Source organism: Choloepus didactylus, chromosome 6 (assembly GCF_015220235.1).
Source record: "Choloepus didactylus isolate mChoDid1 chromosome 6, mChoDid1.pri, whole genome shotgun sequence".
NCBI lineage: Eukaryota > Metazoa > Chordata > Mammalia > Pilosa > Megalonychidae > Choloepus > Choloepus didactylus.
In genome coordinates this window covers 164,284-308,462 of record NC_051312.1, presented here as the reverse complement: position 1 = coordinate 308,462, position 144,179 = coordinate 164,284, and the positions used below count along the sequence as shown (strand labels likewise).

The window sequence follows — 144,179 nt, the reverse complement described above, 5'->3', positions numbered from 1 at the left end:
AAGGAAACATCTTTAAGATCTTGTGGTAGGTGGAGTTTTCTTAGACATCCAGAACATAAGCAATGAAAGAAAAAAATAGATAAATGGGACCTCATCAAAATTGAATACATTTGTGCATGAAAGGACTTTGTCAAAAAGATGAAAAGGCAGACTACTTGATGGGAGAAAACATTTGGAAGCCACATACCCAAGAAGGGTCTAATTTCCATAATACAAAGAAATCCTAAACTCAACAATAAAAAGACAAACAACATAATTTTAAAATGGGCAAAAGACTTGAATAGACATTTTTCTAAAGAGGAAATACAAATGGCTAAAAAACACATGAAAAGATGTTCAACATCACTAGCTATCAGGAAAATGCAAATCAACCACAATGAGATATCTACTAGATAGGCAATTATAAAAAAGAAATAACAGAAAACTACAAGAGTTGGAGAGGATGTGGAGAAATAGGAATGATTATTCACTGCTGGTGGTAATGTAGAATGATGTAGCTGCTTTGGAAGACAGTTGGAAATTCCTCAGGGAGCTATGTATAGAACTGCCATATGATACAGCAATCTCCGTACTAGTTATATACTCAGAAGAAATAAGAGCAGGGATGTGAACAGACATTTGCACACTGATGCTCATAGTGCCACTATTTACCATTGCCAAAAGATGGAAACAATCAAAGTGTCCAGCAACTGATGAATGGGTAGACAATATGTAGTCGATGGAATATTATTCAGCCCTAAGAAGGAATGAAGTCCTGAAGCATGTGACAGCATGGATGAAACTTGAGGGCATTTTGTTGAGTGAAATAAGTCAGATGCAAAAGGACAAATATTCTATGATCTAATATGAGCTAATTATAAGTAAATATATAGAGTTGCAATCTAGAATATAGGGTACCTGGAGATAGAAAGAGGGTAAAGAATGGGGAGAGGAGACTTAATGTGTGCAGAATTTTTAACTAGGTTGAATTTAAATGTTTGGAAATAGAGTTGATGGTAGCACATTATAGTAAGTGTAATTCAAAGCACCAAATTATGTTATCACAGGATAATATCTCTACTGAGGAATCTGATAATCAGAGCACTGATTCCTTCTCTCCATGCTACTCTCATATATTGTTCTGATAGTGAACAGCCAGTTATTCCTTCTGATATAGAAACATATTTAATGTAACTTTTACCTAAAAACATTCAAGTACAGTTTCTGAATGATAAAAAGTGGGAAGGCCTTACTATAATAACTGGGACAGATGATTCATATCCTTCAAGTCCTATATTAGAGAATTATACTGAAGGAGAAGCTAAACAGTTAAAAAATGTGAATATCTTCAAGAAAGCAGAAATGTCTTCTCATCTTAGATAGAGATAACATGTAATCACCTAGTCCTCTGTGAAAACAGAATGGGCTGCAGCTGTTACTTTAATCACAGAGAAGTCATAAATAATGTAGCAAGTTGAATACGGTCCTAATCAAATGAATGTTTACCAGTATTATGTAGTGGCTAAACTTATCATAGAATAAAATGAAAAGAAGCCTACATTAACAAGTTAGAGACAAGTAATAGTAATCTCTTTTCTAATTTTTAGTCTTTATACAAGTAAAAGTATGTGATATTGCTCTTACAGAAATCATAGCTTAATTAGTAAAAATATTTTCAGCAGAGTTTTATAGGCTTTCAAGTTTAAGTCTCTTATAATGTGGATACCTTCCTTTGATCTTGAACCACTCATGGATTGAGATCCTTCACTTTGTGAGACATTCATGTTCATGAAGCCTCATTTACTGTAAAAATAGAATGTGACTTAATTGAAGTTACTCTAAATCAAGATGCTATAACTTATCTGTAACTGAGACAAAGGGGAGCTCTCTGATCTCATGTTCAGCTGCATCTGGAGGAATGGGGGCTCCCAGGCTTGGTAATGTATCAATTAATTTTTTTTATTTTGAAATAAATTCAAAGTTATAGGAACAGTTGCAAAAACAATACTAACCCCATACACAGAATTCCATCATACCCTGACCCCCCTCCCCCAATAGCCCAACCCACCAACTTTAACATGTTGTCACATCGCTATTTCTTTCCCTCCCTCCCTCACTCCCTCTCTATCATCTGTTGCTCTGTCTTCTGAACATATGAGAGCTAGCTGCACACATCCTTGAACATACACTATTATTCACATATACACTTCCCATGAACAAGAACATTCTTTTATGCAATCCTATTTAGTGCATCTAAGAAGTACAAGAGATTCAACAATGATACAAAGCTTACATTCTATATTTACTTTTCCTTATGTCTCAACTGTGTCCCTTTGAGCCACCTGTCCTCCATCCTCCAATCCCATCCAAGTTTGTCCTTGGCATTCAATTGTCATCTATTTAGACTGTCTTTTTTTTTCTTCAGTTGTGTAAACATATATACAGCCTAAATCTTCCCATTCCACCCCCTCCCTAGCCTTCCATTAGTGGGATTAATCACATTTAGAATGTTGTAATGCTCTTTCCCACCATCCATTACTAGAAATTTCCCTTCACCTCAAACAGCAACCCTACACTCATTTCTTAACTCCCCATTGCCCCTTCCCCCATTTCTCTTAACCCATACTCTACTTTTCATCTCTATGGTTGTATTCTCTGGTAATTTCTTTGTGTTTACTGTGGGGCTTAAAATTAACCTTTTAAATCCACAACAATCTTGTTTTTCTTTGATACCACCTTCACTTCAATAGGACACATAAACTATGTTCCTATACTCCTCCATTCCCCCACCTTTATATAGTTGTCTAAAATTACATATTTTACATTGAGTTCAAAACCACTGATTTGTCATTAGAGTTTGTGTATTTTATATCATGTAGGAAGTAAATAGTGGAGTTACAGTTCAAAAATTATTGACTTCTATTTGTATTCCATTGTGGTTGGAGAATGTGCTTTGAGTATATTCAATTTTTTTTTAATTTATTGAGGTTTGTTATATGTCCCAGCTTATGGTCCCTTCTGGAGAAAGATCCCTGATCCCTAGAGAAAAATGATTGTCCTGGTGATTTGGGACGTAAGGTACTACATATGTCTGTTAAAATTCTCTATGTCTCTTTCTCCTTTCTTTGTTTCTCTGTTGGTAGGGCTCACTTTAGTATCTGAAGTAGGGCAGGTCTTTTATTGGCAAACTCTGTCAGCATTTGTTTGGGAAAAATTTAAGCTCTCCCTCAAATTTGAAGGAGAGTTTTGCTGGATAAAGTATTCTTGAATGGAAATTTTTCTCTTTCGGAATTTTAAATATGTCATGCCACTGCCTTCTTGGTTCCATGGTGGCCACCGAGTAGTCACAACTTAGTCTTATGTTGTTTCCTTTGTATGTGGTGAATTGCTTTTCTCTTACTGCTTTCAGAACTTGCTCCTTCTCTTCAGTATTTGAGAGTCTGGTCAGAATATGTCTCAGAGTGGGTTTATTTGGATTTATTCTATTTGGAGTTTGGTGGGCATTTATGCTTTGTGTATTTATATTGTGTATAAGGTTGGGGAAGTTTTCCCCAACAATTTCTTTGAATACTCTTTCTAGACCTTTACCCTTCTCTTCCCCTTCTGGGACACCAATGAGTCTTAAGTTTGGACATTTTATTTTATCTATCATATCCCTGAGATACATTTTGATTTTTTCAATTTTTTTCTCCATCTTTCTTTTGTTCTTTCATTTTCTGTTCTGTGGACTTCTAGGACACTGAGATGTTGTTCAGCTCCCTCTAATCTTGTATTGTGAATATCCAGAGTCTTTTTAATTTGGCCAACAGTTTCTTTTATTTCATAAGATCTTCTATTTTTTATTTACTCTTACAATGTCTTCTTTATGCTCTTCTAGGGTCTTCTTTATGTCACTTATATCCTGGGCCATGGTCTTCTTGATGTCCTTTAAATCCTTTGCCATGTTTTCATTCCTCAATTGTAGTTCTTTGATTAATTGTGCCAGGTACTGTGTCTCTTCCAATATCTTAATTTGTGTGTTTGGAGTTGGATTCTCCATATCATCTGGTTTTATCACATGCATTAAGATTTTCTGTTGTTTTTGGCCTCTTGGCATTTGCTTTGCTTGATAGGGTTTTTCAAGTTGTAAAAAAAAGATACCTATCTAATTTTTCAGAAACACAGTTTGGTGGCATACACTTTAACTAACCAGCAGATGGCGCCTGCAAGTCACTTATACCCCTCAAGTCAGTTCTCCACCTTTTCCCCAAGGTGTGTGGGGAAATGATTCTTGTGGGGTTCAGTTGGAGAACTCAGTTTGTGTGCATTGCTGGAGCCATCTGCCCTGAATGTGGGGTGTGTGTACTTGTGGCCAGGGAGAAAGGGCAGCTTTAATATTCAAATCCTCCAGGTTCCCAGAGATTCAAGGCTGCTGCAAGAGTCTAAGCCTTCATTTCATTTCTGCCCTAGACCCTCTCTCTCGCTGTCCCACAAACCACTGGACTTGGTGTAGTGTCCCTGGGTTCTCCGAGCGGGTCCCCCGACCCAGCCATGATCCTCCAGGACCTCTGCTGAGAGAATGCCATGCTACATCACCAGTGCCCACCACCCCTCAAGGGAAACCCCAGTCCACTGGGCTGTGCAGGGGCACTCCCAGCCTGATGCAAAGATGGCCGAATGGGGCAACTCAACATCCCCCTCCTTGCACAGTTCCTCCTTCCCAGCTCCAGGACAACTGACAGGGCTCTGGGCTGTGGGTATGGCCCTGGGAAGGAGTTTATCCAGCCCTCTGAGGAGCCAGCTGCTAGCTGTGGGGTTTCTTTCTGTTTCTGGCTCTCCCCTCCATTCCCCTGGCCCTGAGAGTATCTGTGCAGGCTATCTTCCAGGCCAGACACTGAGAGGCTGGCCCAGCCCCCTCTTGCTGTGTTTTACTGCATGGTTCCCACTATGGCAACTGCAGCCACTCCTGGGTTTCCCCCCCACTTTTTTTTTTAAAGAGCCCATCAGTCTCCAAATGCCCAGCCCTGGCTTCCCCAGACCACCACATGGCTGTGGGTCTTCCAGCCAACTTACTCACTCATTTCAGAATGCAGACTCCTGGTCTCACCAAGTATACAACCCCTGTGGAACTAGCAGACCTTGTCCAGCTGGTGCATCGCTGTAAACAGTATTCTGGGTCACTTTCTGGTTTTTATCTAGTGTTTTTCACAGAGGTGTTTTTTTGCCCTGTTTCACCTAGCTGCCATCTTAGTTTCTCCTCATATCAATTAATTTTTACATTGTAAACTCTCAGTGTTCATTTAGTAAAAATGTGTTAAAGGTGAATTCTTGCCTTGAGTGCTGTTTACTTTTAAACTATTGTCTGTCCCTGTACTCTTAATTGAGTGGGAAGTTACTTGATGAAGCCCAAACTGAATCATGATCTGATTAGGCTCAGGCCTTTCCTAACAGAGGTCATAGGTTTGAGGTGTAAAGAGATGAATCCATGACAATATATGTGATTGTGATTGAAAGGTGTGGTTTAGAGTTGAGTATATCACTAGAAGGAATGCTAGAGGGTAATACATTGAACTGTGTGGTGGATGATGACTATGGCTAATGGTACAAATATAAAAATATTCTTTTGTGAACTTGAACAAATGTGTGTGACCATTACAAGGAGTTAATATTATAGTGGTATATGGGAAAATACATCTACTGCAAACTATGTACTGTAGTTAACAGTAATGTTTTAATATTCTTTCATCAATAGTAACAAATGCAACACATCAAATGCTAAGGACCAATAAATGGTTGAGGGTAGGTAAGGGGCTTGGGATGTGGTGATTTTTTTTTTTGAGTAATGAAAATGTTCTAAAATTTATTTTGGTGATGAATGTACAGCTATGTGATGATACTGTGAACCACTGACTGTACACTTTGAATGAATTTTTGATATGTGAATATATCTCAATAAAAATTACTTAAAAATAAAATAAAAACAATATGTCACTGGTGCATGACAGACATGTAGAACAATGGAATAGAAATGAGAGCTCAGAAATCAACCCTTATATTTATGGCCAATTGATTTTTGACAAGGGGGCAAAGACCACTCAATTTGAAAAGAACAGTCTCTTCAACAAATGGTGCTGGGAAAGCTGGATCTCCATTTGCAAAAAAACAAAGGAGGACTCCTACCAACAAAAATCAAAGAACTTAATATAAGAGCTAGAACTCTCAAACTCCTAGTGAAAATTTAGGGAAGCATTCAGGACCTTGTGTTAGGCAATGGTTTCTTAGATTTACACCCAAAGCACAAGCAACAAAAGAAAAATAGACAAATGGGACATCATCAAAATTAAAAACTTCTGAATCTCAAAGGACTTTATCATGCAGGTTGTGATGGTTTGAAGCTGTATGCATCCCAGAAAAGAATGTTCTTAAAGTTAATCTATTGCTGGGTGTATGGTCTCATTTTAAGTACGATCTTTTGGTAAGTAGAATCTTAACATAAGATGTGACACACTTCATGCAGGGTAGGTCTCCATTGTCTCACTGGAGTCCTTTATAAATGGCATGAATAGAGAAAGAAAGACACAGAAGCTGAGAGAGAAAGCCACAGAATCAAGAAGTTGAAAACAATGAAACTTGGGAGAGAAGGAACAGACCAGCAGATGTCACCAGGTGCCTTGCCAACTGGCAGAGGAGTCCAGGATCATTGACAGCCTGTCTTCAGGAAGAAGGTGTCCTGATGATGCCTTGATTTGGACATTTTCATGGCCTCAGAACTGTAAGTTTGTAAATTAATAAGTTCCCATTGTTAAAAGCCAGCCCATTTATGGTATATTGCAATTGGCAGCACAGCAGACTAAAACAAAAGTAAAAAGACAAGCTACACAATGAGAGAAAATATTTGGAAGCCACATATCTAGTAAAGGAATAATATCTAGGATATATAAAGGATCATTCAAATTAACAACAAAAAGAGAACCCAATTAAAAAATTGGCAAGTACAAACAGACATCTCTTCAAAGAAGATAAATGACCAGAAAGCACATGAAAAGATGCTCAACATCATTAGCTGTCAGGGAAATGCAAATCAAAACCACAATGAGATACCATTTCACACCCAAGTGGCTGTTATTAAAAAAAAAAAGAAAATAATAAGTGTTGGAGAGGATGTGGAGAAATAGAGACATTCATTCCTTGCTTTTGGTAATGTAAAATGGTGCAGTCCCTGTGGAAGACAGTTTGGCAGTTCCTCAGAAAGTTAAATATAGAATTACCATGTGACCTGGCAATCCCACTACTAGGTATATACCCAAAAGAATTGAAAACAGGGACTCAAACAGATATTTACACACTGATAGTGGCATTATTCACAATTGCCAAAAGAGGAAAGCAACTTGAGTGTTTGTTAACTAATAAATGGATAAAAAAGTGTGGTATATACATACAAGGGACTACTATTCAGCTGTAAAAGGAATGCAGTACAACTTGGATGGACCTTGAAGACATCATGAGTAAAAGAAGCCAGAGACAAAAGGACAAATATTTTATGATCTTGATGGCTGGATAAGTAGAAAAAATACTCAATATAATTCTTTAGCTGGAAAATGCTCAGTATAGTCTTCAGTAGCCAAAACAAACAAACAAACAAACAAACAAACAAAAAACAAAATATTTATCAACCAAACAGCTTTTACTCCTCTATTTTTCCCCTTCTGCTTTATTCTGAATCCTGATAATTTCTTTGTCTGTTTGGGGTTATAAAAGCCCAAACAACTCTTCTCACTCTGAACTAATCTTGGAAAGTGTTTTTTCCCTCCAGTTCTTTGTTGATGCATCTTCAATAAACTCACCTTTCACCAAAGCAGAGTCTTGTTTCTCTGTTTCATGCAGGATCAGCTGCGCCTATTTAGGACTGTGTTTTCTGATGGTAACAATTTGACAACCCCTGCTGCCTTTAGTGCAGCCCTGATCTGTGTCTTGCCACCTGCAGGGCTCTCCCAGACCCCTCATCTCTGTGCCTAGAAGCTGCCTGGGAATTTTTCCTGGAGGAGCAGGACTGGAGGGATGGACCAGGACTGCTGTGGATGGATACCAGGCACATCTGGTGAAGGTGACTTTGCAGTCAAGACTTTCCTGGTGCTAGGTAAGTGTGTGATCTTTCATTCATTGTGCTCACTTTCCTTCCTTTCATTTCAGTTATTCTATTTTGTGACAAGGTTGATTGAGTTGATCCAGGGGTCATACATGCAGACGTGGTGGGTTTGAGCCCCACTATCCATAACCCCAGATTTGTGGTTCCCCTTTTAAATTTATGCAGTTTCCACAGTTTGCAGTTGGGGAACCAGCTGTATTTGAAGAGCTCCTACTCTGACATTTCATCTTCATGATTTCTGTTGGTTTTGCCCAGCCATGGAAAACTCTCAGTGTGCCAGCCACATCTCCCTTGGGAATGATTCTTAATAATTGGTCTAAATTTGGAGAGTGACTTTTTTTCCCAAAAATTGTTTTTATAACAAATAATAAAAAAATAATAAAAATAAAAATAAAATATACAATGCAAATACAATAGTAGGTTCAGACAACACCACTACCAAGAATCCCATAACCCTCTCTCATACACTCCTCTTACACACATTTAGCTTAGGTATATTGCCTTCGGTATATTTAATGGAAGCATATTACAATGTTGCTGTTGAGCAGTTGAGCCTAGACTCCAGTTTGCTTTGATTATATTTTTTCCCCAATACCATCCCTTTTTCAACACTTTGCATGGTTGACCTTCATTTGTTCTCTTGCATGCAAGAACATTTTTATATTTGTACATTTAGTCACAATCATTGGCCACTCCAGTTTTTGCTTAGTTAGAAAGTCCCAGTCTTTATCTTCTATCTCTACCTCAGGTGTCATACATGCCCCTAGCCCACCTTTTCAGCTTTATGCATGGACATCTTTGTTCAATGTACTTACCATATTGTGTTACCATCACACAGTATTATGCTATCTAATTCTGGATCTATAGTCAATCCTGATGAACATTCTGTAGTCCTTCAGCATCAAATGCCCAATCTCTACCCTCCTTCTATCTCCATATAGCCTATGTTCTCAGTTTTAACTCTCAAAGTTTGTTCATTAATGTTAGTTCATATTAGTGAGACCATACAGTATTTGTCCTTTGGTTTCTGGCTAACTTCACTCAACATAGCACCATCAAGGATCATCCCCATTATTATATGCTCCATGTCTTTGTTTTGTCTTACAGCTGCATAATATTCCATTGTGTGTATGTACAACAGTTTGTTTATCCACTCATCCTTTGATGGACATTTGGGCTGTTTCCATCTCTTGGCTATTATGAATCGTGCTGTAATAAACGTCAGTTTACAAATGTCCACTTGCTTCTTAACTTTCAGTTCCTCTGAGTATATAGCTAGTAATATAATAGCTATGTCATATGACAATTCTATACTTAGCTTCCCGAGGAACAGCCACACTGTCTTCCAGAGTGGCTGCACCATTCTACATTCCCACCAACAGTGAATAAGTGTGCCTCTTTCTCCACATCCTCTCCAGCACTTGTAATTTTCTGTTATTTTATTTTATTTTTTATTTTTGGATAATAGCCATTCTGGTTGGTGTGAGATGATATATCATTGTGGTTTTGATTTGCATTCCCCTTATAGCCAGTGAGGTTGAGCATTTTTTCATGTTTTTGAGCCATTTGTATTTCCTCTTCAGAAAAGTGTCTGTTCATGTGTTTTGCCCATTTTTCAACTGGGTTGTTTGCCTTTCTGTTGTTGAGTAGTAGGATCAGTTTATATATTTGGAATATTAAACCATTATCTGATATATGGTTTCCAAATATTGTCTCCCATTGCATAGGCTGCAGTTTTACCTTTCTGAAAAGTCCTTTGATGTACAAAAGTGTTTAATTTTGAGGAGATCCCATTTGGCCATCTGTTCTTTGGCTGCTTGCACTTTGGGTGTAAGGTCTAGGAAACCACCTCCTATCACAAGATCTTTAAGATATTGCCCTAAATTTTCTTCTAAGAGTCTTGTGGTCTTACCACTAATGTTTAGGTCTTTGATCCATTTTGAGTTAATTTTTTGTATAAAGTGTGAGATAGGAGTCCTCTTTCATTCTTTTGGAAATGGATAATCAGTTCTCCAAATACCATTTATTGAAGAGGCTGCTCTGTCCCAGTGGTTTTGGCTTGACTGCCTTATCAAAGATCAATTGTCTATAGGTGCAGGGATCTATTTCTGAACACTCAATTTGATTCCATTGGTTGGTATATCTATCCTTATGTCAGTACCATGCTGTTTTGAGCTCTGTAGCTTTGTAATAGGCTTCAAAGTCAGGCAATGTGAGACCTCCCACTTTGTTCCTATTTCTCAAGATATTCTTGGCTATTTGGGGTGACTTACCCTTCAAGATAAATTTAGTTATTAGTTTTTTATTTCTGCAAAGTAAGTTGTTGGGATTTTAGTTGGTATTGCACTGAATCTGTAAATCAGTTCAGGTAGAATTGACATCTTAACTATATTTAGTCTTCCAATCCATGAACATGGTGTGTTCTTCCTCTTTTTTGGTCCTGTTTGATTTCTTTCAGCAGTTTGTTGTAGTTCTCTGCATTTGGGTCTTTTGTGGCCTGGTTAAGTTTATTCCTAAATAGTTGATTCTTTGGTTGCTATTGTAAATGGAATTGTTTTCTTGATTTCCTCCTCCTTTTGCTCATTACTTGTGTATAGGAACACTACTGATTTTTGTGTGTTGGTCTTGTAGCCTGCCACTTTGCTGTATTCATTGATTTGCTCTAGTAGCTTTGCTGTAGATTTTTCTGAATTTTCTGCATATAGGATTATGCCACCTGCAAACAGTGAAAGTTTTACTTCTTCCTCTCCAATTTGGTTGCCTTTTATTGCTTTTTCTTGCCTAATTGCTCTAGCCAGAACTTCTGGCACAATGTTGAATAACAATGGTGAACGGGGACATCCCTGTCTTGTTCCTGAACTTAGAGGGATAGATTTCAGTCTTTCCCCATTGAGTATGATGTTAGCTGTGGGTTTTTCATATATTGCCTTTATCATACTGAGAAAGTTCCCCTCTATTCCTATCCCTTGAAATGTTTTCATCAAGAAACACTGTTGAATTTTGCCAGTTGCTGCGGTCGGGGTTACTGCTTCTGGGGGGAGTGGCGGCCGGTAGCTGAGCCCTCAGCTCTCGGGGCTGCTTAAAGGGTACCGGCGGCGGGGGCTCTTTCCTGGAGGCGAGGGCGAGGCGGAGGACTTGGCCGGGTCCTCGGCGAGAGGCGTGCAAGGTGTGGAGGGCGGCGATAAGGACAAGACACTCTTCATCCAGTAGGAGTATGCGCCAAAGAGATTTATTCAGGGGTGATTACAGGTTATATAGGCTGGTAAGAAGGGCAGGGCTGGAAAAGAGGTGAAGCAGCCTTAAATGGCAATACTGAAGGGAGAGGGGCTAGGATTGGTCCTGAGAGGACGCAGAAGCCGTTGCAGCGGGTGGGGGTTGTTCTGGCCACGGTGCATGCGCGCTGGCGGTGGCAGGAGTGGCCTTGGCACCAGGGAGTGAGTGGGTAAGATAAGGAAGTGGGGAAAGGGCAGTTGGGAGAAAGGCGGTTTCCTCCGGCAAGCCTCCCCTGCCAGTGGCATTTTGGGTGAGGAAAAGGGAGCTGCCTTGACCTCGCTCCCCAGGCTCGGGGGGGCTGCAGAGGGCACTCACGCCCGTACCTACTACCCTCCCCAGGGGGTGATCAGGTCCCCTGGCCCAGGCCTGGCAAGCCGAGATACAAGCTCAGACACCCGCAATTCCCCTTTCTTTTCTAATTAGAGGAAGAGGCTTTACCGGAGAGGCCCGCTAAGGGTGAGGGAAGGGGGAGGTCAGGGAAGGGAAAAAGGGGTTGACGGTGGCTCGGTGAGGCTGGAGCTCAGTGTTGGTGTGGTGCCCGGGCGCTTGACAATGGCTTCGCTGCAGCGGGCTGGGCGAAGGTGAGGGGTTTAAAGTTCAGGGGTTCAGAGAAGCTGGAACTCGAGGTGAGAGCGATGTTCAGGTGATTGGGAAGGGCCTCGCGGTCGGCGGGTTGACCGGTGGCGTTGAGGTCACGGAGGGTTGGCTGTCATCTTGGAGTGGGGGGCGTCAGAGGTGGCGAGTTGCTGATACTGGATTTGCACGAACGAGGAAAAAATGGCATCCGTTTGTTTTCTTACAAGCTGGACAATTTTGCGGATGAGGCAGGGTCCTAAGATGAGAGCTAGAATAATTATTAATAGGGGGCCAAGAAAAGGAAGGATGTATGGGAGGATGGGAGTGAAAAAACTGGACCAATAACTGGTGGCTTCACGATCTCTTTTACGCTTTTCCAGTCCCTCTCGGACCCTTTTCAGGCTGTCCTCGACGAGACCTGTGGAATTGGCATATACATAGCACTCTTCTCCTAGGGCGGCGCAGAGGCCTCCTTCTTTGAGGAGGAGAAGGTCAAGACCTCGGCGGTTTTGGAGCACTACCTCAGAGAGGGAATTGACAGAATTTTTTAGATGGTAAATAGCGTTTTGTAAGTGACGAATGTCTTCGTCAACAGCCGCCCGGAGGTGAGTTAGGGCGGAGCCTTGACTGGCTAGTGCAGCGATTCCGGTGCCAGTGCCGGCAAGACCTAGGAGGGAGGCAATTGTGAGGACGGTGATGGGCTCTCGCTTTTGCAGTGGGGCAGGAGCTGCAGTTTTTTCTAGACGGAGGAAGAAGTCTTCTTCGCTGTGGTATAAGACCCTAGGGATAAGGACAATTAGGAGGCAAGTTTCTTTATATTCACTGATGATATTCGTGCTGAGACAGGGGGTAAGTCCTGTAGAGGAACAGAGCCATTGGGAGGAGTTATGAGGAATGAGAAATTTTGCCGAGCTGCTGGGAGATGAGTAGCTGGCACAGGCAGTGAGGTCGGGAGAGTTACTGGAGCGAGGGCGGACGCACTTTCCCGTATAGGAGACTGAATGAAAGGTCAGGGGGACGGCAGAGGTATTCCAATTGCATTCCGAGGGGCTGTCTTCTGTGCTTTCTGAAAAGGAGAGGTTGGAGGCAACGGGCTCGTATAGTGAGGAAGAGGTGGAGAGGCAGAGCCAGCAGGATGAGGTAAAATTGGGGTTGGAGGAGTTTACTGAGGCAAAGGCGGCTTGGATGAGGCTGAGGAGGGGAGAAGAGTAACGAGAAGGGGGCAGAAAAGGTTGGGGTGGTGGGTTGGCGATGCGCTGTTGGCAGCTGAGGTGCAGCTGGTTGGAGCTGAGGTGCGGCTGGAGGGCTGTGGAAAAAGAGGGTTAATGACCTTATTGGGACCTATGCCAGAGGGTGTTTTTAAAGCAGTATTTTGGTATGGTTGGCTTACAGCCTCCTTTTTTATTAGAATAAGTGATCCTCGGTCGGTTCCTTTTTTATAGATTCTGAAGCCTCAAGTTTGACCGAGTAACCAGGAGGGATCAGTGGGGAGCTGCACTGTAAGATTAAGATGTGTGCAGGATCCTTTACTTTCTTGGCCGAGCCAGTTAACAGTAGGGAGTTTGCACCCTGTAGGGGCCCACTTTAAGGTAAGGTAATGATTAGGAACAGGAGGCTTCCAATTAGTGGCTAATGTTTCATACCCCCAGTATGCACAGTAGTACTTGTTGGGGGAATTACAGTACGATTTTTCAGGATTTGAGGATGGGCACATGTAATATTGGGCCTGGGGGTTACTTACCTTTTGAGCGCAGGTTTCTTCGACTCTGGAGACAAAGGTGGTGAAAGGCTTACTCGGCTCCTGGAAGAGCTTGGTGAATTTATTAGGCCGACAGGCAGAGCAGTTGGCAAATGCTCGTAAGGCGATGCCTCTGAGGACAGTCCAGAAGGTGGCAGGGACATTAATATAAGCAGACGCATTTAGAAATGCTCCAGTGCCCAAATAGGCTTCGGGGGGATGATAGACTCCAAGGGCTGCGTCTTGCTCACTTTGCTTAGCTGCTTCTGCCTGGAAGTGAGCACGCCAGTCAACAAACTGACCGGGGTTAAGAATGGAACGGGCAAGCGAGGCCCAGTCTTGGGGGATGCAATAGTCCATGCCGAGATCCTGCAGTATTTGGGAAGCGTATGGGCTACCTAACCCGTCCTCCTTGACGGCCCTGCGAAGCCGCTTGATAGTATCTGAGTTAATGGGATACCAGTCATGCGGCCTCTGTGGGGTGGGGGCAAGGTTAAGAGGAAAACAACGAAAAGCATGAGAGAAAGGAGGACGCGCTTGCAGAGGGCTTGGCGCGGGAGTGGGGGTAGGGGGAGCGTTGCCCCAAGGATTGCCTTGAGGTGCAGAAGGCAGCCAGGGGTTGTTTGCCGGCAGGGTGGAAGGAGCGGCGGCAGCTGCCGGTAGCGGCTCCGAGGGGGAGCTCGCCGGAGGGAGAGGCGGGAGTGGGAGGCCCCAAGCGTCGCAAGATGGCGGCGCGGTAGGCGTGGCTAAAACACAAGATGGTGGATCAGCCCCGCCCTGTGAAAGGGTGGGGCCCAAGGCATAAGATGGTGGACTAGCTCCGCCCTGTGAAAGGGCGGGGTAAAGCGTATGCGGTTTCCGGCCCAGCTTAGGGCTGATGTCATCGCCGGAGCATTTCCTCCCCTCGATGGAAGAAGAAGGAGGAAGTTCGCCATCTTGGCGTGGCGCAGTGTTATTTTGCTTTTTGGGAGTCACCTCGAGCGCGTTGTTAATCTGCTCGACTAAGGACTCCGTGTCCGAGTCATGATTTGAATTAGTATCGCTATCTGAATCTGTTGGCTGGGTTGATAGGGCCTCCTTGGATTTAACGGGGCCTCGATCAGGGGGGAGGGAGCCTTGAAGGCAGGAGCGGATGGTTATCAGAGTGGGGAGCAAGCCGGGAGGGAAACGCTTGCTCTCATGTTCCATGGCGTTGGTGACTCGATCAATAAGGCGATCATAAGTAACAGGGTCCCAAAGATGGCAAGTGGTGAGCCATGGGTTAAAGGGCAGCAGGAGATCCCAGTATATCTGCAGCTGCCGGACAGACACTTTACAGCGATGCGTGTCAAGGAGACCCGCTAGAGCACGAACTTGAGGTGCCTGACATGTAGATATACGATTACCCATAGCTGAGGGGGGAGGAGGGGGGGTTTGTTTACCGAGCAGAGAGAATGAGATAAACCGTGGCCTTGAGGCCGAAGGAGACGGCGAGAGCGGAAAGCAGTGCCCTTTGGCAACGGGAGCAGTCGGGGGGGGGGGGGCGGTTGCAAAGAGGCACACGGTGCCAAATGAGGAAAGAAAGATACAAAGAACCACAGCAAAGTAATGGAGGGGAAGAGGGAGAGCGTTAGGAGGAACGGGGGTCATAGAAGTGCGCATACAAGAGGATGAAGAGAGCGTGGGGGATACTCCTACTGGATGAAGAGAGCGTGGGGGAAGGGAGGAGCGGCCTCGGAGCAGTGAACCTCACACGGCTCCGGAAGCGGCGAAGGAGAGGCGGCCCTTACCTTGCAGGCGAGGAAACGGGAAGCTGGAGAGGCGTCCGGGCGAGCGGGCGACCTGCCGAACTGTTGTGTGGAGACGTTTCCTCACACGGGGCACCAGTTGCGGTCGGGGTTACTGCTTCTGGGGGGAGTGGCGGCCGGTAGCTGAGCCCTCAGCTCTCGGGGCTGCTTAAAGGGTACCGGCGGCGGGGGCTCTTTCCCGGAGGCGAGGGCGAGGCGGAGGACTTGGCCGGGTCCTCGGCGAGAGGCGTGCAAGGTGTGGAGGGCGGCAATAAGGACAAGACACTCTTCATCCAGTAGGAGTATGCGCCAAAGAGATTTATTCAGGGGTGATTACAGGTTATATAGGCTGGTAAGAAGGGCAGGGCTGGAAAAGAGGTGAAGCAGCCTTAAATGGCAATACTGAAGGGAGAGGGGCTAGGATTGGTTCTGAGAGGACGCAAGAGCCGTTGCAGCGGGCGGGGGTTGTTCTGGCCACGGTGCATGCGCGCTGGCGGTGGCAGGAGTGGCCTTGGCACCAGGGAGTGAGTGGGTAAGATAAGGAAGTGGGGAAAGGGCAGTTGGGAGAAAGGCGGTTTCCTCCGGCAAGCCTCCCCTGCCAGTGGCATTTTGGGTGAGGAAAAGGGAGCTGCCTTGACCTCGCTCCCCAGGCTCGGGGGGGCTGCAGAGGGCACTCACGCCCGTATCTACTACCCTCCCCAGGGGGTGATCAGGTCCCCTGGCCCAGGCCTGGCAAGCCGAGATACAAGCTCAGACACCCGCAAGTTGCCTTTTCTGCATTGATTGAGATGACTGTGTAGTTCTTTCGCTTTGATTTATTGATGTAGTATATTACATTAATTGAATTTTTATGTTGAACCAGACTTGCATATCTGGAATAAATCCCAGCTGGTCATGGTGTATAATTCCTTTAATGTGCTATTGGATTTGATTTGCAAGAATTTGGTTGAGGATTTTTGCACTTATATTCATTAAAGAGATTGGCCCATAATTTTCATTTTTTGTAGTATCTTTGTCTGACTTTGGTATTAGGGTGATGTTGGCTTCATAGAATGAGTTAGGTAGCTTTCCCTACTCTTCAATTTTTTGAAGACTTGAGCAAGATTGGTACTAATTCTTTCTTGAATGCTTGGTAGAATTCACCTGTGAAGCCATCTGTTCTTGGGATTTTCTTTTTTGGGGGCTTTTTGATGACTGACTCAATCTCTTTATTTGTGATTGTTTGTTGAGGTTGTCTATTTCTTCTCAAGTCAATGTGTTGGATGTTTATGCTTTTCTAGGAAGTTGTCCATTTTGTTTAAGTTGTCTAGTCTATTGGCATATAAATGCCCATAGTATCCTCTCATTATCTCCTTTATTTATGCAGGGTCAATAGTTACATTTCCTTTCCCATTTCTGATTGTATTTATTTGCATTCATACCCTCTCTCTCTCTCTCTTCTTTGGTTAGCCTAGCTAAGGGACCATCAGTTTTGTTGCTTTTCCCAAAGAACCAACTTCTGGTTTTGTTGAGTCTCTCTACTGTTTTCCTGTTCTCAATATCATTTATTTCCGCTCTCATCTTTGTTATTTCTTTCCTTCTGTTTGCTTTGATGTTAGTATGATGTTCTTTCTCTCATTCCTGAAGGTGAAGAGTTAATTCCAATATTTTTGCTCCCTTGTCTTTTAATATAGGCACTTAGGGCAGGGAATTTCCCTCTCAGCAGCACATTTCTGCATCCAATAAGTTTGAATATGTTGTGTTTTCATTTTCATTTGCCTTGAAGTATTTACTAATTTCTCTTGTAATTTCTTCCTTTACCCACTGGTTTTCTAAGAGTGTGTGGTTTAGCCTCCATATATTTGTGAATTTTAAAATCTTCTGCCTGTTATTTATTTCCAACTTTATTCCATTGTGAATAGAGAAAGTGTTTTGTGTAATATCAATATCTTAAAATTTGTTGAGATTTGCTTTGTGAGCCAAAATGTGGTCTATCCTAGAGAATGTTCCATGAGAACCTGAGAAAAATGTATATCCTGCTATTTTGGGGTGTAGTGTTCTATAAATGTCTGTGAAGCCTAGTGCATTTATTGTACAACTCAAAATCTCTGTTTCCTTATTGTTCCTCTGTGTCAATGTTCTATTCACTGATGGGAGTGCTGAACTGAAGTCTCCAAATATTATTATGAAGTAGCTACTTCTCCTTTCAGTGTTAGTGTTTGACTCATGAATTTTGGGGCACTCTGGCTTGGTGCATAAATATTCATGATTGTTGTGCTTTCTTGATGAATTGACACTTTTATTAATATATAATGTCCCTATTAGTCTCTTTTAATTGTTTTACTATTGAAGTCTAATTTGTCTGATTTCAATATAGCTACTCCCATTTTTTTCTGGTTGCTGTTTGCATGAAATAATTTTGTGACCTTTCAGTTTTGACCTATTTTTGTCCTTGTGTCTAAATTGAGTTTCTTGTAGACAGCATATAGATGGGTCCTGTTTTCTAATCCATTCTGCCAGTTTTGCTGGATATGGAATTCTTGGTTTGCTGTTCTTCTCTTTCAGTATCTTAAACATATCATAACATTGTCTTCTTGCCTCTATGGTTCCTGCCAAGAAATCTGTACATAGTCTTATTGAGCATCCCCTGTATGTGATGGGTTGTTTTACTCTTGCTGCTTTCAGAATTCTCTCTTTTGTCTTTGACATTGGACAATCTCATCAGTAAGTGTCTTGGAGTAGGTCTATTGTGATCTGCTCTGTTTGGAGTATGCTGTACTTCTTGAATCTCTAGTTTTCTGTTTTTCATAAGAGTTGGGAAATTTTCAGTGAATATTCCTTCTATTATTCCTTCTGCCCCCTTTTCCTTCTCTTCTCCTTCTGGGACACCCATAACATGTATATTCATGTGCTTCATGTTGTCTCTCAGCTCCCGAAGACCCTGCTCATATTTTTTCATTCTTTTCACCATCTGTTCTTTTTGTGTGTATGAATTGAAATGTCTTGTCTTTCAATTCTCTGATCCTTTCTTCTGCCTGTTCAAATCTATTGTTAAATCCCTCCATTGTGTTTTTCATCTCCTCCCTTATGCTCTTTGTTCCCAGAAGTTCTGCCACTTGTTTTTTCAATTTTATGAATTTTTCTTTATGGTCATCCTGAGTCTTCCTTATATCCTTCATCTCTTTGCCATATCTTCCCTCAGTTCATTTAGATGATTTTTGAAATGATTTAGTGGATATGTTTGAACATCTTTAATTAGTTCTTCCCTCAGTTCATTGAATTGACTTACCATTAGATGTCTCTACTCCTGTATCTCTGTAGAACTATTAGTTTGTTCCTTTAGCTGGTCCATATTTTTGTGTTTACTAGTATGGTTCATTATCTTAAGCTGTCTAGGCATCTGACTTTCTTGATTAGTTTGTTCTGGAGCTCATTTTCACTCTTTTACCAAGGGTTTTCTTGTTGGTTGGCTTTGTTCTCTAACCTTTGGTGTTCAGTTCAACTTATTCTAGACCTCTAAAGTAGGTTCTATTTAGTTTATCAGAGTTTTTCACCTCTTGTTTCTCTGGTTTTTGTCCTGCCTCTATGTAGACTTTTTGTGAGATGGTCTCCTCAGATATGATCAACCCCAATGATGTTTTCCCAGTTCAGGGAGGCCCAGGTCTCAGGAGGAGTTTATGGAGTCTCCCTGAGAATGAGACCCTCCCACGAGGCCTTTAGGCTCTGTACCTTCCTGTCTTGTCCAGCAGGCTGTGCTTACCACCCTGCAGCTCCCCCACCAGTGAAAGGAGGTGTGGAGCCTTTAGTTCTCCCTGTGACCCTGACCCTGTCAGAGACATGGCTGATTGAAGTTGGTTTCTGAATTTCAGCCCCTTGGGACTGAGTTCCCCAAAGTAGAGCTGACAATTGAGCTGGACCATGCCCCTTTTCTTGGGGGAGTTATGCCCTTTTGGGAATTGTCGCCCCCACTAGACTCATTGTTTTATCTCTCAGAGCTATTAGCTCTATCTTGCCTGGGTCCAGCACCCAATTGCAAATCTTTGAAGCATTCTGTAATGGGCTACTTAGAATAGTTATTTTTAGAAAAAGAGGGAAAAAGAAAAAAGAAAAAGAATGGCCCATTATAGATTATTTATAGATAAGCCCTTTAGTCTTATTATCTCTTACTACTGGAGAGTTCCTCTGAGACAACTTTAATTTCACCCTTGCATGGGGGACAGGAGCTCTGATGGGCTGTTGAAATGCCAAAGGATAAGGAGTTGGAGAGCAATTGAGGAGGAAACAGGAAACCAGAAAACTGCCTTTTAAGAGAAGGGCCCTGGCTTTCCAGGCTGGTATATGCACCTGATTATGTTGGATCCCAGCTCTTCTCCATATTAAGCTTGCCCCCAACTCCAAAAGTCTAGCCCTGTCTCCTTTTCATCGGGGTTACTGCTCCCAGATTCTCCAGCATCTGGTCTCTGTTTATCTATGGTTGGAGTTTTTCTTCCACTGAGTTTGTTAATCAGTTATGCTGCTGGGGCTGCACTGAGCCTCCCTCCTGGTTCCCAGCACTGACAGCCCTCTCCTCCCCCAGGAAACCAGCCACAAAACAGGCTGCCATGCCTAGAAGGGAAGATCATGGGATGCCTGGCCACAGGAACTTGCAAGTTTCTCTGATCTTAGCTGGTCCACGTGTTCCAGACTGTTGTATGATGTGTGAATGATCACAGATTTCTGTGAATTGTCTGTTCCACACAGTTCCTGGCTCTCTACCTGCCCCTGAGGAGTAACTAAAACCCACATCTCACCACTCTGCCATCTTGCCCCCTCCTCTGAGAATGACTTCTAAAAATATTGTTAGTACATGTTTGCAACTCTGTGTGGTCACAATATAAATTAAATAAATGTGAGGAGTGGTCAAAAGATGGGACTCCTGGCTTTCAGCTAATTATCCAAGTAAAATATATTAAAAGAACAAAAGCTTATGAAATTTAGTAAAGATAGCAGATGCACTGCAGCTGCAGTCATCTGGCCATTGTGTGCAGTATGACTAGCTATAGCAGATTGTCTCAAGAAACAGAAATCTGGCAAGTTAAAGGAAAAGTTACAGTTAGAAAAGATATGTGGACTTCCACTTCTGCTTTAGTGGCAGGCCCTCCAGGACAATTAGATAAGAGAAGCAATGATATAGAAATGATGGCCTTTTTAAAAGTTTTTAAAAGTAAAAGGTTAAGAAAAGAGATGCAGCCAAAAGTTAAAGCTATCTTAGCTAGAAAAAGATAAGATCCAAAAACCTGAAATCCCTGGAAAGACATGAAGAAGTAACTAATACAATTTAAAAATCAGCAAAAGTGCAAATTGTCAGATGGTGCAAAGTCCCTTTAGCAGCCCTGTTAGCCCAGTAAATAAAATGCCAGTTATTAGAGAATTCTCTGCCCAGTAATTAATTAAATTGGGAAAACATCTCATGGTAACCAGGAAGCAAATGCTTTAGCTCATATCCTCCTCATGTGGCCCACACCAGCTGAGAAGGCTGCCTTAGGATACATAAAAATGAGGGCACTGAGGAGCAGCCAATGGGGTGGCAAATGGCAAAAGCATGAAAAATTCCCCTCAAATGCCCTGGTTCAATAGCAGTTATACAAGATTGTGAAGCTTATTCCCAGCTTCACCCTCATTCAGTACCCTGTAGTAGTGGACATATACATAAAGCCAATATGCCTCTAAAGAATTTAACAAAACTGAAGACAAAATACTTTCATGAATTTCAAATTTCATGCAAAATTATATCATTTTGGTTTTTTTAGAAACAACTTAATACCTATATGTTGCCTCAAAAGATTTTATATTACTATTTCAAAATGCATTGACTAAACTGTTTTAAATATTTAACATTATTCTGGCAAGTTTGATTTTAATGGTAATTGTATGTCATAAGTTTGCTTGAAAAAAATTTCCCAAATCATTTTGGTAACTTTTAATATAAAATATTTTAAAATGTGTTTTTATTAAAAGGAAAAAGGAAAGTAATTTTGTCCAGGAAAGATTTGATGGGTCTACCATTAAAAATTTTTTAAGACTTAGTTAAACAAAGATTTACTTTTCTCTCTTTAAAAGTAACAAAATTTCCTTGGATTATTGGTCTGCTTTTAGTAAGAGGTTATAAAAGATTTTTCTAAATAATCAGTGTAAAAGGCAGAAAGTCTGTGTTTTATCAGAACAACTTCTTGTACTTTATGTTAACTTCATCATATCCTTGGTTGTTTAAAATATCAAGTCTTCTTACTTTTAAAAAACCTAAGTCTTTTCCTTAACTTCAGTTAAATAAAAACCCAAATATTGTTTCACACCTGACAACTTTTAACATTTTGCATTCTCTAGTTCAAGCCATAAAGAATATCTTTTAATTCCAACAGTAGCAAAGTATTTGTTCTGTCACCATAAAAAATAAAGTGCTGAATGTAGTTAAGTTTGTTTGATATGTTACAAGTTGCATAAGAAATGTTTAGGCAATGTTATAAAAATTAAAAGAGATTTTCTAACCTGTTGATTACTAATCTACATAATATCAAACAACAATAGCAAAGCAAGTATATAAATTATCTTCTACCTATTAACTAACATAACCCTATAAAAATGAAAAAAAATATTGGCCCTTGTTTTAATTGAAATGCTTGCATGTTTAAACCAGGCTCCTAGTACTGGGCATGCTGTCAGCCCATGTGAGTTTTGGCTAGACCCATTTCTGTGGTCCCTGAAATGATAAAGGTATCAACAACACCACTTGGACGTGCTCCAGAAGTAGATGGGAACAGGGTGTTACTGAAAATACCTTTTACTATGCACACCTTTGGCTCTGCCTGACAGAAATGACCCACTCAGTTTGGCTCTTCAGTGAACTGCCTTCAGCCTGGCTCTGCTGCACGGTGAGAGAGGGCACTGTGAGACAGTCTGCTGGAACCCTGGAACCCTGGACCACTGTCCTGTTTTCCAGAGAAGCAACAAGGCTGAGCTACAACAACTGTACGAAGAAAATACCTCCTGGAGCTATATTACCAGAGTAATGTGGTTAAAACCTAGAAACATAATTATCACTAAGACCTGATCCTGTGAGGGGTAAGCATGTATAGTATTGTAAGCTTAACACCCACTGCCACTCAGAAAAAAAACTTGTGCATTCATTAGCATTAAATGCTGCACATATATACCAGATGAATATAATAATAACTTTTCAAAATTAAATCATATGCAGGATAATATAGATCCTGTTAAATATTATAGTAAACTGGACTCATTTTCTGAGTGGTTAATGAACTTATCTATAAAATGGAGAATAGCCCTTATTAGCATGGCTTGTATTTTGCTTACCATATATTTGTCTTGTTGCTGCCTGTATTGCATCTGTGGGTTTATGTCCAGAACATCTTCCATATTAATATAAGAACCTCTTCATCCTTGATCAGCAGGAAACAGTTACAGAAGGTAGACATTCACCCACTTTCCCTTTTACAGGAAAGGCTCATAAGATGCTGCTTCTTAAGAATAAGAAAATATGACATACAGTGGGAGGATCTGATAGCTGTATAAGTAGAAAAAATACTCAATATAATCTTAAGCTGGAAAATGCTTAGTATTGTCTTCAATAGCCCAAAAACCTTTTATTATGATCACTTCACTTCAGCAGCCTTGAATTATTCTAAGCATAAAAAAGCCCTTGGTGAAATAGCTTCCTTTTGATCTAATCTCAACAACCACAAAACTTACTCTCTGCTCCCAGGAACTCTCCCAGAATTGCCTGCAGGAAGATGGATGGGATATCACCATGTGGTCTGATAACCAATGCCTTCCTCTCCTTGAAAAACAAGCCTGAATGGGGGCGGGGCGGGACTTCAAGATAACAGGAGCTGCTGACTGTTGTAGTTTGCTAATGCTGCTGCTATGCAAAATACCAGAAACGGATTGGCTTTTGTAAAGGAGCTTATTTGGTGTGCCAATCTGGATGTATTATGTCCCCCCAAATGCCATGTTCTTTGGTGCAATCTTGTGGACGCGGAAGTATTAGTGTCAATTAGGCTGGAACTTTTGACTGTTTCCATGGAGATGTGACCCACCCAACTGTGACACCTTAGATTAGGGTGTGAGCTTTGATTGAATGTTTCCAGGGGGGTGTGGCCTCGCCCATTCAGCATGGGTCTTGATTAGTTCAATGGAGTCTTATAAAACAGCTCACAGGAGACTGGGACGCGGCGAGGGGCGCAGCCCGTGGGCTCCCGGCCAGGGAGTTGGGGATCTTGGCGCCCGGCTCCTCCCTCTCAGGGTCGCGCTCTGCAGGCCGGGGTGTGGAGGTTGCGTGCTCCCCCTCCCTCAGCCGCGGTGAGGGCTGGTAAATGCTGAGGTCCTTCCCGCCTAGCTTCCGCCCCGGGCGGTTGGACGTCCGTAGCGTGGAGTCGGGAAGGCTCCCGACGCGGGGGGAACCCGGCTTTGCCCTCGGAGCGGGCGGAGCGCAGCCCTCAGGGCGGCGTGCTCGGAAAGCCCCGCGTCGGGATGCGTGGAGCAGGCAGTGGAGCCCGTGCAGCGGGTCCCCGGACGGCTCCTCGGGAAGAAGGCGCGCGGGAGACCTGGAGACTCCGCGAGCCCCGTGCGGTACGAGCGGGGTCCTACCAGGCTGGAGACGGGGGCGCGGGCGCCCCGAATTCTCAACCCCCTTCCCAGCCTTAACGAGAGGTGATGCTTAAGCAGCCGGGAATCCGAGGCTGCGGGAAATGCACTGCAGTTAAAAATCCAGAAGCAGAACTTGAAGGTTTAGCCACTGACCCATTTCACAGAATGTTTCATGCAATTGTGGACCAAAAGTCAGAGCTGTTTTTTACTTTTAAAAGATATCAGTAATCATTTGATGAAGACGCATGGACTTGTCATTATGATGGACTATTGGTCATTTCTGAAAACTTCAACCACAATTACCATTTGAAAATTCAAGTATCAAAGAAAATTGGGTTTAGAATTTTGTTTGAGGACTTCAACTTTTATAGAGCCTACGGTTGGATTCTAATTTCATTCTCCAAAGTGATTCATGTCATTCAGTCCTTTGATAAAGTTAATTTTGAAGAGTTTTATATTTATAAACAACACCAAAAGATGGGAGAAAAAAATGCTCTTCCTTCTTTTCTGGCACTACAGAGTGCTCTAGGATCAACTTGTGTATTTCCTACCACAGTCCTACAACCGACCATTTCTTGAATGAGCCCTGGTTCCTTTTATTGGACAATGGTATTAGAAACAAAGATGTACTCATTGCTATTGTGATGTTGTTGCTTCTAGGCTCTCTCAGTTGACAGAGCCAGGAAATATATTTGTGTATACTAACCTGTGTTATATACACATACCTACTTCGACATGCAACCATCTAAATCTATATTAGGCTAAACATGAGTATATTGAAGTTTTCAGCTCAGTCCATTACTATATGGCTCATTCTAGCCATTGCCCTTGCTTTTATGTAAAATCCACCTCCAGTAATAAGAAGCCTTCCTCCCGCCATCCTTCATCAATTCATGTAATCGTTCAATTCTGGTACAGTTGCATAGCAGTATCAAAATTGTTAACCCCTATACCGCCATGAAAAACAACTCTGTCAGCTGGAGTACAGTATTATTTGTAGTTCCTTTTGCCCTTAGTCTTACAGACTCCACTGATTTCCAAAGGTCAGCACCTTTTCCTTTGAACCCATCAATGAGTTTGTTTCATACATTTGTGGCACAATTGGAGTTTTTGGTCATAGTCTGTCTGCATTTCTTCCTGGGATCCCCAGACCTTATAAATGAGTTTTTAAATACGTATATGTTAAGGTTCACTCTTTGTACTTTAAAGCTTTATGGACTTTGGTTAAAGAAAAAAATAGAGCTCCCAAAGAGAAGGACCTTAGAGCTGCAGCCAGGAGAAACATTTTGAAGATGGCTGTTGAAAGTAGACTTTTGCTACTCCAGAGTTTGCCTTGGAAAAACTAAGAGAATACCTCCAGATGCCTAGAGAGAAATGTCCTGAGAGAAAGCCATGTTGAAACACAGCCTGGGTGCAAAGGAAGAAGATGCCAGCCACATGCCTTCCCAGACAAGAGAAGTGTTCCAGATGCCATTGGCCATTCTTCTATGAAGGTATCCTGTTGTTGATGCCTTAGCTTGGACACTTTTATGGGCTTAAGACTGTAACTTTGTAACCAAATAAGTACCCTTTGTAAAAGCCAATCCATTTCTGGTATTTTGCATAATGGCAGCATTAGGAAACTGGAACATTTGGTGATGGCTGTAAGAGCTTACACTCTAGGGACAATTACAATAATTGTTCCCCTGATAGGATGTGCTCTAAGATTCAATTCTGTGTTTACACATTGTAGTTAGTCCATATTGGTGAGGCATTATAGTGTTTGCCTTTGTTCTGGTGTACTTCACTGAAAATGCTGTCTACATCCCTAGATTGTAAGCTCTTACAGCAGTCAAATCTATTCCTGAATTGTAATGGCTATCTCCAATCTCTGAGAGGCTGATTCCTTTGTGTATAAACTGATTGATCCCTGGAATTTTGGGTATCTGTGTGACACCTGAAACTCAGAGCTAGAGCTCGGCAGCTATGAACAGCAGTATTAGCACATGCAGCAACTGTTTAAAAAGAGCTGAAAAAGAGCCCAGACTTCAATTAGCGATAAGACTAGGGCAGATCAGGCCAAAGGGTAAAGGTCAAAACTGATTGTGTTTTAAAACTTCAATTTCCATGTGAGACCAAAGAAAGAGATGTTTATTTGGTGCAGGATCTATATTTTCTAAACAATATAATTTCTACAGTTTGTTCAAACACCATAATTGCATGGAACTTTGAATAGGAAGTGAGATATGATAGCTTTGTACAGGTTAGAGTGAAATAGCAACAAATCCCAAAGTAATTTGGAGAGAGAATAAAAATATATATGCAGGGCACCCCTGAGGAGTTGGGGTTAAATGCAGAAGTGTTGGACTTCCTCACCTGGATTGTTGTTGATGTTCTCACAAACATTGATGACTCACAGTTTGGTATGCCGAGCCCTCTATCTTGGGGCTTGCCCTTATGAAGCTCATTACTGCAAAGGAGAGACTAAACCTGCTTATAATTTTTCCTAAGAGTCTCCCCCTGAGTACCTCTTTGTTGCTCAGATGTGGTCCTCTTTCTCCAGCTAAGCCAACTTGGCAGGTGAACTCATTGCCCTCCCCGCTATGTGGGACCTGACCCCCAGGGGTGTAAATCTCTCTGGAAATGCAGGATATGACTCTCAGGGATGAATTGACCTAGCACCATGGGATTGAGAACATCTTGACCAAAAGGAGGATGTGAAATGAAACAAAATAAAGTTTCAGTGGCTGAGAGATTTCAAATGGAGCCAAGAGGTGATTCTGGTGGGCATTCTTACACACTATATAGATAACCCTTTTTAGGTTTGTATGTATTGGAATAACTAGCAGTAAATACCTGAGGCTAATCAAACTGAAACCCCATAGCCCTGACTCTTGAAGATGATTGTATAACAATGTAGCTTACAGTGGGTGACAGTGTGACTGTGAAAACCTTGTGGATCACACTCCCTTTATCCAGTGTATATATTTGAATAGAAAAATGGGGACAAAAACTAAATGAAAAATAGGGTGGGATGGGAGGTGATTTGGATGTTCTTTTTTTATTTTTAATTCTTTTCTTATTCCTCCTGGTGTAAGGAAAGTGTTCAAAAATAGATTGGGGTGATGAATACACAACTACATGATGGTACTATGAACAGTTGATTGTACACCATGGATGCCTGGTATGTGAATATATCACAATAAAACTGAATTTAATTTTAAAAATGCTGTCTACAGGACCCATTTACCTCGTTGGGTGTCTCACAGTTTCACTCCTTTTTGCAGTTACTCAATAGTCCTTTGTATGTACACACAACAGTTCACCATTCTGTTCCTCAGCCATCGTACCCTTAGGCCACCATCACCTGTTGCAAATCATGAATAGTGCCTGCATGAACACCAGTGTACAAATGTCCACCCATGTCCCTACTCTCAGATCTTCCAAACATATACCCCATAATGGGGTTGCAGGACCCTGTGGCACCCACATACTTAGCTTCTTGTGGAACCATCACAATGTTCTCCAGAAAGGCTACAACAGTTAATAGGTACATCCCTCTCTCCATGTTTTCTCCAGCACTTTTATCCGTATTTATATTTTTCCCTACAAGTTTATGGACATATATTCATATACTGTGCAATTATCCACAGTGTACAATCAGTTGTTCACATTATCATCATATAGTTGTGCATTTATCGCCACAGCACTTGAGCATATTGATTACTACAAAAAAGTGTTTTTTAATAAATAAAAAAAGATAATAAAAAGAAAAATAAAATATCATACAATACAATATAATACTAAGGTCAGGCAACAAAACCACTATGAAGAATCCTATATCCCCCCTGCCCTTATATCCCTCTCTCATACACATTTAGCTTTGATATATTGCCTTTGCTACATTTAATGGAAGCATATTGCAATGTTACTGTTGACCACAGACTCCAGTTTTTTTGATTATATTTTTTCCTCAATACCATCTGTTCTAGTTTGCTAAAGCTGCCAGAATGCAAAACACCAGAAATGGACTGGCTCTTATAAAGGGGGTTTATTTGGTTACACAGTTACAGTTTCAAGGCCATAAGTGTCTAAGGTAACACATCAACAATCAGTTACCTTCACTGGAGAATGGTCAATGGTGTCCGGAAAACCTCTGTTAGCTGAGAAGGCACATGGCTGGCATCTGCTCCAAGTTCTGGTTTCCAAATGGCTTTCTCCCAGGATGTTCCTCTCTAGGCTTCAGCTCCTCAGAAATGTCACTCTTAGTTGCTCTTGGGATATTTGTCCTCTCTTAGCTTCTCTGGAGCAAAAGTCTGCTTTCAAAGGCCATCTCTGAAATTCCTCTGTAAGCTGAAGCTTCTCTCTCAGTTCCTGTGCATTCTTCAAATTGTCCTTCTTGGCTGTAGCAAATCTCCCTCCTTCTGTCTGAGCTTGTATAGTGCTCCAGTAGACTAATCAAGGCCTGTGCTGAATGGGGGGGGCACACCTCTATGGAAATTACCCAATGAAAGATCTTGCCCACGGTTCAGTAATCAAATCTCCATGCAAACATCCAATCAAAAGTCTGCAACCCAATCAACACCAATACTTTTCCTGCCCACACAAGACTGCATCAGAGATAATGGCATTTTGGGGGGCATAACACATCCAAACCAGCACACCATCCCTTTTCAACACTTTGCATAATTGACCTTCATTTGTCCTCCCACATGTAAAATATTCCCACATTTGTACATTTAATCACAATCATTGTCCACTCTAGCTTTTGCCAAGTCATACAGTCCCAGACCCTATTGTCTGTCTTTAACTTTGGTGTCATACATGCCCCTAGCCCACCCATTTAAGCTTCACTCACAGACATCTTTTTTCAGTGTACTTACAATTTTGTGCTACCATCATACGGTATTATGCTATCCATTTCTGGATCTATAGAGTCAGTCCTGCTGAACATTCTGTAGTCCTTCAGCATCAAATGCCCATGTTAACACACTTTCTATCTCCTGATAGCCTGTGTCATCAACATAATGTCCTCGAGGTTCTTCCACATTTTTGTATTTCTGTCTCTTTGATCTTAAACCTGTATGATATTCCATCGTGTGTATATATCACAGTTTGTTTATTCATTCATCCATTGATGAACATTTGGGCTGTTTCCATCTCTTGGCAATTGTGAATAATGCCGCAATAAACTTTGATTTACAAATGTCTGTTTGTGTCTTACCTTTCAGTTCCTCTGAGTATATACCTAGTAATGGAATAGCTAGGTCATATGGCAAATCCATGCTAGCTTTCTGAGGAACCTCCACACTGTCTCCCAGAGTCATTGCACCATTCTACATTCCCACCAACAGTGAATAAGTGTGCCTCTTTCTCCACAATGGTATCTTTTTTCAACCACTCCATTTTAGCAGCTTTTAGTTTTTTAAGAAATGGAACCTATATCCTGTAATATGTTAGATATTTTATGTATACTTCTTTGGCAGGATAAAAGCATAAAACTATTTGAAGGCAAAAACATTTATTCCTCTTTTTCTGTGTAAGTTAGAGCAATGCAGCAGGTGTGTGTCAAAAATATTATACACTAGATATGGTCCAAAATCATTCCATTTGCTTGTTTAATGATGTTCAGATTTCACTGGTCAGTTCTTCAGTTTCTGCAGAACTATCTCCATTAACTGTGTTCTTTGTATCCTCTTCACATCCAAGAGATAGGAAACACAAAACATTAATGGAAAAGCTTACTATAATTTATACTATAAACTTCAGGAGCTTCTTTACAGTCTCCCAGGCTATCATCCAACAAGGCATCCAATACCCCATACATGCCTGGTGGTTCCTGTTAGTGAGGGATTCATAAGGTGTTGTTGCCAATTTTATAGCTCACTTCTGACCATTTTGGCAGCTGATCATCAGTGTGGCAATGAATCAGAATTGCTAGCTGGCTTGAGTGCCTTTTCCAACCTTTGTAATAATCCCAGCTCTAAGAAATTCTCCCTTGTAATCCTCTGTAACATCAGCAGCATCTTTCAAACAAAATAATTGCAAAGGAAGTCCCCTTTGGTTTCCTCTACAGCAAGTTCACCACAAATTTGCTTTTCATAAGTACAAAGACATTCCAGGGCCTCACTATAGAGGACAACTTCTCAAGGAACTTGATTCTGATGTAACAGGAGTTCACTATATTCACCCACCTTATCAGGGGATGTCTGGTGTTTTCCTAAATTCTTCCAAAATCTCTGCTGCCATTTCACAATCTTCTAATAAATGGGAAACAATAGCATAACCAATCCATGATGCTCTCTCTGCAGGTCAAAGCCGAAGTAATTGGTATCTCATGTCCCTGTAATGCTCAAGGCCTCACATTTGAATCCGTAGTAAAGAAAGTTCACGTAAGATTGAAAGACTGTCATCATCCCATTTTAGTGCATTTCTATAACCCTTAATGGCTTCATCATATCTCTTGTCAGACCTTTGAAGAAGGCCATAAACATGCCAATTCATGTGACACTTCAAGTCATTTCTCAAACTCTAGAACCAATACATGAGCTTCTTCTTTTGTCCAGAAAGTTCAATGTTAGTTCTTTCATAGCCGAGGTTTCCCCATTCTCTGCCAATTTGGGATTAGAGATGATTTGCTCACAGAACTTCAATCCATTTCCACAAATGTTCATAACATCTCAAGCCCTGCATGGAGAGCGCCTTCTCATTGAGCTGGAGGCCTATGGCCCCTGCTCCTTCCACCACTCAGCTCATCAGGCTGTTTGTCTTGGCCGAGTCAGCACTGAACACCCCAGCCTGCTGTGGCCATCTGGATGCCCCCTTCCTTGCATGGTCTTTTTTCTTTTCTCCCTTAATGCCATCACTCCAATAGGTCTCCATTGGTGGTTCCTGTGGTAACTGGACAGACAGAGCAGCCTGGACCATGGACACAGGCTTTGCCCACATGGGTCATCCCTCTGTACTATTTTTCAATATCTCATGGATATGTAATCATTTCAAGATAAAAATTAAAAAGATCATGAATCACTGGGTGAGCTATACACAGAAAAGGGCAGATAGACTTTGAGAAGTTAGAGCTAAGTGACAAAAATAAGATAAATGATACACCACCATTTATGTAAGTTTAAAAAATATGCATGGAGGTTACAGTTCTTCTATGGCTGTGAAACTTTCAGACAGACTGTGATCAACTACTATAACTGTGCTCCACGAGGCAAAGAAAAACACACTTGAAATAAATACTAACATAAGAATTATTAGCAGAGAAATAGAACTTTTAAAAGGAAACAATTGGAAAATCTGAAACTGAAAAATTTAATATCTAAAATAAAAAAAACCTGATAAACCTAATAGCAGAATGGCAATTGCACAAGAAATTCAGTGAAGTTAAGAACCAAGCAACAGAAATTAAGCACTCTGCAGAACAGAGAGAAAAATGATCAGAAATAAAATGATCAGAGCCTTAGAGACCAATGGGACAACATCAAAAGATCTAACATACATGTAATTGGAGTCTCAAAAGAAGGGAAACCTGATGAGCCAGATGGTACATGAGATGATACATACAAACACATGCTACATACATAATGCGAACCACGTCCAGCTACTCCTGGGTAACCGACAACCATGATAAAGAAAGGCAGCCTCTGCCCACAGTGCCCTTTGGGGTTCTGGACAACCGTCTCCCTAATCCAGCTATCCTCTACACTCCATCTGGGAAATTTCCATGGAAACTGTGGAGACATCCAGTTGTGGATTCAGGGAACCTGCTATGAACCACTTAACACTGAGTCCAACCTTCCCATCTTGGGTGGGTCCACTCAGATGGCAACACCCAAGTTGGAAAGGCACAATGGACTTCTGTTATTAGATGGAAGTGGCATCTCCAAAAGAGAAGCAAGTCTGGTCTCACAGGTGTGTCCTCCTTACAAGAAAAGACTGTGGCCACACCTTAAGGCCATTTGCACCTGCCCTGGATCACTCACAGGGGCAGCTTTGGCTACCTGGGGATGGCTCTTTTAGGACATCCTCATGGATTCTTGGGCTTGGTTTGCTGACGTCTCAGCCAAATCAAAAGCTGTTAGTGTCCATCCAGCCCTAACAGCAATGCTGGACGATTAGCTGTGGTGAGGGCCACCATCACCACTGCCTGAGAAGATACTTGAGTTATAGTTTGTTTTCCCTGCTTCTTGGGCTGTGGCTAATGGGTGAGCATGTGGGTTGAGTACCTGGGTGATGATTCAGTGGTTTAAGGCCTCCCTCTGTGGGGCCACAAGCTCTGGAAAGGCACCGTCATGGGCTGACAGGAAATGTAACTTATGTGGATGCCCCAAGAAGGGTCTGACACAGATGATCCCAAATGGAGCCAGGTGGCCGATGGCTACCAGTTCCACTGTCAGCCTGGGCATGGCCATCCTGCCACCACAGCCCAATGGGCTCAACACATGCATGCCAAGAAGGCCTGGGTGGCCCACAGGGCCGGGTGCCCTTCAGTGTTCAGCCCGTCTTAAGGTGAACAAGGACAGGGAGCTCGAGGGGTGGGTCTGCCCTGCCCAGTCTCAGCAATTAGACTCCACCAGTCCTGTGCCAGCACCTCGAGGCTGCTACTGGTGTTTAATGGTCATTAACACTTACTCTGGCTGTAGAGTTTCCACCTGGGTGAGAGTGGCAGATTCTGGCCAGACCACATAGTGTGCAGTGTGTGCATTTGACCGGATGCGGTGGCCATTTGCTGTGGGTCAGGCAGGAGGGCAAGAGGGCCACAAGGGCTTCTGCTGGGCCTGCTGCCCTCAACCACTTCCGCAGGAGCGCAGATCCCCTCAGACGTGCGCAAACACATGGAAGGACCCTGGTTTCAGTCAGACATATTCACAAGCTTTTCCAGATGGCCGTATGCTACACCACGGGCTACACCACGCCCTGGTAACAGTGACCCAAGTCAGGTCCAGCCACAACCCCCCACTGGAGCGGCTGAGGCTCTTGGCCCATGTGTTTGTTTTGAGGGAGGCTGGGCCTCAGAAGCCTCTCTGTTAGGGTGGGGATGCTGTTTGGCCATGGCCTCCTGTGGTTACTGCCATGGACACCATCCCTGGACTCCTTTCCCTTGTTGGGTCCTGGGCAAAGGAGGTGGCTCTGGGTGGGGGGGGGGGGGTCACTTCCTGGCTCCAAGCAGCAGTGCAAGGACTGGCCCCTGGCAGGGGCTCCACACCCTGGCACCATGGTCAGGGGCTCACCCACCAGGGTCAGGGAGGGACACAGCCCTAGATCAGCAGGTCCAGCGGGACATCCTGCAGGTCACAAGGACAAGGACCTGCCCAGATCGTCCCAGCTGAGCAGGCAGTCAGAAAGGCAGGTGCAGGACTGCTCACCTGCCCTGCCCTCCAGGACTTCCTGGCCTCCTCCTGCTGCTGACAGCCTGATCCAGTTTGTGGAACCCATGACAGGCTGACAGTACTGCCGCTGGGAGGGCCCTGGGGAGGACGGTTGGTGATTCCCTGGTCCCTAGCATCCTGTGGTCCCACAGAGGGGCCGGACCACAGGGCCCGACCCTCCCCGGAGGCTGACCCGCCCCTGTGGCTGGTCACATTGACAGTGAAGCAGGACTTGGGAGACCTCCAGGGGAGGGGTGGCCGTTGGCTGCTTGCTCCAAGCCCCTGCGCTTCTCACCCCGTGCCACCCACTGTGCACCTCTTCCCTCTCCTTGGGGAACTGGTGGCTGCCCTGTGATGTGACAAAAAACAGCCGTTAGTCCCCTAGAGGGCTCGTGGTCTCCTCGGCACCTGCAGAGCGGTGGCAGTCCTGCTCCCTTCGTCCTCTGTGGCGTTGCGGGTCTCCCTGGCCCGATTCGCTCCGCCCTCTGCGTGGGAGACCAGACTTCCGCACCTCCCGCGCCCCCTTCCCGGGACCAGCTGCGGCCCCCAGATCTGGCCTCACTCCACGCCCGCTCTGGGTGCCCTCCGCAAGCCCCTTTTTGCGGCCCTTTTTTCCTCTGGCCGAAAACTCCACTAGGCTGGTCCCTTGGGGCCTTCGCAATTCCTCCTCAGTGTCCCCAACTCTTAGTCCTCAGCCGAGTGAGTGAGGGGGGCTTTTATCCAATCCCCTCTTCCTGGGAGTGCGACGCGCTTATGGAAGCCCTGTGCACCGGCTTGGTTCTGGAGGGGCTCTTCAGAGAACAGCAGGGCGACCCGGGAGACTCGCAGCAGCAGCCCAGACTCGCCCCGACACCGGGCCCAGCCGGGCTCCCGGACACCGCAGGGTGCCCCGGTCCCCCTGACCCTCACTGCGACGCCCTTCCTCCCACCGCGCACACAGGGCGGGCAGAGGTTGCTGGGCCTGTGGGCTCAGCGCCCACCCCTGGAACTCTGGGCTAATAAGGAAGACAAGAACCCTCACGAGTGGGTCGAGGGGTTTTTCTGCACACGCCTCCCCACTTGCCAAAGTGCGCCCTAACTTGGGCTTCGTCTGGTCAGGAAGGAGACGCGGTCTAGTCAGGGTCGGATCTAGCGTCCTGAGGGTTAGGTCAGCGTCCCCGCCCCTGGAGTCCTGTCCGGTCCAACGCACCTCCCTTGGGTTGGGGGTTGCCGAAGGTGCAGCTCCAGTAAGAGCCCCTGGGGGCTCCCCTCCCCTTGCCCGCCACCCCGTTGTCGCGTTTCGTCCCGGCGGCCGCCAGGTGGCGGCACAGGCCCACCAGTGGGCGGAGGGGTCTGGCGGCACCGCCTGGACGCCTCTCGCCGGAAGGGGTGAGGGGTGCGCAGTCCTGCCTGGGGTCAGGGTCCCGCCCGGCGGGCGGCCGAGGGGAACCTGAGCCATTCGCGTGGCTCGAGTGTGTGGGGAGGGGGACCACGAGCGGGTGCGCGGGATGCGCCTCGGCTGCTCATTCGGCACACGCTGACCCCTTGGTCCGGGGGTCACCGGCTGGGGCGTGGCGTGCGGAGCGCGAACTGGAGGAGCTCCCGTTGTGAGCAGCGGACCACGACCCTCACAAGGGCGCAGGAGGAGAGGGAAAATCCGAGGCGGGTGGGGCCTGGGTCTGGGTACGCAGATCCGGGCGCAGGAGGCGCAGGCGCACAGGTCCGGGCGCGCGGGGCGGGGAGGGGTGTGGGTTTGCATTGTCACGCCCCTTCCCGCCCGGGTTTGTTTTTCTCCAATTCCCCGAAATGACGTATCCCTGCTTTGCCCGGAAGGAGCGTCCTGGCTTCAGCAGGGCCGTTGCGTGACAGGGCCGGAGAGGGCGGGAGCACAGGATGTGAGAGACGGCGATGGTGGTTTGGTGGGGCCGAGGCTGGTTTGTGGGTGAGCCCCGCCCATCCGCCATATCCCTCCCGAGTTCAGAACCTTCTGAGAACGCAGAAAGTGGTGAAGCCCCCAAACCCATTAGCGACATGTAATTTCGCCCTTTTGAGCTTCTTTTGCAAGCACCGCCCCAAACCCATTCCTTTGCAGAGGGTTGTAACCTGAGACCGGTCAGAAACCCGGACTGGCGTCCTTAGATAACCCCAGACCCCAAGCAAATCCGGTAGGAGAGGTCCTTGGAGGAGAACCCGGAAAAGCCTGCGGATCCGTACGTGGGCACAGCTACGCCTATCCAATCAAACCACGCCAGCGCCCACCTCCCATCCCCAGGAAATCTCCCTGAGCCCTCACTTCGGGGAGACAGATTTGAGCCTGGCCTCCAGTGACCTTGCTGCTCCACTTTGCAATAAAGCTTTCTTTTCTCGAAAGCCCGGCGTCGCTGAAGTGGCTCTTGTGCGCGGGGCAGCGAGCTCTTTCTTGGTAACAGAAGCTGAGAAAGGGAAACCGCCACCGCCTTGGGTCCCGTCTCTCACTGCTTGTGGGCGTTGAGGGACACCCACGCTCAGCACCCCGACATTTCCCTCAAGACTGTGCCTTGTGGAGGACCCCCCCACACACACACGATGTTTTTCCACACCCCTGGAGCGAGAAGGCAGCTAGTCTCCCCCTTGTTTACTTGTTTAGCCTTGACTGTGGGCTGAACCCATGGACCCTTTCTGCCTACCTGGTTTCAAATAGAGAAAGAGTTTAATGCTAGGCACGAAGCAGATCAGGCAGCTATTGGCCCCAAAATCTGTCTCTCCAAGTTTAAGGAGTTCACGATTTTTATGGATTCAATCAAGGGGAGGATGGAGGTGTTACCATCACGGTAGTGAGTACACACAGCTGTGACCAGGCTCGAATGACCATCACAATAGTGAGAACACATGGGTGAGACTAGTTGCAATACTAGTTTGAGGTATTAACTTCTGCCTATTCTACAGTATAGAAAGAAAAACATCTATGTAATGATTCAGTAAGCATAATCATTTGTTAATTCTTAATTTCTGGGTTACATCTCCCCTGGGGCAAAGGGCTGTGCCTTTTGAAAGAGTCAGGTTCCTTAGCTCAGGGTTCCTCTCCTTTGCAGCTGACATCTGGCCTTTGGGAATTGGGGCTTGGGAAGCAGCCTGAGAAACTGGTGATACCCACACCCTCACTAGTGTAATCAAGAAATTAACAGGCCGTGCCCCTTCCCCAGGGATGCTCTTCCATTGGGATGGGCTGTGCCCCCTTTACACCCTACATGGTCCATGCATTACATTAAATCCAGGTCAAGTTGCATTCTGAGCCCTGAAATTCCTTCCTATCCTGTTTTGCACCCCAAATTATTTTTAACCACGTTATCAAATTCATTTTAACTGATGATAGATCAAATGACAAGAGAAAGGATCTCTAGTAATCTGAGAGCAGGAATTCAAAGTGCCAAAATTTGAGTATAAACTCCTTTCCAATCTAGGATCCAGGGAAAAAACAAAGTAGAAGAGTCAATTATTTTCCTCGGTAAGCTAAAGAGTTCAAACAAAATCCTTAAGTTCAAGTCCAAAAAAGTTTAAAATTGGGAATAAAGTTTAAGAATGGGAAAGAAGAGAACTTAGTTGTGAAAAACAAGAGTCAACAGCCCACAACAGCCCTGGCTCCTTGTTTCTGGGACTTTGGGGGAGTGGCTCTGAGCCCCCGGCCCAGTTTCCTCCCTATAAGACTGTGCAAAGAGATGCACTTCAGGCCAACATTTGTCTTTTGCTGGTTCCTGGCAGTAAGTCTGAAACAAGAATTGGATACATGTTCACAGTCTGAGACTTTCTCCTTTAACAGTCAAAGAAGTGGCTTTTTTTTTTTTTTTTTTTTTTTTTGGTTGTGGTTGTTTTGCTCCTTCTCAGCATCTGAAGGGGGTGGATCAGCCCGAGGGCCCTCGCCACGGCCCCTTCCAGCAGTTTCTGCCTGGGCCTGCCCCTGTAGAGTCAAAGGAACACCAAAGTCTCTCCTTTAAAAGGTGAAGAGAAACTGGGATGACAGCACCTCAGGTCACTGCCGCTGCTCCCATACAACTTAGGGAACGGACACCTCACTTTACAGATGCCCCAGGTGGAACAGGCACCCCCAAAGCAGAGACTCGGTAGGGGTCTCGAGGAAGGGAGCAGAGACAGGTGGGAGAAACTGACCTGTGAAGAGCACAGGCTGTCGCCCCTCCCCTGAAGTCCCTGCAGAAGCTGGATGTCCGGAGCCAATGCCGTGCCCGGAGACTCCAATCTGCCAGAATTTGGTGTGGACACAGGGACTGCATGGCTGCCCTGGAAGAGTGGCTGAAGGCTGCAGTGCCTGGGGACAGTCATGCCTGTGCCCCTTGTGGCAGAAAGGCAGTGACAGCCACCTGGGGCAGGGGTGGGAGCTCTGCCTGGGCAAGGAGCTGGAGACCCTGCTTCTCCCCAAGGGCTGAAAGGGAGCCCTGCCTGGCGGGGAGCAGACCTGAGGGGCCCACAGGGCTCTCTGGGGCCGGGGGCTCTGCCCTCACCTGCCACAGCCCAGAGCTGCCCTGGCCCTGGCTGCATCTCATCCTGGCAGGTAGTGGCCCCCCAGGACACAGGATCAGCTCCAGGTACCAGGTGAGGATGACTACCAGAAGGACAGAGGTCATCGGAAGGTGAATTACTACAGCATAAAGTTAAAAAAGCATGATGTAGGTGGGAGGATCTAAGATGGGGGCATAGAGAGGAGTGGAAGCTAGTTAGTCCCCCTGGAACAACTAACAAAATACCAAGAACAACTAGTAAATAATCCGGAATAACTGCCAGGGAACAAATGTGACCACCCACTCATCATATATCAACCTGAATTGGGAGGAATGCCCGAGATCACAGCATAAAATCTGTGAGTAAAAACTGCAGATCCAAGCTGGGAGACCCCCTCCCCCACAGCCTGAGCTGCAAAGCCTTGTGGTACCAGAGAGAAGCTTTCTCCCAGCTGAGCTCCAACTGGGGTTTTAATTAGTGAGTGTGAACTGCTCACTATGAGCTATTAATCCCCAAAAGCAGACAGAGGCTTTGGGTGACAACTGACCTTGGAGAGCCAGAGGGTCACCATGGAATAGCTCTGAAGAGGACTTTTGGTCCCTGTTTTGGCTCAGTGGAGAAAGCCTCAGCCATTTTCAGTTCCAGCCCTCTGACCCAGACAAGGGTGGAGATTGCACAGGCAGAGAGAGACCACTGAAAAGCTAATGACCTCTCCCTAGTGGGTGTATCTTCTCTAAGAGAAAAGGAGTGGGGCCCAGCTCTACTACCAGCCTTCCATTCAGAACCAGACCCCAGAGCCTGGGGGAAAACAGCTATGGGCCACACCTCCTTGCACCAGTCTGGAATTACAGGCTGATAGGAGCCACTTGCTGTGCAGAAAATCACAAGGATCTGAGGCCTCACAGGTTGTACCAATTTTCTAAGACACACCCTCAGGGAAACCAGATACTGAATATTTCTTCCTTCTGGGACCTGAGCCCATTCCAGTCTGGGAAAACCTGATTGGGGTAACCAAGGAAACCATGCTTAGACAACAGAAAACTACAACCTACACTAAGAAAAATGAAGTTAGGGCCCAGTCAAAGGAACAAACTTACATTTCAACTGACATACAGGAATTTAAACAACTAATAATAAGTCAATTCAAAAACTTTCAGAAGACACGGCAAAAGAGATGAACCTTATAATGAAAACACTGGGTGTACATAAGGTAGAAATTGAAAGTTTGAAAAACCACTGACAGAATCTATGGAAATGAAAGGTACAACACATGAGATTAAAGACACAGTGGAAACGTGCAGCAGCAGATCTCAAGAGGCAGAAGAAAACACTCAGGAATTGGAGAACAAGGCACCTGAAAGCCTACATACAAAAGAACAGATAGAGAAAAGAATGGAAAAATATGAGCAACGTATCCAAGAACTTAAGGACAAAATGAAAAGCAAGAATGTACATGTCATTGATGTCCCAGAAGGAGAAGAGAAGGGAAAAGAGGCAGAAGCAATAATAGAGGAAATAATCAATGAAAATTTCCCATCTCTTATGAAAGACATAAAACTATGGATCCAAGAAGCACAGCATACCCCAAACACCGTAGACCTGAATAGGCCCACAGCAAGACACTTAATAATCAGATTATCAAATGTCAAAGATAAAGAGGGAATCCTGAAAGCAGCAAGAGAAAAGCGATCCATCACATACAAAGGAAGTTTGATAAGGCTATGTGCAGATTTCTCAATAGAAACCATGGAGGCAAGAAGGAAATGGGGGTGATATATTTAAGATACTGAAAGAGAGAAACCACCAACCAAGAATCCTATATCTGGCAAAACTATCTTTCAAATATGAGGGAGAGCTTAAAATATTCTCTGACAAACAGACAATGACAGAGTTTGTGAACAAGATACCTGCTCTACAGGAAACTCTAAAGGAAGCACTGCCAACAGAAAGGAAAAGACAGGAGTGAGAGGTTTAGAAAACAATTTTGGGAGATAATAGATAGCACTGTAAGTACACTGAACAAAGATGACTGTGAATATGGTTGAAAGAGGAAGGCTGGGACCATGTGGGACACCAGAACAAAAGATGAACGATAAAGACTGGGACTGTGTAACTCAGGGAAACCTAGGGTGCTCAATAATTGTAATAAAAGGTACAAATATGTTTTTACATAAGGTAGATGAATGCAGACATTGTAAAGTGTTAAAAATAGGGTAGGATTGGGAGGAAAACAGGGTCAGTGCAAACTAGAGCCTATAATTAACAAAACATTGTGTTATGCTTCCTTTAATATAACAAAGGAAATATACCAAAGCTAAATGCATATGGGGGTGAGGTGGGGAATAGGGTGAGGGTATGGGACTCCCAGCATTGGTGATGTTGTCTGACTTCTTATTCTACTTTAGGTTAATGCTATCTTTCCTTTTGTCACTTTCTAGCTATCAAGTTTTGTGGGGTTTTTTGTTTGTTTTTTATTCTCTGTCTTTTCTTTTTCTTTTCTCTCTCTGCCTTCTTTGACTCTTCCTCCTTCTTTGTGGAAGAAATGGAGATGTCCTTATATAGATAGTGGCAATGGTGCTCAATACATAAATATGTGACTATACAGGGAACTAATGATTGTTTACTTAGGACAGAACATATGGCATGTGAACAAAACCATCTTAAGAAAATGGGTTGATGAAGAAACCTTGAGGGCACTACATTGAGTGAAATAAGATAGACACATAAGGACAAATACTACAGGGTCTCAGTGATATGAATTAATTATAATATGTAAACCCATAGACATGAAATATAAGTTACCAGGCTATAGAATGAGGCTAAAGAATGGGGAGTGGTTGCTTATTATGAGCAGAATGTTCAACTTGGATGAACTTAAATGTTTGGAAATGGACAGGGGTGATGGTAACATGTTCTGAGAACAGCTAACAGTGCTGAAAGGTTTGTGAAGGTGATGGAAAGGTAAGCTCAGAGTCACATATGTCACCAGAAGGAAAGTTGGAGGTTAAAAGATTTGAATGTATAAAACAGTGAATCTTGTGGTGGACAATGTCTGTGATTTACTGTACAAATATTAGAAATCTCCGTCATGAATTAGAACAAATGTGTGACACTATAACCAGAAGTTAATAATGGAGGGGTGTATAGAAAAAATATGTACCTATTACAAACTATATACTACAGTTAGTAGTATTGTAACATTCTTTCATCAACAGTAACAAATGTACTATACCAAAACTATGAATCAATAATGGAGGGAGGCATGGTTAGGGGTATGGTAGGATTTTAATTTTCTTTTTTTGTCTTTATTTCTTTTCTTGAGTAATGGAAATGTTCTAAAAAATGAAAAAAATTAATTGTGTTGATGGATGCACAGCTGTATGATGGTACCATGGGCAATTGTGCACTTTGGATCTTTGGATAGTTGTATGGTATGTTACTCTCTCTGTCTCTGTCTCTGTCTCTCTGTCTCTCTCTATATATATATATATATACACAAATATATATGTATCAACTCTCTCTATATAAATTCACCTCAGACACAGGGACAAAAATATGTTGAAAGTGGAAGGTTGGAAAAAGATATATCATGCAAACAACAAAGAGAGAAAAGCAGGAGTAGCTATATTAATATCAGAAAAATTAGACATCAAATGTTAAACAATTAACAGAGACAAAGAAGAACATTATATATTAAAAGGGACAAGTCATAAAAAATCACAATCATAGATATGTATGCACTGAGTCAGAGTGCCCCAAAATACATGTGGCAAACACTGTCAACACTGAAGGAAGAAGTAGATAATTCTACAATAGTTGGTGACTTCAATACACTGTTGTCACCAATGGATAGAACATCTAGACAGAGGATCAATAAGTTGAATTGTATGATAAATGATCTAGACCTGACAGACATTTATAGAACACTACACCCCACAACAGCAGGACACACATTTTTCTCAAGTGCTCATGGAACTTTCTCTATGATAGATCACATGTTGGGTCATAAAGCAAGTCTCAACAGATCTAAAAGAATTGATGTTATACAAAACACTTTCTCAGACCATAATGGAATGAAGTTGGAGATCAATAACAGGCAGAAGATCAGAAAATTCACAAATATATGGAGGCTAAATAACACAGTTAGAAAACCAGTGGGTAAATGAATAAATCACAATAGAAATCACTAAATACCTCGAGGCAAATGAAAATGATAACACAACATATCAAAACTTATGGGATGCAGCAAAGGCATTGCTGAGAGGAAAATTTATTGCCCTCAATGCCTATATTAAAAGGGAAGAAAGAGGAAAAATTGAGAAATTAACTGCTCACCTGGAGGAACTAGAGAAAGAACAGCAGACTAACCCCAAAGCAAACAGATAGAAATAAATAACAAATGTTAGAGGAGAAATTAATGAAATTGAGAACAGAAAAACAATAGAGAAAATCAACAAAACCAGAAGTTGGTTCTTTGAGAAAATAACTAAAATTGATGGACCCTTTGCTAGGCTAACAAAAAAAAAAAAAAAAAAAAAGAGGGCAGATGCAAATAAACATAATCAGAAATGGAAAAGGGGACATAACTACTGGCCCCACAGAAATAAAGGAGATAATGAGAGGATACAATGAGCAACTATACACTAATAAATTAGACAACCCAGATGAAACAGACAGCTTCCCAGAAAGGCATGAACAACCAACATTGACTCAAGAAGAAATTTATGTCCTCAACAAACCAATCAAAAGTAAAGGGATTAAATCAGTCATCAAAAAGCTCCCAAAGAAGAAAAGTCCAGGACCAGATGGCTTCACAGGAGAATTCTACCAAACATCCAAGAAAGAATTAGTACCAATCCTGCTCAAACTCTCCAGAAAGTTGAAGCGAAAGGAAAGCTACATATCTCATTCCATGAAGTCAATATCACCCTAATACCAAAGTCAGACAAAGATACCACACACAAAAAAACAAAATTATAGACCAATCACTTTAATGAATATGGATGCAAAAATCCTCAACAATATACTTGCAAATTGAATCCAGCAGCACCTGAAGATAAACACCATGATCAAGTGGGTTTTATTTCAGGTATGCAAGGCTGGTTCAACATAAAAAATCAATTAATGTAATACACCACATCAATAAATTGAAATGGGAGAAACACATGATCATCTCAATCAATGCAGAAAAGGCATTTGACAAAATTCAACATCCTTTCTTGATGAAAACACTTCAGAGGACAGGAACAGAAGGAAACTTTCTCAATATGATAAAGGCAGTATATGAAAAACCCACAGCTAACATCATACTCAATGGGAAAAACTGAAAGCCTTCCCTCTAAGATCAGGAACAAGACAGGGATGCCCACTGTCACCATTGTTATTCAATGTTGTGCTGGAAGTTCTATCTAGAGCAATTAGGCAAGAAAAAGAAATAAAAGGCAACTAAATTGAAGAATAAGAAGTAAAACTTTCATTGTTTGCAGGCAACATGATCCTCTATGCAGAAAATCCAGAAAAACCTATAGCAAAGCTACCAGAGCTAATCAATGAATACAGCAAAGTGTCAGGCTACAAGATCAACATGCAAAAATCAGTAGTGTTCCTATACACAAATAATGAGCAACAGGAGAAGGAAATCAAGAAAAAAATTCCATTCACAATAGCAACCGAAAGAATCAGTATTTAGGAATAAACTTAACCAAGGACACAAAAGACTTATATTGAGACAACTATAAGAAACTGCTAAAGGAATTCCAACAGGACTTTAAAAAATGGAAGAACATACCATGCTCATAGATTGGATGACTAAACATAGTTAAGATGTCAATTCTACCTAAACTGATTTATAGATTCAATGCAATACCAATTAAAATCCCACCAACTTACTTTGCAGAAATAGAAAAACCAATAACCAAATTTATTTGGAAGGGCATGGTGTCCTGAATAACCAAAAGTATCTTGAGAAAGAGGAAGGAGTGGGAGGTCTCTCACTGCCTGACTTGGAAGCATACTACAAAGCAACTGTGGTCAAAACAGCATGGTACTGGCATAAATATATGTATGCTGAGCAATGGAATTGAATTGAGTGTTCAGAAATAGACCCTCTCATCTATGGACATTTGATCTTGATAAGGCAGTCATGTCAAAACAACTGGGAAAGAGCAGCCTCTTCAATAAATGGTGTTTTGAGAACTAGATATCCATATTCAAAAAAATGAAAGAGGATTCCTCTCTGACACCTTGTACAAAAATTAACTCAAAATGGATTAAGGATCTAAACATTAGTGCTAAGATCATAAGACTTTTAGAAGAAAATATAGGGAAATATCTTAAGGATCTAGTCATAGGAGGTGGCTTCCTAGACCTTATACCCAAAGTGTGAGCAATCAAAGAAAAAATAGATAAATAGGATGTCCTCAAAATTGAACACATTTGTAAATCAAAGGGATTTGTCATAAAAATAAAAAGGCAGTCTATGCAATGGGAGACAATATTCAGAAACCACATATCAGATAAGGGTTTAATATACAGAATATATAAAGAAATCCTACAATTCAACAAAAGAAAGACAAACAACCCAATTAAAAATGGGCAAAAGAGGAGAACCTAAGATGGTGGCTAGGAGAGACAAGGCAAAAAAACACCTCCATGAAAAAATACTAGATAAAAGCCAGAAAGCGACCCAGAACACCAGTTCCAGTGATGCACCAGCTCAACAAGGTCTGCTAAATCCAAAGGGACTGTGTACTTGGTGAAACTGGGAGTCTGCATTCTGAAATGAGTGAGTAAGCCTGCTGAATATCTGGCAGCCATGCTGTGGTGTGGGGAAACTTCAGGTTGGCATTTGGAAGTGAACTAGTTCTTTTTTAAAAAACCCAAATGTGGTTGCAGATATGGCAGGGAGAACCACACAGTGAAGCACAGCAGGAATGGGCTGTATGAATGCCTCAATATCTGGAATGGAAGATAGCCTTTCACACCCCCACTGCTAATTGTCTCAGAGCAAGGAAGGCAGAGGTAAGCCAAAAGGGGAAAATAACCATGCCCCTTGCAGCAATTTTGCCAGTGGGTTGGGAATGCTCCTGCCCAGTGCCAGAGCCACAGCCCAGAGCCACGCCAAAAAACCCAGTGGGACAGGAAGTGTTTCCAGCAACACATGCACATGCCACAATATCAGGCATGGACAATAGCCTTTCGTGCACCCACAGCTAATTGTCCTGGAGCAGAGAAGACAGAGCTGTGTGAAAAGGGGGAAATTAACATGCCTCACTCAGCCATCCTTACAGCAGACTGGGAACACCCCTACATGGCCCCATGGCCCAGAACTTCCCTTGAGGGGTGGCACACACTTGTGATGTAGCACAGCCTCCCCTCAGCAGAGGGAAGAAGGGACCCACTTGGAAATCCCGGAGACCATATGCCAATACCAAGGACTTGTAGGTCAGCAGCAGAGACAATCTGGGGCAAGACTGAAATGAAGGTTTAGACTCTTGCAACAGCCTTAAATCTCCAGGAACACCTGGGAGGTTTGATTATTAAAGCTGCCTTCCCTCCCTAACCATTCAGACAGCCCCCCCCCCACATTCAGGGTGGACAGCACCAACAACACACCCAAACTTGATGCACCAATTGGACCCCACAAGAATCAGATCCCCACACACCACAAAGACAAAGTTGGGGAGAACTGACTTGAGGGGAATAGGTGACTCATGGATGCCATCTGCTGGTTAAAGTGTACATCACCAAGCTGTAGATCCAACAAATTAGAAATAAGTCTGTGAACAGTCCTACATATCCTAAGAGAACACTATCAAGTAAAGCAAATGCCAAGAGGCCAAAAACAAAAGAAAATTTTAAAACATATGGAAAAACCAGGTGATGTGGATAACCCAAATACCCAAATCAAAAGATCAGAGGAGACACAGTACTTGGAGCAGTTAATCAAAGAACTAAAGATGGATGAGAGCACGGCACAGGATATAAAGGACATGAAGAAGAGCATGGCACAGGATGTAAAGGACATGAAGAAGAACCTAGAAGAGGATAAAGAATAAATTGCAAGAGTAAATTTAAAAATGATGATCTCATGGAAATAAAAGAAACTGTTGACCAAATTAAAAAGATTCTGGATACTTATAGTACGAAACTAGAGGAAGCTGAACAATGAATCAGTGACCTCAAAGACCACAGAATGGAAAATGAAAGAACAAAAGAAAGAATGAGGAAAAATTGAAAAAATCAAAATGAACCTCAGGGATATGATAGATGAAATAAAACATCCAAATATAAGACTCATTGGTGTCCCAGAAGGGGAAGGGAAGGGTAAAGGTCTAGAAAGAGTATTCAAAGAAATTGTTGGGGAAAACTTCCCCAACCTTCTACACAATATAAATACACAAAGCATAAATACCCACCAAACTCCAAATAGAATAAATCCAAATAAACCCACTCTGAGACATATTCTAATCAGACTGACAAATACTGAAGAGAAGGAGCAAGTTCTGAAAGCAGCAAGAGAAAAGCAATTCACCACATACAAAGGAAACCACATAAGACTGAGTAGTGACTACTCAGTGGTCACCATGGAGGTGAGAAGGCAGTGTCATGACATATTTAAAATTCTGAGAGAGAAAAATTTCCAACTAAGAATACTTTATCCAGCAAAGCTCTCCTTCAAATTTGAGGAAGAGCTTAAATATTTCACAAACAAATGCTGAGAGATTTTGCTTATAAAAGACCTGCCCTACTTCAGATACTAAAGGGATCCCTACTGACAGAGAAACAAAGAAAGGAGAGAGAGATACAGAGAAAGGTTTAGTACTAAAGAGATTCCATATTGGTTCATTAGACAATAAAAAAGAGAGGGGAAAAATATATCTGACAAACATAAACCAAAGGATAGGATGGCTGATTCAAGAAATGCCTTCACAGTAATAACATTGAATGTAAATGGATTAAACTCCCCAATTAAAAGACATAGATTGGCAGAATGGATAAAAAAAATATGAACCATCAATATGTTGCATGCAAGAGACTCATCGTAGACACAGGGACACAAAGAAATTGAAAGTGAATGGATGGAAAAAATATTTCATTCAAGCTACAGCCAAAAGAAAACAGGAGAAGCAATATTAATCTCAGATAAAATAAACTTTAAGTGCAAGGATGTTATGAGAGACAAAGAAGCCATTACATACTAATAAAAGGGGTAATTCAACAAGAAGATATAACAATCATAAATGTTTATGCACCCAATCATTGTGCCACAAAATACATGAGAGAAACACTGCCAAAACTAAAGGAAGCATTGGATGTTTCAACAATAATTGTGGGAGGCTTCAACACATCACTCTCTCCTATAGATAAATCAACCAGACAGAAGAACAATAAGGAAATTGAAAACCTAAACAATCTGATAAATGATTTGATTTAACAGACCTATATAGAACATTACATCCCAGATCACCAGGATACACATTCTTCTCTAGTGATCATGGAACTTTCTGCAGAATAGACCATATGCTGAAACATAAAACAAGCCTCAATAAATTTAAAAAAATTGAAATTACTCAAAGCACATTCTCTGACCACAATGGAATACAATTAGAAGTCAAAAACCATCAGAGACAGAAAATTCACAAACACCTGGAGGTTAAAAATGAGGGGGAGATGAAAACATTCCCGGGTAATCAAAAGCTGAGGGACTTCATCACCAGTAGATCAGTCCTATAAAAAATGCTAAAGGGAATTGTGTAGGTTGAAAGGAAGGGACACTAAACAATTGACTGAAACGACCTGAAGAAATAAAGGCTTCCAGTAAAGATCACATGGTAAATATAAATACCAATACTACTGTATTTTTGATTTGTAACTCCACCATTTACTTCCTACAGGATCTAAAATACAAAAAGTGTAATGATAAATCAGCAGTATTGGACTCAATGTAAAATATGTAGTTTTTGACAAGAACTACATAGTAGTGGGGGAAAGGAGGAGTATAGGGACATAGTTTATGTGTCCTATTGAAGCTAAGTTGGTATCAAAGAAAACAAGATTGTTATAGATTTAGGATGTTAAATTTTAACCCTACGGTAAACACAAAGATAGTATTAGAGAATACGATCATAGAGATGAAGAGTATGGGTTGCAAGAAGTGGGAGAAAGGGCAATGGGGAGTTAAGAAATGAGTGTTGGGTTTCTGTTTGGGGTGAATGGAAATTTCTAGTAATGGATGGTGGGAAGGTGATTGCATTGCAACATTGTGAATGTGATTAATCCCACTAAATGGAATGCTTGGGAGAGGTTGGAGTGGGAAGATTTTTGCTGTATATGTTTCCACAATTGAAAAAAAAGACTGTCTAGATAATGACAATTAAATGCCATAGATGATCCTGGATGAGATCTAAGAATAGAGGAGAAAAGACTCAAAAGGACACAATTGGGACATAAGAAAAAAATGAAATATAGAATGTAAGCTTTATATCAATGCTAAATTTCTTGACCTTCTTAACTACACTTAATGTGATTATGTAAATGAATATTCTTGTTCATAAGAAATGTATATGTGAATTATATTATTTGTTCAAGGATGTGTACAACTTTCTCTCATATGTTCAGAAGACAGAGCAATAGATGATGTATGATAGGGAGGGAGGGAAAGAAAGAAATGATAAAGTGACAAAATATTAAAGTTGGTAGATCTGTGTATTGGTGGAGGGAGGTTGTGGTATGCTAGAATTCTATGTATGGGGTTTGTATTATTTTTGCAACTGTCCTGTAAGTTTAAATTTATTTCAAAATAAAAAGTAAAAAAAACGGGCAAAAGATATGGATAGACAGTTTTCTGAAGAGGAAATACAAATGGCTTAAAAAGAGATGAAAAGATGTTCAATTTCACTGGCTATCAGGGAAATGCAAATCAAAGCCACAATGAGATACCATGTCACACCTACCAGAATGGCCCTTATCCAAAACAACAGAAAATTACAAGTGTTGAAGAGGATGTGGAGAAAGAAGTACACTTATTCACTGTTGGTGGGAGTGTAGAATGGTGCAGCCACACTGGAAGATGTATGGTGGTTCTTCAGCAGGCTAAGCATATAATTGCCATATGATCCAGCAATTCCATTATTAGGTATATACCCAAGAGGAACTGAAAGCTAAGAAACAAGTGGACACTTGTAAACTGTTGTTTATAGTGGCATTATTCAAAATTGCTACGAGATGGAAACAGCCCAGATGTCCATCAATGGATGAGTGGATAAGCAAACTGTGGTATATTGGAATATTACACAGCTATAAGACAGAACAAAGTCATGGAACATATAACAATGTGGTTGAACCTTGAGGATGCTATGTTCAGTGAAATTAGCCAGAAACAAAAGGAGAAATACTGTATGGTCTCACTAATATGAACTAACATTAATGAACAAACTTTGAGAGTTAAAACTGAGAACACAGCCTATCAAGAGAGTAAAAGTTGTTAGAGATCAGGCATTTCACACTGAAAGATTATAGAATGTTCAACAGGATTGTCTGTGTAGGTCCAGAAATGGAGAGTGAGTGCTGTGTGATGGTAGCACAGTATTGTAGGTGCACTGACCAAGGATGTCTATGAGTAGGGTTGAGGGAGGAGGGCTTGGGGCATGTGTGGTACCAGAGGGAAGGATGGATACTGGGACTGTGCAGCTTGGTGAAACACAGAGTGGTCAGTGATGGTGACTAAATACACAGATGTAAAAATGTTTTTACATGGGGGAGAACAGATGAATGGTAATTTTGCAGGATATTGAAAAGGGGAAGCTATTGGGGGAAAGAATATAACCAATGCAACTTGAGTCTGGGGTTAACAATAACATTGTAGTATGCTCCCATTAAATGTGTCAGGGGCAATACACCAAAGCTGAATGTCTGGAAGGGAAGGGTGTAGGGGAAGGGTATGGGATTCCTGGTAGTGTTGTTGTTGACTAACCTTATTGTTGTATTTTATTTTATTTTTACTTTTCCTGTATCCTTTTTATTATTCTCTTGTTTCAGTTCTTATTTTTTTTGAGTAATGAACATGTGTAAGTGTGAATTGTGGTGATAAATGACAACCATATGATGATACTCAAACAATTGATTGTACACTGTGGATTGTTGTATGGTATTTGAAAATGTCCCTATAAAATTGGAGGCAAAAAATAGACAGAGGAGCAGAAATGCTGGAGAGAACTTGGAGAGAGAGATGTATGTATTCATTGTTGGTGGGAAAGTAGAATGGTGTAGCCTATCTGGAGGATGGTATGGTGGTCCCACAAAAAGCTAGGTATGTGAGGGTTTCATGGTCCTGCAACCTCAGTATGGGGTATATACTTGGAAGATTGGAGAGCAGGGACATGAACAAACATTTATGCACCAGTATATATGGCAGCAGTACTTACAATTTGCAATATACAGAGGTGGCCTAAGAGTACATTGACTGGTGAATAGAATGGTGAACTGTAGTGTATGCATTCAATAGAATATTGAGTGGATAGAAGAAGAAATGAAGCTGTGAGACATGCAACTAGGTGAATGTATCTTGAGTATGGAATTTTTAGTGAAACACACCTGAAATGAGAGAACAAACATTATAATGTCTTACTAATTTGGACTAACTATGATGTGTAAACTCTGAGAACTGAATCTTAGCGTACAGTTTATCAGGGAAATGCTTATTGTAATGGTCTCTAGGTTGAAGCTCTTACAGCAGTCACATCTATTTCTGAGTTGTAATGTTTATCTCTAAATCCTGAGATGCTGAGCTCCTTGTGTATAACCTGGTTGGTCTCTGGAACTTTGGATATCTGTGTGACACATGAGACTTGGAGCTAGAACTTGACAGCTATGAATGTCAGTATTACCCCATAGAGCAACTGTTGAAGGAGCTGAAAAAGAATTCAGATTTTAATTAGAGATATAAATAAAGAGGATCTGGTTAGGACTAAAGCAAATCAGGCCTAAGAGTAAAGGATGATATTGACTGGATTTTAAAACTACAACTTATAGGTGAGACCAAGGGAGGAGATGTTTATCTGGTGCAGGGTCTATATTTAACGTAGCACACTAGATAATTTAACTTGTATGATCAGTTTGTTTGAACACCATAGGTGCAGGTAGTGGTGAATGGGAAGTGGGATTTGGTGAGTTTGTACAGGCTGGGGTGAAATCCCAACACATCCCAGAGTGATATGGGTAGAGAATATAAATGTATTTGTGCCCCCCCCCCAGGAGATGGGAAAAATTTGGAAGTGTTGAACTTCCCCACCTGGGCTATTGCTGATTTTCCCACAACCATTGAGGACTGCCAACATAGTGGGCTAAGCCCGCAATCTGGGGGCCTTCCCCTGGGAGCGAGGTGCTGCAAGGGAAAGGCTAAACTCACTTATAATTGTGCCTAGGATACCCCCCCCCCGGAGCCTCTTTGTTGCTCATATGTGGCCCCTCTCTCTCTAAGCCCAGTCGGCCGGTGAACTCACAGTCCTCCTCCCTAAGTGGGATGTGACTCCCACGGGTGTGGATCCCCATGGCAATGTGGGAAATGACTCCTGGAGATGAATCTGGACCTAGTACTGGGATTGAGAGGATCTTCTTGACCAAAAGGTGGAAGAGAGATGAAACAAAATAAGGTTCCAGTGGCTGAGAGATTTCAAATGGAGTCAAGAGGTCACTCTGGAGGGTATTCCTATGTTCTATATAGATATCACCCTTTAGAATGGCTAGAGGGAAATACCTGAAGTTGTCAAACTGCAACCAGTGACCTTGATTCTTGAAGATGATTGTGAAACTATGTAGATTGCATAGTGTGACTATGTGACTGTGAAAACATTGTGGCTCACACTCCCTTTATCCAGTGTATGGACAGATGAGTGGAAGAATAGGGACAAAAATTAGATGAAGAATAGGTTGTGATGGAGAGGGTGGAAAGATTTAGGTGTTCTTTTTTGTTTTTATTTTTATTTTGGAGTAAGGAAAAGATTCAAAAATTGATTCTGGTGATGAACTGACAACTGTATGATGGTGCTGTGAATAATTGCACACTGTGGATGACTGTAGGGTATAGGAATATATCTCAATTAAACTGTATTAAAAAAGTAAATGAACAATGGGGGAGGAGGGGAATGGGATGTTTTGGTTGTTCTTTTTTATTTTAATTTTCATTTTATTTTTTGGAGTAATGAAAATGTTCAAAGTTTGATTGTGGTAATGAAAGCACAACTTACAACAATACTGTGAACAACTGATTGTACATATTGAATAATTGTATGTTATGTGATTATATCTCAATAAAAGTGCATTAAAAAAGAACATAGATTTTGTGGGGGGCATAATAGATTCAAACAAGCACATTCTACCCTTTGAACCCCAAAAATGCATGTTCTGTCCATATGCAAAATACATTCATTCCATCACAATATCATCAAAGACTTAAGTCATTTCAGTAACAATAGATAAGTACAAGGTCTTATCAAAATCAATTATAGGCATGGTCTGTCCTAAGGCAAAACTCCCCTCTGGTTGTGGACCTGTGAAACTTAAAGCTACCTGCTTCCAACATACAGAGAAGGGATAATCATAGGATAAACGTTCCCACTGTCATACGAGAAATTGAAAGGAAAACAGGGTCACCAGACCTAAACATTTCCAAAAACCCACAAGGTAAACTCCATTCAATTTCTAAGTCTGAGAGTCATTTATAGTAAGATGTTTTATCCTCAAGGCTTCAGAGAACAGGAATCCCACCCTTTACAAGGGCCTTTGGCAGCCCTGTTCTCTCCAAATTCTGGGGTGGGTGCTCTAACATATCCACACATTGGGGAGACCATCTTGTTCTCAGCCCTACCCTCCTCAAGCATTGGGGTGCCACCCAGACTATGCCTCTCTGGGGTAAAGGCTCTCCCCCTCTCAACAGTGGGGTGGTGGCCAGGCTTTCCCCAATCCCCAGCAAATGTGCTCCACCCTCTCTGAGGTCTGGCACACTAAAACTCATTCTGAACAATGCAGCGGCCAAGATCCCCTCAATTCCACAGTCATCTGAGAACCTTTAGGCAGCAGCACTCTTGAACTCCAGGGCACTGTGAAACTCACCTATCCATGTTATGTGGCTCTACTGTCCTGGCCCAGGGTTTCTTGACTCCAGACCTTAGCTTCCATGGTTCTGCCCTTGAAGTCATCCTTCCCTCAACTTGTCCCTTCTCCATCCCCTCCAATCCAGACTGGCAGTGGTTCCATCTATACAGATATTGCAAAAAAAAATTGTTGGCTTGGCATGAAGCATACAGGGGTAAAAACCATCAGATGATAGAACTTCCCACAAATATGTTCTGGATACCTCCATCTCCAGTCCTGGCTTGTATTTAAATGGCTGGCTGTTTCCATGTTTCATTAAATCCTCATGTGGCACATTATCCTCTGGATCTCACTTCCTGGAAGCCCAGAATTTTCCAGACCATCAATTTCTGGTTTGGTTTCTTTGTACCCAAGAGTTCAGTTCTCAGCTTATCTATTTCTTCTTGCATAAGCTGCAAGGAGAAGCCAGGCTGTATTTTCCACATTTAGTTTGGAGATCTCTTCAGCTAAGTATCACAGCTCATAGCTTTCAAATTTGGCCTTCCATCCAACACCAGGACATATTTTTGCCCAATTTTCTGCCACTTTAAAAGAAGGATTGCCTTTCTTTCAGTTGGCAGTAACACATTCATCATTTCTGTCTAAGGCTTCATCAGAAGTATCTTTAGCATACATATTTCTACCAACAGTCTCTTCAGAAAGCAATCTAGGAAGGGGTGGGACAAGATGGCAAAGTGGTGAGGTGTGGAATTAAGTCACTCCTCTAGGACAGCTGGTAATTAGACAGTAACTGTATGAAACAGCATTCTGAGGGTCTCCAGTGAGCTGTCACACATCATACACTAGCCTGGAGCAAGTGGAACAGCTGAGGTCACAGCAAAATTTTAGCTCTTTACAGAAAGCCTCAGATATTTGCAACTGGTCCTTGAACACAGGCAATGGAGAGCTGAAATAGATCTGACAAAGCAATCAACCTAGTGGGGGAGACAATTCACGAAAGGGTATAACTCCCCCAAGGAAAGGGGGCATGGTCCAGCTCAATTGGCAACCCTCCTTCAAAGAACTCAGACCCCAGGGGCTGGAAATCAGAAACCAGATTCAGTCAGCCATGCCCCCAACAGTCTCAGAGTCTTCAGAGAGCTAAAGGCACTGCAACTCCTTACACTGGTGGGGGAGCTGTGGGCTGGCATGTGACATCTGCTGGACAGGATAGGAAAAGCAAAGAGTGTAAAGGCCTCACAGGAGGGTCTCATTCTCAAGGAAACTCCAAACTCTACTCCTGAGATCTGGGCCTCTCTGGTCTGGGAAAACTTGACTGAGGTTGACTGTACCTGAGGAGACCCTCTCACAAAAAAAGGCTACCTAGAGCCAGGGCAAGAAACAGAAAAACAAGAGGTGAAAAAATCTGATCAGCTAAATAGAACCTATGTTAAATGTCTAGAATAAGTTGAACTGAACTCCAAAGGTTAGAGAACAAAGCTAACCAACAAGAAAACCCTTGGTAAAAGAGTGAAAATGAGCTCCAGAATAAACTATTCAAGAAAATCAGATGCCTAGACAGCCTAAGGTAATGAACCATACTAGGAAACACAAAAATATGGACCAGCCATAGTTACAAACTAATAGTTCAACTGAGATGCAGGAGCTGAGACAATGAATGGTAAATCAATTCAATGAACTGAGGGAAGAACTAATTAAAGATGTTCAAACAAATCTCCTAAGTCATTTCAAAAATAATCTCAATGAACTGAGGGAAGATATGGCAAAAGAGATGAAGGATATAAGGAAGACTCAGGATGACCATAAAGAAGAATTCCTAAAATTGAAAAAACAAATGGCAGAACTTATGGGAATGAAGGGCATAATGGAGGAGATGAAAAACACAATAGAGGGATTAACAGTAGATTTGAACAGGCAGAAGAAAGGATCAGTGACTTGGAAGCCAAGGCATTTGAGTTCATACACACAAAAGAACAGATGGTGAAAAGAATGGAAAAATATGAGCAGGGTCTTAGGGAGCTGAAAGACAACATGAAGCACACAAATATACATGTTATGGGTGTTCCAGAAGGAGAAGAGAAGGGAAATGGAGCAGAAGGAATAATAGAAGAAATATTCACTGAAAATTTCCCAACTCTTAGGAAAGACAGAAAACTACAGATTCAAGAAGTACAGAGTACACCAAACAGAATAGATCACAATAGACCTACTCCTAGACACTGATGAGATTGCCCAATGTCAAAGAGAAAGACAGAATTCTGCAAGCAGAAAGAGAAAAGCAATCCATTACATACAAGGGAAGCTCAATAAGACTATGTACAGATTTCTCTGCAGAAACCATGGAGACAAGGAGACAGTGGTATGATATATTTAAGATACTGAAAGAGAACAGCCAACCAATAATTCTGTATCTGACAAAACTGTCCTTCAAAAATGAGGGAGAGATTAAAATATTTTCAGATGAACAGACATTGAAAGAGTTTGTGAATAAGAGAACTGCACTACAAGAAATACTAAAGGGAATGCTACTGGCTGATAGGAAAAGACAGGAGAGAGAGTTTTGGAGAAGAGTGCAGAAATTAAGATTATCAGGAAGGGTAAAAGGAGAGAGAGAAAAATATAAGACATGACATACAAAATCCAAAAGACAAAATGGTAGAAGAAAGTACTGCCCTTACAGTAATAACACTAAGTGTTAATGGATTTAAAGCCCCCAATAAAAAGACACAGACTGGCAGAATGGATTAAAAAAAAAACAGGACCCATCTATATGCTGTCAACAAGAAACTCACTTTAGACACAAGGACCAAAATAGACTGAAAGTATAAGGTTGGAAAAAGATATTTCATGCAAACAGCAACCAGAAAAAGTGGAAGTAGCTATAGTTAATATTGGACAAATTAGCCTTCAAAAGTAAAACAATTAAAAGAGACAAGAAGGACACTATATATTAGTAAAAGGGTCAATTCTTCAGGAAAACATAACAATCATAAATATTTATGCATCAAGTCTCAGTGCCCCAAAATTCATGAGACAAACACTGGTGACACTGAAAGGAGAAGTATATACCTCTACAATAATAGTGGGAGACTTCAGTACACTGCCTTCATCAATGGACAGAACATCTAGGCAGAGGATCAATAAGGAAACAGAGATGTTGAGTTGCACAATAAATGTACTACACTTGACAGACATTTATAGAACACTACACCCCACAACAGGATAACATTTTTCTCAAGTGCTTATGGAACATTCTCTAGGATAGACCACATGTTGGGTCACAAAGCAAGTCTCAACAAATTTAAAAATATTGATATTACACAAAACACTTTCTTGAATCATAATAGAATGAAATTGGACATCAGCTCCTCAAAAATGTCACTCTTAGTTGCTCTTGGTGTGTTTGTCTTCTCTTAGTTTCTCTGGAGCAAAAGTCTGCTTTCAAAGGCCATCTCCAAAATGTCTCCATAAACTGAAGCTCCTCTCTCAGTTCCAGTGCATTCTTCAAATTGTACCTCTTGGCTGTAGCTCCTCTGTTTTGTTAAATCTTCACGTGAGGCACATCTCCATGGAAACAATCAAAGAATTACAATCTAATCAACACTGATACATCTGCCCACACAAGATTACATCAAAGATAATGGAATTTTGGGAGACATAATACATTCAAACGGGCACACTAGGCTAATGAGAGAGAGAGAGAGAGGGGGCTAGCAGATGCAAATAAATGCAATCAGAAATGGGAAGGGGGACAACTACTGAGCCTGCAGAATAAAGGAGACAATGAGAAGACACTATGAGCAACTATATGCTAATGGAATGGACAACTTCCTAGAAAAGCATGAACAACTAACATTGACTTGAGAAGAGAGATGACCCCAACAAACCAATCACAAGTGAAGAAATTGAGTCAGTCATCAAAAAGCTCCCAAAAAAGAAAAGCCCAGGACCAGATGCCTTCACAGGTGAATTCTATCAAACATTCAAGAAAGAATTTGTACAAATCCTGCTCAAACTCTTCAAAAAAATTGAAGAGGAGGGACAGCTACCTAACTAATTCTATGAAGTCATCACCCTAATACCAAAATTAGACAAGATACTACAAAAAAAGAAAATTATAGACCAATCTCTTTAATGAATATAGATGCAAAAATCCTCAACCAAATACTTGCAAATCAAATCCGGCAACAGATTAAAAGAATTATACACCATGACCAGGTGGGGTTTATTCCAGGTATGCAAGGCTGGTTCAACACAAGAAAATCAATTAATGTAATACACCACATCAATAAATCAAAGCAAAAGAACTACATGATCATCTCAATCAATGCAGAAAAGGCATTTGACAAAATTTATCATCCTTTCTTGATGAAGACACTTCAAAGGAATAGAAGGAAACATTCTCAATATGATAAAGGCAATATTGAAAAACCCACAGTTAACATCATACCCAATAAGAAAAGACTGAAAGCTTTCCTTCTAAGATCAAGAAAAAGACAGGGATGCCCACTGTCACCATTGTTATTCAACATTGTGCTGGAAGTTCTAGATAGAGCAATTAGGAAAGAAAAAGAAATAAAAGGCATCCAAACTGGAGAGGAAGAAGTAAAATTTTCACTGTCTGATGATGACATGATTCTATAAGTAGAAAATCCAGAAAAATCTACAGCAAAGCTACTAGAGCTAATCAATGAATACAGCAAAGTGGCAGGCTACAAGATCAACATGTAAAAATCTGTAGTGTTCTTATACATGAGTAATGTGCAACAAGAGGAAGAAATCAAGAAAAAATTCCATTTATAATAGCGACAAAAAGAATCAGTTATTTAGGAATAAACTTAACAAAGGCCACAAAAGACTTATACAGAGAAAACTATAAGAAACTGCTAAAAGAAATTATACAGGACCTTAAAAAATGTAAGAACATACTGTGTTCATGTGTTGGAAGACTAAATATCATTAACATGTCAATTCTACCTAAACTGATTCATAGATTCAATGCAACACCAATTAAATTCCCAACAACTTACTTTGCAGAAATAGAAAAACCCAAAACCAAATTTATTTGGAAGGGCAAGTCACCCCAAATAGCCAAAAATATTTTGAGAAAGAGGAACAAAGTAGGAGGTCTCACATTACCTGACTTTCAAGCCTTTTACAAAACTACAGTGTTCAAAACAGCATGGTATTGGCATAAGGATCAATATACTGACCAATGGAATCATATTGAGTGTTCATAAATAGACTCTCACATTGGCAGCCAATTGATCTTTGATAAGGCAGTCAAGCCAAAGCAACTGGGACAAAACAGCATCTTCAACAAATGGTGTTTGGAGAACTGGATATCCATTTCCAAAAGAATGAAAGAGGACTCCTATCCCACACCTTATACAAAAATTAACTTGAAATGGATCAAAGACCTAAACATTAGCACTAAGACCACAAGACTTTTAGAAGAAAATGTGGGGCAATATCTTAAAGATCTTGTGATCAGAGGTGGTTTCCTAGACCTTACACCCAAAGCACAAGCAACCAAAGAACAAACAGACAAATGAGATCTCCTCAAAATAAAACACTTTTGTATATCAAAGGATTTTGTCAGAAAAGTAAAAAGGCAGCCTACACAATGGGAGACAGTATTTGGAAACCATAGATTAGATAAGGGTTTAATATCCCAAATACATAAAGTGATCCTACAACTCAACAACAGAAAGACAAACAACCCAATTAAAAAATGGACAAAAGACATGGACAGACACTTTTCTGAAGATAAAATACAAATGATTCAAAAACATGTAAAATATGCCTAATTTCACTGGCTATTAGGGAAATGCAAATCAAAGCCACAATGAGATATCTTCTCACACCTACCAAAATGGCCATTATCCAAAAAAACTGAAAATTACAAGTGCTGGAGAGGATGTGGAGAAAGAGTCACACTTATTCACTGTTGGTGGGAATGTAGAATGGTGCAACCACTCTAGAAGACAGTGTGGCTGTTCCTCAGGAAGCTAAGTACAGATTTGCCATATGACCCAGCTATTCCATTACTAGGTATATACCCAGAGGAAATGAAAGTTAGGACAGAATGGACATTTGTAAACCAATGTTTATTGCCTCATTATTCATGATAGCCAAGAGACGGAAACAGCCTAAATGTCCATCAATGGACTAGTGGATAAGCAAACTGTTGTACATACACACAATGGAATATTATGCAGCTGTAAGACAGAACAAAGACATGGAATATATAATAATGTGGATGAACCTTGAGGACATTATGTTGAGTGAAGTTAGAAATAAAAAGACAAATACTGTATGGTCTCACTAATATGAGCTAACATTAATGAGCAAAATTTGATAGTTAAAGCTGATAACACAGGCTATAGGAGATAGAAAGAGGGTAGAGATCAGGCATTTGATTCTGAAGGACTACAGAATGTTCAGCAGGATTGACTGTATAGATCCAGAATAGATAGCATAATACTGTGTGATGGTAAGACAATATTGTAAGCACACTGAACAATGACATCCATGAGTAAAGCTGAAAGAGGTGGGCTAGGGGCATGTATGACACCTGAGGAAGTTAAAAGATAGAAGACTTTTAACTTAGCAAAAATTGGAGTGGTCAATGATTGTGACTAAATGTACAAATATAAAAATGCTCTTGCATGTGGAAGAACAAATGAATGTCAACTATACAGAGTGTTGAAAAGGGGAAGGTATGGGGGAAAAATATAATCTAAGCAACTGGAGTCTATGGTCAACAGTAACATTAGTAATATGCTTTCATTGAATGTAACAAAGGCAATATACCAAAGCTAAATGTGTTTGAGTGGGGGATATAAGGGAGGGATATGGGATTCTTTGTAGTGGCCTTGTTGTCTGACCCTGCTATTTATTATATTGTATGATGTTTTATTTTTCTTTTTATTATCTTTTTTATTATTCATTAAAAAAGTTTTTGTGGTAATCTATAAGTTCAAGTGCTGACTGCGGTGATAAATGCACAACTATATTATGATACCATGAACAACTGATTGCACACTGTTGATAATTGCATGGTATGTGAATATAGCTCTATGAAATTTTAGAAAAAATATAAGTAGGTATAAAAGTGCTGGAGAAAACTTGGAGAGAGGGGTGTACATATTTGCTGTTGGTTGGGAGGAAGAATGGTGTAGCCTTTATGGAGGGCAATGTGATGGTTCCACAAGTAGCTAAACATGTGGTTGCCATAAGGTCCTGCAACCTCAGTAGGGAGCATATACTTGGAAGATCTGAGAACAGGGACATGAATGGACATTTGCACACTAGTGTATATGGAGGCAGTATTTATGATTTGTAATGGGTAGAGGTGGCCTAAGGGTACATCAAATGAGGAACAGAATGGTGAACTGTGGTGTGTGCATAAAATGGAATATTGAATAAATGAGGAGTGAAGATGTAAGACATGCAATGAGGTGAATGGGTCCTGTGGACAGCATTTTGAGAGAACTACACCAGAAACAAAGGCAAACACTATAATGCCTCATCAATATTGACTAACTAACTACAATGTATAAACTCAAAACTGAATCTTAGAGCACAGCTTATCAGGGGAATGCTTATTGTAATGGTCCCTAGAGTGTAAGCTCTTACAGCAGTCACATCTATTCCTGAATTGCAATGGCTATCTCCAGATTCTGAGATATTGATCCTTTGTGTATAACCTGATCAATCCCTGGAACTTTGGGTATCTGTGTGACACTTGAAACTCAGAGCTAGATCTTGGCAGATATGAATGTCCACATTAGAACATAGAGCAACTGTTTAAAAAGCTGAAAAAGAGTCCAGGCTTCAATTAGAGATATGAATGAAGCAGATCTGTTTAGGACTAGGGCAAATCAGGCCAAAGGGTAAAGGACAATACTGACTGTGTTTTAAAACTTCAACTTCCATGTGAGCTCAAGGGAAGAGATATTTATTTGGTGCAGGATCTATATTTCCTAAACAATTTAACTTATACAGTTTGTTCAAATACCATAACTACATGGAAATTGAATAGAAAGGGAGACCTGGCAGGTTTGTACAGGTTAGTGTGAAATAGCAATACATCCCAAAGTAATTTGGGCAGAGGCTAAAAATATATATGCAGGCCCCCCCTGAAGAGCTGATGGGGGGATGCAGAAGTGTTGGACTTCCTCACCTGGATTGTTGTTGATGTTCTCACAAACATTGAGGACTGGTGGTTTGGTATACTGAGCCCTCTATCTTGGTGCTTGCCATTATGGAGCTCATTACTGCAAAGGAGAAGTTAAACCTGCTTATAATTGTGCCTACACATCACCCCCTGAGTACCTCTTTGTGGCTCAGATGTGGCCCATTCTCTCCAGCTAATCCAACTCAGCAGGTGAAGTCACTGCCCTACCCCCTATGTGGGACCTGACTCCCAGGGGTGTAAATCTCCCTGGCAACACAGGATATGACTCCTGGGGATGAATCTGGACCCAACATCATAGAATTAGGAACATCTTCTTGACCAAAAGGGGGATGCAAAATGAAACAAAATACAGTTTCACTGGTTGAGAGATTCCAAATGGAGTTGAGAGATCACTTTGGTGGGCACTCTTTTGCATTATACAAATAACCCTTTTTAGGTTTTAATGTATTTTAATAGCTAGAAGTAAAAACCTGAAAGTGTTGAACAGCAACTCAGTGGCCTTGATTCTTGAAGATGATTGTATAACAATGTAGCTTACACGGGGTGACAGTGTGATTGTGAAAACCTCGTGGATTGCACTCCCTTTATCCAGTGTATGGATGGATGAGTAGAAAAATGGGGACAAAAACTAAATGAGAAATAATGTGCATGAGGGGAATGATTTGGGTGTTTTTCACTTTTTTTTTTAATTCCTATTTTTACTTTTTCTGGTATTAGGAAAATGTTGACAAAACAGATTGGGGTGATGTATACACAACTATATGATGGTACTGTGAACAGTTGATTGTACACCATGGATGATTGTATGATATGTGAATATATCCCAATAAAACTGATTTTAAAAAAAGCAATCTAGGCTTTTTCTATCAAGCCCCTCACAATTCTTCCAGAATCTTCCCTTTATCCATGTAAAAAGCCATTCCAACATATTTGGTATTTGCAAACTCAGCAGCACCCCACTCCTGATACCAAATTCTATTCCAGTTTGCTAAAGCTGCCATTGTGCAAAATATCAGAAATGGATTGGCTTTTATAAAAGGGATTTTTAGGTTACAAATTTGCAGTTCTAAAGCCATAAAAATGTCCAAACTAAGACATCAACAAGAGGATACCTTCACTGAAGAAAGGCCAATGGTGTCTGGAACACCTCTGTCAGCTGAGAAGGCATGTGGCTGGCATCTTCTGGTCCTTTTCTCCCAGGTTCTTGCTTCAAAATGGCTTTCTCCAAAATCTCTCTGGGCTTCTGTCTCTCAGATTCTCTCTCTCAGCTCCTTGCAGCCTTGCTTTTTCTCTCAGGGTGTTTCTCTCTAATCATCTGGGGGTCCTCTCTGAGCTTCTCCAGAGCAAACTCTGGGCTTCAACTCTTAGCTTAGCGTCTCCAAACATCTGGGTCTGTGTCAGCTCTTGGCTCTCTTAAGGACTCCAGTAAACTAATCAAGACCCACCCTGAATGGGCATGGTCACACCTCCATGGAAATAATCCAAGCAAAATTCTAACCCACTGTTGGGTTTGTCACTTCTCCATGGAAATAACTTAATCAAAAGATCCCAACCACAAGTCTGCAACCACAAGATTGGACCAAAAGAGCATGGCTTTTGTGGGGGGAATAAAAGATTAAAACCAGCACACTAATAAATCCCCATTGTAAAAGCCAATCCATTTCTGGTATTTTGCATTCCAGCAGCTTTAGCAAACCAAAACAATCAGTGTAGCTAAGGGCTTGTCAATTTTATAGATTCTCTCAATGAATCAACTTTTTTTTTTTTATTCTCTCTATTTTTTTTTTGCTGTTTTTGTTCTCAATTTCACTTCTTTCTGTTCTAGTCTTTGTTGTTTCTTCCTTCTGCTTGCTTTGGCATTATTTTGCCATTCTTTTTCTAGAGCCTCCAGGTGTTCTGTTAGGTCTTTGATTTTATCTCTTTCTTCCTTTTTAATGTAGGAATTCAGGGACATAAATTTCCCTCTCAGCCCTCCTTTGCTGCATCTCATAAGTTTTGAAATGTTATGGTTTTTTTTCCATTCATCTTGAGATATTTACTGATTTCTCTTGCAATTCTTTCTTTGAAGCACTGATTGCTTAAGAGCCTGTTGTTTAACCTCCACATATTTGTGAATTTTCCAGTTCTCTGGCTGTTATTGAGTCCCGCCTTCATTCCATAAAATCAGAGACAGTGCTGTGTGTAATTTCAAACTTTAAAAATTTATAGAGACTATTTTTGTCACCCAATATGTGGTGTATCCTGGGAAATGATCCTTGAGCATGTGAAGAATGTATATCCTTCTGTTTTGGGGTGCAATGTTCTATATATGTCTGTTAGGCCCAGCTCATTTATCATATTATTCAAGTACTGATCCTCTGTTTAGATGTTCTATGTACTGAAGAGAGTGGTGTGTTGAAATCTCCCCCTATTATTGCAGAGACATCTATTACTCCCTTCAGTTTTCAACAAGGGCACCAAGTCCATTCAATGGGGAAAGAACAGTCTCTTCTGCAAAAGATTACAAGAGACAGTGTTACAAGGGCTGGGACAAATGCCAATCCAGATGCAAAAGAATGGATTTGGACCCAATTCTCACCATATACAAAAATTAATTAAAAATGCATCAATGACCTAAATATAAGAGCTAATAGTATAAAATGCTTACAAGAAAACATAGAAAATATCTTCAGGACCTGGTTTTAGATGGGGGTTCTTAGATTTTAGACCAAAAGGCCAAGCATGAAAGGAAATAGAGATAAATTGGACTTCATGGAAATTAAAAACATGAAGAAAGTGAAAAGGCAACCTAAATAATGGTAGAAATGTTTGTAAGTCATATATCTGATACGGCTTTGATAGCCAGAAAATATAAAGAACTGCTATAACTCAACATCAAAAAAAGGCAAATAGCTCAATTAAAAATTGGCCAAGTCCTCTGTCTCTAAGACAACTTGGCAGGTGGACTTGCTGCCCTCCCCCCGCTACATGGGACATGACTCCCAGGGGTGTAAATCTCCCTAGCAGTGTGGGACATGACTCACAGGATAAGCCTGGATAAGGCATCATGGATTGAAGAAGACTTCTTGACAAAAAGGGGGAATATAAATGAAACAAAGTAAAGTTTCAGTGGCTGGGAGATTTCAAATGGAGTGGAGAGGTCTTTCTGGAGGTTATTCTTATGCATTATTTAGATATCCCTTTTTAGTTTTTATTGTATTAGACTAGCTAGAATGAAATACCTGAAATTGTTGAACTGCAACCCAGTATAACTATATAGCTTACACTGTGTGACTGTGTGATTGTATAACTCTATAGCTTATACTGTGTGACTGTGTGATTGTGAAAACCTTGTGGTTCACATTCCCTTTATCCAGTGTATGGTTAGATGAGTAGAAAAAATAGGGACAAAAAGTAAATGAATAATAGGAGGGGATGGGTATATGGGATGTTTTGGGTGTTCTTTTCTCCTTTTATTTTAATTTTTATTCTTTTCTTTTTTGGAGTAATGAATGTGTTCAATGGATGATTGTGATGAATGCACAACTATATGATGATACTGTAAACAACTGATGGCACACTGTGGATGACTGTATGGTATGTGAATATATCTCAATAAAATTGCCAGGGAAAAAACATATAAAAAAAAGAATTCATGCTAATCCTGAAAACAAATAATTATGGAGGAGGAAGTGCACTATAGGGCAATGCAACATCTGATTAGGTTGGACTGGTCTTGAATGTATTCTCAGCTACTGATTTTTCTTGACATTGTAAGTTTCCTTGATCTTGCAGTAACTCAGTCATTTTAACCTAAATTTGCATGTTTTATATCTCAATATGCATTTACAATATGGATGATGTAAACTATATAGTACATTCTAAATAAATAAAAGCTGGTGTTAAAACAAACCAAAAACAATTGGCCAAGGAATTTGTTTGTTTGTTTTTATTTCCCATTGCTAAAGCAAATACCACAAAATGTGTTGGCTTAAACAATGGGAAAATATTGGCTCACAGTTTTCAGGCTGGGAAAAGTCCAAAACAAGGCATCATCAAGGCATTACAAAGACAACCTTTTTTTCCTGAAGACAGTCATTCTGGCTGCCCCAGAACAACTGTCCTCAGGAAGACAGCAGTGATCCTTGGTCCTGGGCTCCTCCACCACATGGCAATGCACATGGCAGTTTTGCATGATAATATCTCTACTGAGAGATCTGATAATGAGAATGCTGACTTCTTCTTTCCATGCTGTTCTCATAGACCACCTGGTGTTTTCAGTTCTGATAGTGAAGAGCCAGTTATTCCTTCTGATACAGAAGCATATTTAACAGAACTTTTACCTAAAACACTAAAGTACAATCTCCAAATGTTAAAAAGTGGAAAGGCCTTACAATAATAACTGAGACAGATGTTTCATACCCTTCAAGTCTCATATTAGAAAATTATACTGAAGGAGAATGCGGTCGGGGTTACTGCTTCTAGGGGGAGTGGCGGCCGGTAGCCGAGCCCTCAGCTCTCGGGGCTGCTTAAAGGGTACCGGCGGCGGGGGCTCTTTCCCGGAGGCGAGGGCGAGGCGGAGGACGTGGCCAAAGTCCTCGGCGAGAGGCGTGCAAGGAGGGCGGCGATAAGGACAAAAACACTCTTCATCCAGTAGGGGTATGCGCCAAAGAGATTTATTCAGGGGTGATTACAGGTTATATAGGCTGGTAAGAGGGGCAGGGCAGGAAAGGAGGTGAAGTAGCCTAAAATGGCAATATTGAAGGGAGAGGGGCTAGGATTGGTTCTGAGAGGACGCAGGAGCCGTTGCAGCGGGCGGGGGTTGTTTGGCCACGGTGCATGCGCGCTGGCGGTGGCAGGAGCGGCCTTGGCACCAGGGAGTGTGTGGGTAAGATAAGGAAGTGGGGAAAGGGCAGTTGGGAGAAAGGCGGTTTCCTCCGGCAAGCCTCCCCTGCCAGTGGCATTTTGGGTGAGGAAAAGGGAGCTGCCTTGACCTTGCTCCTCAGGCTCGGGGGGGCTGCAGAGGGCACTCACGCCCGTACCTACTACCCTCCCCAGGGGGTGATATCAGGTCCCCTGGCCCAGGCCTGGCAAGCCGAGGTACAAGCTCAGTCCCCGCAATTCCCCTTTCTTTTCTAATTAGAGGAAGAGGCTTTACCGGAGAGGCCCGCTAAGTGTGAGGGAAGGGGGAGGTCAGGGAAGGGAAAAAGGGGTTGACGGTGGTTCAGCGAGGCTGGAGCTTAGTGTTGGTGTGGTGCCCGGGCGCTTGACAATGGCTTCGCTGCAGCGGGTTGGGCGAAGGTGAGGGGTTTAAAGTTCAGGGGTTTAAAGTTCAGGGGTTTAAAGTTCAGGGGTTCAGAGAAGCTGGAACTCGAGGTGAGAGCGATGTTCAGGTGATTGGGAAGGGCCTCGCGGTCGGCGGGTTGACCGGTGGCGTTGAGGTCGCGGAGGGTTGGTTGTCATCTTGGAGTGGGGGGCGTCAGAGGTGGCGAGTCGCTGATACTGGATTTGCACGAACGAGGAAAAAATGGCATCCGTTTGTTTCCTTACAAGCTGGACAATTTTGCGGATGAGCAGGGTCCTAAGATGAGAGCTAGAATAATTATTAATAGGGGGCCAAGAAAAGGAAGGATGTATGGGAGGATGGGAGTGAAAAAACTGGACCAATAACTGATGGCTTCACGATCTCTTTTACGCTTTTCCAGTCCCTCTCGGACCCTTTTCAGGCTGTCCTCGACGAGACCTGTGGAATTGGCATAAACACAGCACTCTTCTCCTAGGGCGGCGCAGAGGCCTCCTTCTTTGAGGAGGAGAAGGTCAAGACCTCGGCGGTTTTGGAGCACGACTTCAGAGAGGGAATTGACAGAATTTTTTAGATGGTAAATAGCGTTTTGTAGGTGGCGAATGTCCTCGTCAACAGCCGCCCTGAGGTGAGTTAGGGCGGAGCCTTGACTGGTTAGTGCAGCGATTCCGGTGCCAGCGCCGGCAAGACCTAGGAGGGAGGCAATTGTAAGGACGGTGATGGGCTCTCGCTTTTGCAGAAGGGCAGGAGCTGCAGTTCTTTCCAGACGGAGGAAGAAGTCTTCTTCGCTGTGGTATAAAACCCTTTCGAGCGCAGGTCAGGTTTCTTCGACTCTGGAGACAAAGGTGGCGAAAGGCTTACTCGGTTCCTGGAAGAGCTTGGTGAATTTATTAGGCCGACAGGCAGAGCAATTGGCAAACGCTTGTAAGGCGATTCCCCAAAGGATAGGCCAAAAGGCGGCAGGCGCATTAATATAGGCAGATGCGTTTATAAACGCTCCCGTGCCCAAATAGGCTTCGGGGGGATGATAGACTCCAAGGGCTGCGTCTTGCTCACTTTGCTTAGCTGCTTCTGCCTGGAAGTGAGCACGCCAGTCAACAAACTGACCGGGGTTAAAAATTGAACGGGCAAGCGAGGCCCAGTCTTGGGGGATGCAATAGTTCATGGCGAGATCCTGTAGTATTTGGGAAGCATATGGGCTACCTAACCCGTCCTCCTTGACGGCCCTGCGAAGCTGCTTGATAGTATCTAAGTCAATGGGATACCAGTCATGCGGCCTCTGTGGGGTGGGGGCAAGGTTAAGAGGAAAACAGCGAAAAGCACGAGAGAAAGGAGGACACGCTTGCAGAGGACTTGGCGCGGGAGTGGGGGTAGGGGGAGCGTTGCCCCAAGGGTTGCCTTGAGGTGTAGAAGGCAGCCAGGGGTTGTTAGTCGGCAGGGTGGGAGGAACGGCGGCAGCTGCCGGTAGCGGCTCCGAGGGGGAGCTCGCCGGAGGGAGAGGCGGGAGTGGGAGGCCCCAAGCATCGCAAGATGGCGGCGCGGTGGGCGTGGCTAAGACACAAGATGGTGGATCAGCCCCGCCCTGTGAAAGGGTGGGGCCCAAGGCATAAGATGGTGGACTAGCTCCGCCCTGTGGAAGGGCGGGGTAAAGCGTACGCGGTTTCCGGCCCAGCTTAGGGCTGATGTCATCGCCAGAGCATTTCCTCCCCTGGATGGAAGAAGAAGGAGGAAGTTCGCCATCTTGGCGTGGCGCAGTGTTATTTTGCTTTTTGGGAGTCACCTCGAGCGCGTTGTTAATCTGCTCGACTAAGGACTCCGTGTCCGAGTCATGATTTGAATTAGTATCGCTATCTGAGTCTGTTGGCTGGGTTGATAGGGCCTCTTTGGATTTAACGGGGCCTCTATCAGGGGGGAGGGAGCCTTGAAGGCAGGAGCGGATGGTTATTAAGGTGGGGAGCAAGCCGGGAGGGAAGCGCTTGCTCTCATGTTCCATGGCATTAGTGACTCGATCAATAAGGCGATCATAAGTAACAGGGTCCCAAAGATGGCAAGTGGTGAGCCATGGGTTAAAGGGCAGCAGGAGATCCCAGTATATCTGCAGCTGCCGGACAGACACTTTACAGCGATGCGTGTCTAGGAGACCAGCCAGAGCACGAACTTGAGGTGCCTGACATGTAGATATACGATTACCCATAGCTGAGGGGAGAGGAGGGGGAGTTGCTCCCGAGCCGGGCCGGCCGGCTGGCGGGGAGGAGAAGGAGGAGTTGTTTATCGAGCAGAGAGAATGAGATAAACTGTGGCTGCAAGGCCGAAGGAGACGGCGAGAGCAGAAAGCAGTGCCCTTTGGCAACGAGAGCAGTCAGGGGGGGCGGTTGCAAAGAGGCACACGGCACCAAATGAGGAAATAAAGATACAAAGAACTACAGCAAAGTAATGGAGGGGAAGAGGGAGAGTGTTAGGAGGAACGGGGGTCATAGAAGTGCGCATACAAGAGGACGAAGAGAGCGTGGGGGAAGGGAGGAGTTCCTACTGGATGAAGAGAGCGTGGGGGAAGGGAGGAGCGGCTTCGGAGCAAGGAACCTCACACGGCTCCGGAAGCGGCGAGGGAGAGGCGGCCCTTACCTTGCAGGCGAGGAAATGGGAAGCTGGAGGGGCGTCCGGGCGAGCGGGCGACCTGCCAAACTGTCGTGTGGAGACGTTCCTCACACGGGGCACCAGTTGCGGTCGGGGTTACTGCTTCTAGGGGGAGTGGCGGCCGGTAGCCGAGCCCTCAGCTCTCGGGGCTGCTTAAAGGTTACCGGCGGCGGGGGCTCTTTCCCGGAGGCGAGGGCGAGGCGGAGGACGTGGCCAGGGTCCTCGGCGAGAGGCGTGCAAGGAGGGCGGCGATAAGGACAAAAACACTCTTCATCCAGTAGGAGTATGCGCCAAAGAGATTTATTCAGGGGTGATTACAGGTTATATAGGCTGGTAAGAGGGGCAGGGCAGGAAAGGAGGTGAAGTAGCCTAAAATGGCAATATTGAAGGGAGAGGGGCTAGGATTGGTTCTGAGAGGACGCAGGAGCCGTTGCAGCGGGCGGGGGTTGTTTGGCCACGGTGCATGCGCGCTGGCGGTGGCAGGAGCGGCCTTGGCACCAGGGAGTGTGTGGGTAAGATAAGGAAGTGGGGAAAGGGCAGTTGGGAGAAAGGCGGTTTCCTCCGGCAAGCCTCCCCTGCCAGTGGCATTTTGGGTGAGGAAAAGGGAGCTGCCTTGACCTCGCTCCTCAGGCTCGGGGGGGGCTGCAGAGGGCACTCACGCCCGTACCTACTACCCTCCCCAGGGGGTGATATCAGGTCCCCTGGCCCAGGCCTGGCAAGCCGAGGTACAAGCTCAGTCCCCGCAGAGAAGCTAAACAGTTAAAAGAACTGTGAATAGTTTCAAGAAAGCATAAAGGCCCTGTCAACCTTCTTAGATATAGATAACATGTAATCACCTGGTCCTCTGTGAAAAGAGGATGGGCTGCAGCTGTTTCTTTAAACATAGAGAAGTTGTAATTAATGTAGTAAGGTTGAATACAGTTCTAATCAAATGTATGTTTATCAATATGATGTAATGGTTAAACTAATCAACAGAATAAAATGACAAAATCTATATTAACAAGTTAGAGACAAGTAATAGTAATCTCTTTTCTAATTTTTATACAAGTAAACGTATGCTACATTGCTCTTACAGAAATCATAGCTTAATTAGTAAAAATATTATAGTAGAGTTTTGCAGGCATTCAAGGCTAAGTCTCTGATAATGTGGATAGCCTCCTTTGATCCTGAACCACTTATGGATTGAGATGTTTTGCTTCATGAGACAGTCATGCTCATGAAGCATCATTTAATATAAACATAGAATATGACTTAAAGTTATTCTAAATCAAGATGCTATAAATTTTCTATAACTTAAACAAGAAGGAGCTCTCTGATCTTGTGTTGAGTTGTGTCTGAAGGAGTGGGGGCTCTCAGGTTTGGAAATGTATTAATTAATTTTTACATTGTAAACCTGTTCCTTTTACCCTCAGTGCTCCTTCAGTTAAAAGTGTGTTAAAGGTGAATTCTTGCCTTGAGTCCTCTTTACTTTTAAATTATTTTCTGTCCTATACTCTTAATTGAGTGGGAAGTTGCTTGAAGGAAGCCCAAACTGATGGAACTATGACCTGATTAGACTCAGGCCTTTTCTAGCAGAGATCATAGGTTTGAGGTGTAAAAAGACAAACCCATGACAATTGGTGCCCAATGTGGGGCTTGAGACAAGAATAATTTTTGATTTTGTACCTTGGTTAATTTTCCCTAGGGACTCTAGGCAGTGTCTAAAGTAATGGCTCAACTTCAAAAATTCAGATGCCGCAGGATTACAAGTGTTAATAGGGCTGTCAGGAGCCAGGACTCCTGGGCATCAGGATGTTCTTACTGTAAGAGTTGATGCAGGGCCATGGGGAGTAGGCAGCAGGTATGCTAGGATTCAAATTGATCTTCAGGATGGAAATGGACAGCTGTTACCACAGCCAACCTATGCACCTGCACCTGGGCCTGTTGATTTAATTACAGATATTTTATTGAAGGTATCTTATGTACAATTAATGGCTAAACTAGGGGATGTACCATTTTTAACTGGAGTATATAGATGAGCACAATTATATACTGGTCATTGCCTGCCAGGGGATGATTTAAGGCATCTTTTCCTACCCATAACAATGGCTGAGTTAGCACTATTAAATAACCAGCAGATACAAGAAGTAGCAATTCTGGGTGAAATAATATGTAGATTTCAACAGTGGCAAGCCATAGGGACACTTTAGCCACAAAATCCTCCCCGTCAGCCACAGATTATTACACAACCTCAACCCAGAGCATTAGCCTTGCCTATGAATCATCTCCAAGCTGATGTAGGAGCTACACCTAATGACCCCTGGGCCACAGCATTGTGGCTTGGATGAAATGTACAGGCTATAGAAGGTATAATGCCTATTAACAATGGACCTATGTGAAAATGGGTTGTTAATGCTTTATTAGCTTCACATGCCACATTGCATGGCACAGACCAAAAAGCACAGGTTTGGAATAGCACCATAGCTGCTATTTATCAAAGAGCTCTTGGAACTTTGGCATTACATCATTTGCCCACTGTGTTGAAGGATATTGCTAATTCTGATGGTGTAATAGTGGATTTTACTATACGGGTGATGAATGATGATTATGCCCTAGTTAGTGACATAATTTGACCATTACTTCCAGATGATAATGCTGAAGCAAGTGCTTTTCCTGAAACTGTCACTGAAGTATATCAAACCCTTGGACTCAATATTCTTGGACAACCTATGCAACAGCCTTCAGGATCTTAACAATGTTTTAATCAACAAGGAGGCAATGGAAGAAGAAAACAACAAACAGGGAATTGAAATATAGGAGGCTTCAGATACTGTCCTCCATCCCAACATTGTCCACAATGTCCACAAGTGCCCCCTAATCCTAGAAATGATGGGAACTTTGGAGATAATAGAGAAAAACAGGACCAGGAAGAATTGCAAGGCCAAAACCATCAACAATCTCAGAATCATGGAGAAGATCCTCCCAGATGACTGAGACACTATAATCTGAGACCCAAAGTAAATTGTCCTTGATGGTTTAATAAACCAGAGGGAAGCTCTTCAAATCCCTACAGACAATGAGATCATCAAGAACAACAACAACCAAGAGACCAGTCAAAAGGCAGAGGAGTTCACACTGCCCTCCCCCTACATGGGACCTGACTCCCAGGGGCGTAAGTCTCCAGGCAACACAGGATATGACTCCCAGGGATAAATCTGGACCTAGCATCATGAGATTGAGAACATCTTATTGACCAAAAGGGGGTAATGAAACCCCCTTTCAGTGGCTGAGAGATTCCAAGTTTCAGTGGCTGAGAGATTCCAAGTATAGTCGACAGGTCACTCTGATGGACATTCTTATGCACTATATAGATAACACTTCTTAGGTTTTAATGTATTGGAATAGCTAGAAGTAAATACATGAAACTACCAAACTCCAACCCAGTAGACTTGACTCTTGAAGACAATTGTATAGCAATGTAGCTTATAAGGGGTGACAGTGTGATTGTGAAAACCTTGTGGATCACACTCCCTTTATCCAGTGTATGGATGGATGAGTACAAAAATGGGGACAAAAACTAAATGAAAAGTAGGGTGGGATGGGGGTAATAATTTGGGTGTTATTTTTTACTTTTATTTTTTATTCTGATTCTGATTCTTTCTGGTCTAAGGGAAATGTTCAAGAATAGATTTGGGGGGAGCCCCCTGTAGCCATGCCTGGGAACAGGGCAAAGAAGCCACCCTGAGTGAGGGGAGATGAAGGAGCAGGCAGGCACAGTGTGATGCTCTTGGGAGTTGTAAACACAGAGAGAGGCCTTCCTGGAGGAGGAGAAGATAAAACAGATGCCTGAGAGAAGCTAAGATGGTGGCTAGTGAGACAGGGCAAAAAAGCACCTCTGTGAAAAACACTAGATAAAAACCAGAAAGTCACCCAGAATACTGGTTACAGCGATGTGCCAGCTGGATGAGGTCTGCTAGCTCCACGGGGGCCATATACTTGGTGAAACCAGGAGTCTTCATTCTGAAATGAGTGAGTAAGCTTGCTGGAAGACCTGCAGCCACAAGGCAGTCTGGGGAAGCCAGGGTTTGGCATTTGGAGACTGATGGGCTCTTTTAAAAAAAAAGGGAAAAACCTAGGAGCAGCTGCAGTTGTCATAGTGGGAACCATGCAGTAAAACACAGAAAGAGGGGGCTGGGCCAGCCTCTTGGTGTCTGGCCTGGAAGATAACCCACTGCAGATACCCTCGGGGCTGGGGAAATGAAGGGGAGAGCCAGAAACAGAAAGAAACCCTGTGGCTAGCAGCTGGCTCCCTGGAGGGCTGGATAAACTCCTGCCCAGGGCTGTGCCCACGGCCCAGAGCCCCGCCAGTTGTCCCAGAGCTGGGAAGGAGGAACTGTGTGAGGAGTGGGGGTTGAGAGACCCCATTTGGCCATCTTTGCATCAGGCTGAAAGCACCCCAGCAAGGCACAGCAGCCCAGGGCTTCCCTTGAGGGACAGCGTGCACTGGTGATGTAGCACGGCATTCCCTCAGCAGAGGTCCTGGAGGATCGTGGCTTGTTGGGGGGACCCACTCAGAGAACACAGGGACACTATGCCAAGTCCAGTGGTTTGTGGGACAGTGACAGAGAGGGTCTGGGGCTGAAATGAAATGAAGGCTTAGACTCTTGTGGCTGCCTTGAATCCCTGGGAACCTGGGGGATTTGAATATTAAAACTGTCCTTCCTCCCTGACCATCCATACACATGCCCCACATTCAGGGCGGACAGCTCCAGCAACACACCCAAACTGCATTCTCCAACTGAACCCCACAAGAATCATTTCCCCACACACCACAGGGACAAGGTGAAGAACTGACTTGAGGGGTATAGGTGACTCACAGATGCCATCTGCTGGTTAGTTAGAGAAAGTGTATGCCACCAAACTGTGTTTCTGAAAAATTAGATTGGTATTTTTTTTAGAACTTGAAAGAACACTATCAAGCAAAGCAAATGCCAAGAGGCCAAAAGCAACGGAAAATCTTAATGCATATGATAAAACCACATGATATGGAGAATCCAACTCCAAACACACAAATCAAGATATCAGAAGAGACACAGTGCCTGGCAAAATTAATCAAAGAACTACAATCAAGGAACAAAAACATGGCAAAGGATTTATAGGACATCAAGAAGACCATGGCCCAGGATATAAGGGACATAAAGAAGACCCTAGAAGAGCATAAAGAAGACATTGCAAGAGTAAATAAAAAATAGAAGATCTTATGAAATAAAAGAAACTGTTGGCCAAATTAAAAAGACTCTGGATATTCACAATACAAGATTAGAGGAAGCTGAACAACATCTCAGTGTCCTAGAAGTCCACAGAACAGAAAATGAAAGAACAAAAGAAAGAATGGAGAAAAAAATTGAAAAAATTGAAATGGATCTCAGGGATGTGATAGATAAAATAAAACATCCAAACTTAAGACTCATTGGTGTCCCAGAAGGGGAAGAGAAGGGTAAAGGTCTAGAAAGAGTATTCAAAGAAATTGTTGGGGAAAACGTCCCCAACCTTATACACAATATGAATACACAAAGCATAAATGCTCATTGAACTCCAAATAGAATAAATCCAAATAAACCCACTCCAAGACATATTCTGATCAGACTCTCAAATACTTAAGAGAAGGAGCAAGTTCTGAAAGCAGCAATAGAAAAGCAATTCACCACGTACAAAGGAAACAACATAAGACTAAGTTGTGACTACTCAGCGGCCACCATGGAGGTGAGAAGGCAGTGGCATGACATATTTAAAATTCTGAAAGAGAAAAATTTCCATTCAAGAATACTTTATCCAGCAAAACTCTCCTTCAAATTTGAGGGAGAGCTTAAATTTTTCCCAAACAAATGCTGACAGAGTTTGCCAATAAAAGACTTGCCCTACTTCAGATACTAAAGGGAGCCCTACCAACAGAGAAACAAAGAAAGGAGAAAGAGATATAGAGAATTTTAACAGACATATATAGTACCTTACATCCCAAATCACCAGGACAATCATTTTTCTCTAGTGATCATGAATCTTTCTCCAGAAGGGACCATAAGCTGGGACATAAAACAAGCCTCAAGAAATTAAAAAAAAAAATTGAATATACTCAAAGCACATTCTCCAACCACAATGGAATACAAATAGAAGTCAATAATTTTTGAACTGTAACTCCACTATTTACTTCCTACATGATATAAAATACACAAACTCTAATGACAAATCAGTGGTTTTGAACTCAATGTAAAATATGTAATTTTAGACAACTATATAAAGGTGGCGAAATGGAGGAGTATAGGAACATAGTTTATGTGTCCTATTGAAGTGAAGGTGGTATCAAAGAGAAACAAGATTGTTGTGGATTTAAGAGGTTAATTTTAAGCCCCACAGTAAACACAAAGAAATTATCAGAGAATATAACCATAGAGATGAAAAGTAGAGTATGGGTTAAGAGAAATGGGGGAAGGGGCAATGGGGAGTTAAGAAATTAGTTTAGGGTTGCTGTTTGAGGTGAAGGGAAATTTCTAGTAATGGATGGTGGGAAAGAGCATTACAACATTCTAAATGTGATTAATCCCACTAATGGAAGGCTAGGGAGGGGGTGGAATGGGAAGATTTAGGCTGCATATATGTTTCCACAACTGAAAAAAAAAAAAAAGACAGTCTAAATGTCTAAATAGATGACAATTGAATGCCAAGGATGAACTTGGATGGGATTGGAGGATGGAGGACAGGTGGCTCAAAGGGACACAGTTGAGACATAAGGAAAAGGAAATATAGATTGTAAGCTTTGTATCATTGTTGAATCTCTTGAACTTCTTAGCTGAACTTAATGGGATTGCATAAAAGAATGTTCTTATTCATGGGAAGTGTATATGTGAATTATAGTGTATGCTCAGGGATGTGTGCAGCTAGCTCTCATATGTTCAGAAGACAGAGCAATAGATGATGGATGATAGGGAGGGAGGGAAAGAAATAGCCATGTGAAGCATGTTAAAGTTGGTGGATTGAGCTATCGGGGGAGGGGGGTCAGGGTATGATGGAGTTCTGTGTATGGGGTTAGTATTGTTTTTGCAACTGTTCCTATAACTTTGAATTTATTTCAAAATAAAAAAAATAGGTTGGGCAATGAATGCACAACTATATGATGGTACTGTGAACAGTTGATTATACACCATGGATGATTGTATGGTATGTGAATATATCTCAATAAAACTGAATTTAATTTTAAGAAAAGAACCAACAAGATCATAAGGAGTTCTTTTTACAATTTAATTCTGAAAAAAAGAGGATTTCAAAGTAATTCACAGCTCCAGAGGTCAGGGGGAAATAATAGGTCTGTGCACTTAGTGCAGCAAGTATATTCACCTCCCTCTCCTACTTCATCTCATTGATGGAACTTCAGGTACAGCATATGGGTAAAATATTTAAAGGATCTATGACTTGGTGGCAGTGGTTTCTTGTTTCCCTAAAGAATTTTTAAATGATGATGATCCAGTAGATTCTGAGGAAATACAAACTAATCATGGTAAAAAAAATGCCTATGTACTATTTAACCTTTAAAGTGGGCAGATCTAAGGTTGTAGGACAAGTAATCCCCATAGAATTAGATTATGCTTTAATAGTTGCTAAGGTTGTGCCTTGGATTAAACCAACAAATTGTGAAGTAGAACTTACTATTAAATTACCATTTGAGGAATACAAAAAATATTATTAAGAGTTCTAACCTCTCTGAACAAGGGAAGAATAAACTAGGTTACTTTTACATAAATATGATTCCTTGTGGTAGAAGTGAGAAAACCAGGTCAGTTATAGAAAAATTCCTCTTCATGCTGCAATGGGAACTGTTGCACTAAAGCCACAGAAGCAGAATCACATAAATTACAAGGCAAAACTTACCATGCAGACTGTGATAAATGATTTAATAAAACAAGGAGTGTTACTCCATCAGAAGAGTTCTATGAATACCCCCATCTCTCCAGTTCCCAAACATAATGGATTCTGGAGGATGGTTTCAGACATTAGAGCAGTTAATAAAGTTATTCCTTTAATAGCAGTCAAAACAAATGTTCAGTAGGGACATTAACACAGATATAGAGAGCAAAATATAAAACTACACTTGATTTATCAAATGGATTCTGGGCACACCCCATTACAAAAGAAAGTTACTGGTTAATGGCATTTACATGAGAAGGAAAAAAATTAGTGTGGGCAAGCTTACCTCAAGGTTTCATTAATAGTCTAGTGATATTTACTGCTGATGCAGTAGATATATTAAAAGAAATACCAGGTGTAGAGGTTTATGTGGATGATATACATTTTTCTAATGTAACAGAAGAATGAAATTTAATTACATTAGAACAAGTGCTTAAGATCTTATTAAAGAGTGGGTATATTGTTTCTTTAAAAAAGTCAGAGATAGCAAAAGAAGAATTTACATTTTTGGTTTTAATATTAGTAAGGAAGATTGTGGTTTAACTGCAAAGTTTACAGAAAAACTTCTAAATACTTCAGCCCCTAAAACCTTGAAACAATTACAAAGTATATTGGGGTTTTTAAAATTTGTTCACAATTTTATTACAGATTTTGCTGAATTGACTAAATCTTTGTATCTTATTATTAGCAGAGCAGAGGGGCAACACATTCAATGGTTGGAGAAAGAAGTTATGGCATTACAAGAAATAAGAAATTGAATGATGCCTCTTATTTATAAAGCAGGGATATTCAGAAACCCTTAATAATTAAACTCCACAGTTCACCAACAGCAGGATATATTTGAATGTATAAAGGAGGCAAAAAACCTATTTAATGTGTTAATTTTATATTTAACCCTGCTGAAACAAAGTTTAAGCCTACTGAAAAGACTCACAACAATGCATAATGCAATAATTAAGGGTCTAGACTTGGTATAAGGTGCACAAGTACATATTTACTCACTTTTAGCCTCACCCACACATATTGAAAAAACACCCTTGCCAGAAAGAAAAGCTTTGCATTCTCAATGGATTACTTGGATGACACATTTTGAAAACCTTCAGCTAATATTTCACCACAACCCTACACTTCCAGACATTCAGAATTTACCACAGCCTTTGTTAGATGAAAAGATGCAGGTACTCCAAAAATATGCGAATTTCATATACAGAAGTATATTATGCTGAAGTGTCAGCTATTAAAATCCTAATCCTTGGAAGACACATTCTGATGGTATAGAAATAGTGAAAGGTAAATCTGGCCCTAATTTCTCCATTATTATATAATGGAGATTTCCCTTAGGGGACTATTCTGCACAATATGCTGAAATAAGTGCCCTAGAATTTGCTGTCAAAGAAGCTATGATGGACAAAGGGCCAATTTTAATAGTTACAGACAGCATGTATTTAGCTAAAAGCTTTAATGGTGAATTGGATATTTGCATATCCAACAGGTTTGTTAAAAATAAAAAAAAACCTCTGCAACATATAAGTAAATGGAAAGTTATTGCTAACTGTAAGCAAAATAAGGCCAGTATCCATGTGGTGCACAAGCCAGGGCACCAGAAACAAGGAACTTCTGTTCATGCTGAAGGTAACTACCTAGCAGATCAGTGGGCTGCACAAAGCAGTCATATGGGAGGAATGGGTACAAAATTACCAAGCCTGGGCAAGGAGCTGGAACAAGTCTTGGATTCAAAGGGTCCTAACCCTAAGGGGTATCCTGTAATTGGCCCAACAGGCTCACAATACATTTGGAACTATTCATGAAGGATGGGAAGCCACTTTAATTAAACTTAAAAATAAAAATGCTGGTGGCCTAATATGATTAAAACAGTCAGATCTGTTGTAGCAATTGTGAGGAATGCCAAGTAACTAATGCTTCCTCCCAAATTCCTCCTCCTCCAAAAACAATTATTCATCCTGATAAATCTTTACCCTCACCTCATAGCCATAAACACATTCTTGTTATTGTTAATGCTAAAATGGGTTACTGTTGGTTATTCCCAACCAACGCCCAAAGTGCTAACACAACTGTTAAGCTCTCAACTTTTTATCAGTTACTGCAATTCCTAAGGCACTGCATCCTGATCAAGGGTCAGTATTCACTTCTGCCACCTTGTGATAGTGGACCAAGGACAGAGGTACAGAGTTGGCATTTAGTACCCCTTACCATCCTGAAAGTTGTGGAAAGGAGGAAAGGAAAAATGGTGAAATAAAATGAATCTTAACTAAACTGTTGTATGGATGGCCTTGAAAGTGGTATCCACTTATCTCCCTTGCTCAGCTTTCCGTCAATAATATACCATCCTCATGGATGCATCAAACACCTCATAAGTTAATGTTTGGTGTAGATTCTAATTTGCCTTTTGAAAATGTAGCTGATGCTAATTTGTCTAGAGGCAACAATCATCTTTACTGCAGGAACTCAGAGAGGCTCCTACACTTGCTGCATCATCCTCCTGCACTCCTGGTTGGAAATGCTTCATTGGCCAATTTGTCCAGGAGAGGGTACAGAAGTTTACTCCTCTACATCCATGATGGAAAAAGCCTGCTAAAATTCTCACAGTATTTGATGATTGTACTGTCAAGATATTGGACCCTCTTGGCCAATGATGAAAAGTTAGTATTGATAATTTGAAGGCCACTGCTCATTATGGAAAGATATACACCAGTCCTCAAACTTCAGGATTGGATGGTTTGGAATAGAGAAAAAGATACGGAATTTTTATGAGGCAAGATCCTAATATTGATATAGAGGATCCAGGATGGGAAAGTGAAGAAATCTCAAAACCCACTGCACAGGTGAGGTTCAGACATTTTTTGTATACCTTGTTGCCACATCTACACAAATACTTTGCTGGCTCTTTTTTGGACTAATAATTATTGGACTTATCCTAGGGTTTATTCTATCAGCAGTTTTTAGATTGCAATGGGAAAATTCTGTACATCATCCTGGTCCAATAATCTCTTGGAATTTAACTAGTGTTACACCAGTGACTGATAATCTCACTGTCCCACAATATCATCAAGAATGATGAGCCATTCATCCTGCACTCAGAATGTTCATTAAGAAATGCATGGTCTTCAACAGGGTATGTTTTGGGAACCATTTTTTAAGCCTACTATACACAAGAAACAAACTCTGGGTATCTCACAAATCCTCTTGATAGACACCTCTAGTTTGGCACAAGATAGTCAGATATATACCACTCAAGGACAAAAATTCTTGACTTAGTTAATTGATAATGAATTTGCCCAATTGCAAGAAATTTTCTTGCCTTTTACTTTACTTCTAGACCAGCCATACACTCAGGAACAATAGCAACAAAAAAGGTGTTTTCAAGAATTTGGGCATTGCTATTTAGTAAAATATAATTCAGGAAGAATTTGACCATCTTCTGAAATCATCCAGGATCATTGCCTTATAGCTCCATCTAGTGGCCTCTCTGATAACACCAGACTGAATGCCTGGAAGTATCACATTCAACCACAGATAATGAGACCAAGAAACCGGTCTATTGCTGATCAAAATTATGAATGTACTGGGGCATATAGTAAGCCTGGGGGCAATGCTACATATAAACAGTCTATCTTTTGTCCCCCCAATATGTATGACAGTTGGTGGCAGGCTGCTAGACCTATGACAGAACAAGAACAAGTTCTAAATAAGAAATTATTTCCAATGATTGAAAATAATGTAACTGGCCTACTGAAGGATTGTGCCCTGCCTTCAAAGTGGAAAAAGAATAATAGTTCTAATGGAGAACCCTTAGATAGGTTATTTAAATCTCCCACTATTACTCAATTTTGTAATCATCCAGAGCTAATTTACTTCCTAAATACCACATATATTACTTATTCCTTATGGGAAGGAGATTGTGGAATTCAAAAGAATATGAACAACATATTATCTGAATGTCTTAACTTTATTAAAGCTAAGAATATTCATCCTTATGCCTTTCAATTTTGGAGACAATTCCCTGACCTAAATAATATACAAGAAGAACAAGTAAAATGTCAATATGAATCACAGTCCTCTCCAGGTGAATTTTGTCTTTATTATCCAAAATGGACTGTCCCTGAAATTAAGAGATTGGAGACAATTACCATATTCTAAAATGTTCCCTGCACCAATATTTAAACAGGAGAGGAAAATTGTGGAACCTAAGTATAAGGTATACTCACTATATCAGAAATGCATAGCGGAAGCTAAAAACATCAAATAGACAGCATGGTTATCTCATTAAATGAAATTTTATAACTCAAATAGAGAATAATACTATTAAAATTAAAGAACTTCCAACTGAAGACAAGATATGGGGATTAGTTAATGAAGCCAATATGTCTAATATACAAAGTAAGAGTAAACAAAAGTAAGTAAATCCTTGTCCCTTAAAATGGGGACAAAGAAGCCTCACTAACACTCAAAGACTTCAGCAAGTAAGCCTTATGATCACTGTTCCAGTTTGCTAATGCTGCCAGAATGCAAAACACCAGAAATGGATTGGTTTTTATAAAGGGGTTTATTTGGTTACAAAGTTACAGTCTTTAGGCCATAAAGTGTCCAAGGTACATCAACAATCGGGTACCTTCACTGGAGGATGGCCAATGGCATTCAGATAGCCTGTTAGCTGGGAAGACATGTGGCTAGCATCTGCTCCAAAGTTCTGGTTTCAAAATGGCTTTCTCCCAGGACATTCCTCTATAGGCTGTAGTTCCTCAAAAATGTCACTCTTAGTTGCTCTTGGGGTGTTTATCCTCTCTTAGCTTCTCTGGAGCAAAAGTCTGCTTTCAAAGGCCATCTCCAAAATGTCTCTGTAAGCTGCAGCTCCTCTCTCAGCACCTGTGTATTCTTCAAAGTGTCCCTCTTGGCTGTAGCAAGCTTGCTCCTTCTGTCTGAGATTATATAGTGCTCCAGTAAACTAATCAAGGCTTACACTGAATGAGCAGGGCCACATCTCTATGGAAATTATCTAATCAGAGTTATCACCTACAGTTGGGTGGATCACATCTCCACAGAAACACTAAAAGAATTACAATCTAATCAACACTAATACATCTGCCCAGACAAGATTGCTTCAAGGACAGTGGCATTTTGGGGGACATAATACATTCAAATTGGCACAATGGCTAATTCAATAGCAACAGTATCTAAACTTTCTGACTTAAATGATCATCTGTTAGCTGATGGATTACATATGTTCAAAGACCATGTGGTGACTCTCATGGAAGTCACCATGGAGGACACTTAGCATATAGATGAACTAATTACAGCCATGCTGATACCATCTTATATACAAAATTTCAGAATACTCTCCACAGAAGGGAGAATTGACTGGAGAATATTAAATGTAACATGGATTAATGAAGGTCTTAGTGTTCCTCAACATGGTATGAAAATAGTTAAGCAAACAGCATGCAGCACTATATATGATATAAAGAAAACTTACACATCTCCAATTAAAAGTATTTGGGAAATAGGGATTTATTATCAAATAATTCTACCTAACAAAGTATTCTATAATAACTGGCAAGTATTAAACATTGGACATTTGGTAAAAACAGAAACTCAGCTTACTTTAATAAAGATACATTCAACCTTATACACAATTACATAGTTATGTCAGTTACTATAGACTGTAATATACTTCCATATCAATCCTTAATTGTCACTGTCAATGATACAGTACAATGCTCTGAAAAAATATTAAAGAAACCTTTGCCTAAAGAGTAAACTGTTGTTTTGGGTAATTTTCACATACCAAAAATGCAACTGAGGTTACCACACTTGGTTGGAATCTTAGCCAAGTTGAAGAAGATTGAAGTCAAGGACACTGATTACTGATGTATGGGCTAGCACTGAAGAGCAGATAGAAAGTACAAAGTCTGACCTTCTCAGACTGGATTTACATGAAGGGGACACTCCAGAGTGGATGAAGCAATGAGGAAAAGCATTGGAGGATGTCTGGCCTGCTGCTGCCTCAGCTGCTGGCACAATAGCTGGTTTTGTGGGTGCTGCTACGAAAGGCAACTTTGATGGGATAATTGATATATCAACTTACGCTAAGCCCATAGTTATCCTAATAATTATTACCATACTTATAGTATTGATTTTCAGGATTCTGACATGGCTTCCAAATTCTCAGAAAAAGAAGGAAGAGTAACTGACTATGGAGAGGGACAAGGAAATACTGATGTTTTGCAGCATCTTCATAAAACCTTACTACAGGGCTTAGTAGTGAAGAGTGTAAGTGAAAACTTCAATCTGCCCTATCAGCTCTGTACACTCCTCATACTGTTAGCACTATAATACATCATTTTGACATTATCTTTATTGTAACTAAGACTAACCAACTTAGTCCTAAATATATGTGTAATATATGTGCAGAAGAGTTCCTGGGTAGAAAATATTTGTTTTATGCTGATCCAAATTCTCAGTTCTTCCTTCCAATAAAATGGCATATAGCACCCAGATTTCTATTCAAGAGTTAAAAAGACATTTAATAAATTGTCATAATGTATGCTTTGCCTTGCCATCACCTATTCCTTCTAGTAAGAGCTCTAGGAGATACAAGAACACCCAACCAGGCACAGAGCTTTGCAAATGAGTACAACTGGCACCTGATGTTGAGCTCATATATCCCAGTAACAATTCTGTTTCCTCTGCTGAGCAAGTTGCCATGTCTGCTGAGCATTCTGATCTGCCAGAACATCTATGCAGCCAGGAAGGAGATCCTGTACCCATAGCCATGGAGGAAATCTTCCAGGATGACAATCTCAATAACCTTCAACTCACTGGGACTTGGTGATGTGGTAATGACTTTCATCCCACATGGAACTTTGATTTTTCTGTGCTGTAAAAATGCCACTTGGTGGGGTGGAAAGTTTAAATCTAAATGTAATACTAAGCAATGTTTTGGTGTATACTATAATTACAGGTTTTGGAACTTCCTCAAAGAGGAGAACAAAACAATCATATGGTACTTGGATTTTAATCACCCTGAATTAGATAAACCAGTAACAGAATACTGTAAATATCCTTTAGATTTTAATCCATGTATAAGAACTCTATTGTCAGAACATATGAATAATGCAGCCTATATTATGAATAAATGGGCTAACTGAACCTAATCAAATACATCCTACCCACAGGTATGGCCAATTTCTGAAAGGGCAAGAATTTCAGAGAGCAGTGTTGATTAGCCCTTATGGGATAAATATAGGAGAACAAGGAGAACCAGATATTAATCAAATTAATGATGGGATGAGCTATACAGATTTTAAAGAGAAAAATCAGTGGGAGAGGGCATTGCAGGATAATATCTCTCCTGAGGAATCTGGTAATGAGAATGCTGATTCCTTCTTTCCATGCTGTTCTCATACACCACCTGACATTTTCTGTTCTGATAGTGAAGAGCCAGTTATTCCTTCTGATACAGAAGCATTTTTAATAGAATTTTTACTTAAAAACACTCAAGTATAATCTCCAAATGGTAAAAAGTGCAAAGGCCTCACAATAATAACTGAGACAGATGTTTCATACCCTTCAAGTCCCATATTAGAAAATTATACCGAAGGAGAAGCTAAACAATTAAAAGAACTGTGAATAGTTTCAAGAAAGCAGAAAGGCCCTGTCAACCTTCTTAGTTATAGATAACATGTAGTCACCTGGTCCTCTGTGAAAACAGGATGAGCTGCAGCTGTTTCTTTAAACATAGAGAAGTTGTAAATAATGTAGTAAGGTTGAATACAGTCCTAATCAAATGTATGTTTGTCAATATGATGTAATGGCTATACTAATCAATAGAATAAAATGAAAAAACTATATTAACAAGTTACATATAAGTAATAGTAATCTCTTTTCTAATTTTTATACAAGCAAAAGTATATTATATTGCTCTTACAGAAATCATAGCTTAATTAGTAAAAATATTACCAGTAGAGTTTTACAGGCATTCAAGGCTAGGTCTCAGATAACACGGATACCTTCCTTTGATTTTGAACCACTCATGGGTTGAGATGCTTTGCTTCATGAGACATTCATGTTCATGAAGCATCATTTAATGTAAAAAATAGAATATGACTTAAGTTACTCTAAACTGAGATGCTATAAATTTTCTGTAACTTAAACCAGAAGGAACTCTCTGACCTCATGTCCAGCTGCATCTGGAAGAGTGGGGGCTCCCAGGCTTGGAAAGTATCAATTAATTTTTAGATTGTAAACTTGTTCCTTTTGCTTTAAGTGTTCCTTTAGTAAAAATGTGTTAAAGGTGAATGCTTGTTTTGAGTGCTCTTTGCTTTTAAACTTTTGTCTGTCCCTATACTCTTAATTGAGTGGGAGGTTGCTTGATGAACCCCAAATTGACTGACTCATGACCTGATTAGGCTCAGGCCTTTTCTAACGCAGGTCACAGGTTTGAGATGAACTTGTGAAAGTGGCCGCTCCGGACCTTTCCCTTCTCTTCAGGGTTCTGTTGACTTTCAGCTTCTGGTGGCTCCCCCTGTGTCTTTCTCTCTGTGTCTGAGTTTCATTCTGCTTATAGGGGACTACAGAAATAGGATTAAAACCCATCCTGATTGAGCTGGGTCACATCTTAACTGAAGTAACCTCATCAAAAGGATCTACTTACAGTGGGTTCACACCCACAGGAACGGATTAAGTTTAAGAACACATTTTTCTGGAGTGCATAGCTCCAAGTCACCACAGATTTGAGTAAACATTTTACAAAAAAGATATACAAATGGCCAATAAGCATATGAAACAATCCTCAACATCATTAGCCATCATGGAAATACAAATCAAAACCACAATGAGAGGCGGGGCAAGATGGCGGACTGGTGAGCTGTATGTTTTAGTTACTCCTCCAGGAAAGTAGGTAGAAAGCCAGGAACTGCGTGGACTGGACACCACAGAGCAATCTGACTTTGGGCATACTTCATACAACACTCATGAAAACGTGGAACTGCTGAGATCAGTGAAATCTAAGCCCAATACAGAAAGTTTCAAAGACTTGCAATTTGGGCAGGTCAAGTCAAGAGCAGAACTAAGAGAGCTCTGAGACAAAAGGCAATAATCCAGTGGCTGAGAAAATTCACTAAACACCACAACTTCCCAAGAAAAGGGGGGTGTCCGCTCACAGCCATCATCCTGGTGGACAGGAAACACTCCTGCCCATCGCCAGCCCCATAGCCCAGAGCTGCCCCACACAACCCAGTGTGATGGAAGTGCTTCAAATAACGGGCACACACCACAAAACTGGGCGTGGACATTAGCCTTCCCTGCAACCTCAGCTGATTGTCCCAGAGTTGGGAAGGTGGAGCAGTGTGAATTAACAAAGCCCCATTCAGCCATCATTTCAGCAGACTGGGAGCCTCCCTACACAGCCCAGCAGCCCAGAACTGCCCTGGGGGGATGGCACTCACCTGTAACATAGCACAGTCATCCCTCAACAGAGGACCCGGGGTGCACAGCCTGGAAGAGGGGCCCACTTGCAAGTCTCAGGAGCCATACGCCAATACCAAGGACTTGTGGGTCAGTGGCAGAGACAAACTGTGGCAGGACTGAACTGAAGGATTAGACTATTGCAGCAGCTTTAAAACTCTAGGATCACCAGGGAGATTTGATTGTTAGGGCCACCCCCCCCTCCCTGACTGCCCAGAAACAAGCCCCATATACAGGGCAGGCAACACCAACTACACACACAAGCTTGGTACACCAGTTGGACCCCACAAGACTCACTCCCCCACTCACCAAAAAGGCTAAGCAGGGGAGAACTGGCTTGTGGAGAACAGGTGGCTCGTGGACGCCACCTGCTGGTTAGTTAGAGAAAGTGTACTCCACGAAGCTGTAGATCTGATAAATTAGAGATAAGGACTTCAATTGGTCTACAAATCCTAAAAGAACCCTATCAAGTTCAGCAAATGCCACGAGGCCAAAAACAACAGAAAATTATAAAGCATATGAAAAAAACAGACGATATGGATAACCCAAGCCCAAGCACCCAAATCAAAAGATCAGAAGAGACACAGCACCTAGAGCAGCTACTCAAAGAACTAAAGATGAACAATGAGACCATAGTACGGGATACAAAGGAAATCAAGAAGACCCTAGAAGAGCATAAAGAAGACATTGCAAGACTAAATAAAAAAAATGGATGATCTTATGGAAATTAAAGAAACTGTTGACCAAATTAAAAAAATTCTGGACACTCATAGTACAAGACTAGAGGAAGTTGAACAACGAATCAGTGACCTGGAAGATGACAGAATGGAAAATGAAAGCATAAAAGAAAGAATGGGGAAAAAAATTGAAAAAATCTAAATGGACCTCAGGGATATGATAGATAATATGAAACGTCCGAATATAAGACTCATTGGTGTCCCAGAAGGGGAAGAAAAGGGTAAAGGTCTAGGAAGAGTATTCAAAGAAATTGTTGGGGAAAACTTCCCAAATCTTCTAAACAACATAAATACACAAATCATAAATGCTCAGCGAACTCCAAATAGAATAAATCCAAATAAACCCACTCCGAGACATATACTGATCACACTGTCAAACACAGAAGAGAAGGAGCAAGTTCTGAAAGCAGCAAGAGAAAAGCAATTCACCACATACAAAGGAAACAGCATAAGACTAAGTAGTGACTACTCAGCAGCCACCATGGAGGCGAGAAGGCAGTGGCACAATATATTTAAAATTCTGAGTGAGAAAAATTTCCAGCCAAGAATACTTTATCCAGCAAAGCTCTCCTTCAAATTTGAGGGAGAGTTTAAATTTTTCACAGACAAACAAATGCTGAGAGAATTTGCTAACAAGAGACCTGCCCTACTGGAGATACTAAAGGGAGCCCTACAGACAGAGAAGCAAAGAAAGGACAGAGAGACTTGGAGAAAGGTTCAGTACTAAAGAGATTCAGTATGGGTACAATAAAGGATATTAATAGACAGAGGGGAAAAATATGACAAACATAAACCAAAGGATAAGATGGCTGATTCAAGAAATGCCTTCACGGTTATAACATTGAATGTAAATGGATTAAACTCCCCAATTAAAAGATATAGATTCGCAGAATGGATAAAAAAAAATGAACCATCAATATGTTGCATACAAGAGACTCATCTTAGACACAGGGACACAAAGAAACTGAAAGTGAAAGGATGGGAAAAAATATTTCATGCAAGCTACAGCCAAAAGAAAGCAGGTGTAGCAATATTAATCTCAGATAAAACAGACTTCAAATGCAGGGATGTTTTGAGAGACAAAGAAGGCCACTACATACTAATAAAAGGGGCAATTCAACAAGAAGAAATAACAATCGTAAATGTCTATGCACCCAATCAAGGTGCCACAAAATACATGAGAGAAACATTGGCAAAACTAAAGGAAGCAATTGATGTTTCCACAATAATTGTGGGAGACTTCAACACATCACTCTCTCCTATAGATAGATCAACCAGACAGAAGACCAATAAGGAAATTGAAAACCTAAACAATCTGATAAATGAATTAGATTTAACAGACATATACAGGACATTACATCCCAAATCACCAGGATACACATACTTTTCTAGTGCTCATGGAACTTTCTCCAGAATAGATCATATGCTGGGACATAAAACAAGCCTCAATAAATTTAAAAAGATTGAAATTATTCAAAGCACATTCTCTGACCACAATGGAATACAATTAGAAGTCAATAACCATCAGAGACTTAGAAAATTCACAAATACCTGGAGTTTAAACAACACACTCCTAAACAATCAGTGGGTTAAAGAAGAAATAGCAAGAGAAATTGCTAAATATATAGAGACGAATGAAAATGAGAACACAACATACCAAAACCTATGGGATGCAGCAAAAGCAGTGCTAAGGGGGATATTTATAGCACTAAATGCATATATTAAAAAGGAAGAAAGAGCCAAAATCAAAGAACTAATGGATCAACTGAAGAAGCTAGAAAATGAACAGCAAACCTATCCTAAACCAAGTAGATGAAAAGAAATAACAAGGATTAAAGCAGAAATAAATGACATAGAGAACAAAAAAACAATAGAGAGGATAAATATCACCAAAAGTTGGTTCTTTGAGAAGATCAACAAGATTGACAAGCCCCTAGATAGACTGACAAAATCAAAAAGAGAGAAGACCCATATAAACAAAATAATGAATGAAAAAGGTGACATAACTGCAGATCCTGAAGAAATTAAAAAAATTTTAAGAGGATATTATGAACAACTGTATGGCAACAAACTGGATAATGTAGAAGAAATGGATAATTTCCTGGAAACATATGAACAACCTAGACTGACCAGAGAAGAAATAGAAGACTTCAACCAACCCATCACAAGCAAAGAGATCCAATCAGTCATCAAAAATCTTCCCAAAAATAAATGCCCAGGGCCAAATGGCTTCACAGGGGAATTCTACCAAACTTTCCAGAAAGAACTGACACCAATGTTACTCAAACTCTTTCAAAACATTGAAGAAAATGGAACATTACCTAACTCATTTTATGGAGCTAACATCAATCTAATACCAAAACCAGGCAAAGATGCTACAAAAAAGGAAAACTACTGGCCAATCTCCCTAATGAATATAGATGCAAAAATCCTCAACAAAATACTTGCAAATCAAATCCAAAGACACATTAAAAAAATCATACACCATGACCAAGTGGGGTTCATTCCAGGCATGCAAAGATGGTTCAACATAAGAAAATCAATCAATGTATTACAACACATTAACAAGTCAAAAGGGAAAAATCAATTGATCATCTCAATAGATGCTGAAAAAGCATTTGACAAAATCCAACATCCGTTTTTGATAAAAACACTTCAAAAGGTAGGAATTGAAGGAAACTTCCTCAACATGATAAAGAGCATATATGAAAAACCCACAGCCAGCATAGTTCTCAATGGTGAGAGACTGAAAGCCTTCCCTCTAAGATCAGGAACAAGACAAGGATGCCCGCTGTCACCACTGTTATTCAACATTGTGCTGGAAGTGCTAGCCAGGGCAATCTGGCAAGACAAAGAAAGAAAAGGCATCCAGATTGGAAAAGAAGAAGTAAAACTGTCATTGTTTGCAGATGATATGATCTTATATCTAGAAAACCCTGAGAAATTGACGATACAGCTACTAGAGCTAATAAACAAATTTAGCAAAGTAGTGGGATACAAGATTAATGCACATAAGTCAGTAATGTTTCTATATGCTAGAAATGAACAAACTGAAGAGCACTCACGAAAAGGATACCATTTTCAATAGCAACTAAAAAAATCAAGTACCTAGGAATAAACTTAACCAAAGACGTAAAAGACCTATACAAAGAAAGCTACATAACTCTACTAAAAGAAATAGAAGGGGACCTTAAAAGATGGAAAAATATTCCATGTTCATGGATAGGAAGACTAAATGTCATTAAGATGTCAATTCTACCCAAACTCATCTACAGATTCAATGCAATCCCAATCAAAATTCCAACAACCTACTTTGCAGACTTGGAAAAGCTAGTTATCAAATTTATTTGGAAAGGGAAGATGCCTCAAATTGCTAAAGACACTCTAAAAAAGAAAAATGAAGTGGGAGGACTTACACTCCCTGACTTTGAAGCTTATTATAAAGCCACAGTTGCTAAAACAGCATGGTACTGGCACAAAGATAGACATATAGATCAATGGAATCGAATTGAGAATTCAGAGATAGACCCTCAGATCTATGGCCGACTGATCTTTGATAAGGCCCCCAAAGTCACTGAACTGAGTCATAATGGTCTTTTCAACAAATGGGGCTGGGAGAGTTGGATATCCATATCCAAAAGAATGAAAGAGGACCCCTACCTCACCCCCTACACAAAAATGAACTCAAAATGGACCAAAGATCTCAATATAAAAGAAAGTACCATAAAACTCCTAGAAGATAATGTAGGAAAACATCTTCAAGACCTTGTATTAGGTGGCCACTTCCTAGACTTTACACCCAAAGCACAAGCAACAAAAGAGAAAATAGATAAATGGGAACTCCTCAAGCTTAGAAGTTTCTGCACCTCAAAGGAATTTCTCAAAAAGGTAAAGAGGCAGCCAACTCAATGGGAAAAAATTTTTGGAAACCATGTATCTGACAAAAGACTGATATCTTGCATATATAAAGAAATCCTACAACTCAATGACAATAGTACAGACAGCCCAGTTATAAAATGGGCAAAAGATATGAAAAGACAGTTCTCTGAAGAGGAAATACAAATGGCCAAGAAACACATGAAAAAATGTTCAGCTTCACTAGCTATTAGAAAGATGCAAATTAAGACCACAATGAGATACCATCTAACACCGATTAGAATGGCTGCCATTAAACAAACAGGAAACTACAAATGCTGGAGGGGATGTGGAGAAATTGGAACTCTTATTCATTGTTGGTGGGACTGTATAATGGTTCAGCCACTCTGGAAGTCAGTCTGGCAGTTCCTTAGAAAACTAGATATAGAGTTACCATTCGATCCAGCGATTGCACTTCTTGGTATATATCCGGAAGATCAGAAAGCAGTGACACGAACAGATATCTGCACGCCAATGTTCATAGCAGCATTATTCACAATTGCCAAGAGATGGAAACAACCCAAATGTCCTTCAACAGATGAGTGGATAAATAAAATGTGGTATATACACACGATGGAATACTACGCGGCAGTAAGAAGGAACGATCTCGTGAAACATAGGACAACATGGATGAACCTTGAAGACATAATGCTGAGCGAAATAAGCCAGGCACAAAAAGAGAAATATTATATGCTACCACTAATGTGAACTTTGAAAAATGTAAAACAAATGGCTTATAATGTAGAATGTAGGGGAACTAGCAATAGAGAGCAATTAAGGAAGGGGGAACAATAATCCAAGAAGAACAGATAAGCTATTTAACTTTCTGGGGATGCCCAGGAATGACTATGGTCTGTTAATTTCTGATGGATATAGTAGGAACAAGTTCACAGAAATGTTGCTATATTATGTAACTTTCTTGGGGTAAAGTAGGAACATGTTGGAAGTTAAGCAGTTATCTTAGGTTAGTTGTCTTTTTCTTACTCCCTTGTTATGGTCTCTTTGAAATGTTCTTTTATTGTATGTTTGTTTTCTTTTTAACTTTTCTTTCATACAGTTGATTTAAAAAAGAAGGGAAAGTTAAAAAAAAAAAAAAAGAAAAACAAGGAAAAAAAAAGATATAGTGCCCCCTTGAGGAGCCTGTGGAGAATGCAGGGGTATTGGCCTACCCCACCTCCATGGTTGTTAACATGACCACAGACATAGGGGACTGGTGGTTTGATGGGTTGAGCCCTCTACCATAAGTTTTACCCTTGGGAAGATGGTTGCTGCAAAGGAGAGGCTAGGCCTCCCTATGGTTGTGCCTAAGAGCCTCCTCCCGAATGCCTCTTTGTTGCTCAGATGTGGCCCTCTCTCTCTGGCTAAGCCAACTTGAAAGGTGAAATCACTGCCCTCCCCCCTACGTGGGATCAGACACCCAGGGGAGTGAATCTCCCTGGCAACGTGGAATATGACTCCCGGGGAGGAATGTAGACCCGGCATTGTGGGACGGAGAACATCTTCTTGACCAAAAGGGGGATGTGAAAGGAAATGAAATAAGCTTCAGTGGCAGAGAGATTCCAAAAGGAGCTGAGAGGTCACTCTGGTGGGCACTCTTACGCACACTTTAGACAACCCTTTTTAGGTTCCAAAGAATTGGGGTAGCTGGTGGTGGATACCTGAAACTATCAAACTACAACCCAGAACCCATGAATCTCGAAGATAGTTGTATAAAAATGTAGCTTATGAGGGGTGACAATGGGATTGGGAAAGCCATAAGGACCACACTCCACTTTGTCTAGTTTATGGATGGATGAGTAGAAAAATAGGGGAAGGAAACAAACAGACAAAGGTACCCAGTGTTCTTTTTTACTTCAATTGCTCTTTTTCACTCTAATTATTATTCTTGTTATTTTTGTGTGTGTGCTAATGAAGGTGTCAGGGATTGATTTAGGTGATGACTGTACAACTACGTAATGGTACTGTAAACAATCGAAAGTACGATTTGTTTTGTATGACTGCGTGGTATGTGAATATATCTCAATAAAATGAAGATAAAAAAAAAACCACAATGAGATACCACATCATACATGTAGGATGGATATTATTTAAAAAAAAAACAACAACAGAAAATACATGTTGCTGAAGATGTAGAAAAATAGGAATCCTTGTACACTGCTGGTGGATATGTAAAATGGTGCAGCCACTATATAAAATAGTTTGGCAGTTCATCAGGAAGTTAAACACAGAATTTCCTTATAACCAAGGAATTCCCCTTCTAGACATTTACCCAAAAGAACTGAAAGCAGGAACTTGGAAAAATAGGTGTATAACAATGTGCATCTCCTCATTATTCACAATAGCCCAATGGTGGGAGTAACCCAGTGTCTACCACCAGATGGATGGATAAATAAAATGGAATAGTATTTAGCCATAGAAAGAAGTGAAGTCTGAGTCTTTGTGTTCCCCAGTGCAAGCTCCTTCTCTGTGCCCTGTGGTCTGTGGGACACAGGGCAGCTGGGAGCTCTAGGGGTGCAGACTAAAGCTGTGCTCAACATCTCCTTATCTGGCTCTGGGTTACTGGTCTGTGGCAGGTGCCACAACCTGTCCCTGTGGCTGTTCTCAGTGGCCCTCTGAAAGTCCCCACCACAGGCAGCTGTTCCTTCCCTCTCTCACTTCCTGTTGCACTTTTCTATCTTGCCTGTGATTCAGACATCAGACAGGTCTCTTGCTTGTGCTCAGCGTGTTGCCTCAGACCCCTGCCCTGGTGATGTGCTCCCTTCAGTCTGCCAGGCCCTGCCCTGGGGAAGTGGATCAGAGACCCAGGGCCTTTCTCAGGAGCCAATCCCACTCCACAATTATCTGTTGACTATTTCAAATTGGGAGGGAGAGTAAAACTTCAGCACCCCTCCAGTACTTAAGCAACTTTGATGTTGGGTGCTGGAAGGACAATGTGTTTATAAACAGCCCTCAAAGCTCTGGCCTTAGACATGTGGCTCCCCCCAAGCCTGGGGATCTTGCCTCTTTCTGGCAGTAATGTGGGAGCTGGGCCTGGCCTGAGCACATGCATCAAAGGGAAAACAACATTCAGAAAACAAGAAAACTGCCCCCAAGTCTGCTGACCATTCCGCAGGGGGCAGTGACATGGCCCTAGCCCTCCTCTGGGATGTGCCCCTGAGGGAAGGGAAGACTTAGCCTTCCTCCCAAGGTGTGCCAAGATCCCAGGAAGGAAGCTTGGAAGGAAATTTCCAGAGGGGTCCTTTCCCCATGCTCGGATCCATTTTATGGGGAAGTCAAGCCACCAACCTCTGGGGAAGGCCCAGGGCAGCTCAGCACACTCCAGAGCAGGTGGATCATTGCAACAACAACAACAAAAATGTGTGAAACATCTAGATTCAACTTTTGGGGGAGAGAATAAACTACCACCCTGTAATGTAATGTGACTTCTTGACTTCCCACAGCAGTGTCCATTCTTAAAACTGGGATTTTCAACCTTCTGTGCTTACCTAATGTCTGTTCAAAACAGTTCAAGACCCTGTTACTGTTTTTAAATGCATGCATTTTAAGGTGAATCTCCAACCTGAGGGAAAAATAAAACTCAAAAAGTTTTGTGCAAAAAGAAACCAAGTAGTGAAGTTCTGGTAGAAGCTACAACATGGATGAATCTTGAACATGCCATGTTGAGTGAAATAAAACAGGAGCAAAAGAACAATTGTGTATGACTTCTCTTATATAAAATACTTAGAATAAGCAAATTCAAGTACAAAAAAGCAGAATAGTGATTACTGGGGGGGGGGTGGAAATGGGGTTTTATTGCTTAATTGGGATGAGTTTTTCTTTGGGATGATGAAAATGTTCAGAAATACAGTGGTGAATGTTGACAGAAATAATCAATTTTCTTAATGCCAAAGAACCACCCACTTAAGAAAGTTTAAATGATTTTTCTAATGTGTATTTAACCACAGTTCAAGGCACATGGCCCTGGGCATGCTGTAGAGGCTGGTGAGGCTGTCATGCTCCCCTGACCACTAGCTGCCATCCACCAGCCCATGGAAAGTCACTCAAAGTATTTACTGAGTGTATATTCACTAAAAACAGCAGAGACCACTGAAAAAAATTAAAAGTAAATGCAAAATCAAGGCATCAAGTTCCTCTCAGAGTGACAGGAAGACACGCTATGCTGGCTTCTCCTCAACTGTCTTCAAGAATGCTTTCACCACTCGGCATTCTCTGGGACACCATTCCTTTCCAAATTTACTCTCCAAGTACACATTTCTGGTTACTGTTTTCAATAACCTATACTTGGAAACTTTAATGCAACTGTAGAAAAGTGAAGGAGAAATTAAGACATTCATAGATTACCAAACACTAGGGAGCTCATTGCTAGTAGACTTGCCCTACAAGAATTATTAAATGGAGTCTTAGAGTCTGAAATGAATAGACAACAGGAAGCAGGGTGTAGGCCAGGATTCTGCCTGGTCCCTGTCTGCCCCTGGGTGAAAGAGGGATGATGACGGTGTTCTGTCTGTTGAAATGTGAACCTGGCTCCTGTCTTTACTCAGGATCCATTTCCAATGTAAAAGGCCATGGGCTTCTCTGGGAAGGGCTGCTGGTTTTGAAGGTCACTCTGTGATAGGCCCTACTTCCTAGGGACTCTACTCTCATTCAGCCTTTGGGTTTGGGTCTGAAAACTAGGATCATGATTTTTTGTTAGATGTCAACCTCAGCCTCCAGTTGAGCCATCCTTGCCTTCTTCAATGGATGGAAGCCAAGCAGTATCTTGTTGCCTGTCCATCTCCTTTGCCCCCAGGGTGCAGTCTTCATTAACTACCTCGAGAACTCTCTGCTGGTTGGGACCCCTCTGCAACTCTGACCTTGCCACATTTACTCCCATCTGGCTTCTGAGGGTTAATCCATTCTCTTGACACCATATTAGGGGTCCCACCAGCCCCACTGCTTTCAGTGATCCTGTTTCTTTAAAGGCATATCCCACCATCAGCCCCAGAGACAGAGGAGGCCACCATGACTTATTATACTGAATGATGCTTATCCCCCTGTCCTTAGCTCATGCCTTACCATCTAGGTAACTCCTGGAGAGCAGAGTCATCCTGTAGGTTTCCAGAATTATTTCCTCTTTCCACTCCAGCATGTCCACATCCCTGACCTTTGATCCCTTTTCTACTGTCTGTTACAGCAGTTCTGTCACTTTGACCTCACTTACTGGGGACATTAATTTTTCCAAGTTTTTTGGAGCCATCCTAGGGGATGTTCACTCCACCTCCCAGCATTGCTGTCAGAGTGTTCAGCCAGATGCTGAATACTGTAAATCTGCCTTATGGCTCTGTCCTGGGGGAGGGCCTGGGCATGTATGATTCCCAAAGGTCATGGGAAATGTGCTGGTGAGAGGGGACTCAGCAGGGTCAGGGTGGAGCCAAGAGGACCCAACCAGCAAAGAATTCTAGACATGCCTAATAAAGACTGCATCTCTGAAAGTAAAGTATATAGACAGCCTATATGGGTACTACTCACCTTCTACCAGCCAGAGAAGGCAAGGGTGGCTCAACATGAGCTGAAGGGTGACAGCTCAGTAAAAACAATCCTGACTCTTCTGGGCATGAACTAGTTTTCAGATCTGATCCAATGACCAGATGAGTGGAGAACCCCTAGTAGAGATGACTTGCAACATGACAGCAGGTGTACAAGGCAAACCCTCTGACCTTCTCACAGGAGCATATGGTCATTCATATGAGTAATGAACCCTGAGGAAAGGGGACTCCCAGACACCCTAAGGACTATTGAACACAGGAGCTGGATTGGTACCCTGACAGACAAAGCACTGTCATCATTCCTCTTTCATATTGGGGCAAATGGAGACCAGGAAATCAAGGGATTCCTGGCCCAAATCCAACTATCAAGGGGCCATGAATCCAACAAGCCACCACCTAATGTATAATTCAAATAAGAGTGAATGGCAGTTGGCACAACCCAACATTGGGAAAATGGCCTGTTGGGTAAGAGTCATTGTGGGGATGCCCAGATAGAAGTCTCTGGAATTGCCCCAACTGTGTATCCCTAGAAGGAGAGTAAAGCCCAAAACAATGTCACATCCAGGATAGAATAGCAGAAATTAGTGCCACCTTCAATGTCTAAACAATTTAGGGGAGCTGGTCACTATCCAACCTCCATGTATTTACCTGTATGACCCTGCAGAAACCAGTTAGACCCTGGAAGATGGCAGGGGAGCAGCTAACCGAAAGAAGTGGGAGTCCAACTGCAGTTGCTGTGCTAGATGTAGCCTTGGGCTTGGACATGTGGGCATTGGTATGGCATTTGGAGTCTTTTCTACCCTATTTATAATAATGGACATGGGCTGCCAAGTGGCTGTGAGAACTGCCTACATGACTTGGGTGTTGTCAGACTCACCAGGTCATAAAGTTGGGGGGGCTTAGCAACAATCCATTATACAATGGAAGTGGAACTTCCCAGATCTATTTGAGTGTTCCATGACCCCTGTGTCATTCAACACTTGATCTGTCCACTCCTGGACTGCAAGGGGCCCTTTATGGCCTGGTGATGAAGAAAGAAGTGTCAGCTTATTCTTCAATGAATCAGTTTGGTATGAGGGTGCAAGTTGAACTCAGATGGTGGCTGCACTATAGCCCCACTGAGGGGAGGTTTGGAGACACTGGTGAGGAGAAACTCTCCTGGGGCAGAGCTACAAGCAGAGCAGCTGGCCATCACTTTGTGCTGAAAGAGAAGTCACCCAAGGTTAGAATATATCTGGAAGCATGTACAGTGATGAAAGACTTGGAAGCTCACCAGGAGCCTGGCAGGAGAATATTGGGAGGTTGAGGACACAGAGAACTGGGAAAGAGGTCTGTGGATGGAGACATAGCATGAAGTGTCAGGATGCCAACACATTGATTTCAGGATAAAATCCATATTCCATGCTCAGTAAACATCCTGCAGCAGAGGTGTGTGAAAGCCAGCTTCTACCAACTTGCAGGAGCTGTTGTTCAATTTCAGGGAATTTTGTGCTTTAATTTTGAGATACAGCTAAAGTTAAAAAATGAATCATAAAGGAAAATGGCTGATAGGAAATTCCGACTATTTGTCTCTGCATGTGACAGTTAAGTTCATGTGTCAACTTGTCTAGGTTATGGTCTCCAGCACCTGCTGAATTGTTACTGTGAAGGCATTTCATAGAAAGATTTGCATCTATACTCAGTTAATCACAGCTACAGTTGATTGCATCTATAATCAACAAAGAAGACTCCCCTCAGCAATGAAGAGAGTTTCCTTACCCAATCAGTTGGAAGTCTTAAAATCCAGAATGACAATTTCAGAAGTCAGAAGAATTTCTGCATTTACTGCAGCAAGTCAGCTTCTCCTGGGGAATATCAGATTCACCCTCACTGGAGTTCCCAACTTGCAACCTTTCCTTCAGAATTTGGACTTGCCAATCCTTACAGTCACATGAGCTAATTCCTTTCATAAATCTATACATCTATATCTGTATCCATATCTGTGCCAGCTTGAATGTGTTATGTCCCCCAGAAAAAGCCATGTTCTTTGATGCAATCTTGTGGGGCAGAAGTTTTAGTGCTGAATAGATTGGAATCCTTTGAGTGCTTCCATGGAAATGTGCCCCACCCAACTGTGGGTTATGACTCTGGATAATTTCCATGGAGGTGTGACCCCACCCATTCAGCACTATATAGGTTTGGACAGAAGGAGTGAGCTTGCTATAGCCAAGAGGGACACTTTGAAGGATGCACAGATGCTACAGATGAGAGACAGTTTGAAGACAGCCATTGAAACCAGACTTGCTCCAGAGAAGCTAAGAGAAAACAAATACCCTAAGAGCAATTGAGAGTGATATTCTGAAGAGGAGCTGCAGCTTAGAGAGGAACATCCTGGTAGAAAGCTATTTTGAAACCAGAACTTGGAGCAGATGCCAGCCACATGCATTCCCAGCTAACAGGTTTTCTGGACACCATTGGCCATGCTCCAGTAAAGCTAACCATTTGTTGATGACTTATCTTGGACACTTTATGGCCTTAATACTGTAACTGTGTAACCAAATAAACCCCCTTTTATAAAAGCTGATCCATTTCTGGTATTTTGCATTCCAGCAGCCTCAGCAAACTAGAACAATATCTATCTATCCATCCACCCTATTTGTTCTGTTTCCCTAAAGAACCCTGACAAATGCACTGAACAGCCATGAATAAACTGACAAAGGCTGTTGGAGTCAACTTTTTCAGAACTCTGAAATGTAATCAAAAGCTTACAGCAACCAGAGGAACGCTTAATCCAGAAAAAAAAAAAAGAAAAACAGCAGAATCTCTGTAAGATAGCTTTGTTGCAGTTTCATTTGCCCTGTGCCCTGGTCCCTTCTCCCACTTCCCAGGTCAGCAGTGACCTAGAAGACAACAGCCCACTTTCCCAGTAGATGTATCTGATACCAGAGGAAGTCAAACCTAACATATTCTAGAAGAATTGTGGTTGGTTGAGTGCTCCTGCCCCATGTCTCTCTAAAGGACCAATTCAAAGGGCTTTCATTTATTTTGCATAACTCAGAACTCTTCCAAGACTGTGGTGGTTACTTGGGGTGTGTTCCAGTTTGCTAATGCTGCCATTATGCAAAATACCAGAAATGGATTGGGTTTTATAAGAGGATTTATTTGGTTACAAAGTTACAGTATGAAGGCCATAAAATGTCCAAGGTAAGGCATCAACAATCAGGTACTTTCACTGAAGGATGGCCATTGGCATCTGGAAACCTCTGTTAGCTCAGAAGGCATGTGGCTGGCATCCACTTGCTTCCAGGTGGTATTTCAAAATAATGTTCTCCAAAGTGTTAGCTTTCAATGGCCATCTTAAAAATCTGTCTGTCTTCAATTAGTGATATGAATGAAGCAGGTCTGGTTAAGACCAGGGGAAGCCAGGCCAAAGGGTAAAGGTTGAAACTGATTGTGTTTTAAAACTTCAATTTCCATATGAGACCAAGGGAATAGATACCTATTTGGTACAGGATCTAAATTTTCTAAACGGTACAACTCTACAGTCAATTTGTTCAAGCACCACAATTGCATGGAACTTTGAATAGGAAGTGAGATATTGTAGGTTAGTATAGGCTGGAGTGAAATAGTGACACATCCCAGAGTAATTTGGGCAGATAATAAAAAATATATTTACAGCCTCCCCCTCCCCAGCCCCGAGGATCTGGGGGAAGGTGCAGATGTGTTGGACATCCTCACCTGGACTGGTGTTCATGTTGTCACAAACATTGGGACTGGCGGTTTGATGTGCTGAGCCCTCGAGCATGGGACTTGCCCCTATGAAGCTCATTACCACAAAGGAGAGTCTAAACTTGCATGTAATGGTGCCTAAGAGTCTCCCCCTGAGTATCTCTTTGTTGCTCAGATGTGGCCCTCTCTCTCTCTAACTGAGCCATCTCGACAGGTGAACTCGCTGCCCTCCCCCCTACGTGGGACCCGACTCCCAGGTGTGTAAATCTCCCTGGCAATGCAGAGTATGACTCCCGGGGATGAATGTGGACCTGGCATCATGGGACTGAGAGTATCTTCTTGACCAAAAGGGGGATGCAAAATGAGACGAAATAGTTTCAGTGGCTGAGAGATTCCAAATGGAGTCGAGAGGTCACTCTGGTGGACATTCTTATGCACTATATAGATAACACCTCTTAGGCTTTAATGTATTGGAATAGCTAGAAGTAAATACCTGAAACTACCAAACTCCAACCCAGCAGTCTGGACTCCTGAAGACAATTATATAATAATGTAGATTATAAGGGGTGACAGTGTGATTGTGAAGACCTTGTGGATCACACCCTTTATCTAGTGTATAGATGAGCAGAAAAATGGGGATAAAAACTAAAGGACAAATGGGGTGGGATGGGGGGATGATTTGGGTGTTCTTTTTTCACTTTTATTTTTTATTCTTGTTCTGGTTCTTTCTGATGTAAGGAAAATGTTCAGAGGTTGATTGTGGTGATGAATGCATAACTATGTTATCATACTGTGGACAGTGGATTGTATACCATGGATGATTGTATGGTGTGTGAATGTATTTCAATAAAACTGAATTTAATTTAAAAAAATACGTACAAACACACACACACAAAAAAATGTGTCTGTAAGCTGCAGCGCCAAAACATCACTCAGCATGCTCTCAGTTCCTTCTGTTTGTCAGCTCATCTATATGGTTCCAGTGATTTAATTCAGACCCACCCTAAATGGGTGGGGTAACAACTCCATGGAAATTATCCAAAGTCTTGCCCATAGTTGATTGAATCACATCTCCATAGAAACACTCAATCAATAGGTTCCAACCTAATCAACATTAATACAGTCTGCCTCCACTAGATTGCATCAAAGATAATGATGTTTTGGGGACCATAATAACACAGGGGACATTTGTCAAAGCATTTAAAGGAGAGTACAGTAGTCACTGCTGTCTAGAGCATGGAAAACAGTTGGGGCCAACAGTAGAGAGCTCAAAAAGCCTGGGAGGATAAGATGGGAGTGAGATGTTTGTGGGAAAATGGACTTTGAAAAGCTCTTGAGGCTAGGAAGCCACACATATGTCCAGGGCTTAGGCACAGGCTCACAAAAGAACTGAGAATGTCCTAAGCTCTCACTTCTGGCTGACCTTCAGACCCTGTGCAAGCTGCCAGTAGGAAGGGAAGGATAGGACAGAGTTGTAAACTGCCTGGCTGAGTGTGGAAAACGTGCCCCAATACACACACTGGGTTCATCATCAAAGCCTGGGAGGTTTATTGGTTTAATTATTTTGTTCTAGTCATTTAAAAATCTCTATCAAATTACTCTCTGACCACTAAGTTATAACAACAGGGATTTGGGAGGCTTCACTAGACAGAAATAATTAGTTCAGAAAAATCATTAACTTAACAAACAGCAACTATAACAAGCAGCAATAAGAAGCCCAGGAGAGGCATGAGAATCTGACTTCCAGAATTGGTGCATTGCAATATTGAAAATGTCCAGTTTCCACTAAATAATTGTGAGACATTCAAAAAAAGAAATTGTAGCCCATACACAGGAAAAATGAAATTAATAGATCTTTTCCCTGAAAAACAAAACAAAACAAAACAAAACAAAAACTAGACAGTGGAGTTGCTAGACAAAGACTATAACTCACTCATTTAAATTTGTTCAAAGAATTCAGGAAACCATGAGAGTATGTCTCACTAAATAGGAAATATCAATGAAAAGGCAGAAATTACAAAAAGGAACCAATAGAAATACTGGAGTGGAAAAATGTGATAACTGAAATAAAAAATGGTCTAACAATATTTGAACAAGCACAAGAAAGAATCAGCAAACTTGAAAATATGTCAAATGAAATTACCCAGTCTGAGGAGCAGGATATAAGATAAAATGAAGAGGAATAAAGGAAGCCCAAGAGACCCGCAAATCAACAAGCAAATCAACACATGCATAATGGATGTTCCAGAAGGAGAAGGCAGAGAGAGGAAGAAACAATGGCCAGGAGTGAATTGTGGGAAGATCGAGGGGGAAGAAGCTCCCCAATTAGTCCCTTCATGGAAACAACTCTTGAACTATCAGGAACTGTCTGAATCAACTGATTTTGGAACTCTGAAGTCTATAGAACACTTCATCTACCAGGGAAGACCTGGTTGGAGAGGCTGGTAAATTTCAGTGAATTTCACCTTCACATGGTGGCTAACACCTCCATTCCCCCAACCTCATGGCATCATCTGTGGGACCATAGCACACATTCTTGGCATGGCTCGCTGTTGTCAAGGTGTATAATAATGACCCTCCAAAATTCAGGCCTGTGGGTTTTGATCACTGCTTTTGGGTCACTGGGGACCAGAACAGAGGGTAGACATTGTTTTATAACTTCAGGCTGAAGCAGCAGGCAGTAGAGAAGCTTTATGGAGATAATACCTTTTCCCCTCCCTTTTCCATATGGGAAAAAAATAGTTTGGAAAAGCCACAGTGAAATCTACAGCAGTCTCTGAGAAGTAGAGAATTAGATTTCCAGGGTTGCCACAACATAATCTCAGAATGTTCAGTTCTCAACAAAGAATTACACATACAAATAAAAAGAAAAATATGGCCCATACAAAGGAAAAAAGAATTTGACAAAACCATCCATGAGGAAACTCATATATTGGAACTATTAGTCAAACACATTTAATCAACTCTTTTAAATATGTTCAATGAGATAAAGGGAAACATGGACAAAGAACTAAAGAAGACTAGGAAAAAATTCCAAAAAAATGAGAATATCAATAAAGATATAGAAATTATGAAAAGGAATCAAACAGAAATTCTGAAGCTGAAGAGTACAATAGTTGAAATGAAAAACTCACCAGATGGATTCAACAGCATATTTGAGCAGGCAGAAGAAAGGATCAGTGAACTGGAAGATAAAGCAATTGAAATTATCTGCTATGAATCCCAGAAAGAAAAGAGAATGGGCCCAGAAGGGTGATGTGGCTGAGCCTTTGCTGGACTCACTGTGTCTACCATTTTTAATCTTCAGAGTCTGTTGACTGTAATCTTGCTGCTTAAATGCACCTGTGCTCATGTCCAATCCCTGGCACCCAGTCTCCTGGACAGAAACAAAACTGGATTGCTGAGCATATTTTGGAAGTGTGCCGGAATTGGTGAATGAGAGTCCTCGTGTTGCAGTGTGCTGTATAGAGATGGCCTTCAGTATCCTGCTCATGCGACAGCTTAGAACAATGCTAGAATTTAACTGCCATTGGATTTCAAAATGAAAAAGGATTTATATGCAGGAAATAATGGAAAGAGTGGTTAACCCTTTTATCTCAGAACATTGACTGAGATAAATTTCCAGCTGTTGTTCTTTATTTTTATGTTATTGGACCAATGTTCTATATAAATAATTAAGATGTAACCAATTAACCTAGGTGCTGTCACTATAATATTACATTCTGCAAATGTATTCTGTTGTGTCAGATACCAGTTTTTAGTGAGGTATCTCTAAGGCACAGAGTAGAAAACAAAATTGGTAAATTACTCAGGTTCCTTACACTGTGATTTGGAAATGATAAATCTTTATAGAATGAGACCTTTCTTGGGCTAGCCTTTTTATTGGGGTAAGGGGGGTTTCAATTTGTGTTGGTAAGGACTGCATTCTTGTTTGATATTGCTTGCTTTTCCTCTGGCCACACCATTTTGCACGTTAAACAGAGTACCTCTACTCTTAGTAAACTCTGTAGTTTATTACAGATTTTCTAAGTATATAAAATGAGCCTACGCAGTTCTTAAAGAGGGAGATAAATGAGATGCAATTTAAGAGTATTATTGGGGGGCAGGAGCTAAGATGGCAGCATAGAGAGGAGTGGAAGACTGTTAGTCCCCCCCTGGAACAATTCATAAATGACCAAAAAACTAGTAAATAACCTGGAATAACTGCAGGGAGACAAACGTGACTGTCCACTCATCAGCCACCAACCTGAATTGGGAGGAATGCCTGAGATCACAGCATAAAATCTGTAAGTAAAACTGCAGACTCATGCTGAGAGCTGAGAGCTGAGAGCCCCTCCCTCATGGAAGCCTCACAGTGCTAGAGAGCAGCACTCTCTCAGCCCAGCTCCAACTGGGGTTTTAATTTTAACTGCTCAATACAGACAGCGAATCCTCAACAAGCAGACAGAGGCTTTTGGTGACAACTGACCTTGGAGAGTCGGGGACATATCTGTCTCAGGATGGGGAGTCCAGAGGATTGGGTGCTATCTCTGGCTGATGGGTGAACCTGGGAGATTTTCTGTCCATTTCTCTCTCTGTGGAGAAAACCTCAGCCATTCTCAGCCTGCAGCACTTTGCAGTAAAGACAGCCTCAGCCATTTTAAAATCAAAACACTTTGATCAGCAGAGTCAGAGAAACAAAGAATGTATTGATATGCAGTGACCTCTCTGGAGGGGTCATAGCACCCCAAGAGGAAAGGGAGGGGCCCAGCTCTACTGCCCACCTTTCCAGAACCAGACCCCAAAGCCTGGGGGAGGAGAGCCACGAGCCACAACCTCTTATACCAGCCAGTGACAGGCTGACAGGTGCACCTGCTGGGAAGAAAAGCACAGGTGTATCAATCCTCTAAGAAAAACCATCAGGGAAACAAGATACTGAATATTTCCTTCTTCTGTGACCCGAGCCTGTTCTCATCTGGAAAACCTGATTGGGATGGCCTAGGAGGTCAGATGCCTAGACAACAGAAAACTACAACCTACACTAAGAAAAACGAAACTATGGCCCAGTCAAAGGAACAAACATACACTTCAACTGAGATACAGGAATTTAAACAACTAATGCTAAATCAATTCAAAAAGTTTAGAGACTCTTTTGCAAAGAGATAGAGACTGTAAAGAAAACACTGGGCATAACATAAGGCAGAAATTGAAAGTTCAAAAAAACAACTAGTAGAATCTATGGAAATGAAAGGCACAACACAAGAGATGAAAGACACAATGGAAACATAAACAGCAGATCTCAAGAGGCAGAAGAAAACAATCAAGAACTGGAGAACAAAACACCTGAAAGCCTACATGCAAAGGAGCAGATGGAGAAAAAAATGAAAAAATATGAGCAACATCTCCAGGAACTTAAGGATGAAACAAAGTACAATCATGTATGTATCATTGGTGTCCCAGAAGGAGAAGAGAAGGGAAAAGGGGCAGAGGCAATAATAGAGGAAATAATCAATGAAAATTTCCCATCTCTTATGAAAGACATAAAATTACAGATCCAAGAAGCACAGCATACTCCAAACAGAATAGATCTGAATAAGCCTATGCCAAGACACTTAATAATCAGATTATCAAATGTCAAAGACAGAGAGAATCCTGAAAGCAGCAAGGGAAAAGCGATCCATCACATACAAAGGAAGCTTAGTAAGACTATGTGCGGATCTCTCAGCAGAAACCATGGAGGCGAGAAGGAAGTGGTGTGATATATTTAAGATACTGAAAGAGAAAAACCACCAACCAAGAATCCTACATCCAGCAAAGCTGTCCTTCAAATATGAGGGAGAGCTCAAAATATTTTCCGACAAACAGACAATGAGAGACTTTGTAAACAAGACACACCCCCCTACAGGAAGTACTAAAGGGAGCACCACAGAGTGATAGGAGAAGACAGGAGTGCATGGTTTGGAACACAATTTTGGGAGATGGTAGCACAGCAATGTAAGTACACTGAACACAGATAACTATGAATACAGTTGAGAGAGGAAGGTGGGGAGCACGTGAGACACCACAAGAAAGGAGGAAAGATAAAGACTGGGACTGTGTAACTTGGTAAAATCTAGAGTATTCAACAATTGTGATAAAATGTACAAATATGTTCTTTTATGAGGGAGAACAAGCAAATGTCAACCTTGCAAGGTGTTAAAAATGGGGAGGCATTGGGGGAGGGATGCAATCAATGTAAACTAGAGACTGTAACTAACAGAATCATTGTATTATGCTTCCTTTAATGTAACAAAGGTGATATACTGAGGTAAATGCAGAAAAGAGGGGGGGATAGGGGAGGCATGTTAGACACTTGACATTGGGGGTGTTGTCTGGCTCTTTACTTTGATTTAAGGTTACTTTTCCTTTTGCTACTTCCTAGCTGTCATTTTTTTCCTCTTTCTTTTGCCTCTCTACCTTCTTTGACTCTCCCTCCTGCCTTGTGGAAGAAATGTAGATGCCCTTATATAGATAGTGGTGAAGGTGGTGAACACATAAATATGTGACCATACAGAGAACCATCGATTGTTTACTTAGGATGGAATGTATGATGTGTGAACAAAACCATCTTAAAAAAAATGGGTTGATGACAAAACCTCGAGGGCAATATACTGAGTGAAATAAGCCAGACACATAAGGACAAATATTGCAGGGTCTCGCTGATAAGAACTAATTATAATATGTAAACTCATAAACATGAAATATAAGGTACCAAGATACAGGACGAGGCTTAAGAATGGGGAGTGGTTGCTTAGTATGAGCAGAATGTTCAACTAGGATGAACTTAAATGTTTGGAAATGAACAGATGTGAGAATAAGTAACAGTGCTGAATGGTGCATGAATGAGGTGGAAAGGGGAAGCTCAGAGTCATATATGTCACCAGAAGGAGAGTTAGAGGTCAAAAGATGGGAATGTATAAAACTGAATCTTATGGTGGGAAATGTCTGTGATTAACTGTACAAATATTAGAAAACTCTTCCATGAACCAGAACAAATGTATGGCAATACAACTAGAATTTAATAATAGAGGGGCATATAGGGAAGAAATATATACGTATTGCAAACTATATACTATAGTTATAAGTATTTCAACATTCTTTCATAAACAGTAACAAATATACTATACCAAAACTACGAGTCAACTATTGAGGGGGGTTGGTTAGGGATATGGGAGGATTCGAATTTCCTTTTCTTTTTTTTTTTCTTTTTCTTTTTTCATTTCTCACTTTATTTCTTGTCTGGAATAATGAAAAGTTTCTAAAAATTGAAAGTGTGGTGATGGATGCACAGCCATATGAGGGTACCAGGGGCAACTTATTGTACACTTTGGATCTTTGGATAATTGTATGGTATCTGAACAATCCCAATAAAAATTAAAAAGAAAAAAAAGAGTATGATTGGGGAAATGTTTGTATTTAACATGAGAGTTTACACTAGCATGTGTAGTAAGCCTCTGAAACTTCTGGCCAAGTATAGGTAAATGTCTTAAGCATAAAGTTGACCAGCTGGCTGTCTGTCTCTGAAAATGACTACATTCTTAGAATGAAAAGAGCAAAACAGAACAATTGTGGAATGATCTCTTACATAGTTTTCATTGTTTTTAGTGTCAGGTCTTCAAAAATGAAACAATTATTTTAATTGCCCCATAATGCAAACTGTACTATTGTTTTGTTTTGTTTTTTTAATACAGAACTTTAAATCTAGTTTATGTTTTGTCTGTCAAAATTTGAACTGGAATCTCATGGATATTATTTTTCAGTACTTTGTAGATGATGATAAACAGTTTTCAGATTTACTTGTCTATATACCATGGTGTAATTTTCAGTCTAAGCAAGAGAAATAATGTGACTCACAAATTTTTCAGTAAGGCAGTTATAAGTTTGTGGTTATCATTTCTTAAGGCTCAACTGAGATTCAGTTAAAATTTCAAAGCCAGAGTTAAAAGATTAAAAAAACAAGAACATGGTGGTGGTCTCATGCATAGGTTGACAGTATGTTGTAGGTTAAAGTGTTCACTGTTCATGTTCAAATGGTGGTAAAAGTGTAAATCTTTGTTTTTTTTTGGGCTCCAGTTGGCATTGACTATTTGCAATTCAGCTCCATATACAATTTGGCTTAGATGTATACTATATACCCCTGAGGAACAGAAGCTTTTGAATAGAATTTTAAGAGCTCAAGAGAAGTTAGATTATCCAAGACTTTTTTAAATTTAGGTTTTATTTTATAAGAAATGCTTACATCTAAGCTAAAATTTGCCCATTTTAGATAAGACTAATTAGATATTGTTCTCAGCTATTAATTCCCCCAAAAAGTTCAAAAGAAGAAACCCTCTTGAAAAAAGAAAGAAAGAAAAGAAAATTATTTAGAATTACTTTTAAATGAGTCTGCTAGGACCTTTTTATATAGAAACAAAGTATGGAACTGAAAACCACCTATTTTTAAAGATCACCTTAAACTAAAGAATGAATTCTAGAAAACATCCAAGAAAAGCTTATAGTATGTTGCCTGATTTTTGTCCCCAAAAGATAAGAGCTGTTGTTGTAGTCTGTCAATGTACTGATTTAAAAGTGGTATGTTTTGCTTTAGACAAGGAATCAGTTTATGTTGATGGTTCCTAGTCTGCATTGCCTCTTGGGCTTAGCATTAGGTCAAGGATTTTCAAGGTGCCCCCAAAATAGGACTTTTACTTGGCGTGTACATGCAGAGGATGTCACCTTTCTGGGTCTTGTCTGGACATCTGTGTCCAACCTCCGCTGCCAACTAGGCTTTCCAAAACCATGTCAACTAGTTTATTTGTATGCTAATGAAAATCTACCATGAAAAAGGGAAGAATATTCTAGATAATTCTGAAGCATGTCTTTAATTTGGCATTTTTAAGAAGGTGGGTAGAAAGTGGAAGAAGAGATAATGCCTTTGGAAAATCTGTGGTAGAATAAAATTTTTTTGCTGTATGTAGATGCTGAACAGAGCATGAAACAGCTTATTTCTATTCTCCAACCACCCAGCCCTTTTGAAGTATGAGCTTTTTGAGCCAGTGGAGAAGACACAGGTTCCTATGAGGGAAAGCAATTCTCATTTTCTTTAATTTTTTTAAAGAATTTTTTTTTCTTTTTTGAAGTTTTCCCAACATTTCCCAATGCAAAGGGCATTGTCGGTGGTCTTAAACTCACAGAATATGTAGATGTCCCTCCTGTGGTCTCTTTGGGGAGGTGGGATGTAGAAGAGGATTAAAGGTCACTGGAAGCATTAGAGAGACTGCCTCCATCACATAGACCTGCCGAAGGACTGGATAAGTGCTGGATGGGATCCATGGCCCCTTAGTTCACAGCTTGCCATGTTTAAATGCTTTTCTTTAGCTCCTTTCTGGCTCATAATATTTTGATTCCATCTCTCCTAGAATTTTTGTGCTGATATTTAGTTCCTGTGTGGCCACAGTTGTTCCATGAGCAGGAGAGTATCTACATTCTAGTCTAGCCACATAATCTTTGGCTTAAAAAAAGTTGACTTTCATAACCAATGTCTTGTTAATGCCTTGTGCTGCTATGCCAGGTGCTCTCCTGATTGCTATTACCTGTTCAAATTCATAATAACCCTCTCATGCTGGGAAAATAATATATAATTTGTAATAGACTCCTTCATTCAGTAATATGAGGATCAGTTTAGTTTTATCTTAAGACAAAATAGAAGTGTGAATGAAGTAACTTCTCCAAGTTTACAATGTAAAAAATGAACAGATTTCTGCCAAATTTTGTGAAAAATATCTAGCATTTACATAAATAGTAGTATTTATATTACCTTGACTATTCCCTCAAAAAGCATTTATAGAGTACATATAGTATATTATCTTTGAAGAGAAAAGAGTACACAGTTTCTTTCCTCTAATAGTTCACAATTTAGTGGGTGAGTGAGATGACATTATTAATGCAAAGTACAATGGGATAGCATTTCATTGAGATAAGCCCAGAATTTTAGAAGAAAATAAAGGGTGATAATTCAGTTAGGAGTGTGGACTTCCTTCCAAAGGAGAAATGCTAAAGCTGAACTCTGAAGAAAGAGCAGTAGCCAGGGAAGGGGGAGTAGCTCAAAGATAGGGAGTAATACCCAAAAGCACAGTGGTGTGTCAAAGACACAGTATAGAATAACAACTGACTTGTGTTTGTTGAGACAAGCCTAGAAAGTGGATAGAGGTTGGATCCTAGAAGGTCTTGTAGTAGCCTCATTCTTAATTATTACCTGCCTCAGAATTGAAATTGAACATGTGTTCCCCCCTGCCTGACACAAAACTCCTTCAGAAAACAAAATTAAATCTTCCCTTCGTGCATGTGTAAACAAGGTTGAATATACCCATATCCACCTTACTTTGGACCAGGAATACAGAATTTTACTCTCCAAAACTTAACTGCTTAGTATATAGGCAGATTCAACCAACTAGTCAGTATTTAGGAACACTTTTAATAGCTCATACTGCATGGATGCCAAAAGCAGCCATGATTATTCATGTATGCATCTGCACATGAGGCAGAGGGAGTCCCCGCATTGTCTCCATTTCCAGTGCATAGAAAATATTTCCAATAAGCAAGAACTTAGGCTATTTCGAAGCCCTTGAGAAGTTTCAGGATCACAGGAAGCTAAAATAAGAATGGACAATATGTGCAGACTACTGTTCCTTTCTTTGGTATCCAGTAGCAGCAGATGCTCAAAATAGAAATAGCTGAGAATACCAGCACTGTGAACACTGCAGTCTTATTATCAAGCAGTAAATCACTGTTAGCTTCCAAAAATAACTTCATAATTATGCCATTCATACCCTGCCTTCCATGGTTTCTTTTACTTTGCCCTAACCTAATTCCAATGTAATATCTGAAATACCACTCCAATATAAAAAAAAAAAAAGGAGAAAGTGGAAATATATCTCCTGTGTTTTTTGAGTACAGAGAATCATCCTAAGCTCTGATTAGTTCATGTGTCTATGATGTGTATTAAAAATTAAAAAGAAAACTCAAGAGCTTCCTACCTTTATTGTCAGATGAGTGAAAAGCAGTTTTGGAAAGTTAAAATTGAAATTATCACCTTTTTGAGCAAGACAGGAATAGAAAAAATGTTTCTCTTCCTGTTTACCTGCATTTTAATTTATGGTTGGCAAAATATTAGGGTGGGTTTGTGTGTGTGTGTGCGTGTTATTGTTTTGCATATTAAAGCTGTACAATCTTAAAAAAAAGAGAGAATGAAGAAAAGTGAACAGAGCCTGAGGGGCCTGTTGGACACTACTGAGCACACCAACATATATATTTTAGGAGTCCCAGGAGTACAAGAAAGAGAAAAAGGCTAGGAAAAGTTTTTGAAGAAATAATGTCCAAAAAATTCCCAAACTCAGATGAAAGACAAGAATATATATATACATCCAAGAATCTAAAAAAACTCCAAATAGGCACTGTCAAAGAGACTGGTATCAACACACATTATAGTCAAATTGTCGAAACCTAAAGACAAAGAATTTTGAAAACAGCAAAGGAGAAGCAACTTGTCACATACGAGGTTGTTCTAGTTTGCTAATGCTGCCAGAATGCAAAATACCAGAAATGGATTGGCTTCTATAAAAGGGGGTTTATCTGGCTACACAGTTACAGTCTTAAGGCCATAAGTCCAAGGTAACACATCAGCAATCAGGTACCTTCACTGGAGGATGCCCAATGGTGTCTGGAAAACCTCTGCTAGCTGGGAAGGCACGTGGCTGGCGTCTGCTCCAAAGTTCTGGTTTCAAAATGGCTTTCTCCCAGGACGTTCCTCTCTAGGCTGCAGTTCCTCAAAAATGTCACTCTTAGTTGCACTTGGGATATTTGTCCTCTCTTAGCTTTTCCGGAGCAAGAGTCTGCTTTCAACAGCCGTCTTCAAACTGTCTCTCATCTACAGCTCCCGTGCTTTCTTCAAAGTGTCCCTCTTGGTTGCACCTCCTCTTCAAAACATTACTCACAGCTGCACTGAGTTCCCTCTGCCCATCAGCTCATTTATATGGTTCCACTGATCAAGGCCCACCCTAAATGGGTGGGGCCATGACTCCATGGAAATTATCTCATCAGAGTTATCACCTACAGTTGGGTGGGGTGCATCTCCAAAGAAACACTCAAAGAAATCTAATCAACATTGATAACGTCTGCCCACACAAGATTACATCACAGATAATGGCATTTGGGGGACACAATACATTCAAACCCGCACAAAGGTGTTCTCAATAATATCAATAGCTGATCATCCTCAAAATCATGGAGACCAGAAGGCAGTGGGATATGTATAGTCCTAAAAGGAAAAACCTTCAACCAAGAATTCTACATCTAGCAAAACTACACTTTACAAATGAAGGAGAAATAAAGACATTTCCAGAAAGAGTTCACTACTAGTAGAACTGATTTACAAGAAATGCTAAAGGGAGTGTTTCTGGCTGAAATGAAAGGACACTAGACAGTAACTTGAAGTCATAAGAAAAAATAAAGAGCACAAGAAAAGGTAGCTTCTTAGATAAATACAAAGCCAGTAGTATTTTCCTTTTGGTTTGCTTTGTAATTATCTCCCTTTTCCCAATAGGATTTAAAAGTCAAATGCATAAAAATTTCTAAATCTATGTTAAAGGGCATAGAATGTATCAAGATGTAATTAGTGATATAATGATACAAAGGGGGAAGGTTGGCGATATATAGGAGCACAGGATTTATATACGATGGGAAACAAGTTAGTGTTATTCAAATTATATTGCTATAAGTTTAATATTTTATTTGTTATCCCCAAGATAACCACCAAGAAAATAACTAAAACATGTATGGAAAAGGAAAGAGGAAGGCAATCAAAAATAGTACACTACCGAAAACATCAACTAACTTTTTTAAAAGAGCAGTGCGATGGTTAGGTTCATGTGTCAACTTGGCCAGGTGATAGTACCCAGCTGTCTGGTCAAGCAAACACTGGCCTAACAATTGCTGTGAGGATGTTTGAGGCTGGTTAATAAACCAACAGGCTGGTTTATTAAACCATCAGTCAATTGACTGCAGATGTGACTGATGACTCACCAAAGGGCATGTCTTCCACAATGAGAGAATGCAATTGGCTGGATTTAATCCAATTAATCAGTTGAAGACTTATAAGCAAGACAGATAGAGGACCTTCACTTCTTCTTCAGCTGCCCAGTGAAGCATTTCCTGAGGAGTTGGTCAAAGTTGCCAGTTCGTTTCCTGAGGAGTTCAACGGACATCTTCCTTGGAGTTGCCAGTTTGCTGACTGCTCTACAGAATTTGGACTCGTGCATACCCACAGTTCCGTGAATCAGTTTTACAATTTGATAGTCAGAGACACCTCTCATTGATTCTGTTTCCATAGAGAACCCTAACTAATACAGGCAGTAATGGATGAATTGAGCACAAGAAAATATATGACATACAGAAAACAAATAGCTAAATGGCAGAAGTAAATCATTCTGCTTCAGTGATCACACTAAATACATGAGTTAATTTTATTAAAAGCCAGAGATTGGCAGCTTGGATTAAAAAATAGAATCCAAATACATGTTATCTACAAGAGATTCCATTTAGATTTAAAGACACAAAGAAGTTGAAAGTAAGAAGACCAAAAAAGATATTCCATTCAAACAATAACCAAAATAGAATGGAGGCTGCTCTAATACTCAAGACAAAATCGACTTTAAATCAGAAAAGGTTACAAGAGACAAAGAAGGGCATTTAATATCGACAAAACATTCATTCCAACAAGAATATATGGCAACTATGTCTTTGACTGCCAGGCTGCTGTGACAGAGGCCACAGGACACAGTTTTAGGGGCTGAAGTCCCAAGTCAAGGCCCTGGCAAGGCAGTGTTTCCTCCCCGGAGCTGCAGCCTTCTAGGGCTGGCTTGCCACCCTCCTTGCGGCTCCTTGGCTTGTGTCCCTGCCTCTGCCACACGGCTGTGTTTCTCCTTGTGTCTTCTCTTCCACTTTCCCCAACTTGCAGCTTCCAGCTCCTCTTTGTAAGGCCACCACAGGTTGGGACCACATCTTGACCAACAATGACATCTTCAAAGGGGCGTATTTACCGAAGGGTCCCCATCCACAGGAATGTGGATTAAGTTTAAGAACATGCCTTCTGAGGGGTGCACAACTCAATCTACCACGGTCTGCCCTCTGGACCTCAAAAAGACAGGTTCTTCCCACATGCAATACGTTCACCCCGTCCCAACATCCCAAAAGCATTCAGCCATTTCAGCAGCAACTCTAAGTACCAAGTCTCATCAAAATCAGCCATGGGTGTGGTCTGTCCTGGGGCACAGTTCTCCTCTGTCTGTGGACCTGAGAAACCTAAAAAGCAAGTTACCTGCTTCCAAGAGGCACTGGTGGGGCGGGCATAGGATAGACATTCCTACAGAAGGAAGAAACTGAAATCTGGGGGCGTGAGCCCCTGGCCCGGCAAACGCCATCAGACTCCAGGTCTGAGACTCATCTGAGGGTTGACAGTTTGTCTTCTGGGCCTGACGGAGCAGCAGCACCCCCTCTTCAAAGTCCTGGGAGCAACCATGCTTTCTGCCAAACCAGGGCCTAGGCCTCACCCTCCCCGAGCACAGGGTGCTGGCTACACTGCCTGAAAACTGGGGTGCAGACCTCATCCATCTGCTCCCCAACCCCAGGCCATAGGCCCTAGACTCTTCTTGAGCCCCTTCCAAGAGTGAGGACAGACGGCCTGCCCACCCAGGCAGGAGGGTGCCAGCCAAGGCTGTGCCCTGGCAGAGGAGGTCTGGGGGAGACTGGGGAGTCTTCTTTTTGAGGAGTTGGGTTTGAGATGCCTGTGTGAGATCCAGTACGGCCGTCAGACCTGTGAGTCTGGCCTTTGGGAGAGAAGTCCGAGTTGAGCCATTAATGTGTGGCTGGCCTTTGCAGAAGAAGCACCCACACATCAGGGGGAGCAGGAGCCGAGGAGCCTGGGCAGGGTGGACCAGGAGACGGTCCTGGGAGGCCGGGGAAGTGTCTCCAGGACGGCCAGGAGACAAAGGCCATGCAGGGCCCGACACAACGTGAACAGCAAGCAACGGGCCGCACTTGAAACCTCAGCCTCTAGGTCTTCAGGTCCGGGCCCAGATGACGCCTCCTCGGGCCCCTCGCTGACCCACCCAGAATGCCGCACGCGCTGCCTTCCCCTGCGCTCCGGCCTCTCCCTGGGGCGTCACCATCCGCGCACTCCACGCCCCCTTTTCCGGGCAGGCAGGGGCGCGAGTGGGAGTGGGCGCTGAGTCGGGTGCAGGGAATGGATGAGTGGACTGCAAGGGGGGGTGTTATGCCCATTGCACAGAAGAGGAAACTCGACCCTCAGAGACGCTGAGTGGCTTTAGGTGTCAGCGGGAACACTCCAGGCCAGCACTGGTGACCAGCAGGCGATGGGTCGGAGCTGGAGTCCCTGGGCAAGGGCGCGGTGACCGAGCCCTGCGCCTGGACCCCAGGGCCCGGGAGGGTCCCTCCAGAAGCTGGAAGGGCACCGCTGCGGCAGCCGCGGGCGGAGGGCTCCCTCGCCCCCTCCCCTCTCCCCCTCAGGAGCCTTGTTGGGGGGCGCTCCCCGGGTGGGAGAGGGCACTGGAGCACGCAGCGGGAGGGGCTCTGGTGGGAGGTCTGCTGCCACTGCATGCCCCCCCTCCCCCCAGCAGTCTTTGGGGAGCTCCCTGGGGCGGGGCTGCACCACCGCGGGCTCCAGGCTGTAATTTGCCGTTATATTTAGCGGGCGGCGCTGGGCCGGGTCCTGCGGGTAGGCGGCGGGGGCTATAAGAGGGGCCCCGGGCGCCCGCCCTCCAAGCGGGGCAGCCTGAAGGACGCGGCGCTGGAACCCATGGACACGTCGTACCCCCGCGAGGACCCCGGGACCCCGACGCCCCGTAAAGCCGACGGCGCCGCCCACACGGTCCTCACGCCGGGAGCCCCGCGCCCCCCACCCCGCGACCACTTGATCTGGTCTGTCTTCAGCACTCTTTACCTCAACCTCTGCTGCCTCGGCTTCCTGGCGCTGGTCCACTCCATCAAGGTGGGCCGGGCGAGGCCGCTCCGCGGTCGGCTCTGGGAGGGGCTGCTGGTGAAGGGGCGCTCCCTGGTAGCCACTCATCGCCCTGGGCCCATGTGGGGTTCTCCGTTAAACTGGGGGTGTCTTAACAAAAAGGCAGGGGCTGCCCTTAAGGAGGTGTGTAAGAAAAGAGTGGAGTCCATGAGGGGCCAGCTGCAGGGGTCTTTTTCCTCAAGCAGGACCTTTTCACAGGCTGGAAGCTGCCCCCTATGCCCAGTGTCCGGTCCTGGGTGGGCGGAGGCTGGGGCTCTGTCCAGCCACCAGCTGGCCTGGGTCCCTTGTGGCCTGGGGCCCCACGGAGGGCAAGGGCCCATGTGTCGAGTTGGGGTCCAGGCCACAACCCCTTTGTCCAGATGGTGGGATAAGCACTAAAAGACTACCTGGGGTGGGGTAGGGGGGACAGACCCCCTGAGGACACTTAGAAACCAGGGCCCTGGCCCTGCTGCCTGTCCACAGGCCCGAGACCAGAAGGTGGCTGGGGACCTGGAAGCAGCCCGGCGCTTTGGCACCAAGGCCAAGTGCTACAACATCCTGGCAGCCATGTGGACGCTCGTGCCGCCGCTGCTGCTGCTGGCCCTGGTGGTGACAGGCGCCCTGCACCTGTCGCGGCTGGCCAAGGGCTCTGCCGCCTTCTTCACCACCAGGTTCGATGACTCGGACTATGACTGAGCCCTGGACACAGACCCAGAACCTGGCCTCACTGCTGGGTTCTTGGTTGCAGGCCCATCCAGACCTGGGGTCCTGGGTGCAGCTTGGGGCCCCCAGCCCAACCTGGGCACCAAACTCTGACCTGAAGACTCCCTGTTCCAACCCCAGGGACCTCACCCCAACCGCGAGGGTCCCTGGCCCAGGGGTGCCCTGTCCTGTCCTGGGTGTCTGAGCTCTGCCCCCAGGCTTGGAGCTCCCTCCAGCTCACCAGCTCACCAGCTCAGCCTGAGTGTCACAATTAAAAGCACCTGGTTCCAGAAATGCCTCTTGGGGCTTGTTCCTGCCTGGAGGTGGTGGTGGTGCCCCACATCCTCCTCTAACAGGGCGCTACCCAAGACCACTTCAGCCAAGCCTCCTCTGCTCGGTTGATCATGGATGCCCTTGCCCTTCCCTTTTTGACGGCTCCTGTGGCCTCTGGGGTGGAGGCCCCTGATTATTTTAGAACGGAATTTGGGAACTCAGGCTTTTGATCTCTGCTGCTCTGCCGTGCTGCGGTTTACTGGCTTCTGTTCCAGTATATTGTGGGTGTGCCCTGCATGTGTGTGCATGTGTGTGCGTGTGTGTGTGTGTGTGTGCGCGCACGCAGTTCAGGAGGGGTCTGGGGTGAGAGCTCTTGTCTCCCTCCTGTCTGGAGCTCAGGTGTGCAGAGATCTCCCCGTCCGTCCCTGTGACCCATAGGTTCCTTTAATTCTGAGAAATCTCAGTCCCCATGGTGGGTGCTCTATCTCTTGGGTCAGCGAGGGCGGCTGGGAGGGCAGGACCTTCCTGCAGGTGAGGCTGGGCACACTCAGATGCACACACACATGTGGTCACACCATCGAGCCAACACACACATGTAGCATCACACAGCCCATTCCACATGTGTGCACGGGTCACATCTCCCTCCCTCTCTCACACACACACACACACAATTGTGGGTGGAGAGGTGGAGAGGGTGCAGGGGTGACATTTCCTGCGCATCCACAGTGCTGGGCAAGTCCTCGCACTGCAGCCCACCCCCTGCAGCCCTGCTCCCCACCCCCAGGCCCGCTCAGGCCAGCAGGGCCGGGAAGGAGGCTGCAGAACACAACCACGCCCTGTGTGGCTGGGGTGAGGCCCCTGGGGCCTCCCAGTGGTCTGGCCAATGACAGGGCGGGGCTGGATGCAGGGAACTTAACTACAGGGCAGCTCCCCACCCAGGGCCCCCTTCCTCCCCAGAGAGCCCCCCGCCCGCCCGCCTGCCTGGGCTGGCACTGGGGGGTCTCTGTCTGGCCCTCCCATCCCTGCAGCATGGTGACCACATGTTGACGGTGCCAGGCGCAAGCAACTGGGGGCAGAGCCCGTGCTGGCCCGTGCTGGATGCTGGAGACAGGGCCACAAGGATGAGGATGACGAGCCGGCCTGAGCTGGGACCTGGGTTGGAGGCTGCATGTCTACTCTGCATGTGGCCCCAGCATAGTGACGGGGTCAGCCAGGGTTGGGTGAGGAGTGGACCCTGGCTGGTCCCTGCTGGCCGCGAGGCTGGGGGCAGAGCCCTGCTGCAGGCTGTCCCAAGGAGGGCCTCACACTTGGTGGAGGGAAGAGACTGGAGCCCTTGCCCCAGTGCTGAGGACAGAGTGTGGAGGTTCCAGCAGCTGGCCTGTCCCGGGGCTTTCTCTTCTGCAGAGGCCAAGTTTTGGCCCCCGAGGCCCCTGACTACCGTACCAGCAGGTACACACAGCCCCACGCGTGCAGGCTCTATCAGTCCTGTGCATCGAGAGTCCCCTGCCCCCACCCGCCCCTGCACAGGTTGGCTTCTTTTCTCCTAGCCGGGGGCCATGTCCCCCAGGAGCAGCTCGCACCCGTGAGGCCCGGGTTGCTGCCCCAGCCTCTCAGCGTCAGGAGGGGTGGCCGAGGCTGACCCCGCCGGACCCCAGCCCTCCCTGCCCCTGCGTGGTTTGTCTGCCTTGGCATCTGCTTCTTAACACCCCCACCAAAGATGAGAAATAAAATAATGGTATTTCCCAAGCAAAAAGAATGCGCACCCAACCCAAGACCCACACGCGAGCTCGAAAGTCACTGCGCTTCCTGTCCCTAAGTGAAAAGGGAAGCAGGACTCACCTCACCAGCCTGATCCAACAGCAGGGAGGCAACCAGCTCCTGAAGGGAAAGATGCTTTTCCTGCTGCGGAACTTGGACTTTCTCAGGCAGAGCTGGTCCAGGTACCACGTCTTCCCCAGGCTTTTGGCAGAGATGCCCCCTCACCTCATTCCCGAGTAACAGCCAAGGACCAAATCTGATGTGAAATAGGAGGTGCAGGGCCCTGAGAGGAGGCAGGTCCAGGGCCCCAGGGCCGACGGGTGACCCGCAGGGCCTGGGTTGGAGGTCGCTGTGGCCTCGCACGGCAGCACATTTGGCTGCAGCCCTCCCGGCTGGTCGCAGCGAGGTGCGGGTCTGTACCCCGTCTTCTGGCAATGCGAAGGCTGCCCTGCCCCACCTGGCACGTGTGTGAGGTGGCCGGGTCCCAGTCCAGGACGCAGACGCTCCTTTACAGTGAAGCCTTTTGCCCCTGAGAGTCCTGAGTTATCCCAGCAGCCCCCGAGGGCTCCCCTCCTGCCCCCATGTCGCGTGGGGCTGGCAGCTCTTCTCCGCTCTCCGTCTGGCCTGAGCCCCGGGGGCCCAGACAAGTTGGCACAAGAGCTGCAGGCAAATGAGGGTGGAGCGAAGGCATCCCCTTGCGGAAGGGGCTGCAGGGTCTCCGGGAGGGTCCTGCAGGAGGTGGCGAGCAGCAGGCCGAGGGCCAGCTGGAGAGGAAGACTCAGCCGAGGGTGGGGGCCAGAGTGGGGAGGCCAGATGACGAGGTGGGGGGCTCCGGGCAGCAGCGGGCTTGGGCCAGAGGCAGACCCCCTTGAACAGTGGACTTCCCCACAGCGGGAGCACGGGGGGCTCAGGCAAGCGGCAGGCCAGGAGGCACCGCGGGGGGCCAGTCAGACAGGACGCTGCAGAGGGGCAGCACCATGAGGGACTTGGGGTGCTGCCTGGGCCCCAGGGTGCCTGGAGGACGGGTCCCGAGTTCTGGGGCAGATGTCTAATGTCCTCGGACCCCGAACTCCCAGTCCCCTCCGCGAGGCGCTACAGGGGCGCCCTCTGTATCCGGCCGGTGGAGAGGGGAAAGGAGACCTTGTGTCCTGGAGGGAGAGAGGAGAGGTGAGAGGCTGGGGCCGCACCCCAGGGGCCACACTCCGGGGCCACACCCGGAGCCTGGGGGACACCTACCCAGGGGCAGGGGGAGCCGAGCCTGTGACGGCTGCAGCGTGGCCTCCAGCGGGGGCACCCGGGGCCCTGCCCGGGCCGTGACCTCGACCGTCACGGAGTCCTCCGAGAAGCAGAAGTTGAGCGTGTTCCCCAGGTAGGAGACGCCCCAGGCGCGCACCGCGGAGACGCCCGCCGGGCACATGGGGTCAAAGGTCATACCCCTCCTGGTGATCCTGCGGGCGAGGGGACGTGTGGGGCGGGGCCGGCTGGGGCAGGCGACCCCCTCCGCCTGCCCGCCACTCTCACCTGAACCCCGTGAGCCCGAAGAGGGCTGCCTGCAGGAAGCCCCCCATGCCCGTCAGGAAGTTCACCGCGCCCGACCCGTCGGCGTTCTCCGTCCACACCTGCGGGGCAGGGGGTCAGTGCCAGCACCCCTGGGCAGCTCGTCGCCCACCGCGGGAGGCCAGGGGAGGCAGGTGGCCGTGCTGACCTTGAAGGGCTCCGAGACGTTGGCGAAGCTCCTCTGCAGGAGGCCCCAGGCCCGCTGCGGGTCCTTCAGCTCCATCCAGCCCACAGCGAACATGCTCTGAGGTCCGAGATCAAAGAGCACACTGGCTGAGGCCGGGGGGACGGGGAAGGGCAGAGCCAGGCCTGGCGGAACCCACGGCCCCTCCAGCCTCCTCACCCAGGTCATGGCGGGGCCCTGGGGGGACGTCACCGCCTCGTAAACCTCCAGGTTCTTCCTCCGGACGTCGGGGCTGAGCGGGAAGCGCACCGGGTAGCCCAGGAGGATGACGTCCGCCTGCTTCACCGCCTCTCCTGGGGGTGGGGGGCAGGTGCTGCTGATGGGGCAGGGGGTGGCAGGGGCGCGGTGTGGAGGGGAGGCCAGGGCTGCTTTCTGCTCTGAGGGGAAAGGGGGGTGTTCCGGAGGGAACACCAAGGCAGCGAGAGGGACCAAGGTGAGGTGCACCGTCTCCCCTCCGACAGGCCTTGGGGGGGGGGGTGAGCCTCGAAGAAGCTGAGTGCACTCACCGAGCTCATACCCGTCAAACTCAGGGTGGAAGTTCTGCTTCGCATCGAAGGGCACCTTGATCTTCTCAGCCACCGCCAGCCACTGGCTGGGGATGGGCAGACCCAGGTCCTGGGCCAGGGCCGCGGCAAAGCGCAGGCTGGGGGTGGAGGCGGGGGGCGCTGAGGCCAGGCTGGGCCCCTGCGCTGTGGGGTGGGGGTGGGCAGGCCCCGCCTGGTCTCACCTGTTCCGGACCAGGACGTTGGTGTACACAGAGTTGTTGACCCCGGAGTGGTACTCGTCAGGGGGCATGACTCCTGCGGACAAAACTCAAGATGAAGCTCAGTGCAGGCGGGGGCCAGGAGCCAGTGTGTGTCCACACATCTGGGGCCACAAGAGCATGTGCCAAATTGAGAAAGGTCCAGCCCCACCTTGCCTGCAAAGCATTACTCCCTCTCCCACAAGCAACTCCCCATGGGCACCCCGCTCCGTCCTCACCTCTCAGGTGATAGTTCTGCTCCTCGGGACTCCACTCCACACGGCTGCACCAGAACTCGGCCACAGCACTGACCAGATCCCAGCCGCCAGCCTCCTGGAAGAGCTGCAGGTCCTGGAGAAGCAGGTGAGGGCGAGTTGAGGCCACAGCACCCCATGATTCTGGCCACCGTGAGCTCACTGCATTTCTTTCCCCTTCTCTGTTTCTTGCTCTAATGACCAACCAGCTGCGCTCAGAACCCCTGCAGCGAGGGCCTGCCTCCTGGATGCCCACCCCAGCCAGGAAGGTGGGCGGGACTGGCCCCAGGTAGGCAGGCACTGGGCAGGGAGGGGGCTGCACTGGGAGGGTGGCACCTGGGTGGTGTAGTCACACCTGCTGGGCAGGGTGGCGCCTCACCTGCGTGGTGTGGTAGTACAGCTCAAATGCCAGAACCACAGCCCCAGTGACGTGGATCTCCTGGACCCCGTAAATGTCCTCAGGACAGACTTCCAAACCAGAGCCTGCGCTCTCCCAGGCGAACTTGGCGCCCTGGGGAGGATGGAACAGACTTGAACCTGATCTGGGGGGTCTGGGGTCCCTTTCAAAGGCTGGGTCTGTGCCAGCCTTGGGGTGTTGAATTCAGGGACTCCTGGACCCACACAGGGAGGGGAACCCAGGAGGGGGTGCAGGGCCTGGGAGGGGTGTGGGGGTGTCAGGCCCCTCTGGGGAGCCTGGGGGTGGAGGGCCAGGCCCTCACCTGGTAGCCCAGGTTCCGGGCATTCTCCAGGGCCCCGCCCAGTGTGCGGATGCGGTACTCCAGGATGGCTCTGGCGGCCTCTGGGTGGAACATCAGGATGTTCGGGAAAATCCAGAGATCCTGGGAGAACAACCCAAGCACCCCTCATTCCGGGAGATGTTTCTGTGCCTCCCACTGCCCACACCACGTCCCCATCTCCAGCAGGCATCCCTTGAGCTCAGGCCTCCTCGGCCCCAAAGCAGCATGTGGACCTAGGCGTGGGGAACAGCTTGCTGGCTGCAGTCCCTGGGCAGACGCAGCCTCTCTCAGCCTCATCTTCAGAGCGGGCCGCAGTCAGGGCCCGAGAGCCAGAAACTCGCCACCTGCCACACCCAGCAGTCTCCAGGCGGAGCCTACCCCCCAACTTCTTTCACCCATGCCCCACTCAGCAGCCTCTCAGATCCTCCTAGAACACACCTCCGTCACATCACTCCCTGATTGGAGCCTTTGCAGCTCCCATGCCCTCAGGATAAACACCAAGCTCCACAAGGTGCTCTCTGTGAGGCCCTGGAATCTGGGTTTGTTTGCCCCACCTCTGTGAGCCCTTCTCCGTGCGCCAGTGCAGGTCGTGCTCCCTCTGGGCCTCTGCCCTTCTGTTTCCCAACCTGGGTCACTCTTCTCCACTAAAATTCTACACAGCCTTCTGCAGAGACACCACCTCCTCCAGGAAGTCTTCTTTGCCTGCCACAGCGCCTGTGGTACCCCCACCACTGCACCCACACCTTGACCACACACCCCCATGCCCCATGTGCTGCCCATCATGGGGGTGGGGAGCTGCACCTGATCCCAGAAGATGTGGCCCCAGTAGCACTCATCCCGACTCCCATTGGATAGGCCGCCAGGGCTGAGGCCGTGGGATACATGTCCCTGGGCACCTGGCTGGGGCAGGGCACTGAGCAGGTAGTAGAGGGCACTGCGCAGGGCCTGGCGCAGGGGCAGAGGCCCTGCCACCTCCAGACCGCAGCTGGCCCAGAGCTGGGCCCAGGCTTGGGCGTGGACTGTGTACAGTGCTCCTCGGGCCTGCAGCTGCAGGGCCTCTGCAAGGCGGGCCTGGGCCTCTGCCTGGCTGCTGCCCACAGCGGTCAGGAACTCCCAGGTCTGGTCCTCCTCGTCCTCTGGAAGGGTCAGGGCTGGGGGCACCGGCGTCCACAGCACGTGCACCTCCTGCTGCAGCCCCCCGGGCTGTTCAGGAGTGAGCGTGCGGCCGAACAAGTGCCTGCAAGGGTGGGCACGCTGTCAGGGCCCCCCCCAGCACTGCCCGGAGGCTCCCCCACTGCCGACTGCCTGCTCTGCAGCCTGCTTACCGGGCACCCTGGAGGTCAGGGCCGAGCTGCAGGTCCAGGTCTGGGCTTGCTGGGGAGAATGCCACCTGCAGCTGCACCATGATAGGCTGGCACCCTGCAGCCAGGCGGGTGACGGTCACGCTGCAGACCAGGACGTGGGGCAGAGTGCGGTGGGCGTAGATGCGCTGGGAGGCCCGGAAGACGGGCGCCTCCAGGGTGTGCAGGAAGGAGCCTGGGGGGCCGGAGCTGTGGTCATCTGGGGAGCAGTGGAGGGAGTGGCACCCACACCCCACTCACATGGAAGGTGACCAAGCTGCCGGCACCCCCACGCCAGGAGCAGAGCCCCTGACCTCGGGCCGTCTCTGCTCACAGTGAACTCCAGGCTGAGGACAGCTGTGTGGCTGTGGGGAAGTGCTGGGCCTCTCTGTGCTACTTTTTCTGTGAGGTTGGGAGGTGTCGGGGTGGGTTGCTGGGGTGGTGACTCCCCCACCTGAAGCCACGACTGGGGGTTCGGACTGCACTACCTGTGTTGGTGTCCAGAGCAAAGGTCTCGGTCAGCGGCTGCCCTGTCCCTGCAGGGGCTCCCAGCCGGACGTTGAGGGGGCTAGGCAGGACTGCCCGGTGCGTGCCCCCCCCAGCCCCATTGTACACTCCGCTCACGTGCATGGCGTCATGGTACACACGTGTGCCCAGATACGTGCTGGTCACTGTGGCCAGGAGGCGAGGGTCACTGGGCAGAGAGGGGGCCGTGAATATGGTGGGGTCCTCGCCGGCATCCTCCATGGAGGGCTTGGCTTCAGGGGCCTGGAGAAGGGGTGGGGAGACTGGGGGGCCTCACTCCTCAGACTGTCTGTGCACCCCCAAAATCCACCGCAGAACTTGACTGAGATCCTGACAGATGGAGGGGTGCGGAGCTAGGCAGCCCTACTTTTCCAGAGCCTGCATCCCCAGGCTACCCCAGGATCACCACTCCCTGCCCAGCCCCAGGCACCCCTCAGAGCTGCTCCCACCTCAGTATTGGTCTCCAGGATCAACAGGGTCCCCAGACTTGTCCCTGCAGACTTTCACCTCAGAACCCCAATCCAGACCCTTCTGGGGCTTCCTGGTCTGCCCTGGAGCACCCCCAGGAGGCCCCCCCGCCCCCCACCCTCGGCCGGGACGGTGGCTTCTGGGTGGGAAGTGGGAGCCTGGCCTGTGGGGGTGGGGGTGGGGGGCTGCGGAAGGGAGAGGCCCTGGGCAGGCCGCGGTAGGAGCCCCTGCGCGAGGCCGGCCCGGGAGCCCCCGGACTCACCCTCAGCCCCTCCCGGCCCCCCGCGCGCTCGGCCAGCGGACCCCACCTGGGAGGGCGCCGCGTCCGTCCTTGGCTCCGCCCGGGGTCGGTGCAGCCCCTCCAGCGCCGGGAGGGGGAAGTCGTCTTCGGCGCCACCAGGAAGGGCTCCGCGGTCCCCGCCCCCGGAGGGCGGCCCCAGCGGGGCGGGGCGAGGCGGCGCAGGCCCCGGGGAGGGGCGTCGGAAGGGCTGCAGCCCCGCCCTGGCACCCGCACAACCCGCCACCTGGCCGCCGGGCACCCGGCTGCGGGCAGGCTCCCTCACTTCCGATGTCAGATTCCTGTCCTCCGTGAGACCCCGTCCCTGAAACGGGAAACCCCTCGGCTCGCTCCGTCCGTCCCACCTCCTCGGCTTCGCTTTCCCCCACGGCGGTTATCGGCCCGCACACAGGTACTTGTGTCCTATTACGTGTTTATTGTCTTATATATCCATGTATCAGACATGCATTTATTGCCACGATGCCAGCAGTAGAAGGGCAGGAATTCGGGCCTGTTTTCTGCTGTGAAGGGATGAATGGCTTTAAAGGTGGGATCTGGAAGGAAATTTGCCCCTGGGAAGGGAGAGGGACCCCAGGATCTCAGGTCTCAGGAGCTGGCTGCACCCCGCCGCAGATGCAAGGACCCTGGGGTGGCCCTGGAGGCCCAGTCCCCGCGGTGCAGGCAGCGTCCTGTGACCAGGCCACCCACCCAAGCCCCCACTGCCGGCTGGTGAAATGGGGGGATGATGCACCGCCTGTATAACAGAAACCAAACGGAAACAAATCCACACAGAAGTGGGGTAGGGGCAGTGCGAGCCCACCAGGTGAAAGCAGACAAAGTCGTGCTGGGAGGCATTTTGCAAGGGGAGTGTTTTGCAAGGTGAGGAGAGTTGGGGGATCGGGGTCCCAGGAGCATGGAGTTCCTATGTCAGGCGGAGTCCCATGCCTGTCTGGGGTGAGGGGCATGTCCTGGGGCCTGTCCAGAACCAAGACGGGGCCTGTGCCTGTCTGGGTCCCCACCTGCCCAAATGTCTCTTTGTCCCACAGTTGTCCTGAGGCTGAGAGCAATGACCTCCTGTCGTTGCAAAGTGGGTCTCTGAAGGGGCTCAGATTGCAGAGCTGCCACCCCATGGTCTGGCCTCAAGGGTCTTCAGAGGGCACTGCTGTCCTCCTTGGGGGGCTCCAGGGGTCTGTCCAGCGCAGAGTGCCTGATGACCAGACCCGGCTTTGCTGTCTTCACCGCCTGCAGCTCCTGCAGTGAGTGCTCACTCAGCTCCACGGAGGCCAGGCTGCAGCCACATGCACAGGTCAGAAGGTCGTATGTCAGGTGGGGAGGGCAGGAGGCCCAGGCCAGGGCCCGGAGATAGTGGGGGGTGGCCAGCACCAGGGCCTGGGCAGGGGGGTGATGGGGCTGCTCATCCAGGCTGTGGCTGAAGGCACACAGTGACAGACAGGCAGGGGGGTGGTCAGAGGGTGGGGAAAGGGGGCAGGGGCTGAGGAAAAGTGCTTTTCGGGAGTAAAATAGCCAGACTGTGGACAATAGATGGGCATTTGTTCAGGCAGAGGCTGGTCAAGGCCAGGGGCTGGGAGCAGGACTGAGTTTGAGTGCAGTCCCTCAGGAGTGGGGTGGAAGCCCCCCAGCACCCTCCGCCCATCTCCACCTGAGAGTCTGCAGGCTGCACGCTGGGTGCTGCAGGGCAGCACACAGGGAGGTCACCGTGGGGCCTGGCAGCTGACAGCCGCTGAGGTCCAGCGTGGCCAGTGCCTGGCTCTGGCAGAGCAAACCGACCAGGTACTGCAGCACTTCCTGGCGGCCAGCCTGCTGCACCCTGCCGAAGAGAGGGACCTTTGGGAAGTGCTGAGGGTGCCCCATCCCTGCCTGTTCCATCCGTCCCAGGCTGGGCCTCACCTGAGCGTCTGTACCCGGCAGCGGGGCCAAGCCAGGCCCTCGCACAGCATCCGCAACCCTGCCTCGCTGAGTGCATTATGCAGGAGACCCAGTTCGGTCAGGGCAGGGGCCACCTTCAGGGCCTCGGAGAGGTCATGGCAGACTGTGTCGGGCAGTTTGCAACTGGACAGCCTGTGGTCAAGAATCACAGAGTCCCGCCACTGACCCTGGCTGCCTCCCGACACCCCAACTGCACAAACTGCCCAGTCCTTTGAGGCCTGAGGTTCTGTTGGGAGGCATGTGGGTGCCACACCTGCCTCCCAGGGCTCCACAGACCTGCCTATGCTTTGTCCCCAGATGCGGCCCTGGGAGGTGCTGACCACTTTGCATGTGTGCTGGCCTGTGCTCCACTTTTCCACACATCACCATTCTGTATGGGCTTTCTGATGAGCTTACCCAGACTTTACGGTTAGCATCTTAAAGTGCCATACAATCGTCCGTCATATCTAGGGGTGCCCGAGTTTACTTAGATGATTCCTGACGATCAGGTACTGTTCTCTTTGCCTTTATAAATAACGCTGCCATGAACATCTTCTTGCATTTGGTTTAGTGGTAGAACCCCTGGGCCAAACGGGAACCTTTGTGGCTCCTTAAGTTTATATCCAGACCCCTTCCTGCCAAATACCAAACTACTTTGCCCTGTCAACGCTGATACACGCTGCATGTCACCCTGCCCCTTCAGTACCAGCTCTTAATGTTTTTCTTACTTTCTGCTTATTTGGTGACAGCTAACCCCTCCTGGGAAGTCATTACACACAAAGTGCTAGTGTGTGTTGTTTGACTCAGTCCTCACATCAGCCGTGACTTAGAACCTATCGGCTCCATTTAACAGTAGAGGGACCTGAGCTCAGACAGACTGATGTGGCAAGGACACACAGACTCGGGCCAGGATTCTCAGGCAGCCTAACCTCAGAGCCTGCCTCCCGAGCCCCTGCTCTGTTCTTCTGAGAGTCTGGCAGTTTCCAAGTACACTTAGCAGCCTTCCTTTGGGAAGGAAAATACCCCGTTGCCTTCTTTATCCCTTCCCCAGGACGTTTACCTGCACTTTGCTTTCCACTAACCCTCCTTCATCTTAGCGCCTGACCTGGTGTTGGGGCCCCCATCCCGTCTTCCCACCTCTGGCACCCCCAGCATCAGACACAGGCTCTCAGCCTGTCCCCACAGCTCCCCCAGGCTGGGCCAGGCCTCCCCCCTTCAGCGCAAGGTGACAGCTCTGAGTCCCTCCTTGGGGTGCAATCATGGCCACTTACGTCAGGCTGCTCAGACCACACTGCGGGTGGGTCAAGGCCTCGCAGAGTGGGCGCAGCGGGGAGACTGGATGCTGTCCTGTGGCTCGAGAACCCCTGGGAGAGAGAAAGGTAAAGACCACCTGGCCCCCATCCAACCCCTCCCTCCCATCAGGAATTCCTTCCTTTGGTCCTGGGGGCTCAGAGCACACTCTGCCCCTCACACCTAGGCTGCCCCTTCCCCCTCAGCAGCTCAGAACAAAGCTATTTCCCTGTGACTCGGCACACAGAGAGCTCCTTCCTGGGTGAGAGCAGTGGGGCAGGCTGCCCACACCCGTTGCATGTGGGTCCGTCTTTGCACTTGCAATGGGTGTCCCCAGGCCCAGCTCCAGCCCCTGCCGAGTTCCCGATATCCATTCACTTCACAGATGCTGAACCCCTGTGTCAGGGCTGGGTTGGAGCTAAATATAACAACCACCACCACCACCACCCAGTCCCCAGGCTTTGTCCTGGAGCTAGTGGGGCAGACAGGCATGGCCTAGGGGGTCAGCAGGCCACATTGGGGAGCCAGGGCAGGGTGGAGGGAAAAAAGGTGCAAAGGCTCAGGCCCAGTGAGATGCATTCTAGGGCTGACTGAGAGAAAGCCTGATTTGGGGGCACAGCGGGGATGGCTTCAGAGCCGGGCAGCCAGCTAGGGGGGTTGCCTTAGATGTGTGTGGCTGAGACTGGGCATGGGGAGAACCTTTTGGAAAGGGGATGGGTAGCAACCTAGCAAGGGGCTTGGTGACCGCAGCCCTGAGAGCTAAAATCCCTCTCTCCTCTCCAGGGTCCAGGGGGACACTCAGGTGCACAGGCATGCACCAGCACACAGGCCCATGGGCAAGACTCGTAGACGCACCTGCTACCACCCAGGGTGCCCTGGAGCCGCTTCGCCAGGCTCTTCTTCTTCTTCTTCTCCTGGGCAGTGCCCAGCCCACAGCTGAGCAGGCGCAGCCCCTGTCCCGCCGAACAGCACCGCACACAGTAGCTCAGGACCACCAGGTCCATGCGGCTGAAGCGCACTCGCTCCAGCACCAGCTCCGGGAGTTTGCACAGGGCCTGGCTCACGAAAGCGTCCTCCTGCGATTCGTACAGGCAGTACAGCAGCTCCAGAGGCTGGTTCAGCTCCTCATTCTCCTCCTCTTCCTCCTCTGGCGCCTGGGAACCCTCAGGCCCCTCAGGCTCTTCTGACACCCCCGTGGGGCGGCCCTGGCCCTGCACCCACAGCAGGGCTTCTTGCTTCACGTGCTCCGAGACGATGCAGCCGAAGTGGCGCTCAATGTCGCGCATCCGCTCCGTGTTCAGTAACCCGAAGAGGAAGCGCGTGGTGAGGGCGAGGTGGCCGCGCGTCTCCACCTCCCCGCTCAGGAGCGCCCTGATGCTGCCAGCCGGCGCCCCGGAGGCCCCCTCCTCCTCCAGCAGGTAGGACAGCGCGGCGAAGAACTCCTGGAAGCTCTGGTCCATGAACTGATAGGCGACCTCGTTCTCCAGCACGCCGGGCAGTTCCTTCTTGCTGAGAAACAACGTCTGCACGCTGGAGCCGCGCAGCTCCAGCCGCTCCAGGTCCTTTTCCGCGAACTGTGCCCTGCGCCCGAGGACGCCCTCGCGGGCCAGGCGGCACAGCTTGCGCAGCTCGCCCTGCACCTGGGGCCCGTCTGCTGCAGGCGCTGAGCCTAGCACGCTGGTGATGAAAAGCAGGTACACGGACGTGGTGGTCCTGGAGGTGCGAGACAGGTCCTGGCGGCGGTCGAGCTGCTGGCGCAGCACGGAGCACACGATCCAGCACACAAAGGGCACGAAGCACAGCGCGTAGAGCGTCTCGTTCTCCTTCACGAAGCGGTAGGCGCGCTCCGCCCTCCACTCCTCCGAGAAGAACTTGTAGAAGTACTTCTTCTTGTCCTTGTCTGAGAAGCCGCACACCTCCGCGCACTGAGGTGAGCGCAGGTGGCTCTGCAGCCTCCCGGCAGCGGCAGCGCGCGCGGTCACCAGCAGGCGGGAGGAGGGCAGCAGCGCCTTGCTCAGCAGCCCATCCAGCACCCGGGCGCCGCCTGCGGTCTCAAAGGGGTCGGTGCAGGGCGCGGCCTCGGCGGGCCCCGGCGCCTGCAGCTCGTCGGCCCCGTCCAGGATGAAGAGCAGCCGCTCCGGCCGGGCTAGCATCTGGCGCACAGGCGCGCTGCGGTCGGGGCACTGCTCCAGGATCAGGTCGGCCAGGCTACACGCGCCCGGCCGCTCCAGCACCTCGTGGCACAGCATGAAGAAGGCGAAGTCCACCTTGCCGTGATATAGCTTGCCTGCCGCCCAGTCGTACAGGATCTTCTTGGCTGCCATGGTCTTACCGATGCCCGCCGGGCCCCTCAGCACCACGGTCAGCTGCCGGCCGCCCTCCTCGTCGCGGCCAAACAGCCGGTTGAAGGTGTCGGTGTTGGAGCGCCAGGCGCGCTGCGGCTCCGGGCTCCAGTCCCGCACGCCCAGCCCCTCCTCCGGCCCCAGCGCCTCGTCCTCCAGGGCGGCGCTCTCGGGCGCGATGAGCAGCTTGGTGAAGCGCTTGTTGATCTTCACCGAGCGGGCATTCCTCTCTTTCACCTTGGCATGCTGCTGCAGCACGTGCTCGCGGTACTTCTTCTTGTATTCTAGGGAGGATACGGATGGCAGGACGGGACAAGAGGACTGTGTCAGCCCAGCTTTGGCCTGATGTGCCCCCCGGCTCCCCCTCTCCCCCACTCAGGCCTCAGTGTCCCCAGCTGGGCCCGGCCCCTGCCCCGCCAGCCTTCCCAGCACCCGCTCCTCCTAGAACCAACGGCCTAGACTCCCCAAGTGGCCTGAGGACGCTGGTGCTCCAAGCCTGGGGGGAAGGACCTACCTGACACGGAGAGCTGCGGAGAGGGGCTGGGGCGAAGTCCTGCAAGGGAGACAAGCATTGAAGCCCCCCTTGTGCGCGGGGGTCAAGGTCACCCACAGGGGCACCCAGGATCCGAGCCCCAAGGCCCTGCGAGTCTCCAGGAGAGGAGGATGGCCCCGGACTCTGCCCAGGCAGGAAGAGAAGGGGTTGGGGGACCCTGGTGCCCCCCTTCTCTCCCCTTCCGCCCCGCTCACGCTGCAGCTGCTGCTCCTTGAGGCGCGCCGCCACGTCGCGCACGTCCGACCTCTTCAGGGCCTTCCGGGCCACGTCCAGCGCAGGCTGCGGCCCATAGAACTCCGCCAGCCGCTCGACGAGGTCCACGGCGTCCGCGTGCTCCAGCCTCCCCCACGGGATGCCGCGGCCGCCCGCCGGCGCGTCTCGCAGCTTGTGGCGGAAGCGCTTCAGCTGCTCCTGGCTCAGGTCCTCCAGAGCCGACAGGAGCAGCTCCCGGGCGGTGGCGTCGCGATGCCCCCTGCTGGGGGTGGGCGGGGTTCAGGTGCAGTCCGTCCCCCCAGATGGCCCCAGGCCAGAGAGTTCATTTTGCTCTTTGGGGAGGGGGTGCCTCAGACTCCATCCCCACCCCCACCCCTGCAGGCCGGGGTGTCAGCCTCTTGGCGCCAGATCTGGTTGCCCCTGGTGGTGAAGTGGGGCTCCCTGAAGGGCACTGGCGTTAGGGGATCCAGTTCCCAGGCCAGGGGCCCCCTCCTGCCCCACTCCTTCCACTCCCAGGCAAAGCCCTGGCAGAATCTGGAGCCCCAGCCTCTCCAAGGGCTGGGCCTCTTCCCCCCTAGTCTCCATGGATCCTGGAGCACAGGGAGGCCCCAGAAGGGAACCCTCCGAGGGGCTGCCCTGCCCGCCAGGCTGTCTGCTGACCCCCACCCCGCCCCAATGCAGCCTTGGTTCACTGCTCCCCTGGGGAGGCCCCAGCCTGGGCACAGGTCTGAAGTCAGAACAAGGGTTTCCATGGTGAAGAATGGATCCCCCCGATTCCCTCTCTGGGTAGGAGTCCCTAGAATCTGGAGCCTGGGAGACAGTAGGGGAAGGATGGGGGGTGGGGCGTAAAGCCCCAGGGTGAGGAGGGACCCACACCCCGCAGGACTGAAACTTTTCAGTGCCCAGGTGAGCCTCTGGGACCCGGGACTCACCTGGAGCCAGGGGCCTCTGGCTCATCCATGGAGTCCTGTCCCTGGTCTAGCACTTGGGGGCAGAGGCAGGAATCAGAGAGCCGACCCCTTCCCAGGCCTGCCTGGAGCCAAGTCTGAGGGAGGGGGTCCAGCCCCAGCCATGCCCCAGGCTGGGGCCGTCCAGCTCAGCCCACTCCAGGATGCTGGTCCGACAAAGCCGCTACACTCCCAGATTCAGGCACGAACACATGCACACTCAGCCTTTAAGAGCTGGAGTTGGTGACCTTTGGCTTTCTACTGACTCCTTCATTCCATGATTATTCCCGGAGAACACAAGGGTGTGGCTGGAGGCCCAGCTGTGGGCAGGTGGTGTATGTGCAGGGCAGGAAAGGTGTGTGGAGGAGGGGCTGACCTAGAACCAGACTGAAATCTTCAGGCGTCAAGAAAAATAAATTCTGAAGGCAGGGTGAGGAAGGCTTCCTATGTAAAGGGACACCAAGAGCTCAGGAGGGACAGCGTGGGGCTGTCAGCAGAAGGAGCAGTGAGCACTGACACAGGGATGGGCTCCAGGCTTCTCAGAAAGTCAGGGGCCGGGATGTGTGCTATACCCTGGAGGTCTTTGGGGCCAGGCAGTCGAGGGAGATGGGACTCGCGACAGCAGCCTGCCCAGTGTCTGCTCACCTGGGCCCATGCCCGCTGTGTCCCGATCACAGCTGTCCCTGCTCTTGGGGCATCAGGGACCAGGAGGGCCATACTTGCACTGAGGCCATCCCCTCATCTCAGGCCACAGCCTGCTCAGGGCTTGCCCCAGGATCCAGACCCCAAGGGGTCCTGCCCACTGACAAGCTCCGGGTGAAGCCCCTTCAGTGCAGGGCAGGTGTGTGCTGCTGCTGCCTGAGCCGCCCCCTCTCGGGGCTCTCGTGAGAACAGTGAAGGTGGTTCGTGTGCGCGGAAGTCCTCTGAGGACTCTGAAACAATGTTTTCCAGGGTCGTCAGCAACTTCCTGATTTCTAAATTTAATCCACTCAATTCTGATCTTGTATCGCCTCTCACCAGCACTTAACCTGTTGACTTTTCCTCGATGCTCTTTCCTGTAATCGAAGGACCTTGTGGGCTGCAGGCAGAGGTGGCCCAGGTGTTGGACCTGCTCCTGACCATGGCAGCCTCCCCATCTCCATTAGATGGACCCCACCCTGAGTGGACTCTGCTCCATAGACTCTTAGCATCTGCTGGTAACACCCCTGAAAGGGATTTGATAAAAGGAGCCCACATATCCAGGAATTGTTGGCCATAAGGTGAGACGGGACAGTGGGAGGCGTGAAGATGGGGAAGGAGGCTGTGAGCAGAGAGAGGGAAAGACTGGTGGGGGGAGAAGGGCAAGGAGAGTGGGGAGGGGAGAGAAGAGAGTGAGCAGAAGAAAAGGTCTGTGGAGTCAGCTGGGTGCAGTGTCAGTCCAGTCTAGATTTGTAGCACCAACAAGTGTGAGCTTCTGAGCAGAGCTACTTCCAAAGGTCAACTCTGATGCTCTGACACCATTAAAAAATAATTCAGACTTTGTGGTGAATTTCTTCAAAGTCCCCCCCCCCCCACACACACACACAGGGCTTTGACTACACAGCAAAACCTCATTTGCCCTCATGGCACTGATAACCTGTCCTCACTGGGCTCCTCTGACCATCTGTGCCCTCACCACCACCCACTCTTCTTTGGGGGACCCCTTGCCTTCATCCTTCTTCTTTTGAAAAGCCTGGCTCTTGACCACTTCAGGTACCCTTCTTTCCCTGCTCCAAGAGCTCCATTTTTAACCCCAGAGAAAGAACCATTTGAAGCCTCCACAAATTTACTTTTTAATCATATTTTTTATTGTAGAATATAACATATATACATAAAGTGATAACTTTCCAATTGCAATTTAACTAGTTAGAGAGCAAATGCCAAAAAATATTATAGGTTACAATTCCACAGTTTCAGTTATTTCCTTACTAAGAAATATAACATATATCAAAGTATGATTTAACATGTAGATATACAGGAAACTTCCAAAGTTATTATGAGTTATAGTACCATAGTTTCAGTTATTTCCTTTTTGTGAGATATAACATATATACAAAAAGGTGATAACTTGAAAATTTAACAAGTGGCTATAGAGAATTCAAAGGATGCTATGGGTTACAGTTCCACCATTTCAAGTCTTTCCTTCTAGCTATGCTAATACCCTAGCAAATAACAAAAAGAAAATTATATAAACATTCAATATTCATAATCCTTTGTCAAATTCCATGCTGTCTGTTGCTACCCCTTCCTCTTGTTTAATCACTTTCCCAATCTTAGGGATGTCCAGGCAGTGACCACCCTAACCTGTTCATATTGAAAAGGGGTGTCAACTTTACAACCAAAGGAGACACATCTAGTTAATGTTCTTGAAAAGGTTGTTGCCCCTGGGTTTCAGGACCTAGCTAGTATAGGAGCACATGGAAGGATTCAAGTTTCTGACAAATAAACTTAGTGAGTGAAACTTTTATAGAGTCTTAGTTGGGGTCCGGATATTCTTTAAGGTTTTCAGGACTACTGTTGACTTGGGCTTATCGTATTGTGGTCATTTGGGATACCTAGGTGAAGCTTGCCTAGGAGTAACCTCCAGGACAGCCTCTGACTCTATTTGAATCATTTTAGCAATTAAAACCTTAGTTTGTTGGCTTTCTTTTCCCCTTGTTGGTCAAAAAGGCATTCTCAACTCCACAAAGCCAGGTCAGGTTCATTCCCAGAATCCGTGTCCCACGTCACCAGGAAGGCTCATTCATCTGGGGGGTCCTGTCCCACGTCGGGGGGAGGGTGATGGATTTATTTGCAGAGTTGGGCTTAGAGAGAGAAAGTCCACATTTCAGCGACAAAAAAGGTTCTCTGGAGGTCACTCAGGCATAATTACAGGTGGGCTCAGCCTCCCCTTTACAACTGTAAGTTTCACCCAAGCAAGCCTCAAGATCGAGGGCTTGACTTATAAAGCAGGGGGTTCCTGAGTCCACATAGCATATGTTCTGTCCATGATATTCCATCCCTATCTCACATTATCATCACTTAGTTGTTCAATCCTCATCACTCTCCATTTTAAACAATTGTCATAACTAAAACATCTCACAGCTCTTGTCAGCCCTTAATTATTTGTCCCTGGTATTTTTGTGATACTAGCATGGTATTCCTATTAATTATTGTCCCTAGTATGCAATGTGTAGATTTTTTCCATGTATCCTTCTGTTGTCAACTCTCTGTGCTAGTGTCATCACTTAGTAGTGTATCATGCAAGCCCCTATCTATATTTGTGGTGCTGATCTGTGGGAAATATGCCTTTAAACAACCCCTTTCAATTCTATTTGCTTTCAAAACAGCTCTGATACTTATAATCCCGTTAACAAACAATTGTCACCCCTATCCATTACCATATCTTAGGCTTCACCATCATTAACATACCTGAACATATTAGACTATCATTCCCCCTCACTAGCTACTGTCTATAACTAGGTCCCCGATATTGTTATAAGACATTGATTTTACATTGTTCAGATAGTTCATAGAAGTGGTAGCATACAATATCTCTCCTTTTGTGTCTGAGTTATTTCACTCAGAATTATATCTTCAAGGTTCATCCGTGTTGACCTATGTTTCGAGACTGTGTTGCTTCTTACTGCTGCATAGTTTTCCATCATATGTGTCTACCACATTTTGTCCTTCATCTGTTGAAGGACACTTGGATTGTTTCCATCTCTTGGTAATTGTGAACAATGCTGCTGTGAACGTTGGTGTAAAAATGTCTGTTCATATCACTGCTTTCAAATCTTCTGGGTATATACCGAGAAGTGGAATTGCTGGATCGTAGGGTAATTCAGTATCTACTTTCTTGAGAAATTGCCAAACTGTCTTCCACAGCGGTTGTACCATTATACAGTCCCACGAGCAATGAATAGGAGTTCCAATTTCTCCACATCCTCTCCAGCATTTGTAGTTTCCTGTTTGTTTGATGGCAGCCATTCTAATTGGTGTGAGATGATATCTTATTGTGGTCTTCATTTGCATCTCTCTAATAGCTAGTGATGATGAACATTTTTCATGTGTTTCTTAGCCATTTGTATTTCCACTTTAGAGAAATGTCTTTTCATATCTTTTGCCCATTTTATAATTGGGCTGTTTTTACTATTGCCGTTGAGTTATAGGATTTCTTTACATATTCAAGATATCAGTCACTTATCAGATACATGGTGTTGCAGTATGCTAATGCTGCTGTTATGCAAAATACCAGAAATGGATTGGCTTTTATAAAGGGAGTTTATTTGGTTACAAAGTTACAGTCTTAAGGCCATTAAATGTCCAAGGTAAGACGTCAACAATAGTGTACCTTCACTGAAGGATGGCTGATAGCATCCGAAAATGTCTGTTAGCTGGGAAGGCATGTGGCTGACATCTGCTTGCTCCCAGTTTGCGTTTCAAAACGGCGTTCTCCAAAATGTCTCTGTGTCAGCTTCTCAGGGAAAACTCTGGGCTAGTACCTCCAAAGCATCAGCAAAACTCTGCTTTCAACAGTAGTCTTCAAAATGTCTCTGTAAGTTGCAGCAGCAGCTCCTTCTGTCTGAACTCTTATATATGGCTCTAGTAAACTAATCAAGGCCCATGCTGAATGGATGGAGTCACACCTCCAAGGAAATGATCTAATCAGAGTTATTGCCTGTAGTTGGGTGGGTCACATCTCATGGAAATAACCTAATCCAAATGTTCCAACTTAATCAACACCTATACATCTGCCTTCACAAGATTGCATCAAAGAACATGTCATTTTTGGGGACATAATACATCCAAACCAGCACACATGGTTTTCCAAATATTTTTTTCTCATAGAGTTGGTTGCCTCTTCACCTTTTAGACAAATTCCTTTGAGGTACAGAAGCTTTTGATTTTGAGGAGTTCCCATTTATCTATTTTTTCTTTTGTTGCTTGTGCTTTGGGTGTAAGGCCTAAGAAGTGGCCTCCTAATACCAGATCTTGAAGATGTTTCCCTACATTATTTTCTAGGAGTTGTATGGTACTGTCTCTTCTATTGAGGTCTTTGATCTACTTTGAGTTAATTTTTGTATAGGGTGTGAAGTAGGGGTCTTCTTTCATTCTTTTTGTTATGGCTATACAGTTCTCCCAGAATGGGGCTCATTTGTTGAAGAGACTGTTCTGTCCCAGTTCAGTGGATTTGGGGGCCTTATGAAAAATCAGTCTACCATATAGCTGGGGGTTTATTTCTGAACTCTCAATTCAATTCCACTGATCAAGATGTCTATCTTCATGCCAATACTGTGCTGTTTAGACCACTGTATCTTCATAGTAGGCTTCAAAGTCTGGAAGTGTAAGCCCTCCCACCTTGTTCTTCTTTTTAGGATGTTTTTGGCAATTTGAGGCCTCTTTCCCTTCCAAATAAATTTAATAACTAGCTTCTCCAAGTCTGCAAAGTAGGTTGTTGGAATTTGGATTGGGATTGCATTGAATCTGTTGATCAGTTTTGGTAGAATTGACATCGTAACAGTATTTAGTCTTCCTATCCATGAGCATGGAATATTTTTCCTCCTATGAAGGTACTTTTTCATGTCTTTTAGTAAAATTTTGTAGTTTTCTGTGTGGTGGTCTTTTATGTCCTTGGTTAAGTTTATTCCCAGGTACTTGATTTTTTTAGTTGAAATTGTGAATGGAATTTTTTTTATTGCCTCTTTAGTTAGGTCATTACTAGTGTATAGGAACATTACCGACTTACGTGCATTAATCTTATATGTCACCACTCTGCTGGATTTGTTTATTAGCTCAAGTAGCTTTGTGGTCAAATTCTCAGGATTTTTCAAATATAAGATCATATCATCTGCAAATAATGACAGTTTTACTTCTTCCTTTTCAATCTGGATAACTTTTGTATCTTGATCTTGGTGAATTGCTCAGCCTCTCACTGTTGAGTACTGTGTGCTGGCTGTGGGTTTTTCACATACATGCCCTTTATCAAATTGAGGAAGTTTCCTTCAATTCCTACCTTTTGAAGTGTCTGTATCAAAGGGGATGTTGAATGATGTTGAATGCTTTTTTGGTGTCTATCAAGATACTTGTTTGATTTTTCCCTTTTGATTTCTTAATGTGTTGACTCACATTAATTGATTTGCTTATGCTGAACCATCTTTGCACGCCAGGAATGAACCCCAGTTGGTCATAGTGTATAATTCTTTAATGTGCCTTTGGATTTGATTTGCAAGTATTTTGTTTAAGATTTTTGCATCTGTATTCATTGGGGAGATTGGCCTATAGTTTTCCTTTTTTGTAGTGTCTTTATCTGGCTTTGGTATCAGAGTGATATTGGTTTCATAAAATGAGTTAGGTAGTATGCCTTTTTCCTCAATGTTTTGAAAGAGTTTGAGCAAGAATGGTATCAATTCTTTTTGGAAAGTTTGGTAAAATTCCCCTGTGAAGCATCTGGCCCTGGGCTTTTATTTGTAGGTAGATTTTTGATGACTGATTGGATCTCTTTGCTTGTGATTGGTTTGTTGGGGTCTTCTATTTCTTCTTGGGTCAGTCTAGGTTGTTCATGTGTTTCCAGGAAATTGTCCATTTCCTCTAAATTGCCTAGCTTGTTTGCATACAGTTGTTCATAATAGCCTCTGAAGATTTTTTTTTAATTTCTTCAGGATCTGTAGTAATTAGCCTCTTCTCATTTCTGATTCTTTTTATTTGGGTCTTCTCTCTTTTTGACTTCATCAGTCTAGCTAAGGGTCTGTCAATCTTGTTGACCTTCTCAAAGAACCAACAGTTGGTTTTATTTATTCTCTCTATTGTTTTTTTTTTCTCCAGCTCATTTATTTCTGCTTTAATCTTTGTTATTTCTTTTTGTCTACTTGCTTTGGGGTTAGTTTGCTGATCATTCTCTAGCCTCTTCAGTTAGTCAGGTCTTTAGTTTTAGCTCTTTCTTGCTTTTTGATATATGCTTTTAGAGCTTTTAATTTCCCTCTCAACACTGCCTTTGCTGCATCCCATAGATTTTGATATGTTGTGTTCTCATTTTCATTCATCTCTAGATATTTACCAATTTCTCTTGTAATTTCTTCTTTGACCCATTGGTTATTTAGGTGTTGTTTAACCTCCATATATTTGCGAAAGATCTGGTTCTTCAGTGGTTTTTTATTTCTAGCTGCATTCCATTGTGTTCAGAGAATGTGTTTTGAATAATTTCAGTCTTTTTAAATTTATTAAGACTTGTTTTGTGCCCCAGCATATGATATCCTGGAAAACATTTCATGGGCACTAGAGAAGAAAGTATATCCTGGTACTTTGGGATGTAATGATCTATCATCTATGTCTATTAAGACTAACACATTTATCATATTGTTTAGGCTCTTAATTTCCTTATTGGTCCTCTTTCTAGTTGTTCTATCTATAGAAGAGAGTGGTGTATTGAAGTCTCCCACTATTATTGTAGACATACATATTGTTCCCTTCAGTTTAGCCAATGTTTGTCTCATGTATTTTGGAGCTCCTTTATTGGGTGCATAAATATTTATAATTTTTATTCCTTCATGGTGAATTATCACTTTTATCAATATATAGTGTCCTTTTTATCTCTTATGACATTTTTGCATTTAAAGACTATTTTGTCCAATATTGGTATATCTACTCCAGCTTTCTTTTGATTGCAGTTTGCATTGAATACTTTTCCTGTCCTTTCACTTTCAGTCTCTTTGTGTCACAGGGTCTAAGATGAGTCTCTTGTAAACAGCATATCACTGAGCCATGTTTTTTAAATCCACTCTACCAGTCTCTGTCTTTTAATTGGAGAGTTTAATCCATTCACATTCAAAGTTATTACTGTGAAGGGAGTTCTTGAACCAGCCATCTTATCCTTTGGTTTTTAGTTGTTAGATCTATTTTTTTCCCTCTCTCTTTTTTTTTCCTTTAAGTTACACTTACTAATAACTCTTCAGTTCTGTGCTCTTCTCCAGACTTCTCTCTCTGTTCTTTTTTTCCTCATGTGGTAGAGCTCTCTTTAGTATTTCTTTCAGGGTAGGTCTCTTGTTCACAAATTCTCTCAGCATTTGTCTGTGAAAATTTTTAACTCTCCCTCAATTTTTAAGGATATATTTGCTGGATAAAGAATTCTTGGCTGGCAATTTTTCTCTTTCAGAATGTGGAGTATGTCACACCACTGCCTTCTTGCCTCCAAGGTGCACTCTGAGTAGTCAATACTTGGCCTTATGTTGTTTCCCTTGCATGTGGTAAATCACTTCTCTCTTTTTGCTTTCAGAAGTCTTTCCTCCTCAGCATTTGACAGTCTAATCAGTATATGTGTCGGAGTAGGTGTGGAGAGCCGTCTCCCGGGACGGGCATAGCGCATGCGCTGTAAACCTGCTCCAAAGTCCCCCCGCCCATCGAATGAGCCAAGATGGCGCCCATATCCTGCTTCCGCTTATGACGTGCACACTCACTATTCCTATCTGCCAATTGAGTGCATATGCGCGGCGCTAGATCATTGGTTACTTAAGAGTTTGCCCAAGCGAACCTCGGGGAGACAGCCCACTAGGAGCCGTACCTGACGGCCACATCGAGGCTGCTCTCTCGCGAGGCACTCTGCCCCGCGTGGAAACCTGTAACAGAGAATGCTTATCTAGCTTCAGTAAAAGACTTGCTCTCGCAACCGCCGTGTGGCTCGAGTCGTGACTTCCAGCCAGGTCAGTTTGCGTGGTCTGCATCTCTCTCTCTCCCTCATCCCTTGTTTCTCCCCTCGCCGGCCGGGGAACAGGGGTCGAGCGGGGCGGCGCCGGACAAGTGGTGGCCCGTACGGGGAACGCTCCTCCTCCTGCCTCGCTCTCGACGGTCCCTCTGTGAGGAGAGCAGCGCTGCGCATCGAGCTTACGGCGGACTTCCCGCGCCTGATCAACGCGAGAAGGTGAGTGCGTCTTATTACATGATAGTTAGGGCCCGTGGGTTTTCAGGTGACCCCGGGGAACTCGGAAGAGCTCTCCGAGTGACTGAAGTATAGTGCCGACTGCAATCATGGGGCAGTCCGGAAGTTCACCTCTCTTAGCTCCCTTAAAGAACCTTTTGAAACAACGGGGTATCTCGGTCAGGAAAAGCTCCCTTCTGCGTTTTCTTGATGATGTTGATACTTTTGCCCCTTGGTTTGCCTGCACCGGCAGCCTTAGCCTACCCTCTTGGATGAAGCTCGGTCGCGACATAGACCGAGCGCGCCAGACGGGCGTGTGTATGGACCCGATTCTAGTACCCATATGGGAGACCGTCCGTGCGGTCCTTGAACTAGAATCGGCTGCCGGCCTAAGCCCGTCCTCTGCCTTGCAAGAAGCACGGTGCGCGCTCCAAGAAACCCAGTCAGTTTCGTCAGCGGACGGCTCCTATAAGGGCAAACCGCCGGAGTCCAGTGACTCTGACTCAGAGTCAGATAGCGATACTGGCGAGGAGGCGGAAGCATCCCCGCTACTTGAGTGGGAGGAGCCTCCCGCCACACCCGTGCGGCCTTCCGCCCCGCCAATGTCTACCGCTGCACCCCCAGGGACACCCCAGCTCCCAACTGACGCCTTGGGCGGTCCCACCAAAGGACCTCGCCGAGAGCTCCCTCTAGTGGCCATGCCCAGTAAATGTAATTATCCTTTGCTGCCAGACCCGGAAACCCCGATGGGCCGGTCAGGGGAGGGGCAACCTTTGCCGTACCCCCCGCCCGAGTACACAGGCCCTCAGGACCCTTTGCCATTAGGTAGTGGTGGGAGACATTTCTGGAGATGGAACCCTTTCACAACATTTAGACCTTTTGGCATGCTGGGTGGCTACCAGCCACTTGAGCCGCAGCCAGTCTCAGAAATGTACCCGGTTATTATCAATCCCCAAGGTGGCAATCAGCACGAATCATATGATTACAAACTATTGAGGGAATTGAGGCAGGCCGTCCATCAGTATGGCCCCAATGCCCCTTATACCTTGAACATGATCGAGAACCTCTCTGCTCTAAATCATACACCCGCAGATATTTTTCAGCTAGCCCGTGCTTGCTTGCCGTCAGGCCGATTCATAGATTGGAAAGCATGGTTTGAGGAGTTAGCTGAAGAGCAGGCCGCAAGGAATGCGGCAGGGAGACGTGGCGGGTGGAATGCTGACATGCTGTTGGGGAGAGGCGCCCATGCCCAGAACCAAACGGGTTTCCCACAAGAGGTCTACGCCCAGATCTTCCGCTGTTTTGTGGGTGCCTGGAAAAAGCTAACAGGTAAGGGAGAGGCTCAGGCCTCACTCAAAAAAGAGGATCGGTAACTCTGTTCTTTGCTCTCCTATAGCAATCCTTCTAATCTGCCTTTTTCTTTTTTTAGTGGAACTGTGGTAGCGCAGGAGAGTGGTCTTTGGGGCCTGTGGCATCATCCCCCGACCCTGGCCCCATTCTCTGCTGGGTCTCCCGCCTCTCCTGTGTTTTTCACTCGTACCCTGTCTCTAGGTCTCCACCACCTGCCTTCTGACAGAAATATTTCCTCCACAAGCTTCAACGAGTACACACTGATCCTCTCTTTTGCTAACCTCTCTGTCAAGGTTGTCAACACCACAGTTGCGGCGAATGCTACTTGTGAAACTGGTAATGGCGAGTTAAGTAAGGGAGTCTTGCTTGAATTTCTTAACGTTACAGGGAAGAGCCGCCAGTCTTGTGAAGGGATCTTGAGTAAAAATGAGACTCAAAGGTGCCTTTTCCTTCCGGGGTTTGCTCCTACAGTCTGCAACCGTTCCAAAGACCCGGATGCCTCGCCGCCCCGCTATCCTAGTGTATCGCCCAAGTTATGTCTGGCTCCCCGTCAAGGCAACCGACTGGGTTGGCCCTGTTTCTCAAGTTGTTTCACTTAACAATATCCCCTTCTCTAAGTCTAGGCGTCCAAGAGGCATACCTTACCCGAGACGTGCTACGCCGCCACAATCAGATGCTGAACTTAAATTTCCAGGCCATTCAGAAACTCCTAGCGGAGATAGATGAATTTGGACTAGATGTCGCCGAGTGGCTCAAGGACACTTATCTCCCCAACTTCACCAATCTCTCCGACCAAGTGAAATCCGACCTTCAGGGACTTGAGAACATTAGGAAATTGAAGCCTGTTAGTTTCGACCTTTCCACACTGGGCGAGACTGTAAAAAATCTGTGGGACCAAGTCACCTCTTGGTTCTCTTGGCCCAATTTGACTAATTGGATTCTCTTGATGGTGGGACCATTGGTGGGATTAGTCATTGTTAAATCTTTGCTAGAACGCCTGTTTCAAGCGCGGCAGTACCGTGTTACCACTATGATGGCTATGTCCTCCACCTTTGATACCCCCAACAGCGACCATTCTGATGGCCATACCCCATCCTGGCCGCCTCGGGCGGGGCACTCGGGAGCGAGGTTTGTAGCTAAGCGCGCAGCTGTGTCCCGGGTATAACGGGCGACGCCAGCAGTCATAATTTTTGTCTCAGGTAGGTCCCTAAGGCAGAGTCATAGTTGTGGCCAGACTTGACTCTAGCCAATGCATAGGGACGCCTAGTGACGCCTCCGACTCTGGTTAATGCTATCCCTGCCCCCGCCTTTGTCCCCCAGTTGCAAGGCAAAGCACTGCAGGGAGAGT

General features: G+C 44.6%; 3 protein-coding genes and 2 pseudogenes across 24 annotated transcripts; 2 read left to right on the top strand and 3 right to left on the bottom strand.

Annotated features, from left to right (window-relative positions):
* Positions 1-29,825: 29,825 nt before the first annotated feature.
* LOC119535905 lies at positions 29,826-30,732 on the bottom strand (annotated as a pseudogene).
* Positions 30,733-35,319: 4,587 nt separating this feature from the next.
* Positions 35,320-103,961, top strand: LOC119535900 (annotated as a pseudogene).
* Positions 103,962-113,695: 9,734 nt separating this feature from the next.
* On the bottom strand, positions 113,696-125,452 carry PGGHG (protein-glucosylgalactosylhydroxylysine glucosidase). Of its 22 annotated transcripts, XM_037838789.1 has the most exons (16): positions 124,657-125,324; positions 124,367-124,520; positions 124,018-124,228; positions 123,494-123,929; positions 122,675-122,794; positions 122,335-122,466; positions 121,941-122,052; positions 121,687-121,759; positions 121,466-121,602; positions 120,924-121,252; positions 120,740-120,837; positions 120,455-120,666; positions 119,676-120,366; positions 119,444-119,474; positions 119,300-119,338; positions 113,696-116,596 (listed from the first exon to the last, which is right to left on the bottom strand). In XM_037838789.1, the coding sequence occupies exons 1-13, from the start codon at positions 124,777-124,779 to the stop codon at positions 120,311-120,313; spliced, it is 2,193 nt and encodes a 730-aa protein (XP_037694717.1). In that variant the 5' UTR covers positions 124,780-125,324; the 3' UTR covers positions 113,696-116,596; positions 119,300-119,338; positions 119,444-119,474; positions 119,676-120,310. The 22 variants fall into 22 exon arrangements, with proteins under 22 accessions (XP_037694717.1, XP_037694706.1, XP_037694707.1 ...); XM_037838778.1 differs by adding an exon at positions 125,334-125,452 and having other exon boundaries at positions 119,300-120,366; positions 124,657-124,800; XM_037838779.1 differs by adding an exon at positions 125,334-125,424 and having other exon boundaries at positions 119,300-120,366; positions 124,657-124,820.
* On the top strand, positions 116,285-117,463 carry IFITM5 (interferon induced transmembrane protein 5). The gene is made up of 2 exons (XM_037838801.1): positions 116,285-116,476; positions 116,969-117,463. The coding sequence occupies exons 1-2, from the start codon at positions 116,285-116,287 to the stop codon at positions 117,179-117,181; spliced, it is 405 nt and encodes a 134-aa protein (XP_037694729.1). The 3' UTR covers positions 117,182-117,463.
* A 462-nt stretch (positions 125,453-125,914) lies between the features above and the next one.
* On the bottom strand, positions 125,915-133,228 carry NLRP6 (NLR family pyrin domain containing 6). Its single transcript, XM_037838280.1, has 9 exons — positions 133,219-133,228; positions 132,559-132,610; positions 131,608-131,885; positions 131,375-131,413; positions 129,381-131,144; positions 128,500-128,581; positions 127,211-127,381; positions 126,963-127,130; positions 125,915-126,590 (listed from the first exon to the last, which is right to left on the bottom strand). Exons 1-9 carry the CDS (start codon positions 133,226-133,228, stop codon positions 126,452-126,454), a joined length of 2,703 nt encoding a protein of 900 aa, XP_037694208.1. The 3' UTR covers positions 125,915-126,451.
* Between the last annotated feature and the right edge of the window lie 10,951 nt (positions 133,229-144,179).

What these genes read in the sequence shown, in the direction of transcription:
- IFITM5 (XM_037838801.1), top strand. Translation starts at nt 116,285, where the DNA reads ATGGACACGTCGTACCCCCGCGAGGACCCCGGGACCCCGACGCCCCGT. An exon ending in CGCTGGTCCACTCCATCAAG is followed by an intron (nt 116,477 to 116,968) that starts GTGGGCCGGGCG and finishes GCCTGTCCACAG; the next exon opens with GCCCGAGACCAGAAGGTGGC.
- PGGHG (XM_037838778.1), bottom strand. Translation starts at nt 124,779, where the DNA reads ATGGAGGATGCCGGCGAGGACCCCACCATATTCACGGCCCCCTCTCTG. An exon ending in CCCGGAACCTGGGCTACCAG is followed by an intron (nt 122,467 to 122,674) that starts GTGAGGGCCTGG and finishes CATCCTCCCCAG; the next exon opens with GGCGCCAAGTTCGCCTGGGA. An exon ending in TCGGCTCCCCCTGCCCCTGG is followed by an intron (nt 120,367 to 120,454) that starts GTAGGTGTCCCC and finishes CTCTCCCTCCAG; the next exon opens with GACACAAGGTCTCCTTTCCC.
- NLRP6 (XM_037838280.1), bottom strand. An exon ending in CCAGAGGCCCCTGGCTCCAG is followed by an intron (nt 131,886 to 132,558) that starts GTGAGTCCCGGG and finishes CACCCCCAGCAG; the next exon opens with GGGGCATCGCGACGCCACCG. An exon ending in CAAGGAGCAGCAGCTGCAGC is followed by an intron (nt 131,414 to 131,607) that starts GTGAGCGGGGCG and finishes TCTCCCTTGCAG; the next exon opens with GACTTCGCCCCAGCCCCTCT.